The 144,179-nt window shown below is 37.3% G+C and overlaps 1 protein-coding gene and 1 long non-coding RNA gene across 4 annotated transcripts; one reads left to right on the forward strand and one right to left on the reverse strand.

Annotated features, from left to right (window-relative positions):
- Positions 1-6,602: 6,602 nt before the first annotated feature.
- Positions 6,603-112,489, reverse strand: GLCCI1 (glucocorticoid induced 1). Of its 3 annotated transcripts, none has more exons than XM_060196172.1 (8): positions 111,932-112,489; positions 67,553-67,704; positions 47,965-48,051; positions 30,883-30,996; positions 28,221-28,373; positions 20,210-20,420; positions 10,110-10,230; positions 6,603-8,375 (listed from the first exon to the last, which is right to left on the reverse strand). In XM_060196172.1, exons 1-8 carry the CDS (start codon positions 112,401-112,403, stop codon positions 8,021-8,023), a joined length of 1,665 nt encoding a protein of 554 aa, XP_060052155.1. In that variant the 5' UTR covers positions 112,404-112,489; the 3' UTR covers positions 6,603-8,020. The 3 variants fall into 3 exon arrangements, with proteins under 3 accessions (XP_060052155.1, XP_060052154.1, XP_060052156.1); XM_060196171.1 differs by having other exon boundaries at positions 30,883-30,999; XM_060196173.1 differs by lacking the exon at positions 10,110-10,230 and having other exon boundaries at positions 8,140-8,375; positions 30,883-30,999.
- A 393-nt stretch (positions 112,490-112,882) lies between these two features.
- LOC132539896 (uncharacterized) lies at positions 112,883-116,843 on the forward strand. Its single transcript, XR_009551184.1, has 3 exons — positions 112,883-113,188; positions 113,995-114,138; positions 116,691-116,843. It is a non-coding gene; the product is annotated as an uncharacterized LOC132539896 (long non-coding RNA).
- Positions 116,844-144,179: the final 27,336 nt, after the last annotated feature.

Raw genomic sequence — 144,179 nt, forward strand, 5'->3', positions numbered from 1 at the left:
CTGGTCTCAGCTGACTAGATCAAGAAACCAATGTGGTAGTTCTGGCAGGATAACCTTTCACTCAGAGACAAGTCAGAATGAATTCATCAGCTGCATCTCCCTTTGATTCTGAGCTGGTGATAACATAAAATGATTTATCCATCACACAGACTCAAGAGGCCCCAGAGTTAACAAAAACCAATGAACATTCTTATAAAGCAGTAAGAGTCTGGAGCAGCGAGAAAGTCCAAGCAGCAGCACTGGAGCAGTAAATGCAAGACAGTAGAAGAGGGCAAATGACTAGTAGTGACAGGTCAGTGGAGACAGCAGCAGTTGCCCTGTCAGCATGAGTACCATTGCTGTCCTATCATCTGACCCCCTCCTCTATTTCTCAGGTGCTTTGCTTTTAACAATAGTCCTGGTTTACAGGGCAGAAAAACCAGCCTGCTTGGCCTGGAGCTTCTCTGACCACATGCTCACCACTGATGCCCAAGACAAATAATTAAGGACTCACTACAGGGCTGGTATCCACACCAGGTAACAGATGGATGGCAGACTGTAGGTAACAAGAGGTGGGCTAGTCAGAATCTGTTCTCTCCCTGCTAGTTTCTTCCTTTCCAGCTGGAGCCAAAGTCACAACTCACCCAGGATGGCAACTCCTATTGGAAGGATAAAAATACCCCTCAGTTTGACCGCTGAGGTCCATGAATGGCCAATTCAGGCATTAAGGACAAGGAGAGAGGAAACAGTGCAGAATAGCTATGCTTCCCAGTGGGAAAAGTGGCCAGAGAACTTCCAGTCTGCTCACACATGGATGAGACAGGCTTCAGTGCCCATAGGAAGTTCTCAACACATTGGTCCTTCCAGTATCAGTGTGGAATTTATTGTTATTATTATTATTATTATATTTGTCTCCAGGGTTTTTGCTGGGGCTCATTGCCTGCACCATGAATCCACTGCTCCTGGTGGCTATTTTTTCCCCTTTTGTTGCCCTGGCTATTTTATTTTTGTGTGTGTGTGGTTATTATTATTGTTGTTATTGATGTCTTTGTGTTGGATAGGACTGAGAGAAATTGAGAGAGGAGGGGAAGACAGAGAGGGGGAGAGAAAGATAGACACCTGCAGACCTGCTTCACCACTTGTGAAGCGACACCACTGCAAGTGGGGAGCCAGGGACACGAACCGGGATCCTTATGCCAGTCCATGAACTTCGAGCCATGTGAACTTAACCCGCTGTGCTACCGCCCAACCCCTGTGGAATCTATTATTAGCACTAAAGTTTCTACATTTATTGTTCATAGACCCCTTGGAAAATTTATGAGTTCTTTAGATTGCTTCCTTGGGGGGGGGACGGGGAAGAAATAATCAAAATCAGACCAAATTACATATGACCTCAGAGGATGTTTAGGATCCTTGAAGCTAAGGGTGTTATAAACCCCTGAACCAGAATATAGCTTATTATAGGGCAGAAACAAGTTCATAACCCAGTTACTGCAAATAGCAATGGAGTGCTTGACCAGAAAAGCTTGATCTGTCAAGTACCATGTCAGTTCTGAGAATGCCTTCTTTCTGCACTGGGGGGAGAGAAGGGCAGTGGGAGAGTGGAAAATACTTTGAATGTGTACAGCAACTCAGAGTCAGACCAACAAGAATCCTTTTTGGACCAAAATCAATAAAACAGTTCCATGAGGAGAATCTGGAGAAGGAACTTCCAGATTACTGAGGCCTAATCTAAGGCCTAATCTACTGAAGCTGTTTTTCTCAATTCCAATATTGCCTCCTTTCAGGCTGGAAGAGGGGACCTGGGTATAGGCCATCTACTTCTGGAAGTTTCTGAACTCTTCCATCAATTCCCTGCTAGAGTAATGACAACTCACCTATCCTACGGCTGGGGGGCAGTAAGTTATCCAATACTGATAGTTCTTCATATATAATTTAGCAAGAAGGGGTAGCCAGTATGTACTTGGGCACAATACTGAAAACTGAGGGCTTGCATGTCTAGAATTAGACAGAGGTTAAATCATGGAGGTTTGCATGGAGAACACTGGTTCCATAAACTGTGTCAGACTGTTGAAGGACTCTGGAGCATTTGGGCATGTTGGGAACAAAAAGGCCTCAGGTCAGTTTCCTACCCACTAATTACCAAAAGGCAGAACAGAGGTGTTTGTGTTAAGGCCAGAGATCCAATTTTCAGAGGAAAGTGCACAAGATTACAAAGGAGCAGCAACAACAGGAGAACAGATATGCGTGTCCATTGAGCAACTTGGGCTGTCTCAATGGTTCAGCCACTACTGGTCATCTGCCCTCCTCCACGGTGTCTCATCTCTCCTGTTCTACTGCTGCTGCTTAGACTTTATCCTTCCTGCAGGCTGCTGCTATTTGTTTTGAGAACTGGGTGTCACATATGTTAACTTTGGTGCCTATTCTTTGATAGCAAATTGTTCCACAATTTACAATCAAAGGAAGAAGCAGATAAATTCAGACTCTTCTCTGGATGCAATATTTTTCATGTTGATCATTTCCCTTGAATCTCATGTGATTGTTTTCTAATAGGAATATTATAAAGTTGACAGTTCAGTTATGTTCTTCCAGCTGCAAACTAAATGATGGACAGATTTTGGGGTGGTGACACAGGCCAAGGAAAAAAGAGGTCAACAATTTTGTAGCACAAAGTTTATCTTGTTGCCTTGTCTTCTTTTACAAAATATTACCCAGGAAAACTTCTTATAAGAAACAAATACTGAAAAAAAAAGACAGTGAATATAGTTAAAGCTCAATTCACTCCTTCCCTAGCCAACTAATCTTATTCCCCAGTTTTAACTATCTCTAGTCTCCTCTATCATAGTTTTACCACAAGACCTGCTTTAATGATCAAACCAGAAATTCAAAAAGGATTAGTTTCTTCACACAAAGCTCCCAGGGTGGTCACTGGAAAGGGAAGCAGGAGAGACCACACCAGATGTTTGTCTACAATGAAATGCACAGATGAATGGCGAGAGTTAAGATTACCCTGTTGGCCTTGATTTCTGTCCATATGAAACATGGCAGGCTGTTTATTGCAGCCCATGAGCACTACCCTTTGTCGACTTCTGTCCCCTGAGTCCAACCCCTTTCCTTTACAAAGTGGAAAAGAAAACCTGAGAAAAGGTTTGTCTTTCCAACATGAACCCTTCTCCCATTTGGCAGGTCCATGTGGAGCCCTACACCTCCCTTTCATCCTGCTTGTTTCCAGACAGTGGTTTGAAATAACACCCATTGCCTACAGGGCTATACCCAGTTCTGGCTAAAGCAATGTCATCAAAGTTATGCTTAAAACTGATGCCAAGACTTGAGTAAAATTTGAAGTGTGAAAGTGAACCCATTCCTTGTTATCAGAAAAATCTTTTGGAGGAAAATGATCTAGTTGCTCAAATTCTTAGTGAAAAAAAAAAAAAAAGGAAGAAAGAAAGGGCTGATCTGGAACCTCTGCAATAAAGTATTTTTCCTTTCCTATGGAAAGAGACAGGCCACTTTAGAACCAATGGGGTCACCAGTACCCTGTTAACTAAAGGGAAAAACAAAGACTTTCAAGGTAGAAATGCTTTTTATTTTAAAAGTCTTTTTCTCCAATTAAAAAAAAAAGTGATTACTTATCCCACCCCTTCTTGCATCATTCTCCACAGGGAATCCTTTTTACAAGGGTTTAATTCTCCACTGCCCTATTCCCAAATTGAAGTATCTTAGCTAAGATGGTTTTGTGTTAGACAGTTGAGATTTTAGACACACACAATAGACCCCATATTATGTAACTTCTTTTTAACTTTTGTATGAAAAGTTTTGTGTTGGGGCTGGGAGATAGCATGCTGGAGGCTCTATGCGTTCTAGGTTCAATTTCTACCACTGTTGTAAATTGGAGCAGAACAATGTTTTGATATCTCTCTCTCTCTCTCTCTCTCTCATGAAAATAGATTTTAAAATAAAGAGTTTCCTGTTAGATCTAGCTCAACAGGGCTTTCAGTAAGCATTAATTTAAAAAAGACAAGCCTATAGTATCTATAGAACAGACTATACAGTAAAACCCTCAGTGACATTGGTTGTAGTAGCAATAGTGTGTTTGTATACAATGGGTAGAGTAGGAAATGTCAAGGAAGGTAATCCTCTGACATTATGTAATGAATCACCCCAAAGGTTAACACCTAAAAATATTAACATACCTCACTCATTGATGTGATAAGAAACAAAGAAAGGTGGTGGGGTAAGTGTGACACACCTGGTAGAGAACACACATTACGCCTCCAGTCCCCCTCTGCAAGAAGGAAGCTTCAGGGGGCAGTGGAGCAGTACACAACCACACACACACACACACACACACACACACACACACACACACACACACACACACACACACCATGGTGGAAAAACAAGACACAATACAAAAACATAAACAAAGCAGCACAAGGAAAATACAGGGTGAAACTTGTAATTGGCTGTGAGGTATTGCAGCAGATCCAAGGAATAAACAACTACAACGACCACATTAAGATAGATTTAAAGGATATATCTTCACAAAGCTCCTGCTGCTTCAGAGAACCCTAAGTTTGCTAAAGTAGTAGGTATAAAAAAAAGCCCCATAAGGATTAATATAGGGAATAAGGAAATGTCAACACTATAAGGAGTGACCTTACACTGTGGAGTAATTATTTTGTAATGTTCATGAGCGTCAAGTGATTATTTCTAGTTAGCATAAAGCTAGACTACCCAAGTTCTGAAACCTAGCCCCCTCTTTTGTTTCTTAGGTTTGATTTTGTAAAACTGACTTATTTCTGAGGGTTGTGTAAACTAATTATATGATCCAGTGAGGTAGAGAGGTTAGCTGAGAATTCCACTTTCCCCACACTTATAATGAAATGATTAAATTCTATGAGTTAGTGTGTATATTATAAATTATCCTCACAGATAGCTAAAAAAAATTCACCAATTAGTTATGTTTTACATTTTCTATAAAAATAGCTACTAAACAGTAAGGGCAAACTCTTGTCAATCTTTTTAATATGTTTTGATAATGAAGAAATTCTATTGGTTAATTATTTTTCAGAAGTTTAAATTTCAGCCTTCCATAGGCCCCAGGCATGACTCTATTTGCAAAACTAGGCATAATATCAACATTCACTCATTAAGGTTTTCTCCATTTTCATGCTGAATCTGGACACAAATAAAATAATCTTGTTCATTTTGTCACAGCTTTCTTTTCAAGATATTTGCAAACTTCTACGGTGTTATTTCACTGCAAATAGAAAGTTATTTCTATAAATAACTCTTAGGTATAAAATAATGATCTGGGGAGAGTGTTTCTCAGAGGTATTTAGCATTGGGAGCAGTATAAAGACTTGGAACTTTAGACACCTGGCTTCTTACCATGTGATGGAAACCGTGTAAATTAAATGTCAAGAGGAAACCAGGTTGTGGACATTTGATCCAGTTAATACTCCCTACAGTTCCAGGAATTCAAATGAGCACTGAATACTGCCATTGCCTGAACTGAATTCAACTCTGTCAGGTAATCCCAGTCTTTCAAAAAATGTATGTGAACTATTCCAGTTTTACTAATAACTTTATTTAAATAAGACACAAGAACTTCTATACTGAAAAAATACAAAACAAAAGCTACACATTTCCTTGTGTAAAGCCATATTGTATGGTAACTCGAATACTGTTCAGCGCAGTGGCTAGAATTAAACAGTACAACTATATACAAAATCAATTTCTGACAAATTTCTACAGCTGGATGTAGGATACATTTGAGCTCAACAACTTCTGGGAATTTACATGGCAAAGCATAAGCTTATCATTTGGTTCAAAACTTTCATATGCTAAGAACAAATGTACAATACAATATTTAGTTTCATAAGAAAGTAAAAGCACATATCACTATAAATATAGTACATCAGATTTCATCACCAAAAAGCATATTCAGTTCATCTTTCAGAAACTGATATTGATACTACTGCATATTGTTTGGACAAAAGCAGAGATAAGACCAACACATTATAGAATGCTAACCAGCTATCAGAAGTTAATGGAGCTCATATTTATCTTACAGAACTAATAATTTCCTCCCTTTAACCATAATCTACAAAATATAGTATTTTCATCAAGGCCTGAGATTATTAGGGTTAAAGGTGTCTGCTGCTGAAAAGATTGTTTTAAAAGGTTCCCCTGTGAAAATGGACAAAGTAAACTGAGTCCTTTTCCATGACAGTCTCCTACAATATAACACTGACTAATTTAAAGGAGCCTGAATGCATCTTCAGGAGACATTATTACTGCAAACTTTGGTGGAAATAAGATAATCAGGATCATGACAAAATAATATATATAACACATACAAACATATACATATATATATATTTCTTAAAAAAAATCAATGGTGTTGCTTACTTCTTCATTACTTCTTCCTTTTTAAGCCTCCTTATACAATAAAGAAAACCCGAGGAATGACTAAAGGGAACTGAAACGTTCCTGTAAATTTAGGCACCTTATTCCCCTAATTCTTAAGAAAACCGTGCCATTCACTTTAGCTGAAGATGAAACAACTCTAGGTTTTACTGAACTGCAATCAATGGAATAAAAATACAAAACCTCCCTTTGATTTTTGATACTCTTGTGTGCTTCAGAAAGCAATGTCTGAAAAATAACGCTTTTTCTACTGAGCAGTCAAAGAGTATCTAAAGCTCTCGTCACACTCTGAAAAAGTTAGGTCAAGGCTGCCAGTTCAAGACTATTTGCTTGGGTTTATGCTCTATAACACACATCCAAAATATCAACAGAATTATTCATGATATTATTATGAAAAGCTTGAATGAGCTTCAAACTACTGCTTTTTGCAAGTTATCAAATAACCTGTGTACTTACATACACTAATTCTAACATCTGAGACATGGAAAACAATAACCAAAAGTCTGTCATTTTTAATTTGCAAATAAAAGAATTTCCTTAAAGAGAAACTAAGGATTAATGTGACTTTAGATTAAAAAAATAATAACCAGTAGCATTTCATGACCCTGGTGGCCAATATAAACAAAAAGTCTCACTCATTCCCAATTCAATTATACTGAAATCAGACCTAGACATTCTTGTCTTTAAATTCCAGCACGTACAATGTGGAATGTCTGTGTACAGCCTAATCCTGGACACTTTTTGCAAAATTGTAACAGTCATTAACACACAACACCTGAACTCATAAAAATAAAATGCCACATTTACACATGTTAAAACAGTGAATGCAACAGTTGTTTTGCTTATAACCACATGACAAAAGTGATGTCAGACACCACAGATTTGCTGGTTCTCCTCATGTTCACCCATGTCCAGGATTATTGTTCTCCTAGGGTTGAATGCACTTCTTATTCTAAGAATGTGGAATGTAATGAGGAAAGGGAAATGCATAAACCAAGGAAAGGCAAAAGAGTGATGTTCCCTCTTTAGCTTTTCAGCTTTGAAATATTTAATATCCCAATAAGATATACATTCCAAGTTACCTGAGTTTAGACTTCAACTGAAGTACCTGAAGCTAGGCCATAGGGTGGGCACTGTGCAACTGTTGTGGCCAAATATATTTTTTGCATTGTATGTATTACAGAAGTTATAAACAAACACCTGGATCAATTGTAAACATAATGCTGAAGTACAGTATTTTCCATAGAACAAAACACAGCAAGACATTTTCTATTTAGACAGGCATCTTTTTGATATAGAGCTTATTTATACTGAAGAATTTGGAACAAAACACAGGACACAGTATTAATCTGTCAAACATACTATGAAATGCATAGTCTCCACTTAAAATGCTGAATAACATATGTTTTTCAAGCATTACTGCTCTCCACAACTGCTGAATAGGAGTTCCATCCCTGCCAAGATCAGTGTTAAGAGATACTTTATGATGCTGCTAAGTATTTTGTTGGTGGCAGTAGTCAGAAACATTTGCCACTACATGCAGATATATGTATGAAATCTAGATCCTAATCCATGGAACACAGGGTTGAGGCCAGCTCCCCCTTGCTTAGATGATTACATAGTTTTGAATAGAGATGTGCTCCTCACCCTGCAGTTCTTGCAGGAGCTGCTGCTGCTGCTGCTGCTGGGATGGCTGTTGGACAGAGGTCTCTGCTGAGCCTGCTGTGCTGGTGTCATCAGAAAGAGATGTAAAGGAAACCCGGGAGGAGAGTTGATCAACGTTCAGGTTTGCCAGAGCTGAGCTCTGGCTGGAGTTAGATGAGTTCTTGAGCATCAGGTCAGAGGCAGGTAGGAGAGGGCCTAGAAGTTTTACAGGACAGAAAGCTGATCCAGTTGGGATGAAATTAACCTTGTTTTTGTCAGGACATGAAAAGAGAGGGGCTGAGACAGGCTGGCGAGACCTAAAACCACAAAGAAAAATCAGATTTAAAATCACTAAAAAGTCAAAAGATTTCTGAAATAACTAGTTTTTTTTTTCTAAAAAAAAAAAAAAAAGCTAAAATGTGAATGGCAGGGAATGAGTTAAGCGTACACAGAGGGGTAAACATCTTCCATAGCACAAGTCAGCTGGCAGACTATTACACAGCACAGAAGTAGTGTTTCAGACAAAATCCAGAAACCATTAGTTTGCTTTTGATCATTTAGGAACTCGGAAAAGTATTTAAAGAGTGGTCTTTTCTGTTATGAAAAAACTTTTCTGTTTGAGTGGCAAAAGGATTACCTCATCATATGTTTGGTTTAAGCATTTCCGTCTTTTCTGCATCTCTATATACACACTTCTACTAAGACAGATCAGAAAAAAAAAAATCAGTAGTTTCTTGAAGAGCCAGTCAGCCCAGTATTACAGAGTCCACAACTTCTTTCTTTCAGCCTATTTCAAAGAATTAAGTCACCAACTCATGCAAAAACAGGTCTCTGTCCCCTTCAAGTTGTAAAAGTGAAGCAACCCCTATAAGGCACCTATACGGGGACAGAGGGATGAGTGAGTCCAACAGCTACATAAATCCTCTAATATGTCAAGTATTTACAGTGTAAATTTCTTTTCCCTTACAACAACTACTACTACTATTATTATCATCATCATCCTCATCACCACCACCACTGGTGCTTTACCACTCCAAGCTGAAAATTTTTTTCAAATAAAAAGAGAGAAATAAGAGGAAAGTCACCGCTGCACTGAAACTTCCTTCTGGTGCAATGGGGGAGGGGGGAGGAGGGAGACAGGTTCAGACCTGGAGCATGCACATGACAAAGCAGACACACTATTCAGGTGAGTTATTGTGCATCCCTAAGCATCTTTTCCATTAATTTCCAACACACACACACACACACACACACACACACACACACACACACACTAATTCAAAAGAAAAATGTGTGAACAGTAAGTCAGTTCAATGACTATCTGACATGTCTATTAGGAAGGAGAATATTTGCCTTCTGGATTGTGGAATCACTATTATTAGGCTACTCACACATGGATATTAACTAACGGTCTTTTTGTTAGTCAGCTAAATTAGTAGTTGTTTTTTTGTTAAGGAAAAGTCTTAATGATTAAAAATAAAGCTTATGGGGCCAGACAGTGAATACACACATTACCATGTGCATGGATCCAGGTTTGAGCCCCTAGTCCCCACCTGTGGAGGTGGGGGGGGGGGACCAAGAAGCCTCACAAGAAGTAAAGCAGGTCTGCAGGTGTTTAACTTACTCTTTCCCTCTTATCTCCCAATCCTCTTTCAATTTCTCTCTGTCCTATCAAATAAAATAGAAAAAAAAGAGAGAGAGACAGAGAAAAAAAAAAAAGGTTGCCAGGAGTAGTGAATTTGTAGTGTTAGCATCAAGCCCCAGTGACAACCCTGTTGGCAATTAAAAAATAAAGCTTTAAGTAATAATAATGACTCTCCAAGATCCTTTTTGTTTGATTTTTTTTGTATTAGTGTATATGTTTCTAGCACACAGGCTCCAATATTCCTTCAATAAGATCTCTTTTGCCTATTCAATTTTTGTTTTATAATTTGCTTTTGAAACACATTATCAGCTGGATGGAGTAGTTGATTCTCCTGAAATCAACTGGTCTCAGTAAAAACAGCTTTACAGCTTTGCAGATCCCAGCTGATATAAAAGACATTACTTACGCCATTTCCTCAAAGACCTTCACTCGCTCACATCCCTCTGGGGGCTCGCGTTTGAACATGTAGCTGTTGTTTGGTTTGGGAGATGAAGCATACTTGGGTAACGGTGAGCTACTCCCACTGTCTGTAAATTTAAAGCAGTTATATTAACTAGTGATTGAACGTTCTTTCAAATTAAATTTGATTTCCAAATAAGCAGCCTTTGCACAATTTATCTACTATTGCCCCTTTGCTTTTACCACAGAGCTTCCTTTATTGTGAAGCTATTTCTAACACCCTTGTGTAGTACATTTCTTGTAAATAAAACCTTCAATGCAACTGTAATATGCCATACCACAGAACATAAAAGGAGGGTATTTTGGTCCAGAAAACTGCATTTTGAATAAAGTAGAGCTGTAATCATGAAAACAGATACCTTGTTATGCATTTCAAAAATGTAACTGTATATGTACAAGTCATGCAAAAGAACTATAAGAGTTGATAATACACAGGGTTTTCTATGTTGTCTTACTTTCCAATTCAATTAAAAAATTCATGCTAGATTAGTAGTCTTCATTACAAAAGCTCTTCACAGAAACATTAGCTTTGCTAATACCATGAATTAACATTTATGTAGGGAAACACAAGTTCATAATACATAACTTTTTCCCTTGATCCACAATGAAAAAAGTAATTTGTTCAGAATTTTGCCTTTAAAATATCTATACAAAAGAACTTCAGCACAATATATATTTTGCTACTAGAAATCTAAACACATCTCTAATATGTTTACTTCATATCTTTGACCAAAAAGGTCTAGTCATGAAAAGCCCTAAAGCATACAAGCAATTTTTCCTTCCTGACATGATAAAAGATTTTAGAAATTCCAGATTACCAAATGTGTCATTATATTTATAAGAGGCCAAAATGTAAAGTCAGTAATATACCTGCACAAATAGTCCTATTTAAGTGAATTTTGACTTAATGCAAACCAGTCCTCACTGCTAAATACTAAGTGTATGATGCAATGGGATGTTCTCTTTATATATTTTGAAGTACAATACTAATGCCAATTATATTTGCCACAATTTTAATAAGCTGCTTTAATTTAGGATATATAAAAGTCTAACATTCAAATCTGAGTAGTAGATTCTAATCATTAGCAAAGTGAAATACACATTTAGAAAGGAGACTTATGAGGCATACTTAAAGTATATTTGATGAAAGATTAATTTAAAGGGCATCTGTGTTAGTCTTGGGAATGTAAACATGAGCTTATATTTGAATATGGCTCTATCTCTAGCTGGGAAATCATAGTCTATAAATTAATAAAGCCACACTATGGGGAAACCAAGAAAGCTACAAAGTTTCTCTACCAATATTATGTTTGTTCCTATAGATCAGTCTCTGCAAAGGAAGTTAGAGTTGAATTGAGTTTCTTTATATAAGATTTAAGGTTTTTCTTAGATCAGCATTTATCTTATATTGCCTAAACAAATAGGAAGGTGGAAACACAGGGAGGATGGGAGGAGAATGTTTTTCTTTGTTATGCATATGCAAAGCATCTTCAACTTGACAGAGTGAGCTTGATGGTTTCTAAGATGTGACCAAAAATAGCTTATAGTAAGTAAATGGTGAGAATGAGGTCTTGAATTTAACATAAATCCAAAAACACAGTTTGACAGCAACAAGCCTCAAACAGAAGAAAGATACAGATATATAGATTTACAGATATAGATATGTTATGTATCCAGAGAGATTACTGCTACAGACAACAAAGTTTCCAAATCATGCACAATCAGCCTTTTGTGCCAACAGCAGGGGTCTGACCATATCAGTAGTAGATACTTAGTCTATTTTTCTGTATGAAAAGTCATCATGGCCACAGCTTCAATCTTCTGTATTCTCTTTCTTACTACATTATCAGACCAAACACTAATTTTCAGATAGAAAGCTAAATTTAAAAAAATAATCTGCAAGTCAGTTAACAATCTAGAATTAAATGGTTTTACTTCTTTAAAATTAGTTTCAGAGGTTTATATTTTTAGAGTTTTGGGGTGGTCAGCGCTGCATAGTGTTGAGAATACATGATCAAATCACCAGTAATTATCTACAGAGGGGGAAGCTTCATGAGTGGTGAAGCAGTGCTGCAGGTGTTTTTCTCCCTATTTCTTCCCCCACTTCTCTTTCCTATCAAAAATAAACTGAAGAAAAAAATGGTCAGGAGCAGTGTATTTGTTGTTCAGGCACCGAGCCTTAGCAATAACTCTGGTGGAGAAAAAAATACACACAGAGAGAGAGAGAGAGAGAGAGAAAGAGATATTGATTCACCCACTTAAACATTTCTTGGGGGGACTTATATAAACATATAGTGCTAGCTTAGAAAAAGAAATCAGTGCTATTATATACTACATTTGCTTGTCTTTCCAATATTCATATTCATAATTCCTTTTTGTTGACAATATATATTTATATTTAATATGTGTGGTCTGGGAAGAGAGATGGATGATGGGCAAAATGTCAAATCATTTGTTTCCTTAGTTAAGTATGCAGTCTGCTAGCCTGAAAGGAATAAGGACTGGGGACATTTAGTCTGTGGTTTTAGTTCTGTTACTTGTACAATTGTAAAATCATTTATACAACTATCCCCACAAATTGTTTATATTATCAAAGGAACTGACACTCCTAATTCTAAAATTCTGTGTTTTAAAAGCAGCTCTAACATAGAAGAAGAATACTCTGTCAATATGTATTTTGCTTTATAAAGTGTCGTGTTTTAAAGATAACCGACCTATAAGGACCACATATTATATCCATTTCAGATTTGGATATCTAAGTACCAAGTTGGTCCTCTCCTTTAATGACAAAATATCTTTGCTTCGCTCTTCATATTCATTTTTTGTAGCATGACCTACAGGCCAATTATAAATTTGCGCCCTCTCACCTTCTCTATACTTTCACTGCCTCCTACTCCCTACCACTCACCACTATGTTGTATTCACACAGTTTCTTACTGTCTTCTACACACCAAGCCCTTTCATAGCTGAATGCTGGTATAAAGGCTATTCCTACAGAAGATCTTTTGTCTGAATCTGGATGACAGAGGGTATAGAAACGTTACTTTATTTTTCTGAGTCTCAGATTACCTGTTCTTAATAATGAAAAGTCCCTATTCATAGGCCCTTATTCATATTATAGGAGATAATATAGGTGAAATCACCTGAGCAAATTTAATCATCATAACACTCCTATGAGGCAGGTACCATAATTATCCATAATTTATAAATGAGGTAACTGAGATACAAAAAGGTTGAGCAACTTACAATGGGCTATATAATTAATAAGTATTAAAGCAGGGATTCAACCTGGCTGCTCCAGAGTCAGAGTTCATTACCATTAGGCTATCTGTTTCACTTACATTTTGATCTATCTCAACTCTAGTGACCTCACTAGCAACAGGAAGAGGTGACTAGATGATCAAGTTCCTTCTAAGCTAACACTCAAAGCATCTAATTGAAGTCTTACAGTTCAGGGTTGGAGGTATATCTCAGTGGTATAGAACATGTTTCCTATATATATAAGACCTTGAGTTTAATCTCTAGCAACAACAACAACAACAAAACCCAAATAAACAGCAGCATCAACAAAATCTTACTGTTTCATTAACAATGGCTCTGCCTTGTTAGTTTCAAAGTAAGACAGCATATATAACAGTATATTCCACTGACATCTCTTAGGATAACATAAAAGGTAAGAAAAAAAAAAACCTCAACTTTCCTTTATCTCTAGCCAAGCCGATGCAGGGTTTTCTAGTCATAATTAGAATGAAAGATGAGCTTCCTATATGAAGACCCCAAATCTCATCTATCTTCTTACCTTTAGGTTCCTGATTACTAAATAATTTATTTTGGTTTGTATCTTCATGCTTTTTAGCCAAGTTGCAGATGCAACCATGACACTAACCTGACTTCCCTGAGCAGACAACCTCACGAATGAGTTCTGGAACTCCACCCACCCTAGAACTCTGCCCCACTAGGGAAAGACAGTAACAGGCTGGGGGTATGGATCCAACTGCCAATGCCTATGCCCAGTGGAGAAGCAATTACAGAAGCCAGACCTCCCACCTTCTATACCCCATAAAGATCTTTGGTCCATACTCCCTGAGGGATAAAAAATAGGGAACCTTCCAATGGAGGGGGTGGGATGTGAAACTCTTATTGGTGGGAATTGTTTGGAATTATACCCCTCTTATCCCACAATCTTGTTGATCATTATTAAATCACTAATAAAAAAATGAAAAAGGTGGATCTTAGCAAAGTTACTTCCTTTCTCCAAAATGACATAATAGTAGTTTACAAAATCCTTAGCCCAAATTTTAACAGAAAATTTGAACTTCATAGCTTCTTTCTGGGGAAGGTGTAACACTTAGCATAATTTAGTTTAAGTACTCTTTAGTATCTTTTGGTGTGATTATCATATTCTTTATGCTTTACAAATATTCAAAAGCCCAACACACATAATTTAACAACTTAAAAAAATACAAGGGCAATTTTAACAAAGTTATAAAATTAAAAATGAGCATGACATAAAGTTCTTCAAGAAATACTCATTGATATATATCAACTAAAGGACAATTAATGTCCCTATGACAACCATTATCAGAATCATCAAACCAGTAAGTGCAGTTAAACTTAAGGTTAACTTAGATCCCATTAAAATCCTAGGTGTATTCTCTGCCCCCACAAACCTGATACTGGTTTGGGAACAACAAATGACACTCAAGGCTTTAACAACTGGGAGAAAGTCTAAGTTTGTCAGATAAAGAAAGGACTACAAAAGCTGGAAATGGACAAAGATTAGCTCACTAAATGATGGCCCTTTTGACCAATAACAGGCCACCCCATCATCTGAGGCTGATGGGTCTATACCTCTAACAGATCACTCTATCCACCATCACTGGTCACTTTCATCAGGAAAATGATCACAAACCCTCTTGTGGGCCGCTACAGGTCTTTACCCTCACTGTAGAGCAGTAGTGGTAGAAAAGAGAGTCTGGCCATCCAGCTCCACCACTTGAAGAAGACTGGTCCTGAAATGAGTGCAGCCTAGAATGTTCCCAGCTGTGACAATGGGTTATGACTCAGACTGACAGGGACTAGAAGGTTGCACAGGCTCCTGTGCAAATCTGAATATATATGAGCCCTGGGTCAAATCAATGGGGTAAACAGTTAACTATATTTACATATTTTCTTCAAGTTTGGGAACTACTCTCTGACCTAATTCAGCTTTCTAGCCCTCTTCTCAACTCTGACTACATCTTCCCAGACAAAAAAGTTTCTGCCCACCTGCATGTTAGCTATTAAGCAAACAAAAATTACTAAACTCATGGGCCCCTAGAAACATACCGAAAATAGACTTCCTAGCTTCTCCCTACCCTAAGATCCCTATTCATTTTATTATTATTATCTTTATTTACTTATTGGATAGACAGCCAGAAATTGAGGAGGAGGAGGAGGTAGAGAGGGAGAAAGAGAGACACCAGCAGCCCTGCTCATCACTTGTAAAGCTTCCCCCCTGCAGGTGGGGACTGGGAGCTTGAACTCCCACACTGTACTACATGCACTCAACCAGATGTGCCACCACTTGGCTCTGCCAAAATCCCTATTCTCATCTGCTTTATCCCTACATTTTGGTTTCTGTTTACTGTTCAAATTTATTGTTTTTGTCTTGCTTTGTATCTTGTTGCCTTTCAGCCACCAAGTTGTAAATGCCATCGCGATTCCATCCTGACTTCCCTGGGCAGACAGACCTTACCTCTCCTGAGCCCTACCTAGGGAAAGACAGAAACAGGCTAGGGTATGGACTGACCTGCCAATTCTCATGTTCAACAAAGAAGCAATTACAGAAGCCAGAACTCCCACCTTCTGCACCCGCAAAAGACTGCTGCTGATCCATACCCCCAGGGGGGGGAGTAATGTTAGGGGAAGATGACCAGAGGGTTCTGAACTACAATTCCATCAAAACCCTAAGGTCTTGGAGCAAGGAGAGGAAAAACAGAAGTAGCAATAGGTGTAGGTAGGACTTAGAAAGGAAGTGAGATTGTTTTGCTAAAACTTGAGAAATTTTACACATGTACCAACAATTGTATTTACTTTACATCATTTATCTCCCTAATAAAATAAATATATAAAATAAATAATCAATGAAATTTCACCGAGCACTACACCATACTAAGCACTATTTAACTTAAGATAATGAGCAAATAAAGTTACCTGTTCTTTATGGAGTTTATATTCTGGTGAATATATAATAGGAGAGTAAAATACACATGCAGCTATGTTCTTGTTTATTTCTACCTACACTCTAAAATGTAATTGCTACAATTTTGTGTATCTATATAGATATTGCTCCACCACAAATGTTATAACAAGTTAAAACTGATTTGTTTTAAAATTGCTTTCTTAAGACCATTTTTCCTGTTCCTCTTCTCTTTCAAGATATATTGGGTTATTGAAAAATAATGATGTATTTTTCTACACAAAAATGCATCATGACTTTTCTGACAACCCAGTATATATGTGAACATTCCTATTACCTGCAAACACCTAAGAACATATAATAAATGCTTTGCCTCCCCTCACCACCTTTTTGGGGAAAATGCTCACAATTGTACTAGTAGCAGATGCTCTGCTAGCACTCTGCAGATGAGTTATTTATAATTATAAATTAGTAAAGTTCAAAACTTATTAATGAGCCTACAACTCAATTGTAGCAATTACATTTTCATGATTAAAATAATCAATGTTTCCACAATATCCTGAAAAAGTGTAGAATTTTATAACAACTACCTACGTGAACTGTGCCAAAGATCAATGTTAGAGGGGGCCTGAATTCTAGCTTTTATGGCTTACCCAGAACTAGTTGGCTACCAACAAGAGACACTGGCAGAGTTGCTATAAAAATTAATTTTTGACAGTGCCATTGGTGTTATATAAATGACTATTTTTCTTTGTTGGATTCTGAGCAGATAATGTGGAAGTAATGCAGCTAACACTCAGGGTATATATCTAGGATGCCAAGAGCAGAGATTGTATTATAGAGCTCTGGACTTTCCACACAAATTATAATGTAGGAACTGTGACTGCCTGTTAGGTTAGTTTGGCTGGCAACTTTATACATATGACAAGATTGTCTTCAGGCCACTGTAAATATCTGGTACAAGAAACCCCAAAATGAAAAGTCTCTTAATGTCTAGACCTTTCTCAACTGTTTTTTTTTGTCCTAGAATTACAACTGTAATATCCCGAAGAAAATAACAACCTGGGAGTCGGGCAGTAGCACAGCGGGTTAAGCGCAAGTGGCGCGAAGCTCAAGGACAGGTGTAATAATCCTGGTTCGAGCCCTTGGCTCCCCACCTGCAGGGGAGTTGCTTCACAGGCGGTGAAGCAGGTCTGCAGGTGTCTATCTTTCTCTCCCCCTCTCTGTCTTCCCCTCCTCTCTCCATTTCTCTCTCTCCTATCTAATGACGACATCAATAATAACTACTACAACAAGGGCAACAAAAGGGAAAATAAATAAATATATAAAAAATTTAAAAAAAGAACAACCTGCAAATAAACTAAAATTTAAAGTACATATGTGACTATAGTCAATTCTATGTAATATACTTGAAAATTGCTATGAGAATAGAGCTTTTATGGTCTCAACATAACAACAACAACATGATGATTATGGATGTGAAAAATGTGGTAACTAGCCTTATTGTGGCAAACATCTCACAATATATACATGTATCAAATCTGACACCTAAACTTACACAATGTTATATGTCAGTACCTCAATAAAACTACAAGAAATCAGAATTCATATTATTAAATAATTAGAAGAAATTAGGCCAGAGAAGGAGTTTTGGTTAAGCTGTTGAGGAAAAGTAAATCATGGGTGTTTTCCCCTAAAGACACTAGGGAACTAAAAAGTAACAATAATGATTATTTTATAGCAGCAGCTATCATTTAATGACTCTGAGTATTAATGCAAATTTTATGCATCAAATTTGTAGTATCAAAATCATGTATGTTTAAGTCACTTCTGTTCTTAATTCTATGTTAAGTCAACTGCAAGGTCTTTTGTAGAAGGTAGCATAAATGTTCCTTCTCATAATAAACAGATTAGAAATCTGTGGTGGGAAGTGATACTAAAGAACATATGCCATTTTAAACTTGAGACCCAAGTAAAGAACCTCTTGGGATAGGTATTTGACTGCAAAGTGAAGACCTATTCTAAATTCTAAAAAGCAAACATTTATATGCCTCACTGAAAACATAAGACTTGGAGGTGCTGGAGGAAATCTTAGAATTAAATAAACGAAACTCGTCTATCACCTTCCTAATATATTTCCTTTTAGGTTCAGCATCTCTTAGTTACCAACACTACTCTGGGTAACTCAGAAGAAAACAAACTCCACAATTAACTTCCTAAACATATTCCTACCAATATCTTTACATTTCATTTTTACTCAATTACAGATGCTAACTATGCAGCAAAAGTGGCCAACTGGCACTGTACTTATTATCACTTCTACTGTTATAATAATATAGATTTTGAACTCAATTAGACATTAACACTTGTGTAGCCTTAAATAAGTTATGATTATTTAATAACCACAGTAAAAATATTGTGAGGAAGTTACTAAAGGTATTTGCTCTATTAGAACTTTTCATTAAAATAAAAACTTCCTAGCTCAACATTCTACCAGTAGGAGAATTCCCAACAGAAGTAAAGCGATATCTAAAGTAATATCTTAAATATATTATTACTAGAGTAAAGGGCTTTCAATAATGAAGGGGTTAAGAGAATGAGAAAGTGGTTGAGATCTATCTACAGAAATAAAGAGAATAAAGTCCAAAGTAGTTCCATTTAACATCTCAGCAGTGTTAAGTATAGTGATAAGTGAAAGAACCAGACACAAAAGAATATATACTTTGCCATTCTATTTCAGTGAAACCCAGTAAGGAGAAAAAAGTAGAAGATTATGGCACCATGAGTCAGAATAGTGGTTAATCTCATATGTAGAGGGAATGGACAATTTGGGAAGAGGGTTAAGGGAATGTTCTAGGATGCACAAACATTTCCGTATCTTGATCTAGACAATGGCTTCATAAAGGTATATGTATACAAACAGTCACTGGGCTGTGCACTAAGAGTTGCGTACTTTACATATGAAAATCCCCCAAATAAAGCAAAGTAAACGGAATAGGGATCAAAATTAGGAAATTGGCCAAAATATTTTTTAAGGATTCTATAAATGAACTTTCCTTAGTTTTCAAATTTTTTGCTGCCCGATTCACTTCTTTATGATGAGTGAGAGGTAATGAATGTGTGTGATATGCCCAGTATTTTTTCAAGGGTGCTAGGAAGGTAAAAGATGGACAGTTTATGTAGCATTCTGTATTGAGGTCTAAGTGGAGCAGAAACTGAAAGAGAAAAAGCAATGGTAGCCATGTGTCTGACAAAAGGGCAAGAAAATATGAAGAGGCAGGTTAGGGCCTGACAGGCAGCAAAAATCCAGAAAAGGTCTCCTTTCTTACTGGTGTTAGTTAATAATTCACCTATATACCATAACATACCAGTGTGAGTTAATAATTTAACTATATATCACAATATAGTGCCTGGTATCCTGTATGTACTTATTAAAGCTTATCTATTTGGTTAAAAATATACTCATTCTTCCATCAGAAATTTTAGAAATTATTTCCTTGAAATTCAATCTGACTGAAAAAATCAACTTTAGGTATAATATAAACTGTACCATAAACATCATTATCTCTGGATGATACTGAGGGAAAAAAAAACTTATATGAAGCAAAATAGTATACACTTTGTGTCATTATTTTCATTAGCCATTAGAACCATGCGCTGTGCTTCTCTGACACATTTATGGAAGATGTTTGTAGAGTCACAAAGAAGGGGGTATATGAATCCAATGAACAAACAAGCCTAGAGTAATCAATTCTTTCCAATCCTATCATTCAATAAAGGAAAAAAATGGTGTAATGGTCTGAGACAAATAAAATATAATGAATAAGGTCCTCTTACAAACCCTAAGTAGATGATTTCATTCTCACCTTTATCACGATCATAAAGCAAATCTTCTGTTGAGCAAGGGCTACCATCCTGGGATTCCGGGGGACAAAAAGGGGAGACACAAGGTGAATGACTACTGCAGCTACTGCTGCGCTCTTGGACAGAGGGAGTCTGAGTGTCAATGCTTCGAGTACTGCTGCTCCGATAGTGAGCAGGGAGTGGAGCCCTTCGACCATCTGGTATATCCAAAGGCTGTAAGAAAAAAACCCAAACAACATGAATGAAAGAACATATACTCAGTTCATATAAGAAGCACATGGAACTTTTTAAAAAATCTTTCATATTCCACTACTATTAAACTGATTCTCCAGAGTGTAAAGACACCAATTTTGCACCTTCTATAAATTTATGTACATTCATTAAATGAATAATCTACTTCAAAATAGTTAAGTTTAAAAATACAAAGAATAGAGGGAAAAAAGAAAGGATAAAAGACAGAAAAACACATAGGGTGAAACTCAGCTTTGCTATGACTTATTGCAGCAGAGCCCAGTACTCTAAAGGGTTAATGGGGGGTATGGGAGATATGGTGGTGGTAGGGAATAGAAGGTGGCAGCTCAGTGGATATAATAGAGGAAAACATGAGGTGATGGGTATGGCAGGCAGTCACCTGCTACTGGATGATAAGAAACTACACATGTGGGCCCCCATACCTACAGAAATCTGATTTTTCATTAGGGGGCTCAAATACATTAATTGGAGAGTTTCTACAACAAATGGTGTTGGGAGAACTGGGTATAAACTTGTAGAAGAATGAAACTGGCCCACTACATTTCATCTTATGCAAAAGCAAGCTTCAAATGGATCAAAGATTTGGATGTTGGACCAGAAACCATAAAATACTTAAAGGGTGGGGGTCGGGCTGTGGTGCAGTGAGTTAAACGCATGTGGCTCAAAGCGCAGGGACCGGCGTAAGGATCCCGGTTCGAGCCCCCGGCTCCCCACCTGCAGGGGAGTCACTTCACAAGCGGTGAAGCAGGTCTTTCTCTCCCCCTCTCTGTCTTCCCCTCCTCTCTCCATTTCTCTCTGTCCTATCCAACAACGAACAACATCAACGATGGCAATAATAATAACCACAACGAGGCTACAACAAGGGAAACAAAAGGAGGAAAAAATGGCCTCCAGGAGCAGTGGACTCATGGTGCAGGCCCCGAGCCCAGCAATAACCCTGGAGGAAAAAAAAATACTTAAAGGGAAACTTTGGCAGAAATATTTTCAATGTAAGCTTTAAAAACATTACTCAAATGCAACTGCAAGGGAAACTAAGACAAAAATAAGCCAAGGAGACTACATAAAATTGAAAAGTCTCCATTATGGAATGGCAAAAGATCTTTATATGCCAATACAACCCCAATAAAAACAGGGGGAGGACAAGGATAAAACTTCACTAAAACAGAGATCCAAAAGGTTAACAGACAGATGAGAAAATGTTCACCGGTGATAAGAGAAATACAAATAGACAACAAGATCTGTGAGAATGTCATACATTAAAAAGGACAGAAACAACAGGTATTGATGAGGATGTGGGAGAAAAGGTACCTTTCTACACTGCTTGTGGTAATAAAACAATTTCAACCTCTGTGGAAAACAGTTTGAAGACTCAACAGAATGCTAAAAATGGATCTACCCTACAACCCAGTAATTCCTCTTCTGGGTATATATCCAAAGCAAAGATACCTATCTGAAGAGATCTATGTACACCCATGTTTATAGCAGAGCAAATTGTAATAGTCAATATTTGGAAACAATCCAGATGCTCAGCAACAGATGAGTAGCTAAGAATATATATAGAACCAATGGAATACTATCCCACTGTCAAAAATGATGAAGTCATCTTGTTTACCTCATCTTGGATGAAACTTGAAGGAATCAAGTTAAGTGAGGTAAGCCAAAAAGAAAGGGTGAATACCAGATGATCTCACTCATAAGTGGAACTTAATCAAGAACTGAAAAGGCAAACACAAAGTAAAATTTGTACTGGGTGTGGTATACTCCAGCAAAGCAAAGGACTCTGGAAAAGAGGGGATGAAGAGGGTTTTGGGACCCTGATCCATGATAGTAAAAAAGGGTCTAAGTTGGGGGTGAGAATGTTTTTGCAGACACTATTTACAGGGAGATAAGAAATTGTTCCCATGCATCAACTATACTGTAAACCACTGACCCCCCCAATAAAGTGACTTGACAAAATCACCACAGAAAAAGACTATATGTCATAACTGGCTTTTAAATCATTACTTCCCCCAATAGTTATTTTAAAAAGTTATTTAAAAAATCTGGTGAATTTATTATGAATTATATAAATATGATCTGCCTTCACCAAAGAATAGTTGATGTAATAAAATTAGTGCTTAAATAGTCAACTTACATCCAAAAATGAAAATAAAATACCAGGAATAAACTAAATTTCATAGTACCCTGTGTAGTTAGCACTTCCCAGAATACTCACTCCTCAGGAATAGTGGCCTCTTTTAATAAAGCATTCCTAGTACATAGCACTGTGTGTCGGACATAGCAGACACTCGATAAAAACTTGCTAAGTCAATTAGTGAGACTGCTCAAGTAAGCACTGACTTGTTAGTAAGAAAAATGAAATCTTATATTCACAGGTAAAGATTTTTTTTGCTCATTCTTTCTGATTTTAATTTTTAAAGATAGAGAAAAGAGACATATTTCCTTTGAAAATTACCTATTTCTATTAAAGAGGTTTATTCTATTAGTATTCAGTAGAAAAAAAAATTAAGACAACTCAGAACAATTCAACTAATTTGGCACCCAGCTAAGTAGGACTACTTGTAATTTTGCTGTTTGACAAAAATAGTTTAAAATGAAATATAACAATAGAATCATGTATTTTTGACTTGAGATCTTGGAGTAAATTAGCCCAATATTGCTATTTAAATAGCAATAGACTCACTGTGGAAGAAGCTTAGGAAAACAGAGTACCAGACTTGCATACCTGAGGCCCAAGTTTGATCCCTGGTACCATATATAACTAACACCACATATATGATACTCTAGTTCTCTGGTTACCAACCCACATATACACAAAATGAAAATAAATAAATAAATGACAGAATTCCTGTGCTGTTAACTGTTTCTTCTCTGTTTTTGCTATAAAGATAGTTCTTATTCCAGTTTCATTTATATGCAAGTAAGAGCAACTGATGACATTCTATCTTTCAAATTCTTTATCATTTAAAGTAAACTTTGCTCTTATGTAAACAATACCTCGGGATACTCCAGAAAATAAACAATATGCTCTTTGTTTACTTACAACTTATTCTTACCATTCATTGCTCTTTGACTTTTTTGTTTGTTTGTTTTATTTTGCCTTCAGGGCTTCACTAGGGATTCCTGTCTGAACAATTCCATTTGTTTTATTCCATAATCTATTCCTTTGTTTTTGCTTTTGTTATTTTCCAGACAGAAGATAAAAGGCAGAAAGGGAGAGAAAAAGAGGAGGAAAGATACCAAAGCACTGCTTCAACACCGATGAAGCTTCTCCTTTGCATGGTGCCTTTATTTAGTGGCTTAAACCCAGATCCTTGGACATAGTAAAGTATGTGTTCTGCTGGTGAGGCATTTCCCAGTTCCTGTTTATTTTTATAAGTCCTTTTTTTTTAAAAAAAAGTTTTTTTTAAAAATTATCTTTATTTACTGGATAGAGACAGCCAGAAATCAAGAGGGATGGGAAGACAGAGAGGGAGAGAGATAGACACTTGTATCCCTGCTTCACCACTCGTGAAGCTTTCCCCCTGCAGGTGGGGTATGGGAGCTCAAACCTGGGTCCTTGTGCATTATAACATGTGCTCTCAACCGGGTGTGCCACCACCCAGACCCCCTCCTGTTTGTTTTGTTACTGTTGCTGGAGATAGATCCTGGGGCCTCATATAAAGACTTTTGTTATTTCAGAATTTTAAGAAAAATTCTCATCAAAATGAAAATGGAATTAAGTCATTAATTCCTGGGACTTGGTGTCAGCACTGTCAATCCACTGTACTTGGAAGCCAGTTTTTCCTTCTTTCTATTTTATTTGATAGGACACAGAGGAATTGAGAGGGGGTGGAGGAAATAGAGAAGGAGAGAGATAGCCACCTGCAGACTTGCTTCACTGCTCATGAAATGTTCTCCCTGTATGTGGGAAATGGGGACTTAAACCCTGGTCCCTGGGCATGGTAGCATGTGCACCATTGCCTAGTCAGCCCCCCAATTTTTCTATAATCAATAAATGAAGGCTAAAATTTACTAGTATGTAGTAAAAACTTCATTATCTATGCTAATCTATTACATCTAAGTTGCATGGTTTTTCATAACTTCATGATTACTACTCTATATATATAGAGTAGTATATAATATAATTTTAATATTATATCCATTTTGTAAAAAGTGAAACTTTCCAATTCAATATTCTCAAATGAATATTTACTTGATCAAACACAAAAACTTGTTTTTATTACTTAACATTTTTTGTCTTGCATTTAACTAAATTTAGATTTTAACTGTGTGACTATTTAAACATAATTTAAATTGTATACTTAATTTTAGGATGAAAGAGGAGAAATTGTTGACGTATTTTCTATTTAGATAAAATTGTATGCAAAATAAGACATCGGTGAGCACGTTCATAAGGCAAACCATAAAGAAAGATCATTTTGGAAAACATGTTGAGAACTTCATGATAGAGATATTTCTTGAAACTCTGATCATTCTGTAAAGGGAAATGTCATTTTAATAAAAGTGTGGATACTGGGGATGTGTAAATTTGTACCAAAAAAAGTTTAAGAATTTGAGTTACCATTAAGTCATGTGTCAACAACTGTACTGTAAACTTATGAACTCAGATAAAAATGCTGAAAAGAAAGAATTTGAGTATCTTCTGTTCATATCCTATTCAGCAAACACAATCCCTTTGCATTCCCATTTCTTAATCTACAATTAGCTTATATATATCAATTTTTGACCCATATTTTTTTATTGTGGAAAGGGATAGAATACCTAAGAAAAACTAAATATATTTCATAAATTTGTGTATATAAATAAATAACAGTGGAAAATATAACAGCATGGAACATCAATATATTTAACAGGGCAATTTTCCATTTTTAGCTATTGGTACACTACGTAGTAATGACACTTTTATTTATTAGAACTTTGAGACATACTTAATCATAAATCAAAAAGTTTTAAATATCTTAGTTATAAGTTTAGGTTACTCAAGAATAAATCTGAAATGGTTTATTATGAAAGTAGAATATAATTTATTTAAAAGCAGAAATGTGTCACTAAGTTTTATGTTTTAGTATTTTTGTTTTGATGTCCTTAAAAAATGTGTAACTACTTATCTCATTCTCAAAAGCAGACTAATTTCAGTTCCCTACTGATCTTAAATGTCACTTAAAGCACAAAAATACTTGATAAACTGCTAAAACGCAGCATAATTTCCAAATGACTCTTTTATAAAATAATAGACTGAATAAATATTTAACATGAAATGTTTAGGGGTAGAAAATGGAATGATCTTTTGGAAGTATAATTTTAGCACTCTAGCAAAATTTAATATAGATAGATGCTTTGACCAATAAATTAACCAGTAAGAAATGGCAAGGGTACAGATTTTCTGAAGAACTACTTATGATGATAAAAAGTAGAAAATATTTAAATGGTTATCAGTAAGTAATTTATTAATGATGGTTCATTCATAACACTGAATTTATTACATATCAGTACACACACAACATTGACATTGAAGGATGTAAAAGAAACTATGAATAATAGTCATCTGCTATGCAATATTGAGAACTGAAAGATGATTTTTTTAATTTTTCAAAATTGGATTTTGTGATTAGTTTTAAAAGTACACTTTAGTTAAGGGATTAAATAGCTAAAACACTACTTAATATTTTGTTTAGTATTTCATAATAATGTGTTTAAATAAATAACCACATATGATATTCATATTACTTCTATAGGACAATGGTAATTCACAAATCATTTATTATTCATTAAAAATAAATGATTTTAATTAAATATAAGAAAGTTAAAGCTGGGAGTTGGGCTGTAGTGCAGCGGGTTAAGCGCAGGTGATGCAAAGCACAAGGACTGGCGTAAGGATCCCAGTTCGAGCCCTGGCTCCCCACCTGCAGGGGAGTCGCTTCAAAAGCAGTGAAGCAGGTCTGCAGGTGTCTATCTTTCTCTCCCCCTCTCTGTCTTCCTCCTCCTCTCTCCATTTCTCTGTGTCCTATCCAACAACAAGGACAGCAATAATAACTATAACAATAAAACAACAAGGGCAACAAAAAGGAATAAATAAATATATATATAAAAAAAGAAAGTTAAAGCTATCACATTTTTAGAAGAAAACAGTAATACACCATTGTGATATTGCATTAGGCAGTAGTTTATTAGCTATGACATCTAAAGTACTAACCACAAAAGAAAAAAATAAAGTGGATTTAATGTAAAATGTACTTCAAAGAAGATAACCAAAAGAGTGAAAGGGTGACCCTCAAGAGTAAAAACATTTATACCGGATAAATTATAATGGGGTTTGTATTTACAAAATAAAGAACTTTTACAGTTTACCAATAAATTAAAAGATAATAGATTAATTTTTAAATTGGGAAAAAAATCTAAGTAGTTTTCTGAAGGAAATATACAATGAGAAAAATAGTACATGAGAAGTTGCTTAAATATCAGCCAACAAAAAAAGAAAAATGAATACCATGATTGGCTACCATTCAACCCCCTAGGGGGAGAATAGTTAAAAAGCCAAGATAGTTTCAAATGTTGGTGAAGACATAGAAAAGTTGGATTTTCTATACATTACTGGTACAAATGTAAAACGGCAGATTGCAGTCATTTTAGAACAACAGTCTGGCAATTTCTCAAGAGTTACAATCTGGGCCTGGGTGGTGGCGCACCTGGTTGAGTGCACATGTGACAATGCACAAGGACCCGGGTTGGCAAACGCTAGAAGAAGGACCCGGGTTCGAGCCCCCAGCCTCCACCTGCAGGGGGAAAGCTTTGCAAGTGGTGAAGCAGTGTTACAGGTGTCTCTCTCTGTTTCTTTCCCATCTCTACCACTCCCTTCCTTTTCAATTCCTGGCTGTCTCTATCCAATAAATAAAGATAATTTTTTTTAAAGAGTTACAATCTAGCCAATTCCAAAATAAATAAACATATGCAAAATAAATAAATAAATAACTATATATAGGTCTCACAGTGTTTTTTTTTCCAAAATAATCCCAAGGCATAAACAACTCAAATATACATCAACTGATGACTGGTTAGATAAAATTAAAAAAATAATAATTTGGCAACAGAAAAAAATGATGTTCTAATATATGCTACAGCATGGACTAACATTGAAAACATTATGCTAGGTGAAAAAAAAAAAGCAAAGGTCAAATATTATTATATTTATATGAAATGTTTGAACAGGTAAATCCATACAACCAGAAAGCAAATTAGGCAGAGGGTACTGGGGGAAACAAGAGTTGGCTGGTAAAGGATATGGAGGTTCTTTGGGATATGATGCAAATGTTGTATAATCTGCTGTTATGGCTACACAACTCTATAAATATGTTTTTAAAAAAGATCACTGATGGGATTCGGGCTGTAGCGCAGCGGGTTAAGTGCAGGTGGCACACAAAGCACAAGGACGGGCATAAGGATCCCGGTTCGAACCCTGGCTCCCCACCTGCAGGCGAGTCGCTTCACAGGCGGTGAAGCAGGTCTGCAGGTGTCTATCTTTCTCTCCTTCTCTCTGTCTTCCCCTCCTCTCTCCATTTCTCTCTGTCCTATCCAACAACAACAATAATAATAACTACAACAATAAAACAACAAGGGCAACAAAAGGGAATAAATAAATAAAATAAGTATTTAAAAAAAAAGATCACTGATTTTTTTTTAAACCAGTGAGTGGGGAAAATTGTTAACTTAATGAACTACATCTAAGTAAGTGTTATCAGAAAAAGGAAAATATAAGCTTACCTTAGACACTTCTTCCTTCCCATTATTTTCTTTAATGAATACCTTTTCTAATTCAGGACTTATTCCTTCTACATTGCAGGGCACACGTGAAACAGATGATTTTGGCACTGATATATTTGACAGTGGCATAGGGATGGATCTTGATCCAGTAACCTACAATGATTTGACCAAATAAATCAAGAACAAAAGAGCCTACTAAATCATAAACTCAAAACTTAGTGAGGAGCTATTTAGATACTTCAGATTAAATACAACACATACAGAAGTTTTTGTTCTAAAGCAAGAAAAGCTAAGATTATAGAGTCAAAGCAATTCTTGATGTTAAGTGTAAAGTATAACTGTAATGTTCAGTAAAATGGGGACAGAATCTTCAGCACAACAGAACCTTTCCCACTTTTCTGATTTTACTGAAAAGGTAAAGTATATCATTGTTACACTCACATCTTTCTGTGTGCTTAGAAGATTTTTTTCCCTATTGCCTGGAAGGTAGCATATGGATGAGGTCCTGAGTTTGATCCCTGGCATCACATATGTCAGAATGATGCTCTGGATCTTTCATTCTGCCTCTCTCTCTCTCTCTCTCTCTCAATATAAATAAATCTTAGTAAATTAAGAAGAATAAAAGAAATTTTGCTACATTAGGTCAATGGCTATGTTAAATTCTATAATACTCAGCATAATAAATGTACTTGCAAAAGTCTTTTGTAAGAATTTTTTTTAAAGATATTTTATTTCAATGGAAGAGAGAGCATTCTGATGAGTCTTCCACAAGGATTGAACATTTTCACCACCAACATGAGAGTTCTTTCTCCCATATATACAATAGAAACAAAGAAACTTATCCAAAGAGACATATCTGCACCTATCTATAATACAAAGTTGAAAGCAACCCAGATGCTGACACTTGAGTGTCTTAAGAAAGTCATCTCCTTTACTTCTGTTTGAGCTAATCCAAATTGTACTTCTATGAGCATAGATATATGTAAGTACACCTTTCTGGTAAAACATTTTCAAATTTTCTTTACATGTTTATGATTTTCTTTTCCTTGTCTTATAAGGGAGAGTTTCACATACAGGAGAAAGGGAGGAGGAAAAGGAGAGTGAGAGTGAGAGGGAGAGGGAGAGTGAGAGGGAGAGGGAGAGGGAGGAGAGGGAGAGGGAGGAGAGGGAGAGGGAGGAGAGGGAGAGGGAGAGGGGGAGAGGGAGAGGGAGAGGGAGAGGGAGAGGGAGAGGGAGAGGGAGAGGGAGAGGGAGAGGGAGAGGGAGAGGGAGAGGGAGAGGGAGAGGGAGAGGGAGAGGGAGAGGGAGAACTACTCAGTACAGTGTCAGGGACTGAACCAAGAGTCTCAGACTTTACCAGCTGAGTTACTTCCCTAGTAACACAAGCTTTATTTTCTATTAGTACTGCTTTGCCATATGGCCTTTGAAAATAACTTTTCATGTGATAAAATGATTCCTTTAATATTTTCACCAGAATGCAGCTTGTACCTTAGTTCTGAATAATTTACATTTTGAAAAATACTGAGTTTTTTCAGGCATGGATGTATTACCAGCTTTCACTTATGCCTCTATTTTATAGTTCATATCTTCAATATTATCTTAAGTTTACAAACTACACAGTATATAGCCATTAGTCCCTATCTTCTTTCAGTTAGCATGATGTTTCTGAGATTTGTCAATGCTGCTGTAAGCAGAAGGGTTTACCTTCCTTTGTATTTCTGAGTAGTATTATATTATAGGAATGTATGCAATGCTATTCCCTAGTTGAAAGATAATTGCTTCTATGTTTTCACAATTATGAGATATGTCTTCATATACAGTAATGTACAAATCTTTGTGTGGACTTCTATTTTTATTATTTGTAGATAATATCAAAGATGAATTTCTGGGCAGAGGGTAGACAGCATAATGGTTAAGCAAATAGACTCCCATGCCTGAAGCTCCAAAGTCCCAGGTTCAATCCCCTGTATCACCACCAGCCAGAGCTGAACAGTGCTCTGGTTTAAAAAAAAAAAAACACATGAATTTCTAGGCTATAGAATCAGTATGTGCTTAGCTTTTTAGTAAAATACTAAGCTGTGTGTACAAAGTGTACTATCTTGTCTGTGGTGGTTTTAAATGTTCCTATCCTCACCAACATTTTATGATAGTGGAAATTTCCATTTTAGCTATAATTCTATTACTACTTTGGCTTGTTAACCTTTACAATACCATAAGCAAATAGCAGTAATTATCATTTCTCTTTCTAATTGCCCTATTTGGAACCTCTAAACTATAAATTTAAAAGCATCAATAATTTAGGTATCTATAACGTGATTCTTTTTTAACAGAAATATTTGTGGTATTTTATTTTTAGGATTGCACTGCAAGTGCAAGTAATAATATTAGGATGTGCCTTATTTTCATTAAAAAATAGCTTGAAGGAATTATATTAAGTGAAATAAGCCAAAAAGAGAAGGATGAATATTGAGAGAGAGAGAGAGAGCATGTGTGTGTGAGAGATCTGCAGCACTGCTCTACCCACTCAAAGCTTACCACCGACAAGTGGAAAATGGTATGCCGCCATCTGGTCCCTTAATTTTTAACTCAAAAATGATGGTTCTTCCTTTATAATGAACCCTTGAAAAGAAATTATTAAAATATGAATTAAAATTCAGCCTACCTGAGTGTAATTGATTGCTATATGGTTGCCATGAAGAGGTGACTGACGATCTTTTTCTTTACTGTGCCGACTGCTCTGCTTACTCCTTTGTAATTGCTGCCTCAGTTTGGCGATCTGCTTTGGGAAGAGAGGAGGGAGAGCAAGAAGTGCACAAAAGTGAATACCAATTCTTACGCATTTATTTTTGGATATCAATAAATGATTCTTCTCAAAGTTTTAAGGGATAGTATGCTACACGGAATTAATCTTCCACAGTTCTGTGAATGAAAACTTCTGAAAAGATTAAATAAAACATATACTCCAGACACTCGATTTAAATATCACTGTTTCATATTTTACTTTTGTAGTGTGAAGTACGTTGTCTTCTCTCAACACTTTTTCTAAGGTAAAAAACTAATGCTTCACATGACTGTTGATTAAAGTCAAACCCACGCTCCTAATATAGGGAAAATACAAGTTTCTGAATTCCCAACTTATATATAAAAAAACTTGATCTGGTTGACTTATCAGTTGCCAAAAAAAAAAATTTTAACTGTAAATCCAACAGTGTTGAGGAAAATCAAGGTATTTTGTCTTAATAATTTACTAGTATTTAATATCTTTATATTACTTTTTATACCACTTTTGTTTCTCAATTTGAGATGAAATTTACATGTTACATTGTGTAAGTTTAAGGTGTAGGCCGTGTTGATTTAATATACTTACATATTGCAAGATGACTATTACTACAATGCTACCTAATACTTCCATCACGTTACTTAGTTACTATTTCTCTTCTTTGTGGTAAGAACATTTAAGATCTAGAGTCTTTGCAAATTTGATGTATATGATATATAAATATAATAAAAATGTACACTAAATCCCCAGAATTTACACATTTCATAATTGGAAATGTAGATTCTTTGGACAAACCCTATTTCTCCTACCATACAACAATCCCTGGTAACCACCACTTTTGTGTGGTTATTGTCTCTATGATCCTTTTATATTCTACATATAAGAAAGACCATATAATCTTAATCTATATGATTTGTTTCACTGAGCATAGGGTCCTAAAGACTCATCAATGTTGTTACAAAATATGTATATATGCTACGCATATGTGTTATACAAGATAATTTATATACATGTGTATATAAATATATACTTTCCCCATTCATCTATTCATGAACACTTCGCTATCTATTTTCACATAACTTTTAAAAACAAATACATATGCTTGTTAAATATACAAACATACATTTAAATATTTTAAGATACTCAAATAAGAATCTGGTGCCTTATTGTAAATGAAATCATAACACTCTCAAATTTAAGAGTGAAATCACAGGCGGCAAGACAGTTCACCTAGATAGTGGACCTATTTTGTCATGCACACAACCCAGGTTCAAGTCCTGTCCCCAATACTTGGGGGAAGCTTGGGTGCTATGGGTGCTTGGGTATATCTTACTCTCTCCCTCCTTCTGACAAAAAAAAATAGACTTAAAACTATGAAGCCTCAGCAACAACAGATGGAGGGAAGGAAGGAGAGAGAAATGGAGAGAGGGAGCAGGAGAGGGAGAGACTTAGATTGCAATTTACCATATTAACATATTTTACTATTTAAGGTGAATTAGATCAGAAGTAAAATATTTCTGAGTATTTTTTTTTCCTCCGGAGTTATTGCTGGGCTCGGTGCCTGCACCATGAATCCACCGCTCCTGGAGGCCATTTTTTCCCCCTTTTTGTTGTTTCCCTTGTTGTTGTAGCCTCGTTGTGGTTATTATTATTACCATTGTTGATGTTGTTCATTGTTGGATAGGACAGAGAGAAATGGAGAGAAGGGGAAGACAGAGAGGGGGAGAGATAGATAGACACCTGCAGACCTGCTTCACCGCCTGTGAAGCGACTCCCCTGCAGGTGGGGAGCCGGGGGCTTGGGCTTTGCGCCACATGTGCTTAACCCACTGCACCACCGCCCGACCCCCCGAGTATTTTGTAAAGATTTATTTATTATTTATTTAGAAATAGAGAGGGCGAGAGAACTAAACCACCACCCTGGCACAAGCAATGCTGGGGATAAAACTCAGGACTTCATGAGGTTCCAATACTCCATCTACTGCACCACTTTTGTGCAATTTCTGAGTATTTTAAAAGGAATAATTAGTACAATGAGAAGAGTTACTTAATGCTAGAATTAATTGTATTAAAGAAAACATGGCACCATCAGCCAATTAATTCCTTAAGCATCTATAGTAAATATACCTAGTAAACAAAGTGTAAATACAAAAATAAAGTCTGTAAAATGTATTTCCTTGGTGAGAGAAAGAAAAAAACACAATGTATTTAATATTTCCCTAAAAGCTTACCTTAAAAATCATGGTAGTAAAAAATAAAACACACAGTTGTATTAAAGTCTATAAATGCTAATGGGGAAAATAATAGAGGTTGGTGAAATTTATGTTAACAGTGACACACAGAAGAGAAATAGCACAGAAGGAAACAAAACTTTAAACAAAAAATATTTATCCTTTCACCAATATTAATAATTATAATATTATCTGCCAAGTTTTAAAAATCTTTTTGTAACTTACAGACCTCTCATATAATGTTCTCACAATGATATATAAGTAAGATTACCTTTGCTATTATTTGTATTTCCTGCTTTGTTGAAAATTTTCTTCATGAGAACATTAATTTCCATAAGAAATCAAAATTAGTAGGTAATCATTACAAATCAGGACAGTTTATTCTCCATGACAACAATAAATAGAATTTTAAGTTTTACAAGTCAATTAATTAGAATGGAGTTGTAAAACTGTGTTGTGAATATTAATTATATTTCTATATTTCAAGATTTTCAAGAGCTTAAGCATAAAAGCCCATACTGCATAGTGATTAATCAAAGTAATTTGAACATTGTCAATAAGTTAGAATTGTCTAGTCAATCTATTTTTAAAGACATTTTGAGGCATTAAAATAAACCAGAAAACATTTTGTTGTATACAAGTTTAACAAACCTGGGGACCAGAAGGTGGAGTACCTAGCTAAGTGCACAGATTACAGTGTGCAATGACCTGGGTTCAAGTCCCTTTTCCCCACCTGCAGGGGGAAAGCCTCATGAGTAGTGCAGCAGGGCTACAGGCATCTGTCTCTCCCTCTGTACCTTCCTGTCCCCTCTCAATTTCTCTCTATCCAATAATAAATAAATAAAAATATTTTTAAAAGAGAAAGAAAAAATCTTTAAAAAAGGATTACAAACCCTGAAAACAAAACATAAGCATCATGCTGCATGCCATACTTTGCTTAGAATACCAACTTAAACTATGCAATTTTATTGTTTTCACAACACTGTTCAACTTGGGATATAATAAAGTTATGCTATAGTTTACTTGGAACATTACAAAGTTTTAGCCTTTAGCCAAGAATTACTGGTTATTTATAATGAAAGTAAGATGCTATATGTACTCCTTTGATTCAGAATACAGGCAATTTCTATCATTTATACCATGTTCATAAGAAGAGACCTGCCTAACAAACACAAATACACTCACTTTCTATCGCTTTTATTTAGAATTTCCCTTCTTTTTTCCTTCTGCTGCTCAAAATCCCATGGTCATCCAAACTCAACTCTTTTATCAAATCTTACTACCAATGAAGAGTAGACACAAAAGTGTCTCTGGGACAAAAGGTAAGAATGGAGAAAGTCACAGACCACTCTCATGTTATGCACAACTCTGAACCCCTGACTAATTTCCTTTAAGTCTACATTCCATCACAGCACAAGGTGCTATGAAGTTCTCAGCCCTCACTTCAGGGAGTCTATTCACCCTAATTACTAAGAGAGACTACCTAGCACAACTTCCTTTACTGAGGAAACGATAATTTACGCTAACTGGATTTAAAAAAAAAAAAACTGAACCAGGTTAAACTTACTTTCTGATTCTAGATTTTTGTTAGATATTCTGTGGCCTTAAGAAACAAGCAAACAACAACAGAAGAACAGGTCTCAAGGATATCCTATTATGTGAAACAAGTATTACATAATCTCACATATGGAGTATTAAAAACTTACATAATCAGAGAACAGGTATGTGGTCAACAAGGGTCTGTGTGATGTGACAGAGTAGGAGATGGATGAATGTGATCAAAGGGTAGAAACTTCCACTTTATAAGAGGAATATGTTTATATTTATTTAACAGATGAAGGAATAAGTCTCAAAAAGAAAGTACCATTTATAGTATGCCACAACTAAAATATAGCAGACTCAGTCCTTTATCATTTAATTCCTAACCTCTTTGTATTATCTACCAATGCTGATGAAAGCTATCTTATATTAATGTTCAACTGAAAGTAATTACAAGTCACTACAAATTGGCCCACAATCTCAACCACTTCACAAAGTAACTTCCTTTTAAAATGTTGGAGCTATTGCAAGATGTGAAACTGAAATAAAGATGAGCAAAAAAACTGATGAAGCAATTAACTGACTATACACTAAACCTACTGATAATTTTCTATTTTTCAGTAAGCTATCTGAGCTATCTGAATGACTTCAAAATTGTTCCTATATGAGAAAGCTTTAAATACTATAAAGATAATAAAATAACAAAAACAAAAAAATCTCCATAGTTGACTTTTAGGTGCAGAGAAAGTATTTCCAGTAACAAAAAATTAACAATGTTATAGGATAAAGTTTACTATTAATTAACAAAACTGCAAGGAAGCTTATTTTTCTTACATAGAAAAAAAAGCATCAATAATCTCTACTAATCACCATCTGATAAGAATGGAGAAGCTTATCATTGTACTTTCTGCTCCACATGGTTCTCTCTAAAATAACTATCCTACTAATTGAGGGAGAATTAGTGGTGCAATAAAAGGTTTTTCTTTATTTCTTTGAGAAGACTAAGAATAATGAATTCACTTTCCCCCAGTCATCTTTATCAAAACCAGAAATAATAAAAAATACACTACTCCTACCCAGCCATCCAAGTCTTTCTTTACCATCATGTGTTAAGATCCCCAAATGACAGAACTTTTTATGTTCCATTTGGGACTGTCACCCCATGAGAAAAAGAAATCTGCTGCTTGTTTACTATAAAAACAGTGGATTCTTCAAGCTCTGTGTTTCTTTCTTGTAATATGATCTACTGTGTATATAGGCATTCATTTGGGCCCTTCCTGTCACTCACATGGGATTTGGGAGATCAGGTTCAGAGAAATTATGCACCCTTGCTGTTCTTGATACTTTGTGTTGTAAACAATAAAGTCCACTATCTCTTAAACTAATAGTTGCACCCATGAAATAGTTAACAGTGTAATTTACTAGGTTTTAGGTACAAAAAATAACAAACCTAAGACCTAAGAGTTATATCCTTCTTGTTGCAAACTAAGAGGTGTAACAACTTGAAAAGACTGATGTTAATTCTACTCTAGATAGTGATATGTTGAGCTAGAATAGTGATTTACTATTGCATAAAAATCAGTTTAAATGTACAAACATTAATCAGACAGAGAAGAATGAATTTCTCAGGAACCACTGGGAAATTTTGAATATAAAGCCATTGTAGATGGTTGTCTTATGTCCTACTTAAGAATACCATCTAATTGGGAGTCGGGCTGTAGCGCAGCGGGTTAAGCGCAGGTGGCGCAAAGCACAAGGACCGGCATAAGGATCCCGGTTCGAACCCCGGCTCTCCACCTGCAGGGAAGTCACTTCACAGGCGGTGAAACAGGTCTGCAGGTGTCTATCTTTCTCTCCTCCTCTCTGTCTTCCCCTCCCCTCTCCATTTCTCTCTGTCCTATCCAACAGTGACAACAACAATAATAACTACAACAATAAAAAAAAAACAAGGGAAACAAAAGGGAATAAATAAAATAAATATTAAAAAAAAGAATACCATCTAAGAGATTGAATAAATCATGTTAAATGAGTTAAGTCAGAAACAAAAGGATGAATATGGGATGATCTTACTCATAGAAGTTAAAAAAACAAGATCAGAAGAGAAAATACTAAGCAGAACTTGGACTGGAGCTGGTGTACTGCATCAAAGTAAAAGATTCCGGTGGTGGGGAGAGGGTTAGGGTCCTGGATCATGATGGCAGAGGAGGACCTACTGGGGGTTGAATTGTTATGTGGAAAACTGGGAAATATATAAATATATAAAATCAACTATTAACCATTAATCCCCCAATAGATTTTTTTTGTTTTTTTGTTACTGTATTTTGTTTTATTTATTTATTTATTTATTTATTTAAGGAGACATTAACAAAATCATAGGATGGGGGGGGGGTACAACTCCACACAATTCCCACCACCCAATCTCCATATCCCATCCAGTAGCTTTCCCATTCTCTATCCCTCTGGGAGCATGGACCAAGGGTCATTGTGAGTTGCAGAAGGTGGGAGGTCTGGCTTCTGTAATTGCTTCCCTGCTGAACATGGACGTTGACTGGTCGATCCATACTCCCAGTCTGCCTCTCTCTTTCCCTAGTAGGGTGAGTCTCTGGGGAAGCTGAGCTCCAGGACGCATTGGTGGGATCTTTAGTCCAGGGAAGCCTGGCAGGCATCCTGATGTCATCTGGAACCTGGTGGCTGAAAAGAGAGTTAACATACAAAGCCAAACAAATTGTTGAGCAATCATGGACCCAAATGTTGGAATAGTGGAGATGAAGTGTTGGGGGGGGGGGGGGCACTCACTGCAAACTCTAGTGTACTACTGCTTTCAGGTATATATTTGCCCTAGTTTATGGAGACCTGTGAACATATGCTCTATCTCCTGGAAACTGGTGTATATCTAGGTTTTGGGACTTTGTTAGGAAGTGAACCACCTGGGATGGAATTAGAGAATACTATGAAAGGGAAGGTCTCACCCGAGTGATGAAGCTGAAGGGTTGTCGTTCCACACCTGAAGTCTCTGGACACGGTCTGAAGTGAAGCATGCTGGGGTGGCATTGATTAGGTTGCGATCAGCGGATGCAATATTATTTGATAAGAATTGGGAGAAGCATACGGGAAAGTGGGCCCTACCGTAGGGTCCCAGGACTGGGGGAAGTTTAGGCTCTATAGTGGGAATGTGAGGTTCCTGCTGTCTTAGGGCTCGAGAAGACAATGGATAGTTACTGTTATCATCACATTATTTGGTAATTGGGTTAGCTTTGAAAAGTCTCTTTGTTAGACATACAATCAATTCCCCCCCATATTAATTAAATAGTGATTGATATTACTACAGCTTAATAGGTGTGTACATAAACACCATTCCCATCATCAAAAGATTTTGTCCTATCCCACCCACCCCCACCTCCCAGGAAGCCTCATATCCACCCTCCCGGTCACCACAGGGTTTTTACTAAGCTTATTTCTAAGGAAAAAATACATTCTGGTTAAAATATTAGAAGCTCATATATAATCTGTCTCTGCTTTGCTTCAGGTTTATAGAAATACATATGAAGAACTTTAAAATATAACTATCTCTCACTTGCTGGTTACAGCTATACAAGGAAAAACACTGAAAACCACGAACAAAAAAATAAATTTTTAGTAATGAGCAGATCAAGATGCTGTCTGGCTCACAGAAACCTGTGTCATGTTGTCCAGGATGTTAAAAAGGTTTTTAAACCAAATTTAAGACAATGTAGGTTACTACTTTTTTTTTTCTACAGGCAAGAGATGTTAAGGGTAAGTGTAGAGAATAGAATCTAATATCTATTTCATATTTGCTAATATACTACTAATAACTTACTACCAATTTATTTTGAGCAGATTGTTACATATTTTAAGAGGGCAAAATTTATTTAGCAAGTGGCAGGATATTGGTGCTACTAGACTGCTTACATAAAGAAGGAACTGAGGCCAGGAGTCAAGGTAGTAAAACTAGACTTGAAATTATCTGACACTGGTGGTGTTTTCCTGTGGGCCAGTGAGGCAGCTATAAAAAAATGGAAACAGTAACCATATGTTGTATATGAATGTGACATCTGGAGTAGAACTCTAATCATGGGGGATCAAAACCCATACTCTTCCTAAATTAAGAACTCCTCTGAGCTATCCAGCTCCAGAGGGCTAGTCAGAGCAACCAATGGATTGAGTTCACAGATGATACAATTTTCACAGAAGGTAAACTCACAAACGAGTATTTTAGGTTATAGAAGACCATCTAATGCCATAGGATAAAGCAGGTACATTAAATAGCATCATTTACATCAAAGGATAAAAGAATAAGAGCACAATCCACAAAAGAAATAAAATCCAAGGAAAGAACTTAAAAACTGTGAATGTTTTAGATTTCAAGTGAAATAATAACTTTTAGTTAGAACGGTTGAAATGATAATGGACCATTTATAATTCTTGCAAGCAAAAGTTAGTGAAGTAAAAATATTCTTTGGTAAATTAAATTAACATAATAGAAAAGAGAATTAGTGAATCAGAAGTCTCAGTTATGAATTGGAGATCTAACTGATAAAATAGATTAGAACACAGGACAAAATGATAGAGTAAAAACATCAAAGAAAAATTGGGGATTACGGATAATACTAATAGTTATAGCAGTTTGGGAAAGTAAGAATCAGGAAAGAGAAACTTTTAAAGGTTGAAAGCTACCTAGATTTGGAGAGTCAAGGAAATAAGCAGAAGGGGAAAAAATATCCACTTATATAGACTTTAATGAAATTGAAGGTTAAGGACACACATCCCCCAACATATACACACTTTGTAGTGATGGGTGGGGGGGAGCAAATTACTTAACAAAAATTAAAAGATTATGAGAATGTGATGAGGTTATAGCTTGTGCTCATGTTTAGGTAGTAAATTTAAATGAGATGCCTTTTCCTCTATAAAAAGATTGCATTTCTTCCTCTGAATTATTTTTACTGGAAGATTGCTACACCAATATTTATTTAGATTTTTACAAGCTAAACAAATACACAAGTGTACTTTTCCATTGGTCAGATATATAGCTTCCTGTTTATATAACATAATTTGAAATTAATTTATGAAGAATAACTAGAGTTTAGGAGATGTGCCCAGTAATGATAAAAGATAAATTAGTACCTTTTAAAATTGATATTTAATCAGACACATAATGTTGAAGACACTTAATGTTGAAATACATGTATTTTCAAGCCATTTTAGCATACATCATCAGCTCTTAGTGATACTACACTTGTGCCTGATATGAATAGCATCAAATGAATAGGACTGTGTCATCAATATCATATAAATGATCTGAAATTTCAAATGAAATAGTAGATACAATCTGCTTTTTATAAAGTTAAGTAGAATACTAGAAAAAACAACTAAGGAGATAACAGTAAGTACTTTATATTAACCCCCCACTTTCCTTATTCATTGAGAAGTTTGTTACCCATGGTGAAGAAATAAAATTTTACCGCATTTATACCACCTCATACTTTTCAGTCTCTGAATAGTCAAATTTTCTAACTTCTTTCATGGTTATAGCTGCTTCCATTCTCCTAGCTAAGACTTACTACAGTTGAGTAACTTATCACGGGCGGAAGGATGTTGGGGACTTCATTTCTGTTACTTGCTCACTTCCCCCACAATTCCATTGCTATTGTTTGACCCCTCTGGAAATAGAGCTTAGAGTAGAGGGTGAAAGATAAGCCTACCTAACTAGTATTATTAGAAGTAACCTTTATATTCCCTGGTCTTGGCAGATTTGTAAAGATTCATTGATTTATGAAAGAGAGCCAGAGTACTCAACTCATGTAATACCAGAGATTCAACGTGGGACCTGAAACTTTCAAGATCTGTGTTATCACCCTTCCTACCCTGATGCCCCAGGCACTTGACATGTTTTTATTTGCTGCTTTTTTTTTTGATAGAGGCAGATAAATTGAGAGGGGAAGGGGAGCCAGAGAGAGAAAAGGAGAGACTCCAAACTCCAAACACACTGCTCAGCACTCGAAGCTTACCCTCTGCAAGTCATTGCACGTGGTTATGTGTATGCTCTACCAGACGTGCCATGAGTAGGACCCAATGGCATATTTTTTTTTTTATTTTTTATTTTTTTTTATTTTTTTAAATTTTTTATTTAAGAAAGGATTAGTGAACAAAAGCATAAGGTAGGAGGGGTACAACTCCACACAATTCCCAACACCCAATCCCCATAACCCACCCCCTCCCCTGATAGCTTTCCCATTCTCTATCCCTCTGGGAGCATGGACCCAGGGTCGTTGAGGGATGCAGAAGGTAGAAGGTCTGGCTTTTGTAATTGCTTCCCCGCTGAACATGGGCGTTGACTGGTCGGTCCATACCCCCAGTCTGCCTCTCTCTTTCCCTAGTAGGGTGTGACTCTGGGGAAGCTGAGCTCCAGGACACATTGGTGGGGTCTTCAATCCAGGGAAGCCTAGCCAGCATCCTGGTGGCATCTGGAACCTGGTGATTGAAAACAGAGTTAACATATGAAGCCAAACAATTTGTTGAGCAATCATGGATCCCAAGCTTGGAATAGTGGAGAGGAGGTGTTAGGGAGGTACTCACTGCAAACTCTAGTGTAGTCCTGCTTTCAGGTATATATTTTGCAGTAGTTTATGGATACGTGTGCACATAAGCTCTCTCTCACAGAAACTGGTGTATATCTAGGTTATGGGACTTTGTTAGAAAGTGAACTACCTGAGATGAAATTAGAGTGTACTATTAAAGGAAAGGTCTCACCCGAGTAATGAAGCTGAAGGGTTGTCATTCCACACGTGAAGTCTCTGGATACATTCTGAGGTGAAGCATGTTGAGGTAGCAATCGTTGCTTTGGTTAGGTTGTGATCGGCAGATGCAATGTTATTTGGTTTGGATTGGGAGATGCATACGGGAAAGTGGGCCCTATCCAAGGGTTCCAGGACTGGGCCAATGGCATATTTTTAAAACAACTTTTCTTTCTAAAATAATGGCACAGTTTCTTGAAGACCTTTTGTTGCATTATATCTGTTATATATAACCCTGTCTTTTGAGTTTAGCAATTCCTTTACACTTTTCTTAGTCTCAAAGTCTCTCTAAATTAGTTTCTTTAAAAAGAAAGAAAAAGATTCTCAGCTGCTGAATTTTTTCACCCTTTTAGATGGTATCCTTTAAAAAAATATATCTCTCTACCCCCACACCTATAGACATCTAATCTTTGATAAGGGGGCCCAAAGTATTAAATGGAAGAAGGAGGCTCTCTTCAATAAATGGTGCTGGGAAAACTGGGTTGAAACATGCAGAAGAATGAAATTGAACCACATTATCTCACCAAAAACAAAAATCAACTCCAAATGGATTAAAGACCTGGATGTTAGACCAGAAACAATCAAGTACTTAGAGGAAAACACTGGTAAAACACTTTCCCACCTAAACTTCAAGGACATCTTTGATGAAACAAACCCAATTGCAAGGAAGACTAAAGCAGAAACAAACAAATGGGACTATATCAAATTGAAAAGCTTCTGCACAGCTAAAGAAACTATCACACAAACAAAGAGACCCCTCACAGAATGGGAGAAGATCTTTACATGCCAGACATCAGACAAGAGACTAATAACCAAAATATACAAAGAGCTTAGCAAACTTAGCACCAAAAAAGCAGATGAGCCCATCCATAAATGGGCAGAGGATATGAACAGAACATTCACCTCAGAGGAGATCCCAAAGGCTAACAAACATATGAAAAACTGCTCCAGGTCGCTGATTGTCAGAGAAATGCAAATAAAGACAACATTGAGATACCACCTCACCCCTGTGAGAATGGCATACATCAAAAAGGACAGCAGCAACAAATGCTGGAGAGGCTGTGGGGACAGAGGAACCCTTTTGCACTGCTGGTAGGAATGTAAATTGGTCCAGGCTCTGTGGAGAGCAGTCTGGAAAACTCTCACAAGGCTAGACATGGACCTTCCATATGACCCAGTAATTCCTCTCCTGGGGATATACCCCAAGGACTTCATAACACCCAACCAAAAAGATGTGTGTACTCCTATGTTCATAGCAGCACAATTCATAATAGCTAAAACCTGGAAGCAACCCAGGTGCCCAACATCAGATGAGTGGCTGAGAAAGCTGTGGTATATATACACAATGGAATACTATGCAGCTACTAAGAACAATGAACTCAACTTCTCTGACCCATCTTGGTCAGAGCTAGATGGAATTGTTAAGTGAGCTAAGTCAGAAAGATAAAGATGAGTATGGGATGATCCCACTCATCAACAGAAGTTGAGAAAGATCAGAAAGGGAAACTAAAGGCAGGATCTGACTAAATTGAAAGTAGGGCATCAAAGTAAAAACCCTGTGGTGACCGGGAGGGGGAGGGTGGACATGAGGCTTCCTGGGCCAGTGGGGAGGTGGGGGTGGGGGTGGAGCTGGGGGTGGGTGGGTGGGATACAATCTTTTGATGATGGGAATGGTGTTTATGTACACACCTATTAAGCTGTAGTAATATCAGTCACTATTTAATTAATATGAGAGGGGGGGAAAATTGATTGTATGTCTAATAAAGGGACTTTTCAAAGCTAACCCAATTACCAAATAATGTGATGATAACAGTAACTATCCATTGTCTTCTCGAGCCCTAAGACAGCAGGAACTTCACATTCCCACTATAGAGCCTAAACTTCCCCCAGTCCTGGGACCCTACGGTAGGGCCCACTTTCCCATATGCTTCTCCCAATTCTTATCAAATAATATTGCATCCGCTGATCGCAACCTAATCAATGCCACCCCAGCATGCTTCACTTCAGACCGTGTCCAGAGACTTCAGGTGTGGAACGACAACCCTTCAGCTTCATCACTCGGGTGAGACCTTCCCTTTCATAGTATTCTCTAATTCCATCCCAGGTGGTTCACTTCCTAACAAAGTCCCAAAACCTAGATATACACCAGTTTCCAGGAGATAGAGCATATGTTCACAGGTCTCCATAAACTAGGGCAAATATATACCTGAAAGCAGTAGTACACTAGAGTTTGCAGTGAGTGCCCCCCCCCCAACACTTCATCTCCACTATTCCAACATTTGGGTCCATGATTGCTCAACAATTTGTTTGGCTTTGTATGTTAACTCTCTTTTCAGCCACCAGGTTCCAGATGACATCAGGATGCCGGCCAGGCTTCCCTGGACTAAAGATCCCACCAATGCGTCCTGGAGCTCAGCTTCCCCAGAGACTCACCCTACTAGGGAAAGAGAGAGGCAGACTGGGAGTATGGATCGACCAGTCAACATGTTCAGCGGGGAAGCAATTACAGAAGCCAGACCTCCCACCTTCTGCAACTCACAATGACCCTTGGTCCATGCTCCCAGAGGGATAGAGAATGGGAAAGCTACTGGATGGGATATGGAGATTGGGTGGTGGGAATTGTGTGGAGTTGTACCCCCCCCCATCCTATGATTTTGTTAATGTCTCCTTAAATAAATTAATTAATTTTAAAAAAAAGAAATAAGTTTGTGAAAGAGTAACATTATTTTCTCTTTTATTATTCAACAGAACTCTACGAATCTGATCCTAAGACCTTCTTTGTGAGAAGATTTAAAATTCATCATTCAATTTCTTGTTACAAGACCATTCACATTTCCTAATTATTGTTAAATCAACTTTAGTGATTTTTCCTTTTAGTAATCATGACTTGCTAGGAATTCATCTATTTTATCTTAGTTTCTAAATTAATAATATAAAGCTGATCATAATGTTGCTTTGTACTACTTTTAAATTTTGTAAGGTTGTTTACCCTTTTCCACTGCTGATTTTGGTAACATGTTAACATGTCTTTTTTGTTCTTCATTAGTTTCAACTGGTTTTTCACTAATATCTTTGTTTCCTTGATATATGTTATATTTTCTATTATCTCTTTCCTTTCGGTGATATTTGCCTTGTTTTCTCCTCATTTCACTGATTTTGATGGAAGTTAAGAAACTGAATAACAAGTATTATTCCTCTGATAGGCAGACTTTGAAGTTATTTAATTTCCATCAGTGTTATCACTGTGGCTTCCCACAACGTTTTTTTTTTGTTTGTTTGTTTGTTTGGTTGGTTTTTTTTTTTTTTTTTTTGGAGAAGGAAAAGGGTAGAAACAGAGAAACAAAGGGAAACACCACAGCACTGCCTCACCTCTTGAGAAGCTTCCCCCGTAGGTACTCCCAAATAATGGCCTAGGGCTTGAATCTGGGTCCTTCTACATGGTAATGTATGCATTCTACTAGGTGTGCTGCATGCCACCCCTTTAACTTTTTAATTATTATTTCAGATGAAGGGGGAGTATAGAGAGGATAAATACAATACCACTTCACTATCTACAGAACTCTCCTAGTGTTATTCATAGTGTACCAACACTCAACTCAAGGTTCTAGAGCACAGTAGGGTATACTCTATTGGGTGAACTGTCTTATATCCACTAGTACAAACATTTAAAGGTATATTTCACTGAGTTAGAGGCACATGTATATTCTAAGTTTTGTTTTTGGCTTCATTCATTTTAAAATTATTTTAAAGTTTCCCTTGGATAGTTAGAAAAGCATCATTTGACAAACGTTGAGTCTTCTATGATTTTTTTTTTTCTGAAACACTATTTCAATCTTTAATCTATTGAGACTTGTTTTGTGGCTCATGAATAAACCTAGAGAATGTTTCACATGGCTGAAAAGAATATATAGCCTTTAATCAAATGGATGAAATTTCCTATATAGATCAATTTAATCAAGTTGACTGAAGTGTTGTTGATGTCTTTTATTTAAATTTTCTTTAACTTAAGATTGAGAATGGGGTATTGAATTCTGTAATTACTGTGGCCTAGAGATAGCTCAACTGGTAGAGTGCTCACTTCACCATGTGCAAGAAGCTAGATTTAAATAAAGAATACATTTAAACTTTGAGTCTTTTAGGTTGGTTCCAGATTTTAGTATCACAAACCAATACAAATATTTTTCCATGTAATGTTTATTTATTTGGTAGAGACAAAGAAATTGAGAAGAAGGAGATGGAAACAGAGACACCTGTGCTGCTTCAATGTTTCACACCCTTCCTCCACACACACCACCACCACCACAGGTGGGGACCAGGGGCTTAAACCTGGGATCTTGAGCATGCTAATATGTATGCTCAACTGGGTGACCACTCTCCATAGTTTTTAAGCTTCATAGTCCAGCATGTGTGGATGGCTTGGATTTACTTCACTATCCACCTTACAACTGTCAGTCAACCTGGCCTATGTGCTAACTTATATCATACTCTCATTACTGTCTTACACCTACAAGTACTGTACAAAATCCCCCTACTCTTTAAGTCTGTCACATGTCCCAAATTGGACTAACAACCTCAGAAATGAGAAGCCATTGGTCCTTTCTACTTATTTGAAGCTAAGATACAACTTTAACCTACAATACAACCTACCAAGTGCTCTCTCTCCATCAGGGGAAGTAAAAAACTTATGGTTTTGAAGATCTATCCCATCACAGCTGAAATGCCACACTAACAAAGCTGAAAATAAAGAAGAGAGAGAAAGTAGTAGCACCAGGTATCACAAACTTGTGTTAGTCTTACCGTAAGTTTGGCAGTTTTCTTAAATAAGCACCACAATGTGTTTGATTTCATTTTTTAATATTTTATTTATTTGTATTTTGGCTTTTTTTTCTTTTACCAGAGTACTGTTCAGCTCTGGCTTATGATCCCATAGGGGATAGAACCTGGGACTTTACATAACCATTATGTTATTTACCCCCACCCTGTTTGTTGATTTCCAAAGCACTGATTGAGTTGTTTTGACAGTTTTGTCCAGCTTAGTGGCTGCTTTGCAAGGAGAACAATTAAATCTCTCACACAGTTATGCTAATCATTCCTTTTCTAATAGTGTATAACATGTATATATATACTAATACTGTACAGCATGTGTATGTACTAAACATTGGCTATAACATGGATTGCATTTACCTCTGAGATAAACTTATTAGCTCATTTTTTGTCGATTATAATTAGTGCATTGATATTTATCCCTCTGGACCAGATGTTTTACTCTCAGCATCCATTCTTTTTGCTACTATTGGAAAACAGAGATTCTGTGCATATATGTGAATATGGTAGGCATGAGTAGAAGTTTTCTCTACATCAGTATTGTTAAATAGCTACTAAAAATGTAATTCAGTCATAGGTAAAATCATGTTAGCAGACTACACCTATGCAGTTAAGAAATCATAGTACATAAGAGGCATGGATAACCCGTGATATAAAGCAAGACACTAAGGAGGTACAGATTGTTCCAGAATCTATGACATATGAAAAGTCAACATTTACACTAATGAAAAATTACTTATTTCTAGTATTTGAAATATTTAAAGTAGATCTGCTCAATATTAACTTGGAGGACAGAGTTAAAACTAAAGGTCATACTTTGGAGTTCAGTAGACAAAAGAAAACTAACAACTGTAGCTAAGTCATATGAGGGAACTGATTTGTTTCTCTTACAAAGCAATAAGCTTGTCATGGGGATAATGAAAAAGACCAGCTCTTCATCTTTTAGGGAGTGTTTAGTATAGGAGATGGACTAGATATTTCAATTTTATGAAAAGAAATTGATAAAAAATAGACTGATATCAAGTAACACTATCCAGAACATTAATCCAAATGTAACGATTATCATTACCTGGGCAATTCGTAACAAATATAGGAAACAGTGATAAAAACCATTAGTAAAAACATGTATTCTACCACACTGTTAAGTCTCAAAGGGCAACAGTATGTTAGGTACCATAAAATAGTCATTAGTGGTGGAAAAAAGAATTCTACCACTATATAAAGTTATGATCTGGAGTTCTGGTTGCTATAAATCAAAAGCAAGAAAACAGCAATGGAAAGAAAAGGTAACTAATGTGAACAGGTATATGGATTGTTACTTATAATCAGATTTCATTCTGAAAAGCAAAAGCAGAATGGGTGTTTAATAAATAGCTCTAAAGTATACGGAAGGCATAAACTCAGGGGTGCTCACCAAAATGTAGAAGTCAACAGTAAAATGCCAAAAGAGATAACGCTAGCAAAATAAAGGAATTAACATTACATTGAAGTAAAGTTAGTTAGATAACTTGCCAAAAGGCCAAAACAGGTTTGAAACTGAAAACATAAAAAACTTACTTCTTTTAGTTGGTCAGCACTCCCCCATGATGCAGAACGCTGGTGTGACTTCTTTTCTACTCCTTCTTCTAACCAGCAGCTAGGGGTCTTTGAAAACAATAAATAACTAGGTAAGTAATGTTGTCACTGTTCACTAACTATACAGAACCTTAGACATATTTCAAAATCATAAGTGCATACAAATTAAGGGGTTAAACTGAAAACTAAAATCTCTTACATGCTAAGATTTGCATGACCCTGTGAACTGTTTAAGACATTCATTATTGTTCAATCTAAATTATTCCAAGGAAATGCTATTCAAAACATTTGCCTTTTTATATCAAGAATATTTTTAACTTAAAGTTGTAACATTTTAAAGATAACTATAGTAATAACTATAAAAATATATTTAAAAATAACTAGTACTTTACATGCGTCTTTTTAGTGGCTTGTAAATATTTAGTTTTTAACTGTTTTTCACAACTTATCTGATTTACATTTACTGTGAATGACTAAAAGGAGTTGAGTTAGCACATGTTACCTGATAAAAGAATGAGAAAATGAAACAACAACAACAAAAACAAACTCTTGTTCTAAAGATGTTCCAAACCATTTTCCATAGTGACTGCACCAGTTTTTCCATGTATGTGTTTTCAAAGAGAAAATCCAAATTAAATATGAGACAATACTTGTAACTATATAAAACAGACAGAAGACTGGGGAGATAGCAAGTGGATATGCAAGTAGTCTTTCCTGACTAAATGTCAGACCAAATGTCCAGGGTTTAATCCCTAACACTATTATAAATCTGAGCTAAGCAGTGTTCTGGTGAGATATATACATACTATAAGCTGATAAGTAGCACTAACTCAGCAGCAGCAGAATTACAAAGAACATGCCAAATATACAACTAGAAGGCTGATTTTTTACTGTCCTAATGCTCAGTATGACATTACTAATAATAGTTCCCTTTGTTGAAAAGCACTATTATCTTCATATAAAATATAGTTATTAATAGAAAAATCAGACAAGATCAAATGCATCTAAAGTAATGTATCATTAAAATTTTTTAATACTGTCGAATGTTTTACATTTACATTCGACAGTAAATACAATAGTCTGTACATCATCTCTCAGTTTTCCACATAACAATACAACCCCCACTAGGTACTCTGTCATTCTTTTTGGACCTGTACTTCCCCGCCCCCCAACCTAGAGTCTTTTACTGTAGTAAAAGTAAAAGTAAAATCTAGCGACTCCAGTTCAGGTTCTACTTGTGTTTTCTATTCTCATCTTGTTTTTCAACTTCTGCCTGAGAGTGAGATCATCCCATATTCAACCTTCTGTTTCTGACTTATTTCACTTAACATGATTTCTTCAAGCTTCATCCAAGATGGGCTGAAAATGGTGAAGTCACCGTTTTTAATAGCTGAGTAGTATTCCATTGTGTATATATACCACAACTTGCTCAGCCACTCATCTGTTGTTGGACACCTGGGTTGCTTCCAGGTTTTGGCTATTACAAATTGTGCTGCTAATAACATATGTGTACACAGATCTTTTTGGATGGGTGTGTTGGGTTCCTTAGGATATATCTCTAGGACAGCAATTGCAGGAACATAGAGTAGGTCCATTTCTAGCCTTCTGAGAGTTCTCTACACTGTTCTCCACAGAGGTTGGACCAATTTACATTCCCACCAGCAGTGCAGGAGGGTTCCTTTAGCCCCACAACCTCTCCAGATAATGCATGATTTTTATTAAAATTAAAAAAGGTACATATAAAGCAAGATTGATTTTACCTAAAATATAATTTTCAACTATTAAACCAGTAATAGACACTAAACCCGTCTAATACAAAGTATCAAATCCCAAATAGCAATATCCATTTAGTACTTGTACTAAAAAAAATATTGTCTTTAATATTCAAGAACATTTATTAAATATTAAGAAGAGCTTTTTAGTTATTAAAATTTCCCAAATTCAACCAGCAGATCAAACTACTCTGAAAATAATTAATCCATCCCATAGTCAGTTTATTTTAAACTTATCAATTATGATAGCTTGGGTTAAGCTTTACTTTGAGAATTAATATATCATAATGCTCTTACATATCTACCAAAACATTACTATTATCAAAAGTTAAATGACTAGAGGAAGACAACAGTTTGCTAGTGATAAGGGGTACTGCTACCTGTGTTGGTGAAATGTGAAACTATAACCCTGTGACAATAGTCTTATAAAACAATAGTTCCTCAGTAAAATTTTTAAAATGATTAAGGATAAATTGTTTAACATCCAAAAATACATTCATACAAAATAAGAAAGTCTTCTGCATGTTTCATATTTAACAATGACACTGTGACACTATCTTATTTTATGTAACTCTTAGTTTTTCAGAGAATGTTTACATAAACTCCAAGTGAGTGACAATCAGTAACTGTCACAGAAAAAAAAATTGCAAAAAAAAAGAAAAAAGAAAAAAAATTGCAATTGCCTTAATGTTGTCAAGCATGCCACTAGTAAATGGAATGAAAATAAAACTATTTTATAGAATATCTTCTTCCTGGTAACATCTTTTCTTGAAACAAATGTCAAAACCTATGATTATTCCAGAATTTCACACTACTTTTACAAAAGAATTAAAAACTAGTGGCCTGGGAGGTAGCACAGTAGTAAAATGCTGGACTCACAAGCATCAAGTCCTAAATCCAATCTCTGGCATCACATATACCAGAGTGATACTCTTATTCTTTCTCCTTCCCTTTCTAATAAACTAAAACTATAATGGTATATTTATGTTCATGAAATCTGTGTAAAAAAATAGGCAGTTTTTTTTCAACTTCACTATCACTTTATTGGGATAATTCTGATATATAGGACTATTGTTTTCATAGGGATACAGTTCCCATTACCCCAAGGCAAGTGTCAGTGCAACTCATCCTCTACCAAACCACCCTCCTCCACCATAGGGGACTGGATCCCCAACTGTCCTGTAAGTATTTCCTCAACTATGTAGTTTCTTACAAGTGTAAAACCATTACAAGACTGTTCTCAATCAAGCGGCTATAGAAATACATGCATATGAATCATTTTAAGTATATTCATCATAGTACCAACCTTCCCAAAATTAAATTACAAAAGAATACTTTAATTTTAACTACATCAATTTAAGATGAATAGCAAGAAAAATTATCTTTCCACAAACTTCTATAGCCTACACTGTTCAATACAATTAGTTTTAGCTACATGTACCAATTTAAATTTAAATGAGTATTAAATAAAACTAAAAAATTCAGCTCTTTAAATACATGAACACATTTCAGATGTTCAAGAACAACAAATGTGAAGTGACTACCAGCTACTGGTTATCACAAAGGACAGTAGAGATATGAAACATCTTCCTTGATGCAGAAAAGTTTAAGAAAATCAGGGTTCTACATATTCAATCACTGATTAGTTTCATGCTTTGTTCTATTTTACCCCCAGCCCCCTTTATTTTTGGCACCTCTGATGAAACCCAAAGCATGTAAAGTCCATAATCTATCACTGAGCTAAATCCTTTGCCCTACTGATTTTAACAAGTAATTTTTAGCTAAAGGTAAAGCAAAAGATGAGCATCTGGTTTATCAAATGTATTTAAGGCTTTATGCTTGTGAAATTATAGATGATAAATTAATTATAGTCCAATTTATTAAATATGAGTATTCAGAAGTTTTTTTTTTTAACTATTTAAATACGGAAAACACAAAGTAGCAAAGTTCTTTCCTTTTGAAACAGCAAGAATTCCTTTTAATTAGCCAGTTATTCTGTCCATTAAAATAGACCATAATACTAAGAACTAAGCTACTTGTATCATTCCTGGACTTTAATAAGAGTACAGCACAGCCTTTTTATCTCTGACAAGCATTAAGGTAGTCAGCAAAAACAAATGCCTTATGAAAAATGGAGTTAGGTAGCCAAGAAGTGATTGATCCATTATCAAAGATGGAGCTTGAAGGAATCATGTTAGTGTGATAAGCCAGAAAGATTAGGATGAATATGGGATGATCTCATTCATGAACAGAAGTTGAGAAATAAGAACAGAAAGGGGAAACGCAAAGTAGAGCTAGGTTTGGTGTATTGCACCGAAGTAAAGGCTTCTGGGGGCAGGTGAGAGTAAGGAGAGTTGGGGGGCACTGCACATTCAGTTCCTGATGCAAGATGGTGGAGGAGGACCTAGGCTGAGGGTGAGTGTTTTCTGCAAAAAACAGAATTTTACACATGTACCAACAACTGTATTTACTTTAAACCATTAATCTTCCTAATTAAAAAAGAAAAATTGGTATGATGTGAAAGTGTCAGCAATGTCTGATATAAGAAACACTAGTCATAGGAACTCAAAGAGAAGGATGTTTAGGGTAGAAACTGATATTTAGGATAGAAACTTTCCAGCATGGATCTCACAAGTGACAAAATATGTTTGGAAAAAAATGGCAATTCATAATTGAATCTCATGCCGAAGTCAAAATTACCAGTAATAACTTGCTTTGTTTATTCTGGTTGGTTTTCTCAGATAAATGTAACCAGCAGATTTGGAAGATCTCTTGTTCTGAGCACTGATAAGCTCACCAAATCTGGACTTTGATGGAAATCATGAACTGAAAGGTACAGAAAAATGACTTAAAAGAAGTTGAATCAGAAAGCACCGGGAAAGACATAGGGAAAGGCTTGCCAATCTGTTTATATGCTCCATATTATCATTTCCCACGAATGCAAAATATATCTAGCTAACTGTTACATGGAATAAAGTGGACATTTAAAGAAAAAAGTTAAAATGTTGAAGAAGCTCAATAAACTCATAAAGTTTCATGGTGAAGATAGTAGTTTTGAAAAAGAAGGATGGGTGCTAAAGTTAAACAAACCAATGGATATGAATCACCAGCCCAAGAATCTTGTTAAAATTCGCTTTCCATAGTGAAAGATGTCTTACTTATTAAAAATAAAAAGAAAGAAAAAATTAGGGCAAAAAAGTTCCAGACATATAAACACTACTCCACGATATGCTTGGAAATATATTCTAAATAATCCTATCACCAAGGAGCCAGGAGGTGGTGCATCTAGTTAATTGCACACATTACAGTGTTCAAGGACGTGGGTTCAAGTCCCCAGTCCCCACATGCAGGGGGAAAGCTTCACAAGTGGTGAAGCAGGGCTGCAGATGTCTCTCTTGTCTTTTTCCCTCTCTATCTCACTCTCCCCTCTGAATTTCTGTCTCTATCCAATAATAAATAAATGATTTCTTAAAAAGAAAATAAATAAAATTTTAGAAATATTAATATCCTATTACCATATTTGAGGAGATTCATCCTTTCAAGTTAGCACCACTTAGTTACTAGGGAAAAGAACTCAAATCTTTCCTAACATTTGAACAACATGGAACTAAAGCTTATTTCCAGACATAAAGGCTTTTTTTTAAAAAAAAATCTTCTCTATGTGAAAAAGATACCTAGACAGAATAGGCCATTTTTCACTTTAGCCTCTTAGAATCATCTGAAGTTCAGACTATGAAACTTTTCCTCTAATTCCCAAGCCCATTTTCCCACCTCTAGTTTCTTTGACTAAATAAGGAGTCTTTTCTCTAAATGAAATATACATAAATAGCCCTATTCCACAAGACTTCTTCCAAGTCATTTTACTGGGAAATAATAGTTTATAGTACAGTTGTTGACATAGATACAATTCATCTCCCCATGATAGGTGTCTATATACAACACCTACCTCCACTGATTGTTAACTATTTACTTTAGTTAGGTTAAATAGATGATATTTAAGTTAGATTAAATAGATGATAAATAGATGGGTTGTACTGTTCAGGTTTATTGGACAAGGGTGAGGAGAACAAAGAGACATTGATTGACAAGAGGGAATATGAATGGATATACTCAGAGGTAGTATGAGTGGATTCTAGGGTGAAAAGAGTCCCAAGACACTGAATTTAAATGGTTATAAAACATTTAAGTATCACCTGAATTCTTAACCTAACCAACACAATGATTGCCACCTCAATATGCTTCACTTCAGACTGTGTCCAGAGACTTCACGTGTGGAATGACAACCCTTCAGCTTCATTACTTGGGTGAGACCTTTCCTTTCATAGTATACTCTAATTCCATCTCAGGTGGTTCACTTTCTAACAAAGTCCCAAAACCTAGATATACACCAGTTTCTGTGAGAGAGAGCATATGTTCACACGTATCTGTGAACTACTGCAAAATATATACCTGAAAGCAGAAGTACACTAGAGTTTGCAGTGAGTACCCCCCTAACACTTCCTCTCCACTATTCCAAGCTTTGGGTCCATGATTGCTCAACAATTTGTTTGGCTTCGTATGTTAACTCTCTTTTCAGTCACCAGGTTCCAGATGTCATCAGGATGCCGGCCAGTCTTCCCTGGACTGAAGACCCCACCAATGTGTCCTGGAGCTCCGCTTCCCCAGAGACCCATCCTACTAGGGAAAGAGAGAGGCAGACTGGGAGTATGGACCGACCAGTCAACACCCATGTTCAGCGGGGAAGCAATTACAGAAGCCAGACCTTCTACCTTCTGCAACCCACAATGACCCTGGGCCCATGCTCCCAGAGGGATAGAGAATGGGAAAGCTATCAGGGGAGGGGGTGGGATATGGAGATTGGGTGGTGGGAATTGTGTGGAATTGTACCCCTCCTACTCTATGGCTTTGTTAATTAATCCTTTCTTAAATAAAAAAGAAAAAAATTGCCTTTTTCCTTTTTTTTTTAAGTATAAATAATCAAAATCAGAGAAAATATGCATCAAAATACTTGCCTGGATATTACAAATATTAACAATTTACTTATCTGTGACTTGGGGGAATTTTCCAAATTTTGTAAATATACTATTTCTAAGATAAGATGTTTAACTGGCAAAATATACTGTACTTATTTGGTAAACAAATATGTATAATTACTTTGTGAAAGCAAAAGCAGAATTACAGGAAGCCTATCTTACATAACACTGGAATGTATTTTGGAAGACAGGCTATACACAAATTACATTTAAGTTAGCATGTTAGTATATCATAAATAAATAAAACATTCCATTGTCTCCTGGGCTCTGCAGTACAAAATTTCACCATGTCAAAATGTTTTCAGAATGAGAGAGGTACAGAAACTCTAGTACCAAAGTTTTCTCCAGTGTGACAGCAATTCTAATGTGATGTGACAGGGGCAACCACATGACACTGCAGGTGTCTTACCAGGTAAGCTATCTCACCAGCCCCTACACAGAATATATTTTATCAGAGATGGCTTTCTTTCAGTAGGAAGTTCCCTCACAATTGTCTATATGTACATTATCAACTATTGGCTACTATAGAGTGGGAGACTTTACAAAGACCAAAATATATTTTAGTTGTTTCACTAAAAACTAAAAAGTAGTGAACTGTCAAACACTTTGAAATATTAGTAGAAAGCAGTACTGACAGGATGTTACAAATTACTTTGGATATTCCTTTTTATTATACCTTAATTATGTGAAGGAGAAAAAAAAACACCCATAAATATGTTTTACTGGGGCCGGGTGGTGGTGTACCTGGTTGAGCACACATGTTATATACAATGCACAAGGACCCAGCTAGAGCCTCCAGTCCCCACCTACAGGGGAAAGCTTTACAAAATGGTAAAGCAGGGCTGTTAGTATCTCTCTGCCACTTTCCCTATGTCTCCCCCTTCCTTCTCGATTTCTGACTGTATCTAATAAATAAATAAAGATAAAAAATTTTAAAATGTACATTTTTACCAAAAAGACTAAACACAGAACTATGGTCTATGTAACCAGGTAATCCAGCAAGTCCTAGAGAAATTTAAAAACATCTACAAAAAAAATAAGATACAAATGTTCACAGTAGTCCATCAACTATTGAACATGTAATTAAATCATAATATATTCATGTCCTGGACACGATTATTTGGCAGTAAAAAGGAATGAAATTCTTATGTGTACTACAATATGAATGCATCTTAGAAACACAGACTGGGGGCCAGGCAGCAGGGCAGCAAGTTAAGTGCACATGGCGTGAAACCCAACGGTGTAAAGATCCCAGTTCAAGGCCCTGGCTCCTCACAAGCGGTAAAGCAGGTCTACAGGTGTCTTTCTCCCTTTGTCTTCTCCTCCTCTCTTGATTTTTCTCTGTCCTATCCAACAACAAGGGCAACCAGATGGGAAAAAAATAATAACAACAACAAGTAATAACAACAACAACCAAATGGGAAAAAATGGCCTCCAGGAGCAGTGGATTCGCAGTGTAGGCATCAAACCCCAACAATAACCCTGGAGGCAAGAGAAAAAAAAAAAGAAATACTGAAACAACTCAAAACACATAACAGGTTGAGTTCATTTACAGTATATGCTCAGAATAGACAAATCTATAGCAAAAGAAAGCAGATTTGTGAGTGCCAAAAACTGAAAGAAAAGAAACTGAAAACAGTGATTGCTAAAGGGATCAGAAGTTTCATTTTGTAGTGGTAAATATTCTAAAATTTAAGAAGACAATGGTTGAACAAGCTTATTAATATAATAGAACCACTGAATTATATACAAATAGTTGAGTGGGTATGGTGAATAAATTACACCTCAATAAAGAGTTATTTAAGTCAAAGATGAAACCATAAAATAATCTCATTTTTAATTTAAAAAGTATGCAGTGGTAAAGTAGAACTGCAGGTGTCTCTTTGTCCCTCTCTATCTCTCCCACCCCTCTCAATTTTTCTGTCTCTGTCCAATAATAAATAAAAAAATTTAAGTTAAAAAGAAAAGGACAATAAAAAGTATGCACTGAAGAAACTGAGAGTTCTAAGCATTATTTCTTTCCTCAAACATAACTGGCATTTTCTGTAACAATTTTCTTATAAAACTTAAACACCTAGAAAAGGTGTTTATATCAGAAAAGGCTAAGAGACACTGTTTATATCAAGGTGTTTATATCAGAAAAGACACTGTTTATATAAAGGTGTTTATATCAGAAAAGGCTAAGAGACACTGTGCATCAATAATCAATCTATTCAGGTTACTCAAATCATGATGAGAATATTTAACCAAGAAACTAGAAATGTAATGTAAATGTACATTAGAAATACTATCTTCTGACCTTACAGAAATACTGTCATTTGGCAAATAACTATTGTGTAACCAAAAGAATATAGTAATATGAGCAATTTAAAAGTATTAATAATATTTTATTATATTATTTGCTTTTTCTACTTAATACTGCCCTTAAGATATTTATTTTTCAGAGAGCATTATTAAGAGGTATCTATTCTCCGGTGTTAAAATTAAAGACATTTTTTTATTAGAATTTGATTGCTGGGTTAAAAAAGACTGATCCCAACGTCAAAAAGGATATTCCATAACATTTTCAAGAAAATACTTAACAATCACATAGTATAGCTGCCTAGGAAGTATCCAAGAGAATTGTCTTGCTTGTTACTGATAACTTTTTAAACATTTAAAAAAATTTTTTAAATCTCCCATACCTGACAGAAAGTCAGAAACATGGTGACTCTAAAAATACCCACTCTAAAAATACCCACTAGCATTATAAAAATAAAACTGTGATACTGACAGCATGAATATCATCAATGGGATATTTGAGCAATGAGAAAAGCAAGTTCGAGTTTCTATAACCATCTAAACCTGCTTTCCCACACTTGGCATTATAAATACGAAATGTCATTTCTTATTTTTAAGACTGCATAGTAGTTACTCCAGAGCTACTTTGACTTATGAATCCTAACCTGCCAGGAATCAATTAGTTTTAAAATCCTAACATGCCTAAGAGTTATTTTCATTTCTATGATATTTATTGCCAATTCAATCTCTCTATGTTTGTAATTCTATAATAAATTGATCATATTAGCAATAAAAATCTTTGTTCACTTAAATATTATTACATGAAAGCCTACTTACTAACTGTAAAATATAGATTCTAATACAAAGGATACTACTATATCCAAAATACTGTGCTAGAAGCTTAACATGGATTATTTTACCTACCTTGCTTTAATAGGCTTTAGTGTTAACTCCCCAAAAGCTATGAAGACTCTAACTGCACAGAAAAGTGTTTCCATTTGGTTTACACTAATGTTCCTTATCAATATTACACATTCTATTCCAATCATTCATTGATTCATTCACTTAATGAATATTGTTATTAATACCTGACAGGCATAGTACTTTCATATCATATCCTATTATCTTAAGTTCTTAAACTATAATGTTGCAAATTTAGAGATGTCCGTTTTCAATAAATGCTGCCCATTACTACCACAGAATTCTTGATTGAAATTGATAGGGTTATAATACATAAAAGATTGTCAACATATATATAAATTTGTGGTATTTCTATATATAAATAATGAGTCAGAAGAAAAGAAAATAAGTAAAGCAATCATATTTGCAGTTGCAAAAAAAATAAAATAGGCTGGGAGCAAATCTTACACAAAGTAAAAGGGCAAACAAAGAAGCAATTACAGAAGCCAGAATTCCTACCTACTGTACCACAAAGAATTCAGTCCATACTCCCAGAGGGGTGAGAACTGTAAGGAGAATATATCTGAACCCCAATTCCATCAGGATTCTGAGAGAGAAGAAAAAAGGAAGGATACTCAGTAGTAGTAATAGATGTGAGTGTGTCTTAGAAAGGAAGAGAAGGCAGGACCGTAGGAAAAATGGGCAAAAAAAATTATGTAAATATAGATAATTATAGAAAGAATAGTCAACTATTATCTGTGACTTGGGAGAACTACTGCAGTTTCCAAAGGAGGGAATGGGGACACCGAACTCTGGTGGCAGGGATAGTGTAGAATTATACCCATTATCTTATAATTTTATAAATCAATATTAAATCACTAATTAAAAAAAGAGATGAAAGGACCTTATAAAAGGACACCGTTATAATAAATAAAGACACAAAGAATATGAAGGATATTCCACCCTCATGGATTATAAATATTGTTAAAATTGATATTTTACTTAAAGTAATTTATAGGGTTAATGCAATTACTATAAAAATCTCAGTGACATTTTTAATGGAAATCGAACAAATAATCCTAAGGTCTGTGTAAGGCCACAAAGGTCATAATCAATACAATTCTGAAAGAGTTGGGAGGGGAGGGAGGTATTACACTTCCAAGATTAAAACTGTATTACAAAGTAATAGTAATGAAGACAGGATGAAATTGAAACAAAAAAATTCAACCCCACAAATGGACTAGAGAGCCCATAAAAAAATCCACATACATATGGACATAGTAAAAAACACACAATGCAGAAATAAAGCCTCTTCAAATGATGTTTGTAAAACTAGCCATGTAGAAAAGTGAAATTAGAGGGGCTAAGCAGTGGTGCACCAAATTAAGCACATGGACTGCTATGCATAAGGATCTGGAACCATGGCCTCAGTCCCCACCTTCAGAAGGGAAGCTTCACTAACAGAGAAGCTGTGCTGCAGGTGTCACTCTCTTTCTCTCCCTTCAGTCTCCCCACCGCCTCTCAATTTATATGTCTAATCTAATAAAAAATAACTAACAAACCTATAAATAGAAAAATGGCCACAGGGTACAGTGGATTTGTAGTGCAGGCACCACCCCCCAGTAATAATGAATAAATATTTTAAATGCTATATGTCCCAAATCTATAGTCAGCTAACTTTTTTACAAGGGGGCCCAAACCATTAAGTGGCAAAAGGAGAATGTCTTCAACAAATCGTATTGGGAAAATTGGTGAAACATGCAGGCAAATAAAATTGAACCATCACTTATCATCATGCACAAAAGTCAACTCCAAGTGGATCAAGGACATGGACATTAGGCCAGAAACTATCAAATACATATAAGAAAACACTGGCAGGACACTTCTTAACCTATGCTTCAAAAAACCCTTTAAGGATTCAAATCCAATAGCAAAGAAAACAAAAGCAAACATAAACCAATGGGACCACATCAAACTGAAAAGCTTATGTACAGCAAAAGGTACCATCAAGCAAAACAGAAAGGCAATCAATGGGAAAGATCTTCACAAAAAATACATTAGACAAAGGGCTATTAACCAAAATATATAAAGAGCTCAGGAAACTAAACACTGGAGAGAAAAAAAGCCCCATTATAAAATGGGGCCAGGACATGGACAGACATTTTACCAAGGAAAAGATCCAGAGGGCAGATACATGAGAAGGTACTCAAAATCACTGGTCACCAGAGAAATGCAAATAAAGACAACAATGACATACTACTCTACACCTGTGAGAATATCATACATCAGAAATGACAAATGTGTGGAAGAGGATATGGAGAAAAAGAGACACTTCTTCACTACTGGTGGGAGTGCAAAATGGTCCAACCATTGTGGAAAGCAATTTGGAGACTTATTGGGTCATTAGGAATAGATGTACCTATGACACAGAAATTCCTCTCCTGGAGATTTATTCAAAGGAGAAAGAAACACCTATGAGAGGAGATCTGTGTATACCTATGTTCATGGCAGCACAGTTTGTGATTGTTAGAACCTGAAATCAACCTATATATCCAACATCAGATGAGTGGCTAAAAAAAAAAAAAAAGTGGCATATATACACAATGGAATACTACTCAGCTGTTAAAAACAATTAGGTTGTGCCCTTTTCATCCTCTTTCATGCCCTTTTCAACCCAAGGACATCATGTTCAGTGAGATAAGCCAAAAAGAGGAGGATTAATATCAAATGATCTCACTTATTAGCAAAACTGAATAAAGTAAGTCAAGGAAGGAGAACACAGAGTTAAACATGGACTGGACACGGTATATTACACCAAAGCAAAGGACTCTGGGAAGGGAGGGATAGGGAGGATAGGACGAAAACTTTGGGGCCTATTACAATATGAAATTGTATGCATATGTCAATGATTGCACTGTAAAGCATTAAACCTCTCAATAAAAAAAAATGCTATTTGTATCCTTTGGGGAGAGATTTACATGAAAGGCAATTTAAAAGAAACTATCAAAGGAAAACATCATTTGAAGAAAGGGAAATAAAAATATGTAAAATTTCACTTATATCTCTCTCTCCCCTGAAGGAATATGAGAGGCAAGTGAACAAAGTTTTAAAATTTTATCTATTACCCACTTTGGAAGGAGGATGAATGAGGGGAATAGACAGGTAGTCAAAGTGACTTATAAAGAGTAAAAGCTATTTTCACTTTAGTTGATCATCAGACATTACAGTTAATCAAGAGATAGCATATTAATTTTTTAATATTTTATTTCTTTAAATGAGAGATAGAGAGGGGAGAGACCAGAGCACTTTAAGCTCTGTCTTTATGGTAGTGCTGGGGACTGAACCTAGGACCTTGGATCCTTAGGCATAGTGGCTCTTTGAATAACCATTATGCTGTCTCCCCAGCCCAACATACTAATTTTGCTACTGTTTTGTTATTCGTCACCAAGGTTATCAGGTTATCAATGGGGTACGACTTTAGAACTTGCAGTGACCAATTTTATCTTCTCATTTAAATTTTTTATTTATAAAATGGAACTATTGATAAGACCATAGGATAAGAGGGATACAATTCCATGCAATTCCCACCACCATAACTCCATATCCCATCCTCTCCCTTGAAAGCTTTCCTATTCTTTATCCCTTTGGGAGCATGGACCCAAGATCATTATGGGGTAAAGAAGGTGGGAGGTCTGGCTTCTATAATTGCTTCCCTGCTGAACATGGGTGTTGGTAGGAAGATATATATACTCCTAGTCTCTCTCTTTCCCTAGTAGGGCAGGACTCTGGGGAGGTGGGGCTCCAGGACACATTGGTGGGTCCTCTGCCCAGGGAAGTCAGGTAAGGTGGGAAGGAGGAGGGGTAGGCCCTGTTCCATCACTAGTAAAGCTTCCCCTCTACACGTAGGGACTAGGGGCTTTTCCATTACATGCCAGGTAGAATAAGGGCTGTCCACTATCACCATTACCATTTAGCATAGTCTTAGAAGTCCTAACCATACCAGTTAGGCACAGAAATAAATAAAAGGGAAGATCAGAGGAGAAGTATGCTACCACTATTTGCAGATAATAGTAATAAATAATGGAGTAAGGTGGCAGTCTGGGAAATTAATATACAAAAATCAGTGGTATTGCTTCACTTAAAGGGTAAACTAGAAGAAGAAATCCAGAAATAATTTACAAAAATAGCAAAAGAATTAGATACTTAGTAATAAACTTAGCATTTGGGGTTAAAGAGTTACACACTGAAAAATTATCAATCACTATTACAGAAAACAGAAAAAGATATAAAGAAGTGAAAAGGTATCGTATGCTTATGGATTCAAAAATTAACTTTGTCAAAATGACCATCCTACCCCAAGCAATATAACTGAGACCAGAAGCCATAAAATAAAATATAGGCAAACATTCCATGATACTTGATTCAGAAATATTTTAAGAGACTTGCATTCAAGAGCAAGGAAAACAAAAGCAAAAATATAAAATAAAAACAATAAAATCAACTCATATCTCCATAACAAAACACAGTATCACTAAAACAAAGGGGAAACTTACTGAATGGAAGAAGATCATTATACATATCTGACTTAGGGATAATAACCAAAATATAAAAACAGCTCACAAAAATTGGCAGTTGAAAACAAACAGAAACTCTATTAAAAAGTGGTGAGAGGGAGCAACGGAAGAGCTCACTCAGTGAGCTGCTTTCATATGCTCTATCCAGGTTTAAGTCAGAATCACACCACACTGAAGGAAGCTTTATTGTCTCTCTGCCCCTACCAAGGTGGGAGGGGGTAATGAATATGCATATTTTCATGGTGAACAGACCTGGAAAAACGTTCAAAGTCATTAATTATCAAAGAACTGCAAATAAAAGACAACCATTAGATTCTACCTCACTGCTTGTGAGAATATCATACATTAAATAAGGCAAAAACAAGTGCTTGCAAAGATATAGAGTAAAAGGAACCCTTATAAATTGTTGGTAGGAATGTAAATTAGTTCAACTCCTCTGGAAACAGCTTAGAGATTTCTCAAGAACATTAAAAATGAACCGACCCTAAGATCTGGCAATTCCTCTCCTAGGTATTTATCTATAGAACAGAGGCCATGGAAAGATCTTACCTAAGAGATGTAAGCACACCACTGTTCATAGCAGCACTATTTGTAATAGCTCAAAAACAGATAAGTAGTTAAGAAAACTATGGTAATATATACACAATTGAATACTATTAAATTGGTAGAAATGATTAAAGAAAAATCTACTTTTTTGCTACATTTTAAACGAAATGAAGGAATTGTGTTAAGTGAGAGAAGTCAAAAGGAAAAGATTAAACTTCACTCATAGGTCAAATATTCTTTATATTTACTATCTGTAAAACCATGTACAAATTATTTAATTTAACTAAGGGTTTTAGTCCCTCACCTATAATAGGAAGTCTATATTTTCTGTTGTTTTATTTTCAGTGTGAAGCTTTTCAAAAGCATAACCCACATGTAGATTCTGGTAAGGGAAGTCCTTACCCTGGACCTTAAGCTTTATGGAAACTGCTTTATCTCTGTCCAGGCCACACACTTCTTGACAGAGTAAAGTGAGCTTAGGGCTAAAAGAACATGGATACCATAAGGTCATACCTCTGCTAAACCCAGAAATTCTTTGCCCAAACAGCAGACTTTGACTCTCAAGGTCTATAAGGATCTATTTACTTCCTGGGTCTCAATTGTAAAAGCATACGAATGGAAACTGAATGTGCAGATTGGAAAAGGTCTAATATGTGTAAAACCACCCTCCAAGGATAGAGTGCAGTATAAGAAATATGGAGGGCTAGGCTCAGAAGGTGAGTTACACTTGGTCCACACCGATACACTCTGGCATACAACTCTGAAGAACCCAGGAATTATTCGTTCAAACTTGATTTGTCAAAATTGAAGGATAAAACACATTTTACTTAGTAGCTTGTTAGTTAATACACATACATGCTCCAGAATTTGCAGGTGTTACAAGTGGACTTGTATATGTATGTGTGTATATGTATATATAATTATACATAATTAAAAACCTAATAATTAGGTTCAAGTCCAGAAACCACCAAACTGTAGGAAGTTATTGCTGTCTCTGTTTATCCAAGAAAAGTCAGTCTAAAGCGCTGAAGCCCCAGTGATGACCAAAACAAAGAACCCTAATAATTTTTTTTTTTACCAGAACACTATTCAGTTCTGGCTTATGGTGGTGCAGGGTATTGAACCTGGGATGTTGGATTCTCAGGCATGAGAGTTTGTTTGCATTACCATTATGCTATCTACCCTCCACCCAAGAACCCTAATAATTTAACATGTAACTGAAACCCTAATCTGTAAATTCTACACTACATTCTCTTTCAAATATTTCATAGTCAAATAATAATATCTCAAACGAGGTTTAAATAACCCCAATGTATAGCAAAAATAAATAATCTGCCTAAGGAACCTACCTACTGTCTTTCTATATCACTATCTCTGACCTCAAAAAATCAGAGTTTCTGCCTCTACCTTATTAATATCACAAAATAATGTGAACTTAATCCCTAAATCCAGCTCATTTTCTCTATGACCTCTTTTTATGACTGAATACTGACAATAATTATCCCTTCTTAAAAGTCAGCTTTAAAAAAAAAAAGTCAACTTTAGTGAGTTGGGTAGTAGCGCAGCAGGTTAAACACACGTTGCGAAAAGTGCAAGGACTTGCATAAGGATCCCCACCTGCAGGGGAGTCGCTTCACAGGTAGTGAAGCAGGTCTGCAGGTGTCTTTCTCTCCTCCTCTCCTCCTCTCTGTCTTCCCCTCCTCCTCCATTTCTCTCTGTCCTATCCAACAATGATGACATCAATAACAATAGCTACAACAACAAAAAAATAACAAGGGTAACAAAAAGGAAATAAATAAATATTTTTAAAAAGTCAGCTTTCTCCTTTTCTTCCATCCTTCCTTTTTGTCTTCCTTCCTTCCTTTCTTTCTTTCTTTCTCTCTTTCTTTTCTTCTTGGTCTCCAGATTGTTACTGGAGCTTAGTGCTGGCACTAGAAATCCACTGCTCCTGGCAGCTATCCCCCCACTCCTCTTTTCTCTATTGTATTCAGTGGAACGGTGAGAAATGGAAAAAGAACAGGGAGATAAAGAGGAAGAGAAAAAGATAAGACAACTCAAGACCTGCTTCACTTGTGAAGTGTCCCCCCCCCCCCCCGTGGGTGGGGATAGAGGGGGGAGGACTTGGAACCCAGATCCTTATGTAATTACTATGTGCAAGTGCACTTAACCAGGTGTGGCACCACCTAGCCCCCCCTCCTTTAATTTCTAAGGCTTGACTACCCCAACTATTTCCATTGTTCTTAGCTATTGCTCTTTCTCTAACTTCTCAATTTTTGTGAAGGATAACTAAAATAATGTTTCAGAATAGTGTCAGCATAAATGCATATGTCCTACAAAAGAAAGTTTTTTAATGTTAAAACAAAAGCTGCCATTTTAAGTACAATTCTATTAGTGTACTACTTTTGCATACAGCCATTTTATCCCAACAGTCCTATAAAACTGAAGACAAAATTAGTTGACAGACTAATCAGTATTTGTTCTTGAGTAAGTCAGTTAACTTTCCTGTGTTTCTGCTTCTCCATTTATGTGAACTTATTTGAGATTTTTAAAAATTATTTATTTATTTATTTACTGGATAGAGATGGGGAAATTTAGAGGACAGGGGGAGATAGAGAAAAAGACATCTCCATTGCTTATAAAACTTCCCCCTGCAGGTGGGGGACAAGGGCTTGAGCCTGGATCTTTTTGTATTATAACATGTGTGTTCTACTGAGTGCACCACCACCTGGCCCCATATTTGACATTTAACAAAACTGAAGATATAAAATACAGCACATGGGACGTAGTGGAGAAATATTAAGTATATCCTCTTGGTTCCAAATGAACACATTGCCTTTCCTTTTCCTTTGTGTGCATTCTCGGAACTTAAGACCTTGTTCCATTAACCTTATTTCTTGATACTCTATAATTCCACTATGAGCCCATTTTCAATAGGAAGTTGTTTTAAGAATTATCCATATCTGGGGGAGTCGGGCGGTAGCGCCCGGGTTAAGCGAAGGTGGCACAAATCGCAAGGACTGACATAAGTATCAAGCCTCCAGCTCCCCACCTGCAGGGGAGTCGCTTCACAAGCGGTGAAGCAGGTCTTCAGGTGTCTTTCTCTCCCCCCCTCTGTCTTCCCCTCCTCTCTCCATTTCTTTCTGTCCTATACAATAGCAACATCAATAACAACAACAATTACTACAACAATAAAACAACAAGGGCTACAAAAAGGGAATAAATAAATAAATATTTTTAAAAATTATCCATATCTATTTCTATGTATCCAAGTTCATATCTTTAAGTTTTGGTAGTTTATTCTACTTGGGAAATCTATTGCCTAGATATTATTCTCCTAGTAAAACAAAGAATAGAAAGCAAAACACTATGGATGGCATAAAAAATTACAAAGGTATAACTGATAGGAGGGATAATAAAAAGTCAATTTCACGGTCTCAAGGTTATGTGGTAAAAAAAAATCACAAAATTTGAGACAACTGTCATAGGTCATGTTAAATAAATTTTCCCCTTTCTTTTTCCCTTCATTTTTCAGAGATGAAACTATTCCTTCTATTACTCTACTCTACAAAGCCCAAAATGCTATCACTCACCTAATATCTAATTATACACTATTTACTATTAACAATTTCCATAAATTTAGTTTTATATACTAACTTCACAGAAAGTTTTAAGGCCAATAAGTCACCTCTTACACATTCAGAATTCTTCATAAAGTAAAAAATGCTAACTGCCTACCTACAATGTTTTCATATTTTTCTAACATTCAAGGAAAATTTTTTTAATCAAATACTTGGGGAACCTTTCACAAATCAATAAAGTATGATAAGCCATAAATTTTCTATTTTTCTCTGAAGGCTTTTAGTATTTATACACACACACACACACACACACACACACACACACACTCCTTTAACATAAATGTCATCAGCCATTTGTTAATACATTATTTTCAATAACTGTATAAACTTTTTGAAAAAATATTTATATACTTTAAAATAATTCATATGATTATATTAATTTCAGTCAGAAATCAATTCTTTTTTTTTAATATTTATTCCCTTTTGTGGTCCTTGTTGTTTTATTGTTGTAGCTATTATTGTTGTTGACGTTGTTGGATAGGACAGAGAGAAATGGAGAGAGGAAGAGAAGACAGAGAGGGGGAGAGAAAGATAGACATCTGCAGACCTGCTTCATCGTTTGTGAAGCGACTCCCCTGCAGGTGGGGAGCTGGGGCTCAAACTGGGTTCCTTACTCTGGTCCTTGTGTTTTGCGCCACCTGCACTTAACCCGCTGCGCTACAGCCCGACTCCCAATCAATTCTTAAAACCATAAAATAAGATAAGTATAAAGATTTAAGTGCTACTTGTTAAATACTAACTTTTAAAAACCAACTGAAATTGCATTTTATTATAATCAAATCAATAAATGCCGTATAATAAATCTGATTTTGATTCACTTATATTACCTGGGTTGCTTTATCTTTCATGCATGAAGGGTAATGAACATGAGGATCCCGTGGCCACTGTCCTGTGAGGTAAGGTCCTGTTATTGTATCCAAAGAAGAGGTTCGTCTTATTGTACTAGAGGTTCGAACTTGCTGAGATTTTGGCCTGTCCACTATAAAAAGTGAAAACAAAATTCAATTAGTCACTAATGATTCAAGTGAATTATAAAATTATTTAGACCTCTGAAGGCACACCTAGGGACACATGGTGTAGCAACTTGTGGAAAGTACTACAGGTTCTTAAACTGTGGCCTCAAGTCCTCTCAAGGAGGCCAAAGTACTGGATTACACATAAGGATTCACCTCTGAGGAAGAAAAAAAAAGGGATATCTCAGTGTTGACAAATGAGGCTAAAAAAGTCAGTCTAGCCAAGTATTTTTCCCCAATAGAAAAAAGTATCACAAATGGTTTTCCCAGCTTTCTTTTACCCTAAAATCCCTAATCTCATCTGCTCTATTCCTACTTTTTAGTTCCTGTTCATTAACCATCTTGTCTCAATTTAGGTCACGGCATCTTCCAGACACCAAGTTAAAGATGCTACTTTGACTCCACCCCTACTTCTCTGGGCAGATGACCTCACCAATGTGTCCTGGACCCTCGAATCTCCAGAGCTCTGGTCCACTAGGGAAAGATAGAAACAGGCTGAGGGTATGGATTGACCTGTCAATGCCTATGATCAGTGGAGAAGAAGCTACAGAAGGCACAACTCCTATCTTCTGCTCCCCATAAACAATCATGATCCATACTCCTAGCAGGGGAGAAGTGATAGGATGAAGACTAAGAGGACTCTGCATTCCAGCTCCATCAGCACCCAGAGAGAGAGAATGAAAAGGAGAGGGATATATGGAGGTAGTTATGTTGTCACTGAGTGGCTTAGAGGGGAAGAGAGAACTGAATCATAAAAAGAAGGGGCAACTATGTATAAATGTGGACAGATAGTTGTAGAGAAGATGTCTACAACTTTAGGGGAAATATGGTGGATTGCAGTTGGGAGAGTGAAGATTCAGATTCTGGTTGGGGGAATGGTGTGGATTCAAACCCCCGTCGATATGTAATTCTGTAATATAAAAATAAATGAACTTTAAAAAGCAGGGGTTCAGGCAGTAGGTTAAGTACACATGTCACAAAGCTCAAGAACCGGCATAAGGATCCTGGTTCGAATCCCCGGCTCCCCACCTGCAGGGAAGTCGCTTCACAGGCGGTGAAGCAGGTCTGCAGGTGTCTGTCTTTCTCTCCCTCTCTCTGTCTTCCCCCCCCTCCATTTCTCTCTTTCCTATCCAACAATGAACAACATCAACAATAATAATAACCACAACAAGGTTACAACAACAAGGGCGACAAAAGGAGGGAAAAGTGGCCTCCAGGAGCGGTGGATTCATGGTGCAGGCACTGAGCCCCAGCAATAACCCTGGAGGCAAAAAAAAAAAAATTAAAAAAGCATCACAGACAGAACTGAATGTTTTTCTGTACTCATAGCTGAGAAAATTAGACTGTTCCACTGAAGAGGAGAGCTGTGCTATGCTGACTGTATGAGGATCTGGAGAAGCAGGAAGATGAAGGGTTAAGCCTTCCTGCTGGACTGTGCATCTCTCAAGTCGGATCCTGCAAGTCAAGTTGCCTTTGCTTGTTATCACTTCTCCACTATCCTCCCACTACAGCTTATAGTATTCTATACTATAGAGCCACAGCACAACCAATGCTAGATATGCAGACATGGAAAAGCAGCAAAAAAAAACCCTCTAAAAACAAGGAATTTCTACAAAAAATGAGACCAGAGTAGAAGATTTTATATATATATGACACATAAAGATTAGAAACTCTCAACTTATACACAGTAGTACTTCAAGATAAAAATAAAGAGAAAAAGGAACTTTGATAAAGGGACTTTTCACCAAAGTGACTAAAGGGCTGAATGAAAATTCCAGTGTGATAAACATGTTGAATAAGATTCAACAAAATTGGAAAGCTTAACAAGCAGACTTGATAATACAGATGAGAGACTACTAATATTAGTGAATTAAGAGATCACAACCTCTCAAATGGAATAAGATGGAGAAATAAAGTTTTTTTTTAAAAAAATGAAACAACTCTGAAAAATACTTATGCACGAGATAAGTAAACAGAAGGGCAATGAGAATTCCAGGAGAGAGAAAAGTGGTCTCTCTTTTCAAGGACACAGTAGCTGAAAAACTTCCAAATCTGGAGAAAATATAACATAGCTACCTACCTAAAGCAGTCTAAAGTTCTGAGGCAATCCCTATCAAAATTCCAATGATATCCTTTGAGGAAATGAAACAACCAATTCTAAAATTTGTATAGAATTTGTGATGAAAGACCACAAACATCTAAAGCAATTCTAAGTGCAAAGGGAAAAAAAATGGAGGTATCATGCATCTTGAGTCAAATTATATTTCAAAGTAATAATAATTTCAACAGTATGTTATTGGAACAAAACAACTCTTAGACCAAAAGAATACAGAACTTAGGAATACTACCCTTCATTCCACACAAAGAAGCTAAAATCATTCAATGGGGAAAACAAAGTTACTTTAAAAACCAGTGTTGGGAAAACTGACCAGTCACATGTAAAAACATGAAATAAGCCCATTATTTAATACCATACACACACACAACAGTGAATTAAAAATTACATATTACACAGAACAAATAAAATACAGACAAGAAAACACTAATGATACATTTCCAAGACTTAATATAATAGTTGTATTTAGAGATTTAATACCATTGAAAAGATAAACTAAAGTAGAATAAACAAATGGAAGTATATGAAATTGAAAGAAAGATATATAGGTGGTCCACAGATACATTTTTTAAATGCCATATAATTTATCATCTAAGAAATGCAAATTAAAACCATAAAGAGAGGGGGTCAGGCGGTGGCACACTGGCTGAAGCACACATAGTAGGAAGTATAAGGGTCTGTGCAAGGTTCTTGGTTCCCCACCTGCAGGGGGTCACCTCACAAGTGGTAAAGCAGGTCTGCAGGTGTGTTTCCTTCCTTCCTTCCTTCCTTCCTTCCTTCCTTCCTTCCTTCCTTCCTTCCTTCCTTCCTTCGGAGATAGAGGGGGGGGAAAGAAAGACACTTGCAGACCTGCTGCATTGCTTATGAAGCGACCCCCCACTTCAAGTGGGGAGCTGGGGACTTGTACTATGTGCACTTAACCCGCCCCCGTGTCTATTTTTCTCTCCCCCACCCCATCTTCCCCATCTCTCTCAATTTTTCTGTCTTATCCAATAAAAACAGAAAAAAATGGCCGCTAGGAGCAGTGGGACTGTAGTGCTGGCACCGGCCCCATAGATAACTATGGAGGCAAGTAAACAACTAAATAAAACGAAGAGATAACACATCACAACAGTGAGGGCAGTATAAGTAAAAAAAGAATGGAAACAGTAAGTATTGACAAGAAAAAAACAAACACCCATGGTATTTTGCTGGTGCAAACTGGTACAGTCTATATGGAAAATGGCATGGAAAGTTTTTGAACAAATAAAAATAGAAATAGAAATATCTTTGTACCCTGCAATGCTTTATATATTTTCATTACTAGTCCTCTATCAGATTATGCTATATAAAGATCTTCTCCCATTCTATACGGTGTATTTCTGATTGGGTGATGGTACCTTTTTCTGTGCCAAAGATCTTCAGTTTAATGTAGTCCCACTGGTATATTTTTATTTTTGTTATATCACTAAACTTAACAATAAAAAAATTTAAAAACTCACTTTGTTTCATACTCTTTTCCTACCCTTAAAGAGTTTGCATTGTGGTTCCCAATGGTAGAATAGATATAGCAAAAGGTTGCTCTCTGACTAGACCAAGGAAAGCTATCAAAATCTAATTAAGAGTTATGTCATGATAATTCACAGTCCTATTGCCAAAACTGCCTCCTTAAATATTTGAGGGTAAAGCAAAGATCAATTAAATTCATCAACAAAGTGCCAGAATAGTGACATCAATTTTCAGCATGAAGAGCTATGTTGGGATCAGAAACTAGCTGTTTATAGCAGATGCCCAGCAACCAGGGAGGTAGGTCAGCAGAATGCATTTCTTGCAACTATGAGGCCCCAGGTTTAATACCAGCACCATATCTCTTCCTCTTTCTCATAAAATAAAATCTTTAAAACAACAGTTTTTAAAAGGTCCCCTTACTAAATTCATCTATAAGTTATCATTCCCTTCCTGCCTTGCCCTGAGTGAATAAATCACCAAAGACAACAGCAGGTGATAGGCCTGAAATTCATGAGGGGTAGGGAGGGCGAGAGGTACCCACTGAAGACTATATAAATAATTATTGTCCTCTAACAGTCAACTGGAAATTCTTCTTCAGAGTAATCTTCTTCTTCTAGCGTTTGCCCTTCTTCCGTAGCCAGTCAACAGCGTCAGGTTGAGCCTAATGTCTGCTTGTTACTGGCTTTGAAAGTGACTAGGATCCATGTGGATTCAGTCGGCTAGGAAGGATTATCAGTTTCCCCATAATAAACTTCAGTTATGAGCACTAAAATATATTAGTTAACTGAATATAAATAGCAAATCATTTATTTTTCTAAACAATCAAAAATACATATTCTAATTGCAGCAGCAATGCAATATGTTATTTAATTAATTTGTTTTCAACAATTATTTACAGTAGCAATGACTGATGATTGAACAATTAGTGGGGTTGGAAAACTGATGCCTTAAGAAACTAATCAACAGACCAAGTAGATCAGAAGCAACCAATAGCACAGCTATATACAAGATACTGGGTACTGTACAGCAAACCGTAACAAAAGGACTTTTCAAAGTTAACCCAATTACCAAATAATGTGATGATAACATTAACTATCGATTGTCTTTTTGAGCCCTAAGACAGCAGGAACCTCACATCTCCACTAGAGAGCCTCTACTTCCCCCAGTCCTGGAACCCTTGGATAGGGCCCACTTTCCCGTATGCCTCTCCCAATCCATATCAAATAATATTGCATCTGCCGATCACAACCTAACCAACACAACGATTGCCACCTCAACATGCTTCACTTCAGACTGTGTCCAGAGACTTCACGTGTGGAATGACAACCCTTCAGCTTCATTACTCGGGTGAGACCTTTCCTTTCATAGTATACTCTAATTCCATCTCAGGTGGTTCACTTTCTAACAAAGTCCCAAAACCTAGATATACACCAGTTTCTGTGAGAGAGAGCATATGTTCACACGTATCTGTAAACTACTGCAAAATATATACCTGAAAGCAGAAGTACACTAGAGTTTGCAGTGAGTACCCCCCTAACACTTCCTCTCCACTATTCCAAGCTTTGGGTCCATGATTGCTCAACAATTTGTTTGGCTTCATATGTTAACTCTCTTTTCAGTCACCAGGTTCCAGATGTCATCAGGATGCCGGCCAGTCTTCCCTGGACTGAAGACCCCACCAATGTGTCCTGGAGCTCCGCTTCCCCAGAGACCCATCCAACTAGGGAAAGAGAGAGGCAGACTGGGAGTATGGACCGACCAGTCAACGCCCATGTTCAGCGGGGAAGCAATTACAGAAGCCAGACCTTCTACCTTCTGCAACTCACAATGACCCTGGGTCCATGCTCCCAGAGGGATAAAGAATGGGAAAGCTATCAGGGGAGGGGGTGGGATATGGAGACTGGGTGGTGGGAATTGTGTGGAATTGTACCCCTCCTACCCTATGGTTTTGTTAATTAATCCTTTCTTAAATTTCTTAAATAAAAAAAAAAGAAAGAAAAAAAAGAAACTAATCAACATTGGAAAATTAGCAAGATAAATGTGATTATTACAAATTAAAAGAAAAAGAATGGAATGTTAGGTTGAATTGTTATATGGAAAACTGACAAATGTTACGCATGTACAAACTACTGTTATTTTACTGTCGACTGTAAACCTCAATAAGGAAATTTAAATAATAATAATAACTTTTCATTAACAATGTAAGTCTTTGGCAGCACTGGCAGGAAATTTGATTTTTTCTTTTTTTTTAATATTTATTTTATTTATTTATTCCCTTTTGTTGCCCTTGTTGTTTTATTGTTGTAGTTATTATTGTTGTTGTCATTGTTGGATAGGACAGAGAGAAATGGAGAGGGGAGGGGAAGACAGAGAGGGGGGAGAGAAAGACACCTGCAGACCTGCTTCACCTCCTGTGAAGTGACTCCCCTGCAGGTGGGGAGCTGGGGTTCGAACCGGGATCCTTATGCCGGTCCTTGTGCTTTGCGCCACCTACGCTTAACCCGCTGCGCTACAGCCCGACTCCCATTTGATTTTTTTAATAAGTATCTCAGGTCATTCTAAAACTACTCAAAACTTAAAAACCATATCTAAAGTGGACTAGATCCTTTATAAGTACAGAAAAATGGAAAATACAGAAAGATTACTATACCTTTCTACATTAACGTATCTTAATATTAAACATACAGTAGAATTATTACTACATTTTATTTTCAAAAATCAGACTAACCAAAGCATTTTGCAAAGGTTTTTTTTTTTATGTGTCTTGAACTTTAACATTCAAAAAGATGAAAATTAGTCAAATGCATGGGTCACATAAGATAATCCCTAAAGTCAAGTGAACTTTAGTTATGAGACAGAAAAAGCACTGGGTTTGAGTACAGTGTCTAAAAATAAACTAAAGGGTAAAAACAATCCTTTTAGTGTGAGTCGATTCTGAAACACTAATCAACCATACCTGGAATTCTGCCACTGAAGCAATCTAGAAAACAAGGAAAATGACCATACAGCTGCCCAACAGATACCTGGAAAGGTCCCAATCAAGAATCTAACAAAAGAAACAAACATGTTTTTGACCAAATAAGGCCTGACAGTCTGTAACCTGAGACCTATCAAGAAAAACAATTTAAAAATGTAGTCAAGTCAGAAACTTCACTGAAGAAGAGCTCCAGAGAGCCAACAAAGATATCAAAAGGTACTCACAGTCACTGATCATCAGAGAAATACAAATAAAGACAACAGTAAGATACCACAATTCACCTGAGAGAATGTCATAAGTTAGAAAGGTTGGTAATAACAAATGTTGGAGAGAATTTGGGGAAATGGAAGTGTACATTGGCCCTACCTTTGTGGAAAATAGTCTGAAGATTTCTCAGAACACTAGCCCTATCTCTAGACCCGCAGGGAGTCTATTTCATGAGCAGTGAAGCAGGTCTTCAGGTGTCTATCATTATCTCTCTCTTTAGCTCACATTCTCTCTCAATATCTTTCAGTTCTATCTAATAATAATTAAAAAGAAAGAAAGAAAAAAAAGGGGGGAGGGAAAAGATGGCCACCCTCAGGAGCAGTGATAAAACCATGGTAGTAATAAAAAAAGAAAAGAAAACCCAATAAAATGTATCTCATACTAAGGTTATAAAGAAGATTTCACTAGTCATGAAGCCTGGTGACAAGCATTAGAGAGAACACACAAGCTGGAAAGCTACTGGAAGTTATTAGGCAATATAGCAAGGTGTCAGGCTACAAAATCAATGTACAAAAATCAGTGGCATTTCTTCATGCAAACACTAAGTCTGAAGAAGAGGATATCCAAAATTCACTCCCATTCTCTTGCAGCAAAATCAATAAAATACCTAGGAATAAAACTGACCAAAGAAATGAAAGACTTTTATACTGAAAACTATGAGTCACTATTCAAGGAAATAGAAAATGATACCAAGAAATAGAAGACATCCCACCCTCATGGATTGGAAGAATTAATATCATCAAAATGATATGCAAATTTAATGAGACATATACAAATTTAATGTGATACCCATCAAAGTTCCACCAAGCTTCTTTAAGAGAACAGAACAAAAATCACAATCATTTATCTGGAACCAGAAAACACCTAGAATCGCCACAACTATCTTAAGGAAAAGAAACAGAAATGGAGGCATAACATTCCCAGATCTCAAACTATAGTATAAGGCCATTATCATCAAAACAACCTGGTACTGGGACAAAAATAAGCACAAAGACCAGTGGAACAGAATTAAAAGCCAGAACTAACCCCTAACAAAGGGATTTTCAAAGTTAACCTATTTGCCATATAATTTGATTACCGCAATAACGATCTATTGCCTTCTTAAACCCTAATACAGCACTTCCACTTCCTCTATAGAGCCTATATTTACACAAGTACTGAAACCTCTCAAGGTGGGGCTCACTCTCCAGCATGCTTCTCTCAATTCATACCAAATGATATTGCATTTGCTGATCCCAAAGTAATCAATGCAATGAGTACCAACTTGGCATGCTTCACTTCAGACTGTGTCTGGAGATGCCAGGTGTGGAATGTCAACCCATCAGCCTCATTACTCCAGTGAGACCTTTCCTTTTTCATAGGATTCTCTAATTCCACTTCAAGTGGTTCACTTTCTAACAAAGTCCCAAAACCTAGATGTAGACCAGGTCCCATGAGATAGGGCATATGTTCACATCTATACATAAATTAGGGCAAAATATATACCTGAAAGCAAAAATTCACAATAGTCTGCAGTGAGTCAGCATATGCAGCAAGCAAGCAGAAAGACCTAAAAAGACACCATGAAGTTCACAATGAAATAGTGCCTACTTAGACTTAGCTACCCTCCTCACCTATTTCCTATTCCCTCAGTCACTCCAAAGCTAACCTTATAAAAGTAAGGACTACAAAAGCTGAATGGGGCAAGAAATTGGCATACTTTAATGAAGACTATTTAGCCACTACCAGGCCAGCCCATCAGCTGCGGCCCTATTCGGGGAGTCCTGAGATCCCAGACAGACATGATGGGCCTAGACCTCAAAAAATCCTTCCCCCCAATGTTATCAGTCATCTCTATCAGAACAACACAATTGACCCCTTTGTGGGCCCTCATAGGACCTTGTCCTCAACATGGATCAACAATGACAGAGAATGTTTCATCCTCTGAAGGGAGGTTGGACAACATACTCTATGTTCCACCTGAGGAAGATGGGTCCTGATATTGGGGCAGCTTGGAACGTTCCTACTCATGACCACAGAATATGAGCTCAGATCTACAGGGATGCAGAGATCATATAGGCTCCTAAGCTGAATATGGGCCTCAGAGTAGATCAAATCGATGGGGTTTACAGTCAACAATATTTATATACCTTTCCTATATTCTGGAGCTACTCTCTTCCCTGATCCAACTTTCTGGTCCCTTTTGCAGACATGACATCATCTTCCCAGACAGTAATTTGTTTGGTTTTATACGTTGACTTTTTTTTTTCAGCAACCAGGTTCCAGATGCTAACATGATGCCAACCAGACTTCCCTGGACAGACAACCCCACCAATATATCCTGGAGCCCCATTTCCCTAGAATGCCACCACACTAGGGAAAGAGAGAGACAGGCTGGGAGTATGGATCGACCTGCCCATGCCCATGTTCAGCCAGGAAGCAGTTACAGAAGCCAGACCTTCCACCTTCTGCACCCCACAATGACCTTGGGTCCATACTCCCATAGGGTTAAAGAATAGAAAAGCTATCAGGGGAGGGGATGGGATATGGAATTCTGGTGGTGGGAATTGTGTGGAGTTGTACCCCTCTTATCCTATGGTTTTTGTCAGTGTTTCCCTTTTATAAATAAAAATTAAAATAAATTCCAATTAAATTGACATTTTAAATAAATTTACAAATAAACTACAAATAAAGCATATAAAGAGATATATGCTCTATGGTGCCACTACCTAGTTCTGTTGTAAATTTTTTAGCAAAAAGAGATAAAGCTCACTGTAATTTAAATTGAAAAAAAATGAACAAAACAAGGATATAATAAAGGTTACAAAATGGCCACAGTATAACAATCGATATTATTTATGAGAATCTAATTTTTTTTTTGAAAGTAGGGAATAGGGGCCAGGTAGTAGTGCACCTGGTAGAGTATGTAAGTTACTATGCACAAGGATCCAAGTTCAAGCACCTGTCCCCCACCTGCAGGAATGAAGCTTCAATAACAGTAGAGAAGTGCTCCAACTATCTTTCTTTCACTCCTTTCCTATCTCTCTGTTTCTCACCTTCTATTAAAAAAAAAAGGAAAAGAAAAGAGAGGAGAGGGGAGGGGAGGGGAGGGGAGGGGAGGGGAGGGGAGGGGAGGGGAGGAGAGGAGAGGAGAGGAGAGGAGAGGAGAGGAGAGGAGAGGAGAGGAGAAGAGAGAAGATGGAAACTAGTAGTAGTGGATTTATCATATAGGCCCCAAGTTCCAGTAATAAACTTGGTAGTAAATAAGTACTGTCTTACCAAATGTTTTCCCCAAATTTCACTGCATAACAGTAATTGGAAAAAGTCTGAAGTACTAAAAATAAATAAGGCTAGTCTCAAGCCTACAAAACAAAATCTGCTTCCAATATTATCTCCAACTCTTAAAAAGAATCTACTGAGACTTGACTTCAAACTGAACAGGAGAACAAAAGCAGCAAATAAGAAAAGACTTGGTTGATGAGGGTGTCATGGAAGCTGATCAAGGAAACAAGAAAAATACCAAGTCAGAACTCTAAAACTCTGAAGATAGAAAAGATATTTTGAATGATCCCTCATTCCAAAAAAGTACAGGTAAGTCCATTTTACCTTTAAAAAATGAGGACAAAGATGTAGCTAAGTGAACAAATATTTGCTTTGTATGTTTTAAGAATGACATTTGACATATTTGATAAAAAATAAAAAGTGATATGTGAAAAGAATACCAAATTAGCCCTACTACATCTATATAACTATATCATAAAAAAACATAAAAAATAAATGATGTCCCTTATCAGCCAGGAAAATATACCAGAAAGCCATGCCCATCTAAGATGAAAACTTTAACTTACTAGTTGAAAAAGGCTAAATTATTTTTAAATGAAAGAAACTATAAGGAAAGCTTATAATTCAAGACTCTCACAAATGATATGATAGGGGCAAGGAAGATAAGAAAAGAGTGGTAAACAAACTTAGGAAGACTTAGAAATCAAGAAAAAAAATATTTCACAAATGAACACTAAATTACAAGAAACTTCATGATTATTATTTAATATAAATAAAAAATAGAGCATAAGACAAACCTAAAAATGAAAAAAAGTAAAAAATGACTTTAGTAGAAAATAGTTAACATACAACACAGGCAAGATCAAGCTATATATAGTAGGAGTCCTGGAAGACCAAATCAACAAAACAAATGCTAAACATTACAATACAACTCTCCTAAAATAAAACTTAAATGTTAAACATACTACACCCATGGAAAATAATCAAGAACAATCTATCAAACATTTTATAAGCTAAAATCTATCAAACATTTTATAAGCTAAAATGTCCATCAAGTTTTAAAAAACAACAAAACACTGATAATGTGTTTATCTTCTTAATATATAAACTATGTAAAATTCAAGTACTATTGTTCCCATGCATCTTTTCTGAAGAATATACTATAAATGTGCTTATAAAAGTTTTGAAAGCCATTAATGCAACAGTTATTGGGCAGTGCATGTGAGCCATTTAGGTAGTGAATCTGAAAGGAGAAAACATGGAGTGCTCAGTATCCTCGTCCCTAAGGTAAGTTTTCCACCATTAAGTGAAATGACCAGAAGACTAGAAAAAAATCATACAGCTAACCTTTTTAAACTAATATTCTATTAAAACTATAAATTTCCAGACTATCTGATAACTATATGCTATTACATTCATTCTAGAACTAGATTTATTTAAGATAGAGACAGAGAAAGTAAAAGAGACTACAGCACAAAAGCTTCCTTCAGTGCAGTGGAGGCCAGGCTCAAACCTGGGTCATACAGATGGCAAAGCAGCACACTGTTTATTTTTTAATATAATAATCCTCCTCTAAAATTTTAATCATATTGACTATGGGGAAAATTAATGCTAACTTTAAAGTGGCATACTTTCAGAGCTGGGTGGTTGCAGACCTGGTTGAGTGCATATGTTATAAAGTGCAAGGAGCAGGGCTCAAAGCTTCACAAGTGGTAAAGCAATGCTGCTTCTCCTTTTCTGTCTCCCCCCTGCTTTTCAATATCTCTGCCTCTATCCAATTAATTAATTAAATAATTAAACTTAAAAAGAGGTATACTTTCTTAGTATGTAACTTAGAATAAAAAAAAAATAGCATTTACTCAACCTAGAGGGGAAACTACCTAAAGAGAAACATTATAGTCACTACATTAGTAGGATTTTTTTTTACCATACCTTCCTTTCACTAGTAATTAAAGAGTAGTGTCACCTGGAATGGAATTAATTCATTCCATTCTAGGTGGTTCATTTCCTAACAAAGTCTCAAAACCTAGATATAGACCAGGTCCCATGAGATAAGAGCATATGTTCACATGTATCCATAAACTAGGGCAAAATAAATACCTGCAAGCAAAAGTACACAATAGTCTGCAGTGAATCAGAATAAAGTTCCTAATAAAATAGTATCTAATTAGACTTAGATACCCTCCTCATCTACTTCCTATTACAGTTCTCTGACTCATTCTAAAGCTAACCTTATCAAAGCAAGGATTGCAAAGCTGAATAAGGGCAAAAGACTGGCATACTTTAATGATAACTCTTTAATGACCCACATAGTCAACGACTGCCACCTCTCCAGATTCAAAGGAGGTCTCGAAACTTTACATCAGGCTCAACCTGACGCTGTTGACTGGCTACAAAAGAAGGGCAAACGCTAGAAGAAGAAGTGTCCTATTCGGGGAGTCCTGAGATTCCCAAACAGACACGATGGGCCTAGACCTCAAACAAATCCCTCTCTCCATTGTTACTGGTCATCTCTATCAGGAACAACACAATAGACCCACAACAGACCAACAACAGTAGAGAATGTTCCATCCTCCGAAGGGAATATGGAAACATACTCTATGCTACACCTGAGGAAGAAAGGTCAATATTGGGGCAGCTTGGAATGTTCCTACTCATGACCATAGAATATGAGCTCAGCTCTACAGAGATGCAGATAGGCTCCTAAGCTGATTATGGGCCCCAGATCACATCAAATCAATGGGGTTTACAGTCAACAATATTTATACACTTTTCCCACATAGCTACTCTCTTCCCTGATCCAGGTTTCTGGTCCTTCTGCCAGCCATGACATCATCTCCCCAGACAATAACTTGGATCCACCTGCATATCAGATTTCAGGCGCAGGGGAAAAAAAAGAAAAAGAAAAACTAGTATAGCCATAGGCCCTTTGGAATATCACTAAAATATGCCTACCAGCTATCTACAAAATGGAGGACCCCACCCCCAACTCTTCTTCATCTGCACTATTCCAGCCTTTAGGTTCATGACTGTTCAACAATTTGTTTGGCTTTGTATGTTAACTCTCTTTTCAGCCACCAGGTTCCAGATGCTAGCATGATGCCAACCAGACTTCCCTGGACAGACAACCTCACCAATGTGTCCTGGAGCTCTGCTTCCCCAGAGCCCCACTGCACTAGGGAAAGAGAGAGGCTAGGTGGGAGTATGGATCAACCTGTCCACGCCCATGTTCAGCAGGGAAGCAATTACAGAACCCTGACATTCCACATTCTGCCTCCCACAATTACCTTGGGTCCATACTCCCAGAGGGTTAAAGAATAGGAAAGCTATCAGGGGAAGGAATGGGATACAGAGTTCTGGTGGTGGAAACTGTGTGGAGTTGTACCCCTCTTATCCTATGGCTTTGTAAATGTTTCCTTTTTATTAGTAAAAAAATTAATAAAATATTAAACAAATAAAAAAATAAAAATAAAGAGTAGTTTCAAAAGGTATACTATGGGAAGTCTAGAGCAAAAATAAGGAAGGAATACAGGGATAGGAACTCCTTTATGGGTAAAGGTGAATTTTGTCAATAGTAATGAATGGAAAGACAATGGATGGAGAGGGACCAGAAAAATACAGATAAGATGGAATATTAAAGATAATCTTATCCTTAACAATGAGATAAATGAAGAAGGGCCTCCCCTGTATGGTGTACAACTACACAGCTATAATCTCATTTTTGTAAGCCATTACCAAATTGCCAATAAAAAGAGAGAGAGAGAAAAATAAAAAGAACTTTTTTTTTGGCAGACTAAGAATAACTAGGCTCTTTCAACCTCTCAATCCAATGGACACTATAAAGCAAAGAATCCAATGGACATGTCAGTTAAGGTACTAAAATAATTAAAATAATTATCATGACAAAAAGAATTAATGATTATCAGTATTATGGAAACAAGGTCATGCCACTAATATTACTAGAGAATAAATAAAATATAAATGGTTCTTTACAAATTTGTCTGTTTTGTTTTTAGATACGAACAGAAAGATAGGCAGAGAAAGACCAGTTTTCTTCCATGAATATGGTAGTGGCCAGGCTCAAACTTGGGTTATACACATGGCAAACCAGTACACTATCCAAGTGAACTATTTTGCCAGCAACTAGTTTACATGACTCTGAAAAGAACATCAGCTTAGCTCTTATTTGAACAAGAAAACAGACTTGGTATGATACAGAAAGGATAAACTCTTACATAAGAATCTCATGATATCTACAGTGAAAATTTATAGAATTTGAGTTAACAAATTTTAACAACATAGTTTATAAACACAAGTAAAATTCAGGCTTTAAGTCCAAGCTATATGTTGCTTACATAAAAACTATAAATTAACTCTAAAAATATACTAATCTAGTAAGTGGTTAGTTACATAGATATAGAAGACATAAAGGACAAAAACTAAAGACAAGGATAACTGCTTACACTCACTAAGATATGACTGCCAAATATCTCAGTTGCAGGTGGAACTCTAAAAACAAGGACAGGAAAGGAAAATACAAAGTGAAACTTGGAGTGGATGTGGTGTATCACCAAAGGATTCGAGGAGGAGGAAGTGTGGAAAGACTATTAGGGTCCTGGTGCATGAGAATATTTAGCAAACATCTATCCTAAGGAGATTAGAAACTGTATCCAGGGTAGGGGTAGACAGCATAATGATTATACAAAGAGACTCTCACCCCTGAGGCTCCAAAGTCCCAGGTTATTCCCTTGCACCACCATAAGTCAGAGCAGAGCAGTGCTCTGGTTAAAAAAAAAAGGGGGGGTGGGGTTGGGCTGTAGTGCAGTGGGTTAAGCACACATTTAGTGAAGCACAAGGACCAGCACAAGGATACTGGTTCAAGCCCCCAGTGGAGACCTGCAGGGGGGTTGCTTTACAAGCAGTGAAGCAGATCTGCAGGTGTCTTTCTCTCCCCTCCTGTCTTCCTCTCCTCTCTCAATTTCTGTCTGTCCTATTCAACAGCAATGACAACAATAATGACAACAACAAGGGCAACAAAATGGGAAGAATGGCCTCCAGGAGTAGTGGATTTGTAGTGTAGGGACTGAGCCCCAGCAATAACCCTGGAGGCAAAAAAAAGTAAAGTTAAAGAAAGAAAAAAAAAGCTGTACCCATATGCCAATAATTGTACTGTAAACCATTGTCCCCTCCCATAAAATAATTAAAAATATATATATATAACTGTCAATCAAATTAAATTTACTGGTTGTAGGCAGATAAAAAAAAAAACCAGAAATATGCCCATATGTCTGATACTGATTTGCTTAATGCAAATAACTCTAGCAAATTGAATATAACCTGTAAGCTATCTTTTCCACCACATTGTTTCCAAATTAAGAAATGAAGAATATGATGACTGAGGAATATACAAGTACATTTCTCTAGAGCAAACTCAAAATCAATAGGTTCAACAAAATGAAAGCTTCAGAAATAAGGAAACACAGATGTTTATTTTAGTATTAACTTGTATAAATATTGACACTAAAGAACCAAATATATATCAGTTAAGCAGCAGTTTATCCAAAATTTAATGTTTCATTAACACTGAAAATGGCCAAATGCTGCAGGAAAGATCCTGAAGGAAAATGTTTTATACAAATGACTCCTTTATAGAGGCTATGGAATAGAACAGAACAGGGTAAAAACCCTGTGTTTACATACACAAAACACCTTCCACCTCAACAAATCTACAAATACTGTGCACAGAAGGTTGCCAGGAAAAACTGCCAAGGAATGACAACAATTTAAAATAAAACCACTAGCTGCATAAGTATGTGTGGGGAAGTATGTCATGAAATAATTTTGAAAAGCAATATATGTTATTCCTCTAATTTAGGTATTTTTTCACCACTGTAATCATTCAAAAATAGTATACTGATATTATTAATTGAAGGCTACTTCAATCAAAATGGCAGTACCCAGGAACTAAAGTCACAAAGTTCTGAATTTACTGCTATTCATGTTATTTTTCTTCCTTAAACAGCAAAAGAGTAATGTTCAATCCAAACACCCAAGAAATGAGTAGATAACTCTCACTGTAGTTTTACCTATAGCCTGATTAATTAGTAATACTTAGAATAGCTAAGGGTATTTGAAATAGAAATTTGAACACCACCTCCAGATGCACTAAAAAGGTTCATTCCAAAGCAGGAGGGTGAAAAAACTATATGAAGCCAATTACACAAGAGACAGGCCAAGATACGGACCCCAGGTCAGATGAATATGTTAAATAGTTCATTGTATTCATGTTTTCTTCATGTTTGGGAGCTACTCTCTGTCCTGATCTATTTTCTACTTCTATTCTCAACTCTGACACCATCTTCATATGCAATACTTTTAGTCCACCTCCAGGTTAGCTATCAAACTCAAGCAAAAATTACCAGTCATGGGCCCCTAGGAATACACCTAAAATAGACTTCTAGCTTCTATCCACCTGAAAGTCCCTATTCTCATCTATCTTATTCCTACTTTGTGGTTCCTCTTCATTAAACATTTTGTCCTGCTTTATATCATACTGCATTTCAGCTACCAAGTTGCAAATGTAATTTCATCCTGTATTCCCTGGGCAGATAACCTCAGCAGTATGTCCTCAATATGTCCCAGAGCCCTATATCACTAGGGAAAGATATAGAAACAGGCTAGGTGTAAGGATTGACCTACCAATGCCCATGTCCAGTGGAGAACCAATTATAGAAGCCAGACCTTCCATCTTCTACACCCCAATAATAATTTTCCATACTCCCAGAGGTGTAAATGTTAGTGGAAGATGACCAAAAGGGCTATAAACTCCAATTCCACAAGGACCAAGAGAGAGAAGAGGTTGGGGGGGGGGGGGAGAAAGAATCTCCCTGTGAAAGCCGATAAACTAGGAAACTATTGTCTTGACACTAATAAAAGTAAATTTATCTACAAAATAAAGTAAACTATTAAAAAATAGATGGGTCAATTAAACTTTACATTTTCTCTCCATTCTTTGTCACTTCTGATTTGACTGCTTAAATACTTTCTTTATAATGCTGCGATAAGTTTTAAGCAATGTATGTTCAATGATTATGCATAATTAGTTAATTTACTTTTCATAGAGATGTCACATAATTCATGTATGTCTTTCCACCTATAAGTTAGTAATCTTATTTTCACTTATGAAAGAAAGGAGAAAAAACTAACATTATCCATTAACCTACTGAGCTTGTATTTAAATAATTACTACCAAAGGATAGACTTTTCCTTAAAAGGTAAGGCTTTTTCTAAAATAAGGCAACAGGACTACATCAAACTGAAAGACTTCTGCTCAGGAAAAGGAACTACTATCTATCACCAAAACAAAAGACACCCTATTGAATGAGAGATTATCTTTACACCACTTTACATTACATTAAAGACCAATGACCAAAATGCATAAAGAGCACAAAAAACTCAACATAAAAACAACCCCATTAAAAACTGGAGGAAGGACATGAACAAAATCTTCACCAGAGATGTTCAGATGGCCAGCAGACATATAAAAAAAATGCTCAGTGATATCAGAGAAATATAAAGAAAACATTGAGACATCACTTCACACCTGTAGAATGCCCTACATTAGAAAAGACAGAAATGGGAGTCGGGCTGTAGGGCAGCGGGTTAAGCGCAGGTGGCGCAAAGTACAAGGACTGGTATAAGGATCCCGGTTCGAACCCTGGCTCCCCACCTGCAGGGGAGTCGCTTCATAAGCGGTGAAGCAGGTCTGCAGGTGTCTATCTTTCTCTCCTCTCTGTCTTCCCCTCCTCTCCATTTCTCTCTGTCCTATCCAACAACGACAACAACAATAATAACTACAACAATAAAACAAGGGCAACAAAAGGGAATAAATAAATAAAATAAATATTAAAAAAAAAAGAAAAGACAGAAACAAGGGCTGGGTAGACAGCATAATAGTTATGCAGAAAGATGTTTATTCTTGAGGCTCTGAGATCCCATGTTCTATTTGCTGCATCACCATAAACCAGAGTGGGGTGGTGGGGGGTGGAGAGGAAAGAGAGAGAAAAAAAAACTGAAGGACTGAATATAGATACAAGTGCTAGAGAGGAAATGGAAGAAAGGGAACACTTTATACTGTTGATAGAAAAGTACATTGGGGGAAAAAAAAAAAAGAGATGTACATTCGTTTGACCATGTGAGAAACAGTCTGGTGATTCCTCAAAACTAAAGAAAGGAGCCTTCCACAAGATCAGGTGATTCTGCTCAGGAATTCTTCTCATAGGGATTTATCAAAAGAACACAAACGCACATATCTAAAGAGATTTATAAACAAATATGTTCAGGGCAGCTTTATTTTTAATAGATAAGCCCCTAAGACATGACAGAAGATACACACACACACACACACACACACACACACTCACAAATGGAATACTTCTAAACTACAAAAATCATAGAATCTTACCCTTTGCCATATCATGCATAGAAAGTAATCATATAATGTGAGATAAGCCAGAAAAAAATGAATATCGGATTACCTAACAAATAAGTGGAACTTGAGAAACAAAGAAAAGAAAACACAGGGATAGACTAGCTGTGGTCTATTGCAACAAAGCCAAGAGTTCTAGAAAAGAAGTAGGTAGGGGTTGAAAACCTAGAATGTTTCGTGATCACAGAATGTGAGCTCAGACCTACAGGGATGCAGAGGTTACACAGGGTCCTGCAACAAATATGGACTGATGGGGTTTACAATTAACAATACTTATATACTTTTCCCCTATTTAGGAGTTACTGTTTTCCCTGATCCAGCTTTCTAGTCCTTTTTCCAACTCTGACATCATCTCCCCAGACAATACCTTTTGTCCACCTGTATGTTAGCTGTCAGGCTTAGGCAAAAACTAGTAAAGTTATGGGCCCCTTGGAACATACATCTAAAATAGACCTACTAGTTTTTTCCAAAACGGAAACCCCAAATCTCATCTGCTATATTTTTGCCTTTAGGTTCCTGATTATTTAACAATTTGTTCAGCTTTATATTTTTTATGTTCCCTAATATATTTTTTCTAAATTTTTTATTTATAAAAAGTAAACACTGACTAAACCATAGCATCAGAGGGGTACAACTTCACACAATTCCCACCACCAGAACACTGGATCATACTCCCTCCCCTGACAGCTTTCCTATTTTTTTTTAACCCTCTGGGAGTATGGACCCAAAGTCATATGGGATTCAGAAGGTGGAAGATCTGACTTCTATAATAGCTTTCCCGCTGAACATGGGCATTGACAGGTTGATCCATACTCCCAGCCTGTCTTTCTCTTTCCCTATTGGAGAAGAGCTCTGGAGAAGCAGAGCTCCAGGACACATTGGTGGGGTTGTCTGTCCAGAGAAGTCTGATCAGCATCATGCTAGCATCTGGAACCTGTTGGTTGAAAAGAGAGTTAACGTACAAAGCCCAACAAATTGCTGATCAATCATGGACCTAAAGGCTGGAATAATGCAGGTGAGGAGTCAGGTGTGGGGGGGTAATCTTTGTTTCGTAAATAGCTAGTAGGCATATTCTAGTTATATTTCAAAGGGCCTGTGGCTATACTAGCTTTTTTTTTTTTTTCTGAGCCTGAAATCTGATATGCAGGTGGATCCTAATTATTGCCTGGGGAGATGATGTCATGGCTGGCAGAAGGACCAGAAAGCTGGATCAGGGAAGAGAGTAGCTCCCCAATGAGAAAGGTGTATAAATATTGTTGATTGTAAACCTCATTGATTTGATGTGATCTAGGGCCCATATTCAACTTAGGAGCCTATGTGACCTCTGCATCCCTGTAGATCTGAGCTCACATTTTGTGATCATAAGAAAGAACATTCCAAGCTGCCCCAATATTGACCCTTCTTCCTCAGGTGTAGCATAGAGTATATTGTCCATCCTACCTTCAGAAGATGGAACATTCTCTACCATTGTTGAACCAAGTTGAGGGAAAGGTCCTATGAGGGCCCACAAAGGGGTCTATTGTGTTGTCCCTGATAGAGATGACTGATAACATTGGGAGGAGGGATTTTTTTGAGGTCTAGGCCCATCATGTCTGTTTGGGAATCTCAGGACTACCTGAATAGGGCCCCAGCTGATGGGGTGGCCTGATAGTGGCTACAGAGTCATCTTTAAAGTATGCCAGTCTCTTGCCCTTATTCAGCTTGTGCAGTCCTTGCTTTGATGAGGATAGCTTTGGAGTGAGTCAGAAAACTGTAATGGGAAGTAGGTGAGGAGGGTATCTAAGTCTAAGTGGATACTATTTTATTATGAACTTGATACTGACTCACTACAGACTATTATGCACTTTTGCTTTCAGGTATATATTTTGCCCTAATTTATGGATACGTATGAACATATGCTCTACCTCAAGGGACCTGGTTGGTCTATATCTAGGTTTTAGAACTTTGTTAGGAAGTGAACTGCCTGGAATGGAATTAGAGAATACTATGAAAGGAAAGGTCTCATCCGAGTAATGAGGGTGAAGGGTTGACATTCCATGCCTGACATCTCTAGACACAGTCTGAAGTGAAGCATACTGAGGTGGAATTCATTGCATTGATTAGGTTGGGAATGGTGGATGCAATATCATTTGGTATGGATTGAGGGAATTATACAGGAAAGTAAGCATCTCATAAGTAACATCTCATAAAAACTGCAGCAAAGGTGGGCGCGAAAAATAACATCATTGGAAGACTGGCCAGCTCTTCATGGGACGCGAGTGCTTCCACACTACGATCATCCTCTCTGGCATTATGCTATTCCACTACAGAATACTGTGCCCCAGTATGGTTCCGTAGCCCCCATGTCCACTTGGTCGATTCCAAATTATATTCCTCCATGAGGATAATTTCTGGAACCATCCATTCCACCCCGGTTCCATGGCTGCCAGTTCTTAGCAACATCGCCCCGCCAGATATTCGTCGGGATGCGGCATCATCTAAGTTCATTTCCCACGTCTATGCTCGACTGGACCTGCCAACATACGTGGATATCTTCGCCCACCCTGTCCAACGCTTGACGTCTCGTCACCCAATCTGGTCCCCTATGCCTACAATGAACTTCTCTGTTCCAGTCTCTTGGAAACAGAGCTGGCAGTCAGCTGAGGTAAAGAACAAACAACTCATCACAGACCCCTGCAAGCGTCAACCTGGCTTTGACCTAGCAAGTTATGATTGGGCCCTCCTCAATCGCTATCAAACAGGCCATGGCCGGTGTGCTGCTATGTTCGCTATGTTCCATCGCTGGGGAGCCAGAGACGACCCGAACTGCCCCTGCGGCTACAGACAGACTATGACCCACATAGTCAACGACTGCCACCTCTCCAGTTTCAAAGGAGGTCTCGAAACTTTACATCAGGCTCAACCTGATGCTGTTGACTGGCTACGGGAGAAGGGCAAACGCTAGAAGAAGAAGAAGAAGAAGGGAGAATATTCATTTTGATGATATTAATTCTTCCAATCCATGAGCATGGTGTGTCTTCCATTTCTTGGTATCATTTTCTATTTCCTTGAATAGTGACTCATAGTTTTCAGTATACAATTCTTTCACTTCTTTGGTCAGTTTTATTCCTAGGTATTTTATTGATTTTGCTGCAACAATGAATGGGAGTGATTTCTGAATGTCTTCTTCAGATTTAGTGTTTGCATAAAGAATTGCCACTGATTTCTTTTTAAAGATTTTATTTATTTATTAATGAGAAGGAGGAGAGAGAAAGAACCAGCCATCACCCTGGTACATGTGCTGCCAGGGATTAAACTCAGGACTTCATGCTTGAGAGTCTGATGCTTTATCCACTGCGCCACCTCCCGGACCACAGCCACTGATTTTTGTACACTGATTTTGTAGCCTGACACCTTGCTATATTGCCTGATAACTTCCAGTAGTTTTCTGCTGGATTCTTTAGGTTTTTCTATGTATACTATCATATCATCTGCAAATAGTGAGAGCTTGACTTCTTCCCTTCCAATCTGTATTCCTTTGATTTTTTTCTCTTGCCTAATTGCTAATGGTAAGAACTTCCAATACTATGTTGAAGAGTAATGGTGATAATGAACAGCCCTGTCAAGTCCCGGATCTGAGGGGGAATGCTTTCAGCTTCTGTCCATTGAGTATGATGTTGGCTGTAGGTTTGCTATATATGGACTACACTATCTTGAGGAAGTTACCATCTATTCCCATATTTTGCAGTGTTTTGAGCATGAACCAGTGTTGTATTTTGTCAAAGGCTTTCTCTGCATCTATTGAGATAATCATGTGGTTTTTGGTTTTGCTTTTATTGATGTGGTCAATGACATTGATTGACTTACATATGTTGACCCAGCCTTGCACTCCTGGGATAAATCTCACCTGTTCATGATGAACAATCTTTTTGATATCCTGCTGTATCCAGTTGGCCAGGATCTTGTTTAATAGTTTGGCATCTATGTTCATCAGAGATATTGGTCTGTAGTTTTCCTTTTTTGCTGTGTTCCTATCTGTTTTTGGTATCAGGGTGATGTTGGCTTCATAGATGGTAGAAGGGAATGTTCCTGTTTCTTTGATCGTGTGGAAAAGCTTCAGAAATATAGGTACTAACTGTTTCCTGAAGGTTTTGTAGAATTTGTTTGTGAAGCCATCTGGTCCAGGACTTTTGTTGTTGGGAAGACTCTTAATAACTGTTTCGATTTCTTTGTGATTGGTGCATTTAGGTTTTGTTGCTGTTCTTGGTTCAGTTATGGAAAGGCATATGTTTCTAGGAACTCTTCCATTTCTTCCTGATTCTCTAGCTTGGTGGCATATAGCTCTTCATAGAAGTTTTACATGTTTTCTGGATTTCAGTGGTGCCAGTTGTGATCACTCCTTTATCGTTTACAATTCTATTTATTTGAGTCTTCTCCCTTTTTTTTTTTTAGTGAGTCTGGCTAGGGGTTTGTCAATCTTGTTTAATTTTTCAAAGAACCAACATTTGGCTTCATTAATCTTTTGTATGGTTCTCTTATTTTCAACATTGTTTATTTCTGCTCTAATTTTAGTGATTTCCGTCCTTCTGGTTGCTTTACAGTTCCTTTGTTCTTCTTAGTCTAAGTCCTGAAGGCGTGCAGTAAAGTCGTTTATTTGGGCTTTTTATTGTTCTCTGTGACTATATGGCTATTAATTTCCCTCTCAGTGCTGCTTTAGCTGTGCCCCAAATATTTTGATAGCTTGTGTCTTCATTTTCATTTGTTTCCAGAACATTTGAATTTCTTGCTTGAGTGTCTCTCTGACCCAGCAATTCTTAAGCACCATGTTGTTTAGTTTCCAAATTCTGTGAGTTTTAATAATTTTCTGTTTGTTGTTTAATGTTAACTTTACTCCACTGTGGTCTGATAAGATACTTGGGATGATTTCAATGCTCTTGAATTTGTTGATACTGTCTTTGTGGCCTAACATGTGGTCTATCCTTGAGGATGTGCTGTGTGGATTTGAAAAGAATGTGTATTCCAGTTTTTGGGAGTGAAGAACTCTGAAAATGTCCAGGAGGTTTAGTCTGTCCATCTCTTCTTTTAATTCTCTTGTTTTTTTGTTGATTCTCTGGCTTCCTTGATCTGTCAAAGTGTGAGAGTGGGGTGTCAAAATCTCCCACTATTACTGTATTACTATTGATGCATTTTCATAATTCTTTCAGTAGGTGTTTGATATATTTAGATGGTCTCTCATTGGGTTGCATAGATGTTAATAACTGTTACATTTTCTTGCTTGATTGATCCTTTAATCATTATGTAATGGCCTTGCCTTTTATTACTTTAATTTAAAGTCTATTGTGTCAGAGGTGAGAATGGCTGTTCCCACCTTTTTTGTGGTCATTAGCCTGTATGATAGTTTTCCATCCTTTCACTTTAAGTCTGTGTTTGTCTTGTTGGGTCAAGTGGGATTCTTGCAAGCAGCATATGGTTGGGTTCTGTTTTCTGATCCACCCTCCCACTCTGTGCCTTTTAATGGGTGAGCTTAAGCCATTGACATTTATTGATATTATGGATTTAATGTACTGTAATGCCATTATTCAACAATGTTTTATTTGCTCTGATATATGGCAAGTATTATGGTGATGTTCTTGTTTGTAAGAGGTCTTTTAATACCTCTTTCAAGACAGGCTTGGTGATGGTTTCTTCCTTTAACTGTTGTCTGTCTGAGAAGGTTTTGATCCCTCCATTTAGTTTGAATGAAAGTCTAGCAGGATATACTATCCTTTGTTGAAACCTTTTTTCATTCAAGGCTCGATAGATTATCTTACCATTATCTTGTTGTTGTTGTTAGATGAGCTTTCAAAATGATCATCAAGAAGTAGTTATAGCATCTCTAGTGGCAACTAAGAAAAAAATATGTGAGATCACTTGCTATTGTGAAGCATCTCTCACATACTAACAAAAGCACTGGCAACAGTAAACCTTACTTGCCAATACAGTGGCTCAGATGAGATAACTACCAAGGTGAATTTTCGAAGATTATCAGTACCAACAGCCAGTGGACCAACTTTCTTTAAATTCAGACAAGTAATAAGACTTCCAACACTAGCAGCTACAATTACTTGAAATTAGTATATCTTCAAAATAGAATCCCAATGTATGGCTTCCTGGCTGAGAGATGGCCTTCCACATGATCACTTTTCCCCTGTCATCAGACTTAGTTTATCTTTTAACTCCAGCTTTCCCCTAGAGCCTAAGGTAGAATCCTCTGCTAGTTTCTCTATATCTAGATGAGATGAGGGAGAAGAAAAAAGAGAGAATCAAGCAATTTCTTTTACTGAACAAGGATGAAAGCGTTGTGCAGGCAAACAAAGTTATATTGTGCTTCATTAGTTACTGTATTTTTACATATTGAAGGGTTGTGGAAACCCTGCTTCAAACAAGTCTGTCATCGCCATTTTCTGTTTCACCTTATAGCAATTCTCAAGAGTCACTATTTTCATATTATTATATCTGTTATGATGATCTGTGATTAGTGATATCTGATGTTATTAAAGCAGTTATTTGGGGGACCAAAAACTAAACTACAACAGAGAATGTAATACATTCAAAGGGTTTTACTATGCCAGTGACTAGCCATTTCCTGCACTCTCACCCTCTCCTCAGGCCTCCCTGGTTCCCAAAATACAATATTAAAATTAGACCATTAATAATCTTATAGTATCCTCCAGGTGAAAGAGCTACATATCTCTCACTTTAAATAAAGAGCTACAAATGAGTAAATTAGTAAGGAAGGCATGTCAAAAGCCAAGGCAGTTAAAAAGCAAGACCTCTAGCATCAAACAGGTAAGTTGAGAATACAAAAGAAAAGTTCTTGAAGGAAAGTGCTATTCCAATAAAATACACAAATAGGAAAGGGTAACTAACAGCTTCAATACTGGCATATAGAAAGTTTAAGTTATCTGGAGAGATGATCAAATTAATCACAGTTCCTTAGCTAAAGTCTAATTCTGAGTTTCTAATTACTTTCAATCTTATAAATGATGAGAGTATTAAGAAAGCTGCAAAAATGTCTGAAGCTAGCAGAGACTGATTCATGAATTTTATAGAAAGAAGCTATCTCTATAGCATGAAGTTAAAGGTGAAATAGAAGTGCTAATGTAGAATCTTCCACAGGTTATCCAAAAGATGAAGCTAAAGTCACTGATAAAGGTGTCTAAACTAAAACACAGATCTTCTTTTTATTTATTTTTTACTTTTTTTTCCACCCCCCCAACAGCCCCCCCCAAATCTTCTTTTATTTAACTGTTGGCTAGAGAAATCAAAAGAGGACAGAGATGGATAAAGAGACCCTATAAAGTAGCAATGGTAGGGAGTACCCCACTCTTCAAAGGAAGGCTGCGTCATCCTGCCCTGCCACTCAAGGAAGGCTGGTCCTAAAATGAGTGCAGCCTACAATGTTCCCAGCTGTGACCATAAACTGTAAGCTCAAACCAACAGGGACTCAAAGGTTACACAGGCTGCTGTGCTAAACATGAATATATAAGGGTCCTGGGTCAGATTGATGGGGTATAGGATGTAGATAGATAGCATAACAGTTATGCAAAGACTCTCATGCCTTAGGATCCAAAGTCCCAGTTTCAATCCCCTACGCCAACATAAACTAGAGCTGATCAATACTCTGGTAAAAAAACAAAACAAACAAACAAAACACAGATTGATGGGGTAAACAGTTAATTTTGTTAATATATTATCTTCAAGTTTAGGAGCTACTCTCTGCTCTAATCCAAATTGCTAGCCCTATTCTCAACTTTAAAAAAAAAATCTTTTATTATCTTTATTTTTATTGGATAGAGACAGCCAGAAACTGAGAGGAATAGGAAGATAAGGAAAAGAGGCAGAGAGACACCTGCAGTCCTGCTTCACCACTCATGAAGCTTTCCCCATGCAAGTAGGGACCAGGCTCTCAAACCTGGGTCCCTTGCACACTGTAACATGTGTGTGTACTTAACCAGGTGCACCACCGCCTGGCCCCCCTATTCTCAACTCTTGGCACCATCTTCCCAGACAATATTTCTATCTACCTCCATGTTAGCTATCAAACTCAAGCAAAAAATACAAGTCATGGACCCATAGGAACACTCCTAAAATGGACTTAGCCTCTTTCCACCATAAGATCCCTATTCTCATCTGCTCTATTCCTACTTTTTGGTTCCTGTTTATTAATCACTTTGTCCTGCTTTATACCTTACTGCCTTTCAGTCACCACGCTGCAGATGCTATCATGATTCCATCCCGACCTCCTTGGGCAGATGACTTCACCAATGTGTCCCTGAACCTCACCTCTCCAGAGCCCTACCCAAAAAGGAAAGACAGAAACAGGCTGGGCATATTGATCAACCTGACAATGACCATATCCAGAGAAGAGGCAATTACAGAACCCTGAACTCCCAACTCCTGCACCCCAAAAGTAATTTCAGTCCATACTCCCAGAAAAGGAGAAATTATAGGGGAAGATGACCAAAGGGTTCTGGACTCCAACTCCATCAGAACCTGGAGAGAAAAGAGGAAAAAAGGAAGGACATTAAGTAGTAATAGGTGTAGATGTAACATAGGATGAGGAGGCAGGAAAAATGGGCAAATATAAATAAATATAGACAGTTTTAGAAATAATAATCAACACACATTATCTGCAACCTTGGGAGAACTATTGTAGCTTCTAATGGAGGGGATATGAGAATCCGGCATGAAGCCCAGCCAGTTTATCTTGGCGTTACTCTCGATCACACTCTGTCATTTCACAAACATCTCATAAAAACTGCAGCAAAGGTGGGCGCGAAAAATAACATCATTGCAAGACTGGCCAGCTCCTCATGGGGCGCAAGCGCTTCCACACTACGATCATCCTCTCTGGCATTATGCTATTCCACTGCAGAATACTGTGCCCCAGTATGGTTCCGTAGCCCCCATGTCCACTTGGTCGATTCCAAATTATATTCCTCCATGAGGATAATTTCTGGAACCATCCGTTCCACCCCGGTTCCATGGCTGCCAGTTCTTAGCAACATCGCCCCACCAGATATTCGTCGGGATGTGGCATCATCTAAGTTCATTTCCCACGTCTACGCTCGACCAGACCTGCCAATATACGCGGATATCTTCGCCCACCCTGTCCAACGCTTGACGTCTCGTCATCCAATCTGGTCCCCTATGCCTACACTGAACTTCTCTGTTCCAGTCTCTTGGAAACAGAGCTGGCAGTCAGCTGAGGTAAAGAACAAACACCTCATCACAGACCCCTGCAAGCGTCAACCCGGCTTTGACCTAGCACGTTATGATTGGGCTCTCCTCAATCGCTATCGAACAGGCCATGGCCGGTGTGCCGCTATGTTCGCTATGTTCCATCGCTGGGGAGCCAGAGACGACCCGAACTGCCCCTGTGGCTACAGACAGACTATGACCCACATAGTCAACGACTGCCACCTCTCCAGATTCAAAGGAGGTCTCGAAACTTTACATCAGGCTCAACCTGATGCTGTTGACTGGCTACGGAAGAAGGGCAAACGCTAGAAGAAGAAGAAGAATGGAGGGGATGGGGATACAGAACTCTGGTGGTGCAAATGGTGTGGAATTATACCTGTTATAATTTTCTAAATCAATATTAAGTAACTAATAAATTTTTAAAAAATTATAGCAAAAGAAAGCAAGAGTGAGAGAGACAGAGAAAGACACCTGCAGCAATGTTTCATCATTCATGAATACTTCCCACTGCAGGTGGGGCCCACTGGGGTTTGAACCCAGATCCTTGTGCACTGTAATATCTGTACTCTACAGGGTTGCCACCACCTAGGTTCCTAAAGATAGCTTTTCCAGTGTAGATAAACAAGCCTTTTACTAGAATAAAATGCCATGTATGCCTTAGTCTTATATTAGTAGAGCGGAGTCAGTAGCTGGTTTCAAGGCTTCAAAAGATAAACTGACTCTTTTGTTATAGGCTAATGCAGTTGGTGATTTTAAGTTGAAGTCAGCTCATGCACCATTCTGGAAGCCCTAAGGTCTTAAAGAACTTTGCTAAATATACTCTACTTGTGCTCAAATGGAATAAAGGTTATTATGACAGTACATCTGTCTACATGGTTACTGAATATTTAATTCTTTTAAAAATACTTTAGTTATTATTAGAGACAGAAAGAAACAGAAGGGATGAGAAGGAAGGTGGAGACAGAGAAGGAGAGATACAGAGAGACACCTACTGCACTGCTTCACCACTCATGAAGCTTTCCCCTGTAGGTGGGGACCAGGGGGCTTGAACCTGAATCCTTGCCCACTAGTGTGTGCCACCTGGCTGGTTACTGAATATTTTAAGCTCACTATTGAGATCTACTACTCAAAAATTTTCTCTTTCAAAATATCACTATCAAAATATTCATTAAGAATGCACCTGATCCACAAAGATCTTCGATTCAGATATACAAGAAAATTAATGTCTTCAGACTTGCTGGCACAGCATCGATTCTACAGTCCATGGATCACAGAATAATTTGACTTTCATGTCTTATTATTTAATAAATGCATTCAGTCCCTAGCACTAGAGCTGAGCACTGATCTGGTTAAAAAAAGACAAAAACAATTACCAAATCAAACTAGGGACCTCAGGGCATACAAATCTGTGCTCTACCAATTGAACTATTTCCTCAGATACCGCATATTATTTAAAGAAGATGGCACTACACACTTGATAGACCACATGACAATATATTTTACACAGTATAGTGTAAACATAATTTAAATATGCACTAGGAAACTAAAAAATTTTTCGAGACTTCCCTTATTGTGATAGCCTTGAACTGAACCCACAACATCTCAGAGATGTAGGTATACGTCACTTAGCCTTATGTGTGACTGCAAGAAGCAGTAGGAAATAAAGTCTAGATGAGGACTTGAAGAAGTAAAAACAGGGGTGGCCTGGACATGTCAGGATGGTAAATGATGACAGGGGAAAAGAGAACATTCTGCCCATCTATCCTAAGTTGGTCACACTATAATTCAAAAGAAAGTTTTTAAAGAGAGAGAAGGAATAGAATTTGATGAACATAAAGTCTCTATTATAGAAGGACTTAACTCTTATTTATCTGTAATGTCCTGGAGATAATTTAAGCCAAATTTAAAGTGAGACAAACTGTATAATCACCATAAATTATCACCACAAATCAGGTAATCTGACTTAATTACTTTCCTTACTCTGATTGGGGGCATGTATTCAAAGAATTGAATTATAGAAGAATAATAGCACTTTCAATAAATAGGAAATTTGGCAGGTACACAATGGAGAATGCTGAGATTAGTTTTTTATGCCAAGTTAAGGATTCTGGACTTCAGAAAAAAAAATTAATAAAGACTGTTTAAAGCAAAGTAACAGATAAACTAAAGAAGGGAAACCAACGGCAGAGGAAGAGACAAGTTTCCAACAATCCAAACAACAAGTAATGATTGAGACATGGAAGGGATGGTAAAAAGTCACCAGATTTAAGACAATCCTGAGAAGATGGAACAAGACATAGTAATACATGCATAAGATAAGAGAAATGAGGAAGACAGAATTATGCTAGCAAAAAGAAAGAGCCTTATCCAATGATACTCTGGGACTGAATATTTTAGCTAAAGCTATATTCCACAGTGCTAATACTCCAATGAACTTCAGTTCTATTTCTGTACTCATTTTTGTACCAACTCTATGAGTTCAGACTTAAATCATTCATACTCTTATTTTGATAATTCTACTTCCAATCTTACCTAATTACATATGAATAATTAAAACACATGGCCCATATTTGCAGTTACACAAGCAAAATCTATTGATAAATTATCTCTTCTCAGTAACACAGAAAAATACAGGCTACTTTTTTCAAAACAAACCACGAAAATGCAGTAATTTCTATTCTGTGAAACATAGACTGAATATATTTTAAATCAGAACTTCATATACATGGTAAAAGAACCATTAAGAAGGTAAAAAGCATTAGCAGAAATGCCCAAAGAAAATTTAGGAAAAGATGATTATGAGTTTCTATCTAAAAAGAAGTCTGAGTTAATAATTATTCTGTGATTGCTCAGGGGGAAAAGTAAGAACTTTATGGTCTTCTTTTACTTACACACACACACACACACACACACACACACACACACACACACACACACATACATATACTCCACATCCAATTACTGCACAAATCTTACGAATAGTTGGTCACTTAATTTCTTGGTCCTAAGTATAGAAACTTTAAAAAATTACATGGTAGGGACAAAAACAACAACAAGATTATAAATAAAATCATAATTCACAGCACCAGTAGCACTCTTAGTATAATTATGCTTATTTACTGCCTTGTCCTCCTTACATAACAGTAGAAAATTTTGTGGAAGTTTTAATGATGGAAGATATACTTGATTAGGTAGAGATTCTTAGAAAATTATAATTGAAGTAAATTTTTTATAAGGACAGATTATTCTGTTGGGGGGGAGCCTCGGAACATTTACCTAATTTTAAGGTATATGTTTCATATAACTATGTTGTAAATAAAATTATAAGCCTACATGAATGCTTCCCTTGGCAAGGTTTGCTTGAATGTCAAATATCTTAGAATCTTAAAACTCAAGACTAAAAGAAAAAGAATGGAAAAGACATATCTGTGTTCATTTGTAACAATTTTGTAGGCTATTAAGTCTGCTAAATGTCTGTAGAATATTTCATGTAGCAATAGGGAACTATACTATTCAGTAATATATCGTTACCTCAGATGAACCTCAACCTTGTGTAATTAATTTCCTAAAAAGTTTATGTAAATAACATTTTGACAAATTGAATTTTACTTGTATGTAAGTCAAACAGTGTGTGAAACAAATAATCATTCCCAAATATGCTTAATAGTTTAAAATTTTTACATTGTAAGGGAAGTGCAAATCTCTATTTTCTATTCTCTTTACATCTAATCATGGTCTTTATGCTAGATTTTAAAAATATTTATAAATAATTGAAAAAGTCCAGCAGATTATGAAGTTTCTCCAAATATAACAAGTTCAAAAGTTTCTCCCATGGAATCTCTCTCTTTTTGTTCTTCCCATTTTAGTGGCTAGGACAGAGAGAAAATGAGAGAGGAGGGGAAGGTAGAAAAAGAGACACCCAGCTTCGAGCCCCAGGTCCTCACCTGCATGAGGAAAGCTTTGTGAGTGGTGAAGCAGTATTGCAGGTGTCTCTCTGTCTCTCTCCCTCTATCACCCCCTTCGCTCTTGATTTCTGGCTATCCCTATCCAATAAATAAAGATAACTAAAAAATTACAAAACAAAAGAGAGAGACCTGCAAACCTGCTTCACCACTCTTGAAATGCCCTCCCCCCAGCAGATGGGGGAGCTAGGGCTTCAACCAGGATCCTTGTATAGGTCCTTGCACTTGGTATTATGTGCATACTGCCAGGCCCCTAAAATAATGGGTCATTTTCACATTTAAAGAATGAATATCAGACTTCTGGGAGGAATGGCCATGCAATAACTGGGATCAAATCGCCTCTCCTCCCAAAACAACAAATAAATACGAGACCCAACTGAAGTCTTAATCTGTAGCTGAAAGTTCTCCAGCCTCAGGTGGGTGCTCATGTGCGGTTGGAGTGAAAAGGGCGCAGGTTGAAGAACAGCAAAGTCAAATCAGAGCTCTGGGAGGCAAGGGCACTGAACTGCACCATTTTGGCAATTTTACTTTAAGTGCTGCAAGCAAGTAACATTGTTTCTAGTGCCAGAAGAAAAGAGACAGGCTTAAACCCTTAAAACCTTAAACCTTAAAACCTCTCAATCTTTGACTGGGGTGGGGGTGGGGGTTTAGCCTTCTGAATTTAAGGCAAGGACACAATATAAAACAGGGCATTTGTAGCCACAAGACAGCCCAAAGCAACCACCCCTACACACCCCATCTCACTTGCTGCAGAGCATACAAACAAGAGAAACCTAGAGACCACAACAGCACCACCAGCTGGCCATCAATAACCAGCACAAAAAAATGTGCAGAGAAACAGAACTAAACAGCCAACTATGCCATTATCAGCCACACAGAAATGAAACAGAGGAAATCAAAGGAATTACAGATTTAGAGAGACTCTCAAAGAGAGACTACACAAAGTTCATTATGAGGACTCTCCAAGAAGCCAAGCAAGAATTAAAAGAGCACGTTACTATGGAATTAAAACACACAAGAGAGGAACTTATAAAAGAGAATCTTCAAATCTTGAAAGAAGACCTTCAGTCAGAACTCCAGAGAGTAAAAGACATTCTAACTGCAATTCATGCCCAAGTAGGTTTAGGAAGCAGATTCACATTCAGAAGAAATAATCTCCACTCTAGAAGATATGGCTAGCCCACTCTTTGAATTCAAAGATGAGGGAGAGGAATGGTTCAGAAAGACTAAAGCAACTCTCTGTGAAACTGCAGATTCCATCAAACGATCAAATATAAAAGTGATAGGTATATCTGAGGAGGGGTACAAGGCCAAAGGCCCAGAGTCCATTTTAGAGCAATTTTAGCTGAAATTTTCCCTCACTTAGGAAACTATCAGAACATTCTCATTCAAGCAGCAGAATGATCACCACAGATAGCACAGAAAGAGCTAGCTCCATGGAGAGTAGAACAGTCCATGTCTCTCTTCCCTATATGACTCTTCTTCACTTCCAAAAACTAAAAAAATAAAAAAAAAATCTGCACAGAGAAGTCACTCAAGCAAATCTCACATGCTTATGCCTCACTGCTATGAAAAAAGAAAAAAAATTAGCAAAATTTCAGAGTAAGTTTTATAAGCTAGTCATCAAAATACTATAAATTACTGTCACTGTTTTAATGACTTTATATCTTAGCACAGTCTAAATACCAAATTTTGCAACATTAACGAAATTTCACTTGATAATATTCAAAGTGCCAGCACTGAGCACCAATGATAATACAGGTAACCAGGAAAAAAAATGTTTCTTAATTCAACTTAAAAACTGATTCAACTAGAAAAAAGGCAATTACAGAAAAGACATCAGGAGAAACTTCATTATATACTATAGATACTATACAACAAAATATAGTAATAAAAAACATCAATTCTAATGTTTCCTGTAAAATGTTCCACGTTGGCTTTAAAAAGGCTACAACAGGGGGTCGGGCAGTAGCGCAGTGGGTTGAGCACACGTGGCACAAAACACAAGGACCAGCATAAGGATCCCGGTTCAAGCCCCCAGCTCCCCACCTGCAGGGGAGTCACTTCACAGGCGGTGAAGCAGGTCTGCAGGTGTCTGTCTTTCTCTCCCTGTCTCTGTCTTCCCCTCCTGTCTCCATTTCTCTCTGTCCTATCTAACAACCAATGACATCAACAATAACAATAATAACCACAACAAGGCTACAACAACAAGGGCAACAAAAGGAGGAAAAAATGGCCACCAGGAGCAGTGGGTTCATGGTGCAGGCACTGAGTGCCCCAGCAATAACCCTGGAGGCAAAAAAAGAAAAGACTACAACAGACAAAAGTGACACTCAAAAAATATCAATACATCCTTGGTGAAATTACTGTATTAGAGATAAAATTATATTTACTTTTTTATACTTATTTATTTTTCCCTTTTTGTTGCCCTTGTTTTTCATTGTTGTTGTAGTTATTGTTGTTACTGATATCATCGTTGTTGCATAGGACAGAGAGAAATGTGCTACCACCCAACTCCCAAAATCATATTTTCTATATCACATCAGCAAACCCAGAAAACCTGGAAGGGACAAGCAACTATAAATTCAAAACGCAGTGTACCTTGTAGCTTTGCTTTGATGTGTGTGTGTGTGTGTATGCATATATAATTTTGAATGCTGCTCATATATCAAAAGACTATAAAAGTACAGAACCACAATGTTAGAAGTTAATACTTAGAATGCTTTATTATAAATTTGAAATTTATACTAACATAAAATATCTTATTTCCAACCAGACTTGTATAAAAAATTAAAGAGCTAAAGCAAAGGCATACTAATGGCATAATACTGTTTGTAAAGGTAGGATGTTTCTCTTTTTTTGGGGGGGGGCCTTCATTAATCCAAGTGACATTTTGTTTTTCAGATAATGAGGGAGACAGCAAGCAATGAAAGTGAGAGAATGAGAGGGAGAGAGACCACAGCACCTAAGTTTCCCTTAGTGTGGTGGGAGCCAGGCTTGAATCAGGGTTGTGAGCATGACAAAGCAAGCACACTGTCCAGGTAAGCTATCTCGCTGGTGCTGGCAGGACATTCTGATATGCAAACTTAAAACCTAAATTATTGAGAATACTTGCAACAGAGTTTTGTAGACCCTGGAGTCTAGTTTCATTTAGAGTTACCCCCGCCAAGCTAATTTTGACTGTTTTACTACTTGAAAATAAATAATAAATTAGCCATTGTGCATGCTTTCCTACACCACCATTCACTGGGTTTCAAACACAACTTTCAGTGAACTTGAAGTCACGAATTCAATTTATAAATCGATATATTGAACTACAAAAGTTAATATGATTATAAAAGATATGACAGTAGATACTTTATCCATTACATTGACTATATGCTGCCTAACCTTAAGCAAATTACTTCTCAAGATTATCAACTCTTCATCTGTGAAAAGAGACCAGTTATATACTAGTAATTGATATAAAGCTCAGTAAATGATAGCTATTTTTATTAATAATCATACAATGTAAAACAACAACACGACAATCAAAAAACATGGTACTGGCATAAAAAATAGTAACCATAAACCAATAAAATAGAGAAGCCAGAAAAAAAATCATGAATATATGGTTAACCAATCTTTAACAAAAGTGTCAAAAATATACAATGGAGAAAGTGTAGTCTCTTTAAGAAACAACACTGAGAAAACTAAATGTTCACATGCAAAATAATTACGCTGAACACTTACATATAAAATTAACTGGAATTAAACACATACATTTAAGACCTAAAAGTGTAAAACTCCTATACCTGCTATCAAGGGACACTGATATTAGTCTTAGCAATGAGATTTTGGATAAGACAAAAAAGTTATAAGGAACAAAAGCAAAAATAAATAAATTGACTGCATAAAATTAAAGTTTCTGCACAATGAAGAAAACAATAAAGAAAAAGCTAAAAGTCAAGCTATGGAATAGGATAATATTTACAAATCATGCATCTTAAGGGGTCAATACACAAAACATATAAAGAACCCATATGTGTAAGAAAAAACAACCCAACTGAAAAGTAAGCAAATGATTTAAATAGACATTTTTCTCGAGAGCAAACAAATGGCCAACAGGTATATGAAAAGGTGCTCAACATCACTAATCAGTACAATGCAAATTCAAATTACAACCACAATGAGGTAGCTACCTCACACCTGTTGGATGACAATTATCAAAGACAGAGCAAGTGCTAGCTAGCGAGAGTGTGAAAAGGGGAGGAAGCTGCACACTGTCAATGAAAATGCAAACTGTCATAAGCAATACAGAAAACAGTATGGAGGTTCCTTAAAAAAAGTTGAAAACAGAACTACAATATAATTCAGCAATTCTTATTTCTAGGTATATATAAAAGAAAAGAGAAGCGTATTTTTAAATTTCTTTTTATTTTTTATATATATTTTAAATATTTATTTTATTTATTTATTCCCTTTTGTTGCCCTTGTTGTTTTATTGTTGTAGTTATTATTGTTGTTGTCGTTGTTGGATAGGACAGAGAGAAATGGAGACAGGAGGGGAAGACAGAGACAGGGAGAGAAAGACAGACACCTGCAGACCTGCTTCACCGCCTGTGAAGCGACTCCCCTGCAGGTGGGGAGCCGGGGTTCGAACCAGGATCCTTATGCTGGTCCTTGTGCTTTGCGCCACCTGCGCTTTACCAGCTGCGCTACAGCCCGACTCCCGAGAAGCATATTTTGAATAGGTATCTGTCCTCCCATGTTCACTGCAGCGTTATTCACAATTGCCAAGATATAGAAACAACTGGAGTGCCCAGATAGATACATTTATCATATATATATATATATAGTCACAGATACATACACAAAAACTGAAATACTATTGTCCTTCAAAAGCAAGAAATCCTGCCATTGGTGACAACATAGATGAACCTGGAGGACATAGTACTAAGTGAAATAAGCCAAAGGCAGAAAGACAAAAAACTGTATAATCTCACTTGTGTGCATAATCTTAAAAAAAGTTTAATTCATAAATGCAGAAAGTAGAATAATGGTTGCCAGAGGCAGGCAGGTGGGAGAAATGGAAAGATGTTGGTCAAAGGGTACAAATTTCCTGCAGCAAGATTAATACACTCTGAAGGTCTAATGTAGAGATTGATGACTATAGCTAATAAATGGTGTTGTATACTTGATATGTGCTAATAATAGATTTTAAGTGCTCTCATTACACACCAACAAAAAAGGTAATGCACATATACATTATCTAAATTGTAGCAATCACTTCACAATGTGTTTATATACATAAAAGCATTGTGTTATATATCTTAAATACATATAATTCTTATTAATTACAGTTTTGCAGAGCTAGAAGTAAATATGTAAAAAAGAAAAATCTAATGTAATAAAATTCCTTTTCCTTACAATAAAAAAATTGTATCCTTAATCAATTCAAAACTTTAAAATGCCACCAAATTTTATACAGAAAAATAAGATGCAAAGAATTAGTGATTTACTATTAAGTACAACCCTTGTCTCTTGACTCCAAATCTAATACTTTCCAGTATCTATTTCTGTTCCTAAAATTCTTTCATTGGGCCGTTTTTTTTTTTCTATAAACTGACAACTCTAGGGAAGAGAGTCAGGCTATCCTATCAAGTAGTGATGTAGCAAGGCCTTGCTTTATACCATCTTTCAGGGGGAAAAAAAAAGACAATCTCAAAAGCGAATTAATAGAGTCCATTTATAAAGCAATTATAGTTGTCTGTCAATGTTCCATGTTATATTCAATACTATCAAGTCATTTAAAATATATGTAGTAGGTGCTAACAAATGTGATCAAAAACTCATTTGTTTTAATTGTTCTGCTTAAGAAAATTGTATAACACTATAAAATACTCCACTAAATAGCTTTTTTTTGGTAACAAAGTTACAATTTACAATATGGATTATTCAAAAAAATTCTCCCTGTGGCAATACTAGCTAAATAAATGACTACTGCACAAAGAGAGCAAATTGCTCTTCAGTAGTCGTTGTAGTTTTTGCCTTCTTTTTATGAAACATAGTCAAATGGTTGGCTAATTTTTTTTTAATTGTAATAACTTGGAAGACAAATTCTCATATTGACCTTGCCACAAAATGTGTGGTTTTCATTGATTTCTCTAATTCATCTTTATTTTGATGTGCTATCACCAAGATGCACCATAGTGGCACTTCATTAAACTACAGAGTTTGAGTGTACAGATTGCAGTAACTGGTTCTTTGGAGGGCTGAATTAAAGCTAGCATCAATTGCTGAAATCACAATGTCTGCTTAGTGGTTCCTGAAACATTCATCAGCTTACCACTACATGTTACAAGTTCTTAATATTCATGGAGAAAAGTACATATAAGGACAGTATGGATTTTAGATGTGTGGGGGGATCAGACATAATCAAATTCACATTCTTGAGCCCCGAGGGATAAGAATTTCTCTCTGTGTACGCCTAAACACACACACAAACTCATATATATATATATATATATATATATATATATATATATATATATATGGGAAAACAAAGACCTATTCATGAATATTCTATTGTAGATATATTCACTATCCTAGGTATTTCATTTTAAAACATTCTAGAAATGTCAAAACATATCCCAGCAGTTTAATCAGCCTGTGGAAACAATGGAATAACCTATTCTTTATTACTTCTTGTTCACAAATCATAGATCATTAACCCACATGAGGATATTAAGAGTGTTTTAAAATTAGAAGCAACAGTATAGTCTTTTGGAATGAATAAAGGACCTAGCTAGAAAAATCTACATTCCAAATCCACTTTTTGATGAAGTAGATATGCAATGATTTCTTCCTTTATAACTACTAGAGGTAAAGGAGTTACTGGGGGTACTCAGAAACTTGCCTTTTCCTGGTATTTGCCTATATACTATTCACAGGTAAGTAGACAACACCACCACTTAAAGGCACCTTTCATGTTTGTTCCTACTAAACAAAATGCTGTTCATAATGTATTTTTATAATGTAGGTAAAATCCCTATTTTCTTCAGAATTACAACTAATCTGTTTTGAAGAATAAGCACAAATCATTATTCTAGAATCATCTGGATGACAGGTAAAGTTACAGTCAGTTCCAGAGATTAAGATAAGGAAGGGTATAGGGGGTACCTTCTGGCTATTCTCTTAGTTTTCAGGGCTTCCTATACCAGTAATAGAGCAATGCTGTTTCCACCAGTTACTTTTCATAAACTCAACTGAAAAGCATCACCAGTTAGATAAGCTCAACTATTTGTCAAAAAAATAGCACACAAGGGCAAAAACAGCACCAGTGATTTATTTATTTATTTATTTATTTATTTATTTTTACCAGAGCACTGATCAGCTCTGATTTACAGTGGTGCAGGGGACTGAACCTGGGACTTCAGAAGCCTCAGGCATGAGAGTCTATTTGCATAGCCATTATGCTATCTACCCCTGCCTGATTTAGTTTTTTTTAACATTTGGTAGGAGAATAAAACTGCATAGATTATTACAATGCCAGGAAAGACTCAGGATAGGTGCTATAAAAAGCCCATTGGCAGTGTCTGTAAATTTTAAGTTCTGGAAGAAAGACTGAATTAAAATAAGGAATAATGAATTTGTTAGTATATATTCCTGGGCAGATCATTAGCTATATGTGGAAGTTTTGGTACAACAGCCTTTAGAATTTAAAAAAAAAAAAATCACAATTAAAGAAAATTTTCCTTTAGCCATTTGCTAAACAATGGCATTTATTTTCCATTGTTACTCACTGTCATTGAAACCAATTATGCCTTTGTTTTCTTATTCACACAACACTTAGTCTGCATTAGCACAAATAAAATAAAAATCACAAGGATGTGATTACTCTTCTACATTGCCCTAATGTATAGATCCTAATTTGTATTACATCCTTGAAATGTATACTGTCCTTCAGTAAAAAGTACTGTCAATGAAGTAATTTTCTGTTCAATACATACATAAAAAAACTTTATATAGACAAACTGACAAAGCACTTGGATATACCCCTAAGGTAAACAACAGTCAATATGCCTAGAGGAAAAGCTATTTGAGAGAAAAATACTCTTTCAATAAACAGTGCCTTAAGAGTAAATAACAAATCATATCACTTATCTATTTTGCTCTTCACTCATTTGTATAGAAATTTTATGCATCATAACTGATGGGGAAAATGAAATTCATGTAATAATAAATGTTGTTGGGACTTCATATAGCTTTCAAAGGCTGGAAACCTCTCCCCCAAAAAATTGGTATTTGAAACTTGTCATTTGATGAGGTGGAAAAGGTCAAAACTTTGGCATATCTCCACTTATGTATAGCAAGGCTTTGAGGCAAGTTCCCCTAAACACTCTAGGTAAATGAATTAAAACAAAGATACACATGCAATGTCACATGCAGGCATTTAACACTGTGTGCTGGCTTGTTTTGTTTGTATTTATTTTAAAATTATGATCAGAGCTCTTAAGGTATAAATAAGGCTTTCAAGATACTCAAGAAAAATGATAATCAAATTTCACTTTAAGAGACAGTAATCTGTTACTGTATTAGACCTAAATAATTCTGACATGTTAAATCAGGAACCAACTCTTGCTATTTTCCATACCAGGGATTCTATTAATCAAAAGCTCCACTAGATTTAGCATACTAAAAATAAGCAGTATTCTCTAGTCAGAGTACTCTAACACAATCGTTTTTCTACCTTTTAGAATTTGGCATTCAGCCTAGTTCTCCATCTTTACCCCCCCCAAAAAAAAAAAAAAAAGGATTTACATTTGCTACTATCTTGCAATCTAAAATTTGAGTATTGCTTTAAAAGCCACAGATTTTGCTCTGTGCAGTTCCAAAAAGAAGCAACTTTACTATATTTCCTTTTGATTGTCACTAATTATTTTAGCTTAAAGATCATTCATTTTGACACTAACAGCCAACTAGATTCTCATTAGAGTTGTTCTATTTATCTCAAAGGTAGACTTTATGTATTACCATTACAAAAATAACTATTTGCATAATACTTTATGATTTTACATCTATTACAAACACATCACAGGGAGCCTAAGGATGCATTCAGCAGCTTGTCATTCACTACTTCAAGACCCTTCAGAACCAAACAAGGGGGAGTGTGACATTTTGCTAATGGCAGAAGTGCAGAAATGAATATAAATAACAAAGCTTAAGGCTTTGAAATACAAAAGAAATGAAAAATGCAGTATGATCCAAATGTATAAACAAAAGTCTCAATTTGTTAAATTTCATGTCCTCTATAGTGAGCAACATTCTGAGATTTATGTGCCTTCTATTACGGTACCCACTTCAATTTACTTAAAACTGTGCTATTGAAAAAGTAAATCATCTTTTGCTGAATTTTACAAATATACTAAAATGGACTGTACTTATTTACAGAATTCAGCTTTCCCTCAGCCTTATAAAAGCATCTAATTTCCTATAAATTCTTTATCACAATAGCTTTAACCCTATACTCATATTAAGAATGTTAAAAAGGGAGAAAATGACCTCACATATTTAGAAATTATGCCATCTCTTCTTGGTAAAACAATTAAAATTGTTTACAACTTCTCTATCTCTTCCATACACATCACATTAAATAAAAAATACTGAATGCTCAGTTTTATCACCTCTGTTCTAAATGCCCAGAGCACTGGAGTCTTTTGTAAACAACATGTCTCTAAAGTAAATACATATCCCTTGAGTAACCACCTACTTAACATTTTTAATGTAGTTTCAAATACAGCATTACACCATCTTAAACATTCTCTCTCACACACATCTACAAACAGAAACCAGTGTGTGGAAAAAGGAGGTGGAGAGCAAGAAATGGAGCACGTTGTTGTTTTCATTCATGCAGTATAGTGATGTCAGTGTCTGCAGCAGCAACAGCAGCGGTAGGAGCCTTGACCTGTGGAGGCTAAAATCCACTGAAGTCAGAACCTTGAATACGTTGCAGTATTCAAAAGAATCTGAGTAGATAGATAATCGTTTGAAAAACTGTTCACAGAATGGATTTTAAATGACTAAGTAGACAAAATAGACTTGTTTAAACTAAAGTGTTTAATTTGGGTACAGAGAAGGTAGGTGGTGAAGAAGCAATATAAAGGTAGCATAATCAAGGAAGGGGTTGGAAATCACTTCAACATAAGAAACTAACAAAACCGCCTGGTGTTTAAAAACAACAGAAAAGCCACTTCCATTCCCAACACAAGCTCTCTGATGATGTAAATCTCTCTGCTGCATAACCAGACCCAGAAAAGTATTTTCATCATGATTGCATTAAACTCGGATGTGCCATACTACAACAAAGAGGACAGTTTAAGCCCGATCACAAATTTCATTAGAACTACTTGGTGACAGACCATGTGATTCCTAAGCAATTATGGCTTTTAAACGATGCAGAAAAACAAGTCATACTTGCATACATCTGTTGTAAGACCTTAGTGTTTATCAACCAAGGGGGAGGATGTACTAGATGGCCATTATATTGTTGCAGCAACTGCTGAAACTACTACTCTGCCCACAAAAACCCTCTGTACAAAATCTGTCTGCAATGCTTGTTTTACTGCTCTTACATTAGTCCCCAAAAGAAAATTTAGAAACTCTACCTCTGACTGAGTTGAGGTTAAATCACTTAAAAATTTATGTAACTACTGCCTCCTTTTCATTCAGTTACAACTCATTTTATATAGTTCTAGAAAATGTGCAAGGGAATTGCATATGGCATTCATCTGTTGGAAAATGGTGGCCTTTTCTATAAAATACAGCCAAAGAGTGTTCAGTTGTGGTCATTATTAGGGCAATCACGTTGTTTTCATCCATTCATTCAGGATTTGCTGGAGGATGTCAGTTTCTGCAGCAGCTGGCTTGACCTGGGGGAGGAGTGGAGGAGCAAATTCCTCCTGGTGCATACAGATTACAGGATGTATTTCTTGGGACTCATGTGCACATCCTACTGCACAACATCCTACCCTGCCTTACTATCAAGTGGTCTGAAAACAAGTACCTTACCGGCATGCCAAGTATAGGCCTTAAATATTAAAGATATATATATATATATATATATATATATATATTTAAAAAACAAGAAATGCAATCTATGCTAACAGAGACAAATCACTTCCTTCAATCTAAAAACCTTCATGAGGACTCCACTACAAACAAACAAAATACATACCACATAAACATCACCGAGCTCCACAGTATTTCCCTTCTACAGAGAGATTTCTCTCCACTCAGTCTGATCGGTTCTCTCCACAGTGCAGCTGCAGCAGCAACATCCGTAGCTCTAGGTTGGCATCTATTACACTCTCCCTTATGAGCTTTCTAAATCCCTGTTTTGGCTAATCTTCCATTTCTCCCCTAGGACTCAGCTCATGCACTGTGTCCCCCAGGCATAAACAAAACCAAACCAAAACAGAAAACTGTAAGGGAAGCCCACAGCATCCATCAGCTTACCACTACCTTTGATACCGCTCTCTCTCTCTCTCTCTCTCTCTCTCTCACACACACACACACACACACACACACACACACGAAAAAAAAAGACAGTAAGAAAAAAAAAAGAAACTTGAGCTTTCACAGCTCAACTATCCTGTGAAGCGCAGTTTAAACAGAGAAGGAAAAAAGTGAACGCGAGGCACCCATAAATCTTCAGAAAATAACCACAAAAATCCTGTTAGGCATAACCTGTTTGCAGTGCAGAATAACTGATGCACAGGGCTGTGTAAGTTAAAGGGGACGAGGGGGGACACGACGGGGCGAGTCACGACCCTCCATACACGACAATGGGACAAACTGTACCCTCCACGGTTAGCCCGTCTCCTCACATCCTCACTCATGCCACCGCCGTCCAGCACACGCGCGCAGACACACACACACACACACACCCTCCCTCGTAGTTACGGGCACAGTAGGAATTCTGTAGGGAAACACAAAAGAGTTAGTGAGACTACAACCAGACCCTCATCCGCTGCCGGAGAGTTTGAGTGTTTTTTGTTGTTGTTCAAGTGTTTCGCCCAGCTCCTCCTTCCCCGTTACAAACAAGCACGGGCACGAGCTAATCAATTCTTTAAATCGGAGGGGGGAAAAGAAAAAATAAAAAAGCTTTCTATGCAGATAAGTGACGAGAGATTTAAAAAAAAAATCTGCGGGGCTGCAGGAGGGTCAAATGAAAAGTTGCGTGTGCGGTTGGCTCCTCCAAGGACCGGCAGCGACCGCAGGAGAGGGCTGGGGGGGGGGGGTCTCGCAGCCACTTTCACACCTTCCAGAAGGCGCTAGCGCCCAGAGAAGCCGCAGAGGCTCCAGTTTCCACGGAGGGCACCGTCGGGGAGACAGACGCAGCCCGGGAGGACGGAAGGGTTGGGCTCGCTACCTCTGCACACCGGCGAGCCGGGGCTCCGTCTCTCAGGTGAGCTGCTCCTCCGCTGGCTCTCCGGGGACCGTCTCGGGCGGCCCTTGCCCCGCTGCGCCTGCTCGGTCGGGGCCGCGGCAGACGGTGGCGTCGGGCTGGGCGGGCTGGGGCCGCGGGCGGCGCTGGGCCCCGGGAGGCTGCCCAGAGACGCGGCGGCGGCGGCGGCGGCGGCGGCGGGCGGGCGCGTGGGACTGTGCTGGCTGCCCCGCAGGAGCTGGTAGGGCACCGTGGCGCGGATGGGCTGCAGCAGCCGCCCGGCTCCCGCAGCCGGGGAGCAGCCCACGCCGCCTCCACTGCCCGCAGCGTTCCCGCTCACGGCGCCGGGGGCGACTGGCGGGGAGCCCGCGGCGCTGCGCCGCATCCTCTGCGTCGCGGGATGAGGGGTCTGAGAGGAACTGGAGGAGGAGGAGGTGGAGGAGGAGGCAGTGGACATGGTGGCTCCGCGAGCCCTGGACGACGCCGGCCGACACCGAGGTGAGGAGCGGGAGGCGCGCGAGCGGGCGTGTGGGAGCCGGCGCGATAGTGCGTGCGAGTGTGTAAGGGGGCGGGGCTGGGATGGGGAGAGGGCGGAGTCTCCCGGCGCCCCCCGCCCCCCTCAACGCGCACCCCGACGCCTCGGCGAGGGGGAGGGGAAGGCTGAGAAAGCAAATGTCCAACGGCCCAACCGCCGACTGGGCTCAGTGTGGCGGTCACGGTCTCGGCCGCGAGGAGCTAGCTGCCGCCGCCGCCCGGAACATCGCGCTGACAGGCGAGGCGAGGCGGGCAACTGGCGGGTCACTCAGCCCCGGGGACCGTTCGCAGCCTGCTCCTCGGCCCTGGCGGGGCTGGACGCGCCCGAAAGCCCGGCAGCTGCAGAGAGCCCGCCGGGAACCCTGCTCCTGGGACTTCAGGGGGACAGGAGTGGGGGGGAGATCCTGGGGGTGTCTAGAACTCCCCTGAGTCCACGCCGCCGCCTTCGCCTCAGCCCGTTTCTCAGTCCAAATGGCAACTGACCCCCTTCCACCACCCGTGCCCCGCCCCCGGCCCCGCCTCCCGGCTCTGGGGACGCGGCAGCTGCCTCAACGAGCTTTCCCATTGGGTCTACTTCTCTCCTCCAGAACTCTGCTGATTGGTTTTGGTGTATGAATGAAAGGGTCATTTACCAATAAGAGTGGGGTGAGGTTTGGCATGGAGGGGGCGTACTTCGCTGAGGAGGAAAAAGAATTGACAGCCTTTGAGGTGAGAGACTTTGATTGGGTTTATGGGAGGAAAAGTGGGTTCATACGTGTCCTGCGCTTGCCCCAACATCCACAGACCTGTGCAAGCCCTGGGGTAAGCGGGTTGCAAAGACTCCACCCTCCTGGGCCATAAGTCCAACCTGAGACTGTGGACACTTTTAGCTAAACTTCTTTGAAAGTACACCAGTCCGGATGGAATGTTTAACTGTCAGAACCAGAACAAGCCATCTCAACCTAATTTTAGTCATCGATTTTTCTAGATGTTGGTCAAAAGAATTTCAGGCCATCTGAAAGTAATGTCTGGAACCCAAGTTTTTAGCAAAAGGCCAATACTTTTAGAGACCAACCTAACATTTGTTGTTATGCAGTGAAATAGAAAAAAAAAAAAAAAAAAAGATAACCCATTCTTAGGTCTCAAGTCTACAACTATAAATTGCAGTAATCAACAAGGAATTTTACATCCATTAGATATATTTATGGAGAGCATCTTTATCTTGTGCCTTTTCCCAGAAGCAGATGGCCTCTCGGGATAAGTAAATATCAGAGTTAATGTAACAATCTTGTTGTGGTTAGTTTAGTTTTTATTCTGTAATGAAACTAAAGAGATTTTTTAAAAACTGGAGTGGTCTTCCAAAACTTAACAGTAAACTAAGATATTAAACTGTAAGCAGGAGCAATTAACTTAAAAGGTCTAATCTGATATTTTCCATTAGTTTCAATGAAATAAAAACAAAAAAAGAGAAGTGAGACATCAGATTGGTCTATTCCTGGTGTCTGCCCACAGTGACAAACTTCCTTTGATTTCAGGGACTGTATGCTGGGGTCACTCTCAGAAGAAACATTCCTCTCTGCTCCCTTCTGCCTTCAGACCAAAACTTGGACTGGAGTCTGTTAAGAGAAATGGATAAAACTTAATTAAAATAGAAGAATCACATTCAGTACTTAGCCCAAGTAAGACTAGTCATAATACCTTTCTTACACATTACATTAATAGCTAACGTTTAATGAATATTCACCATGTACCAGCCACATAGCACGTATTATTGCATTCAGTCTTCATTTAATCCACAATGCAGGTACAAGTATTTGCCATAGTGTGCACACACACATACTTTTTTTTTTTCCAGAATAGCATTTTAATTATGGCTTAATATTTTACTCTTCTAGGGGCCGGCATAATACTTAATAGTTCATCTGAGAGGACACCTGTTTGTAACCTGTTTGCCATGTTTGTAACCTAATTTCAAGCCCCTGACACCCCAGATGGAAGTATTGCCCAACTAGTAGTACTAAGGCACTGGGGGAAGAAGCTTTAGTGCTGTAGTGTCCCTACTACTGTCCATCTCTCTGTCTGAAGAATTCAGTCCAGATTAATGAAGTTCCTTCCATTCACACCATTTGGAATACCTTGTTCTAAATTGCCCTATGTCTTAGCTTTCTCAATCACTAGTCAATCTGAGATAGAGTTCAAGTATTATACTAGACTAAATTTTATATTAAATTAAAACTTAATTCACTGGTTACATCTGCTTAATATGTTGCCCCTTATGGATAGAGTAAAATAGATGAAGAACCACTGGGGCCTACAAATTACCAAGATTTTCTCTTCTACATTCATCAAAATTTGCCAGACTATGCGTCCAAGGCCCACCCACATCTGAGATACAGTTCAGACTGCCATTATTAGCAATGAGGTCATGGCTAAGAGAACACTAAACAGATCTTCACTGATGTTCATCTTAAGCTGATTAAACTCTTATAGGTGGATTCTTAATAGCTACGGGAAAAAAATAAATCCTGCCCTGAATTTTTATCCCTGGCAGATGCTTACAGTAAAACTCCTTAGTGTTTGTGACAGTCTATGTGAGCCTTGGCACTAGGAGTTACCTCTCTGAAAAGTTATTATACCGGATATCCACATGGCTTGATCCCTCCTTCTTAGCAGATCATTACTCAGATGCCGTAACTTTTAATAATGAGAGCTTTTTAAAATACTGTTCTCTGTAGCCTACATTTTTCACAGTTCTTAACATTATCCAAACTATTACATATATTTTTAGTTGATTTTTCTCCTGTAATTCTATAATATAATGTCATAACAAGTCTTTTTAATCTATTTTATAATTGCTGAATCTTTACAACAATGCTTGGTACGTAATAATATTTGTCCAATGTTCAAACTAACAAATTTTACCAGTAGATGTACTATGAACTGAAATGTGAACCTCTCCTTATCAAAAAAATTATAATGCATTGATATGTTTCTGCTATAATGATATGTCCATACAATAGAAGAAAATCTGTATGACTACAGATATTTGCATTAAGGTTTTTGTTCAGAAAGAAAGCATATTTTTTATATGCATATCTCCTTACACAAAATGAAAAATACTAGCTTTGGTGGCTCTTAGAGACACACTAAAGGTCTAAATTAAATTAATAATGGAGAAAAGTCAGGAAAAAAAACATGAAATTGACAGGACAGTTGAAAAAGGATCAGTTAAGTAGTGACATCTGCTGAATTGCAGTTCTGTCTCACCGTTAGGAATAGCTAGTCTCAAGAGGCTTGTGTTAAGGAACTGAAAAATAAAATTTAAGTAGAAAGGAACATTTCATGTAAAAAAAATAATAAAAGCTTTATTTCACTTCAGCATTGCTGAGATAAAAATGACAGATAATGTATGAATTTAAGGTGTACAGTGTAATTGATTGAGTATGTATACTCAATAAGTGCTACAATATTGTAAGTGCTACAATAAAGTTGGCTATCATCTTATGTAGTTTACTTGTGTATGGTAAGAATTTTTAAAATATATTCACCTAGAAATTTTCAAAGATACAATATAGTATTTTTAAACTGTAGTCACTATGCTAAATATTTCCAGAATTTTTTAGGCATATATAACTGGAAGTTTGTACCCTCTAATCACCTTTTACGATTTTCCCACCTCAGCCTTCCTCTTTTGGCAACAAGAAATTTGCTCTTTTTTTTTAATAGGTATTCAAATATTTGTAGGTTCCATGGATAAGTGAGTTCATATAATATTTGTCCATCTAACTTATTTCGCTTAACACAATGTCTTCCAGTTTCATCCATTCATTCATTAACATAAAGTTTTCCATGTCACTGTATCCATAAATGATTAGTAATGAATATGACAGTGCAGTTATTTCTCAAGGTGTTGACTTCTTTCTTTTACTGACAGATCATAAGTGTGATTATGGGATCACATAGTAACTCTATTTTCATTTTCTAAAAGAAGTTCCATACTGTTTTCCATAATGCCTATGCCAATTTACACTTCCATCAACAATGAATATCGACTTCCTTTTCTCTACATCCTTGTCAGTACCTGATATCTCTGGGGTCATTGATAATAGTCATTATAACAATTATAAAGTGTCATCACTTTGTGGTTTTTATTTGCATTTCATTGATGATCAGTGGTGTTGAACTCTTTTTCATGTACTTATTAATCATTTGAATATCTTTTTTTTTAAAGTCAATTTTGGAGGTCATTTCCTCCCAAACTTAACGCCAGACTCTGGAAACCTAATACTGCCTTGGAGATAACAAATAATATTCAAGGCCTGAACAACTGGGAGAAAGTCTAATCTTGTCAGACAAAGAAAGGAAAATAAATAAATAAATACATAAATAAATAAATAACTGGAAAGGAAGAAGATATTGGCTCACTTAAAGATGGCCATTTTGGCCAGTACCAGGCTACCTCATCACCTTGGGTCCTAGTCAGGGAATCCTTGAATTCCCACATAGATGCTATAGTCCTAGACCTAATGGATCCCTCTCTTTAGCATCACTTGTAACTTCCATCGGGAATGTCATCATTAGCCATTATGGGCCTCTCCAGTACCTTACCCTCACTACAAAGTAGCAATGGTAAGGACTACCCTACTCTCTGAAGGGAGGCTCTGCCACTCAGGAAGACTGGTCCTGTAATGAATGTATCCTAGAATGTTCTCAGCTGTGAATGAGTTCAGACTGACAGGGACTTATGAAGAGGCTCCTATACTAAACATGAATATGCATGGATCCCGGGTCAGACTGATGTGGTAAATAGTTAATTGTATTTATATATTTTTTTCAAGCTTGGGAGCCAATCTTTGCCCTAACCTAGCTTTCAAGTTCTGTCCTCCACTCTGACACCATCTTCCCAGATAGTAGTCCACCTCTATGTTAGCTCAAGCAAAGATTACTGCAGTCCTGGGATCTTAGAAACATTTTAAAATAGTTATCTTAGCTTCTTTTTACTCTAGGGTCTCTATTCTCTTTGGATCTATTTCTTCTCTTTGGTTCATTTATTAAACATTTTGTATCTGACTGTCTTTCAGCCACCGAGTTCCAGGTGCTAGTATGATCCCATCCTGACCTCCCTAGGCATTGCCTTTGTCAACATGTCCCAGAGCCTGAATTCTCCAGAGCCCTACCCTACTAGGGAAAGACAAAATTAGGCTGGGGATATGAATCAACCATCCAAAACCTATATCCAGTAGAGAAGCAATTACAGAAGCCAGAACTTCTTTCTTCTGCACCCCAAAAATAAGTCTGCCATACTTCCAGCAGAGGGAAAGGTTAGGGGAAGATAGCCATATGACTCTGAACCCCAGTTCCACTGAGTTCCAGAATATTTGTGACCAGGAAACTTTGTTTTATACCATCACTGAAAAGGAAGAGAATCTGAAGAATACTTGAAGTCAGATGATGTTTCTCTTATCTGAGAAGGAAGAAAAAGGAAAGCCATCCAGAAGTTATGGGCATAAGTGTGACTTAGAATGGAATTGAAGGCAGGGCAGTACAAATGAATAAAAATGAACAAAAAAACTACTACACACACATATACATATATATCCAACCCATATCTATGACCTTGGGAGAACTATGGTAGAGGTTGCTGGAGGTGATGGAACTTTTGGTAGTAGGAGTGTTGTGAAATTATACCCCTATTGCTTTATAATCTTATAAATCAATATTAAAGCACTAATACATTTTTAAACATGTAACAAAAAGAAGTCAAATTTGATTCTTTGACCATTATCAAATTGAAATTATGTGAGTGATCTGCAAACATATCTGCCTCTCTGTAGGTTGCCTTTTTGTTTTGTGGATTATTTTATTGTGAAATAGTTTTAGTTCCACTTGTTTGTTTTTGCTTTTGCTGTCTTTCTTTGGCTGTGTCATATCCATAAAATCTTTGCTATTGACCAACATCAAGAAGCTTTCCCCCTATACTTTTAGAAGTTCAGAAGCAGCAATAGAAGGGATATTTTGTGAGGTTTTTCTTCCATTTTATTGGGCAGTTAATGGTTTACAATACAGTTTGCTAGTACATAGGCACACCCTTTAATATTCCCATTATAGGTATCTGTAAGACCCTGTCTCCCCTAATTTAGGTCCTTTTTTATCACCATACATCAGGAGCCCACAGCCCCTCCATTCCAATACTTCCTCTTTCCCGGAGTCCTGAGCTGGTAGTGACCAAAAGAGCCAACAATAAAGTATGCTGTTCTCTTGCCCTTATCCAGCTCTTGTAGTTCTTTATCTCACCAGGTTACCCTTAGAGTAATTGAGGGCAGAGAAATAGGAAGTGGGTGAGGTGGGTATATAGGTCTAAGTAGAAACTATTGTGTTTTTTTTTGGGGGGGGGGCTTAACAAACTAGTTTTATTATATCACAGGTTTATTTAGGTACATCAGAACCATGGAAGCAAAATAAAAAGGGAAAGATGGGCTAGTCACAGTGTTAGTCACAGTCCTCAAGCATTGCTTGCCAATGTTAAGCGGCAGGGTGGGGAGAAGAGCAGCAGAAAAAAGCCCAGCTACTTCCAGGTGCCCTCTTTTTTTTTAATTTCTTTATTGGAGGATTAATGTTTTACAGTCAACAGTAAATACAATATTTTGTACATGCATAACATTTCTCAGTTTTCCACATAACAATACAATCCTGACTAGGTCCTCTGTCACCCTTTTCCAGGACCTGTACTCTTCCCTCCTACCCACTTTTACTTCGGTGCAATATACCAACTCCAGTTCAGGTTCTTAAGTAGAAACTATTTGATTAAGTACTTTATGGTATATTTTTTTAAGGTCTATTTGCTTGCTGCAGTTATTGAGTCACTGCAAACTATTGTGCACTTTTTTCTTCAAGGTATTTATTTTCCCCTAACTTATGGATGCATGTGCACATGTGCTCTATTTCATGGACCCTGTCCTATATCTAGGTTCTGTGACTTTGTTAGGAAATGTGCAGCCTGAAATGGAACTAAGGAGTCCTATGAGCTAGAAAAGGTGTCACCAGAATAATGTAGTTTAAAGGTTGACGTTTTATGCCTGGTGTCTCTGGAAATATGTTGAAGTGAAACCTGTAAAGGTGGTACTGGTTCCATGGATTTTGTTGAGCTCAGCAAATGCAGTATCAAATGGTGTGAATCAAGTGAAGAGTGCAGGAAAACGAGGCACGCCCCAGAGGTTCCAAGACTGGGAGAAATATGGGTTTTATAGAAAATGGGGTGGGGGGAGGTTTCCCCTGTCTTACTTTAAGAAGGCAATAAATATTAGTTATTTGGAAATTTGGTTTATAAAAATTCCATGATTAGGATTTACTGTACCATAAAAGACCTGACCAGACCATGATTTATGTCATTAAATGCTATTTGCAATTAACTATCATATACTGACAAGACCAGTTGCTTATGGTTCCCTGGTCTAAGATTATTGGTGATTTAATAGTTTTTTAAAAAGTCATTATTAGAAATGTATTAACAATTTAAACCTCCCGTTAAAATTAAATCAGGTTACCAATTTGAAACCTTGAGTTCTTAGATAAAGGAATATATACTCAGAACTAGGGTCTATGCATCAAAAAGTTTGAGACATTCTATCTGTTTTTCCCTCATATTGATTAGTGATTTATAAGACTATAAGTTAATTGTTGCCATTTTTTTATTGTTGTTGCAGTTATTATTGTTGTTCTTGATGTCATCGTTGTTGGCTCGGACAGAGAGAAATGGAGAGAGGAGGGGAAGACAGAGAGGGGGAGAGAAAGACAGACACCTGCAGACCTGCTTCACCACCTGTGAAGCAGCTCCTCTGCACCTCTGCAGGTGGGGAGCCGGGGGCTCGAACCAGGATCCTTACCCTGGTCCTTGCGCTTCACATCACGTGCGCTTAACCCACTGCGCTACCGCCCGACTCCCAAGACTATAAGTTAATAGGAGTGTATATTAACACCATTCCTGACATCAAAGGTCTCTGTCTCTACCCTCACATCCTGATAGTGGAGCTGAAAAGCTATGTTCAGGCTCCCCCCCCCCCCCCCCCCGCAAGAGTTTGTTTACTTTGGTGCAATACTCCAGACTCAGTCAATTTCTGCTTTGCATTTCCCTTTCTGTTCTTTTTTCTCAACTTCTGTTTATGAGTGGGCTCTTCCTATACTCCTCTTTCTTTTTCTGACTTATCTCACTTAGCATAATTCTTTCTAGTTACATCCAGGATGGGTCAGAGTTGTGGATTCATTACTCTTAATAGCTGAGTAGTTAGTATTCCATTATATATATATATATCACAACTTTCTCAGCCATTCTTCTGTTTTTGGGCACCTGGGTTGTTTCCAGGTTTTGGCTATTATGGATTGTGCTGCTATGAACATAGGTGTACATATATCTTTTTGAATGGGTGTGTTTGACTCCTTAGGATATATCCTTAGAAGAGGAATTATTGGCTCATAAAGAAGATACATTTCTAGCCTTGTGAGGGTTCTCCAGGCTGCTCTCTTCAGGGATTGCACCAGTTTACATTCCCACTAGCAGTGCAGGAGAGATCCTTTGTCCCAACAGCCGAAGAGAGTGTTTTTAATGAGAGTTTTGAGTAATTAAAATGTATCATGAATTATTTTCAAGTATGGCTGAATTTATATTTTGTTTTTTGCCTGTGGTGAGGGAATATTGCTAAAATGCAATAAATTCATCAATAGTGTTTGAGAAATTTCTTTTTATGATTTTTAGATTTTCAGTACCTCTATATCTTATTGAAAAGATCCACATTAATAAATCAAAAAGGTTTACATGGGGCATTAGTAGCAACAAAATATTATCATTAGACCTTAGTAACTTCTTGTCAAGTTACTCATTAAATGTCTTTGAAGTGCCAAGCACTGCTATACATTGTATGGTATACCTGTGCTCACATTTGCTAAATTATAGTCTATCATCTTGGGTAAAAAGACATATCTACATATAAAAGTGAAGATCATGTTTAAAGATATGCACTTCAGAAGAGAGATGGCAATAAAGTAATATGGAAGTGGTGGGGAGAGAGATCAATTTTGAGGAAAGGTTTCAGGAAGAAAAGTATGAAAGAGTCCTGTTATTAGTAATGCATGGCCCATGTTAGTATATTACAGAAAACTCTTATCTTGACTGATGGTAAGTGAGAGATAAGTCTTGATAAGATAAATAAGATAAATACATTTGTAATGAATCATGAACATTGCCAGGTATAATGTACACTTTATTGAATGTGTATGGTGAGGAAAAATCTCAAGTAGGTAGGGAAAATATGAGTCAGGATGTACTTTATGAAAGATGAATGCAAGAATAATTTACAATCTATACTAGAAGCTATAAAGCTGAAGTTGATTTATCAGATTTTGAGAATATTCTATATGAGTTTAGGTAATAAGAAATAGGGGATTGGCAGAGGGCATGGAGAAGAAAGATACAAATGGTACTTTTTCTCAGCTGGTAGGTCTTGAAAGGAGATCAGGCAAGTGGCAGACTTGAATGGTGGTTTTAACAGCATTAGGGCAGCCAAAAGGAGGTTTTGGAGAGAGGATAGTGAGTTCACTTACAAATGAAAAGGCCAGAGGATATTCAAGTGGGGACAGTTTTATCTCCTCAGGTTTGAGGTATAGGCAGCATATGGTACTATATAAGTTAAAAATGTATAACTTGATTATCTAACTTACATTGTGAATGACTGATTACAGGTATAATTAGCACTCATAGGTAAAAATATTTTGGAATCAATTTTTAAATGATAGTGATGCTGATAAGAACAGAAACATGGATTGGGGAGTTACCTGTGTATAAATAATAGTTGAAATCATGGTTACAAATGTAGTTAGTAAGGGAGAAAAGCATAACAATGAGAGAAAAACAGGATCAAGGACAAAAATCTAAGAATCATGTAGTGTTAATACTTAGGGGGTAAAGAGAGTAAAAAAAATAACAAAACGAAGAACTTCATAACAAAATGCAGTTTGGTATCTCAAATGATGCTTGGTATATGCTTTGTAACATGGGAGATGATGTCTACTTTCTCTATGTACTAAACCTTGCCCAACAAAGGAGGGCTTGGACTGACAACTATTTTTATATTCTTTATTATTTAATAGTGATTAACAAGATTGTAAGATAACAAGGGCATAATTCCATACAATTCCCACCCACACCATCAGAATTCTATGTCCCATTCCCTCCATTGGAAGTGTCCCTTTTCTTTATCCCTCAGGGAGTAGGGACCAAAATTCTTTATGGGGTGCAGAAGTTGGAAGGCCTGACTTCTATAATTGCTTTTCTGCTGGAATAGACTACCTGACAACTATTTTTATACAAAATGATGTTGTTCCTCTGACCATGATTGATTTGACTTGAGCTCAACAACTAACCAAGCCCATTTTTCTCCCCCTGGGAATTTGGAATTAGGAACTATGATAATACTCTATTTAGGGCATGAATTGGGTCATCTTCTGTTCCTGGCAGAAACAGAGGAAATCTTTTCTAAAATAATAGAATAAAATGATACAGGAAATAAAAATGAGTCAGAGAGGAAAAGAGGGTGAGAATATGTTCATTTTCCCAGGATACCTATTTTGTGTCTTAACCTTTTCTGATATTTAAAGTTATAGAAGTGACAGAGATTACCAAGTAGGTAAACTGAAAGAAAGGATAGCTTCTCTCAGTGCCATGGACACTGGGCTCAAACCTAGATCATGCCCATGACAAAGAAAGCACATTATCCACATGAGCTATCTTGTCAGCCTAAAAATATATTTTCTTTGGAGGTTGAAGATAAAGCAATTACATGCTTGTCTCCTACTTCTATAACTCCTGCTGCTATGTGTATTTTAGTATCATTTTAATATTGGGTTTGGGACCAGCTGGTGGCACAACTGGTTGAAAAGACATGTTGCAATGTGCAAGGACCTTGGTTCAAGCCCCTAGTCCCCACCTGCAGGGGGAAAGCTTTGCAAGTGGTGAAGCAGTGTTGCAGGAGTCTCTCTGTCTCTATCCCTCTCTCTCACCCCCTTCCCTCTCAATTTCTGGCTGTTTCTTTCCAATAAATAAATAAAGATTATATATATATATATATATATATATATATATATATAGAGAGAGAGAGAGAGAGAGAGAGAGAGAGAGAGTGTTCTAGCCTCTGCTATCTTCTCTATAAATTCACCTTCCTGGTAATCTTCATCACCCCTATAGCTTAAAATATAAAATTATCACAACTACTGAGCGATGTGGTAGCACACTCACATGTTACCATGTGCAAGGATCTTGGTTCAAACTCCTGGTCCCCACCTGCACTGTGAAAGCTTTACAAGCAGTGAAGCAGTACTGCAGGTGTCTTTTTTTCTCTTCCTCCACCTCTGTTTTCCCTATTGATTTCCCTGTCTCTATCAATAGTATTTTTAATTGTGGGATTAATGTTTTACAGTCAACAGTAAATAGAATGGTTTGTACATGTCTAAGATTTCCCAGTTTTCCACATAACAATACAACCCCTGCTAGGACTTCTGCCATTCTGTTCCAGGACCTGAACCCTGCCCCCCCCCCCCCAGAGTCTTTTACTTTAGTGCAATACACCAACTCCATTCCAAGTCCTGCTTAGTGTTTTCTCTTCTGATCTTGTTTTTCAATTTCTGCCTATGAGTGAGATCATACCATATTCATATAGTTTTCTTTAATTATGGCAACTACAGAAGAAATTAATTTTTTCAGCCTACTCATTTCCTCCAAATTTTAAATTTATATACATAGTTGTCTACCTGACATATCAAGTATACTCAAATCTGACACTAAGTTGTCTGAAACAGAGCTAAATTTATTCTATATTTCAGCTTCCCTACCCACATCAAAAAAAAACTTCTGGAAAAAAAAAGACTTCTTTCTTTGCTCCCCTTTCCACTCTACACACATACACTTACTTCAGGACACATTACTGGTATCTGCCTGCTATTTTAAACAAGAAACGTAAATATTTTTATGTTTTTATAAAATCATCTTTCCTTCCCTAACTCCAATTCAACAACTTTTAATTTGGCTCTCATAAGTAGATGCCTGATCCATCCACTTCACTCCATTTCCACTGCTGTGATAATAATCCAAACTGGCACTATCTCTTACCTAAGTTCTTACTATAGTACCCGGACTAATCTTCCAGCTTCTACTTTTGCTTTCCTTAGTCTGTTTTCTACACATCAGGGCAAACCTAGAAGTACAATGGATGATGCTAGTTCCTGTTTAAATCACTTAAATGTCTTCTATTTCCCACACCTATGGGCATTTAATTTTTGATAAGGGGCCCAAAGTATTAAATGGAAGAAGGAGGCTCTCTTCAATAAATGGTGCTGGGAAAATTGGGTTGAAGCATGCAGAAGAATGAAACTGAACCACCTTATCTCACTAGAAACAAACATCAACTCCAAATGGATCAAGGACATGGAGGCTAGACCAGAAACTATCAAACACTTAGAGGAAAACAGTAGTGGAACACTCTCCCACCTAAACCTCAAGGACATGTTTGATGATACAAACTCAATTGCAAGGAAGACTAAACCAAAAACAAATCAATGGGACTACATCAAATTCAAAAGCTTCTGCACAGCCAAAGAAACCATCACACAAACAAAGAGGCCCCTCACAGAACGGGGGAAGATCTTCACATGCCAGACATCAGACAAGAGACTAGTAACCAAAATATACAAAGAGCTCAGCAAACTTAGCACCAAAAAAGCAAATGACCCCATCCAAAAATGGACAGAGGATATGAACAGAACATTCACAACAGAAGAGATAAAAAAGCTAACAAACACATGAAAAATTGCTCTAGGTCACTGATTGTCTGAGAAATGCAAATAAAGACAACACTGAGATACCATCTCACCCCTGTGAGAATGGCATACATAAAAAGGACAGCAGCAACAAATGCTGGAGAGGCTGTGGGGACAGAGGAATCCTTCTGCACTGCTGGTGGGAATGTAAACTGGTCCAGCCTCTATGGAGAGCAGTCTGGAGAACTCTCACAAGGCTAGACATGGACCTTCCATGTGACCCAGTAATTCCTCTCCTAGGGATATACCCTAAGGACTCCATAACACCCAACCAAAAAGATCTGTGTACACCTATGTTCACAGCAGCACAATTTGTAATAGCTAAAACCTGGAAGAAACCCAGGTGCCCAACAACAGATGAATGGCTGAGAAAGCTGTGGTTTATATACACAGCAATGAAGAACAATGATCCCACCTTCTCTGACCCATCTTGGATGGAGCTAGAAGGAATTATGTTAAGTGAGCTAAGTCAGAAAAACAAAGACGAATGTGGGGTGATCCCATTCATAAACAGAAGTTGAGAAAGAACAGAAAGGGAAACTCAGAGCAGGATTTGACTGAGTTTGGAGTAGTGCACCAAAGTAAAAATCTCTGGGTTGAAGGTGAGGACAGAAGTTCAGCTTCCCCGGGGGGGGGGGGGGGTTGGGGGGGTTGGGATGGGACACATTGTTTTGGTGGTGGGAATTTATGTACACTCCTATTAACTTGTGGTCATATAAATAATTATTAATTAATATGATAGGGGGAAAACTGACTGAATGTCTCAAACTTTTTAATGCTCAGGCCATAGGCTGAGTCTTTGATATAATGACTCTTAAGAGCTTAGGCCAGGGAGAACAGAAGCAACCAGTGGTACAGCTATATACAATTAATGTCAAATAACATAAATTATGGTGATATTGTGTATGATACAGCAAATCCTAACAAAGGGATATTTCAAAGTTAACCCACCTGCCAAATAATTTGATTACTGCAATAACTACATATTGCCACCATAAACCCTAAGACAGCAGGAACCTCCCCCTTCCTCTATAGAGCCTATATTTCCCCAAGTCTTGGAATCTCTAGGGTGGGGCTCACTTTCCTGCAAGCTTCTCTCAATTCATACCAAAGGATATTGCATCTGCTGATCCCAACCTAATCAACATAACAAGTACCACCTCAGCATGCTTCACTTCAGACTGTGTCCAGAGACATCAGCCGTGGAATGTCAACCCTTCAGCTTCATTACTCAAGTGAGACCTTTCCTTTCTCATAGGATTCTCTAATTCCATTTCAGGTGGTTCTCTTCCTAACAAAGTCCCAAAACCTAGATGTAGACCAGGTCCCATGAGATAGAGCATATGCTCACATGTATCCATAAATTAGGGCAAAATATATACCTGAAAGCAAAAGTACACAATAGTCTGCAGTGAGTCAGTATAGAGTTCATAACGAAATAGTGTCCACTTAGACTTAGATAAACTCCTCACCTACTTCCTACTACACTTCCTTCAGTCACTCCAAAGCTAACCTTATCAAAGTAAGGACTGCAAAAGCTGAATAAGGGCAAAAGACTGACATACTTTAACAATGACTCTTTAGTCACTATCAGGCCACCCCACTAGCTAGGGCCCTATTCGGGGAGTCCTGAGATTCCCAAACAGACATGATGGGCCTAGACCTCAAATAAATCCCTCTCCCTAATATTACCAGTCATCTGTATCAGAAACAACATAATAAACCCCTTTGTTGATCCCCATATGACCTTGCCCTCAACTTGGATCAACAGTGAACAACAACTCTATGTTCCACCTGAGGAAGATGGGTCCTGAAATTGGGGCGGCTTGGAATGATCTTACTCATGACCACAGAATGTGAGCTCAGATCTACAGGGCTGCAGAGGTCACATAAGCTTGTAAGCTGAATATGAGCCCCAGATCAGATCAAATCAATGGAGTTTACAATATTTGTACATCTTTCTCATATTTGAGAGCTACTCTCTTCCCTGATCCAACTTTCTGGTCCTTTTTCCAGCCATGACATCATCTCCCGAGATAATAATTAGGATCCACCTGCATATCAGATGTCAGGCTCAGGGAAAAAACAAAAAACTAGTATAGTCACGGGCCCTTTGGAATATAACTAAAATAGGCCTACTAACGATCTACAAAATGGAGATTCCCCAACTCTTCATCTGCACTATTCCAGCCTTTAGGTTCATGATTAGTCAACAACTTGTTTGGCTTTATATGTTAACTCTCTTTTCAGGTTCCAGATGCTACCATGATGCCAACTAGCCTTCCCCAGACAGACAACCCCACCAATGTGTCTTTAAACCCCTGCTTCCCCAGAGCCCCACCCCACTAGGGAAAGAGAGAGTTAGGCTGGGAGTATGGATTGACCTGTCAATGCCCATGTTTAGTGGGAAAGCTATTACAGTAGCCAGACCTTCCACCTTTGCATCCCATAATGACCCTGGGCCCATACTCCCAGAGGGATGGGGAATAGGAAAGCTATCGGGGAGGGGATGAGATGTGGAGTTCTGGTGGTGGGAAGTGTGTGGAGTTGTACCCCTCTTATCCTTGTGGTTTTGTCAATGTTTCCTTTTTATAAATAAATTCTAAAAAACATCTCCTATTTACTTTGAAAAAGAAAAGCAAAAAACCAAATTCCTAGAAATAGCTCAAAAGGTATGAACCTGTTCTGACTCTTCTTCCTCCACTTCATCTTGTCCTATACTTTCCTTCACCCTTCAATCACAATAATAGTGGCCTACTTTCATATCCAGCAAAGCACTACTGAAGGGTCTTCATACTAATGTGTCCTTTCCCCAAAACACTCCTTCTACATCCCAACTCTTCAGTTCCTCTGAGTGGCTCCCTTACACTCTACAGGTCTCAGTTTATTTTTTTTATCTTTATTTATTGATTGGATAGAGACAGCCAGAAATCAAGAGGGAAGGAGATGATGGAGAGGGTGAGACAGAGAGACACCTGTAACACTGCTTCATCACTTGCAAAGATTTCCCCCTGCAGATGGGAACTAGAGACTTGAAACTGCATCCTTATGCATTGTAACATGTGCACTCAACCAGGTGCACCACCACCCAGTCCCATGGGTCTCAGTTTAAATGCTCTATCTTCAGAGTTTCCTTTCTGAGTCCTCATCCATCACTAATACTCTGTAGTAGTCTACCATTGCATCTGTGCTTTTCATCCACATTACTCATTATTTGTTGTAAGTATGTATTTATTTACTTCTTTGTTGTAAGCCTTCCCTACTAGGTTGTAAAATCTCTAAGGATAGGACAGTGTCTCTTCTTCTCACTGCTTGATATCAACTACCTAGAATCTAGAATAGAGTAAGTGCCCAGGAATTGTGTTAAACCTTTATTGGCTACTGATAGTTCATTATTTGAATTTATTTACAGGCATAATACATTTCTGAGGGAGAGTTTCCATGGCCTTACATTAAAGGTTCCCTTGTTTCAATTGTAGGTTTCTGCTCTTATAAATGAATAATCACTAATTGATGGTTTTTAAAAGGATGATGTAACCAGCAATGTCAAATGCTGTTGAACAGACAAGAAGGCCAGCAAAAGATACTGGATATCATCATTTGTAATCTTCAACATTGTCTATAAACAGTAGTTTTGTAGAAGCCAGATTACAGCTGAGTTAATGAGAAGGGTAAGAAAAATGGGTGAAACCACTGTAGAATGTCCATTTTGAGAAATCTGAGAGTAAAATACCAGATGAAGTAGCATGTGATATGGGTAGTCTAGCAGAGTACAAGATTGATTTATTTAGTTTTAAAAGAATAGAAAAAGGGGCAGGGCAGTTCCACAACCAGTAACACATTACACTGTGTAAAAGTGTGGGTTCAAGCCCTCACTCTCCACCTGCAGAGGGAGAATCTTCAGAAGCAGTGAAGCAGTGCTACAAGTGTCTCTCTTTCTCTCCCCACTAGCTATCTTCCCTTCTCAATTTTTCTGTCTCTATCCAATAAGCAAAATAAATAAATAAATAAAATATTTTACAAAAAAAGAATAGAAGTGTCTTTAGATGTACCCATGTGTAAAAGAAACCAAAACAAAGAAAAATGGGGCAAAGTTTGAATGGGTTTAGGATTTAACTTCCATTAGGCAATAGCATCAAGAGAAGATTAACAAGAAGAGACAATTATTCCATTTCTATTATAGGAGGGAACATCAGAAAGTGATGGTAAAGACCTATTCTTTTTTTTTAATTGATTTAATAATGATCAACAAGGTGATAGGATAAGAGGGGTACAATTCCACACAATTCCCACCACCAGAGTTCTGTATCTCATCCCCTCCATTGGAAGCTTTCCTATTCTTTACCCCTCTGGGAGTATGGACCCAGGATCATTATGGGGTGTAGAAGGTGGAAGGTCTGGCTTCTGTAATTGCTTTTCTATAGGACAGGCTGATCATACTCCAAGCCTGTTTCTATCTTTCTCTAGTGGGGTAGGGTTCTGGAGAGGTGGGGTTGCAGGGTATATTGGTGGTGTCATCTACCCAAGGAAGTCACATTGATGTCATTTCAGGACCTGTCTTCCCCAACTGGTAGAGTATGTTGACCCAGCCTCCCTTCAGAGATTGGGGCAGTCTCTACCATTGTTGTTCCACATTGAGGGCAAGGTCCCATAAAAACCCGTAAGAAGGTCCACAGTGTTGTTCCTGATGGACAAGACCAGCTATGGTGGAAAGAGGGGTCTGTTAGAAGTCTAGGCCCGTCATACTAAAGACCTATTCTTGCATGTAGAGAAAAGGGAAGTTGAATATGGCCACTTAAGGATGTCAGCAATATCATGTAAATTGGTTGCCAAAGGGAAAATCAGAGTCTCTTGAAAAAAAAACTTTTCTGAGCCACACCTCTCATCCTTCACTCCACCACCTCCCTGCCCAAAACTAGATGCTGTCTTCCACTCCCTTATACCAGGGGCTTATCCCATATAGCATACTCACTGCTGCCAACAGTCATGGGAGTTGATAGAATGAATGAACTTTATAAGTGTGAGAAAGGGGGGGGGGGACTGCCATTACTAAAGAGGATAATCAGAAGAGAATATAAGTGCTGGAAGAATCTTGACATCATGAAGAATATGAGAATACCGCAATACTGTTTTTCAAACATGTATCTTAACTGGCATACCTAGAACTCTAGCAGAGATAGAGAGATAGATAGACAAAAAGTACAGATTTCTGGGTAGGGGGTTGTGTGAGCTGGGAGGTAGCTCAATAGGTAAAGCACACACTTTGTCATACATGAAGATCTAGGTTCCAGACCCTAGTCATCACATGGGAGCACCATGTAAAAGGAGAAGTTTCTCAAGCAGTGGAATGATGCTATACTGTTCCTTCTCTATCTTTCTCTCTCTCTCTCAATCTCTCTCTCTTTTTCTCTCTTTCTACACACACACACATATATATGAAAAATAATAAAAAGAGTCTGCCAGGAACAAATGAATAGCACAGGCATGAGGCCTCAGTGAAGCCCTGGTAGCAAAGCAATAACAAAAATACATATTTCAGTACCATTCCTTGGAAAGTATAACTGGGTATTTCTTGAACTGGGAGAAAGATTCTATATTTTTTTCCATAAGATTGTATAGTTTTTATCAAATTCCCTAGATATTCTTTATGACTAGGTAAATTTGGGAAACAGTGGATTAGAAATAAAAAGACTTTTTATCATATTTCATTGCCAGTCCAAAAATATTTTCTCAAGTTTTAACAAATAGGAAAAAAACTTTATAACTGACATTTAATTTCAGGGAAATTACCAGAAGAGAATACTTGTCAAATAATTACCATCTAGTCTCTCCAAATAATTTACAATATTTAATTTTTAATTTTCTTTTATCCTTCCAATTCTAATATCACTATCTTGAGGACATGTTGATTTATAGGATTTTTGTTGTCACAAGTGTACATTTTCCACATTTCCCCAAGATAGGTGCTTTCACCTTCAACTAAAACATCAATTTATTTCACCATAGGGACTTAGGTCTCCAACCTCCCCTAAGCAAATATTTAATTTAAAACAACAACAACAACAACTAGCTTTTAAAGAATTTCAATTGAAGAATAATGGAACTAACTAGCTACAAGTTATTATTTATACTATAACACTGAGTCATGCATTTGGAAGTCTGTTCTGCTTCTACCTTGCTTAACTCACAGATTAATAAACCAAACATGATAAAATCTAAGAGCATAACTTGATCTTACCCATTCCTAACATTTTTCAAGGACCTTTTTTAGCATATTAGCAGTAGTGTTCCTGAGATTGGATTCAAGTTCTTTAAAAACATTTTTCTACTCCCTTTAGAAAGGGTGATTTCTGTTGACATACAACTGACCACCTGGCCCCACCTGGTTCCACAGTAATTTGTATAAGTTTTCCTCTATTCTAGTTGACCATCGGGTATACATTAGTGCTAAATCAATATGAGCAGATACTTCTTCAGGTGTGGGAAGAGAGGGAAAATGCTAATATGACCAAAGATAGCTTTTCCTGGGTATAATCAAAACAAAATGATTATTATTATAGTGTATGGGAGAAAGACCTTGTTTTGGGTGGTGTCTGTAAGGGATTTAAACAAATCTCACACTATTTGCATTAACTTGATATACAAAATGCTTATAATTCCATCCAACAAATTTATGTGACTTGTCATGGTTTTTTCTCTTCTCTAGTTGGACTTTTATAGTAATTTCATGGTAACTTTTAAAACTTTCATTTATATGGCCTTTGTTAACACAACTCTGTGAAGTATTGAATAGTTTATACACATATACTAGTTCCATTTTACAGATGGGAAAACAGGCCCACAGCCTTGGCTAAGGTCAGTTTGTACATGATTCAAAACTAAAAGTAAGTTCTCCTGATTCCAGGCTGTGCTTTTCCCTTCGTTATGAAAACTGTCTTATAGTAAGAAAATCAGGAAAATGATCATTTACTAAAAAGGAAGCATGGACCTTTTCCATCCTTGGTCTTTGAAGGACTTAGGTACTGTATGTGAATGAGGACAATTACTGCCTGAGAGATTGACTACCTACATTTAGGGCAACCTGATGATGCACCCTGAAGGAGAAGGGACTGTCAAAAGGTCCTGATTTCTTTTTTTTTTTTTTTTTTCTTTGCCTCCAGGGTTCGGTGCCTGCACTACGAATCCACTGCTATTGGAGGCCATTTTTTCCCCCTTTTGTTGCCCTTATTGTTATTGTTGCCACTGATGTTGTTGTTGGATAGTATAGAGAGAAATCGAAAGAGGAGGAGAGATGGGGGGGGGGGAGGTAGATACCTGCAGACCTGCTTTACTGCCTGTAGGTGGGGGAACTACCGCCTGACCCCTGGTCCTAATTTTTTTTTTTTTTGCCTCCAGGGTTATCGCTGGGGCTCCGTGCCTGCCTGCAGTATGAATCCACTGCTCCTAGAGGCTGTTTTTTCCCTCTTGTTGTCCTTGTTGTTTATCGTTGTTGTTACTCTTATTGTTGTTATTGCTGTCACTGTTGTTGGATAGGACAGAGAGAAATCGAGAGAGGAGGGGAAGACAGAGAGGGAAAGAGAAAGACACTTGCAGACCTACTTCGCCTGTGAAGCGACCCCCTTTCAGATGGGGAGCCAGGGGCTCCAACAGGGATCCTTATTGCCAGTCCTTGGGCTTTGCCCCATGTGCATTTAACCTGATGTGCTACCGCCCACCCTCAACCCAATTTCTTTAAACATACAGAGTTCTTGATAGGAAGGCTGGTTGTGGTAATTACATATCTTGCTTTTGGCTTATCTTTTCCATATCCTCACCCTCACAGATGTCTTTTAAGCACTGGTAATTACAGTTTAAAGGACAAAGCCCACAACTCATAATCCACACAGATAATATACTGAATTCTTCTCAGATATAGAAAGTTGCAGAATATTTAACAGTTACTGAATTCACACTAACAGAAAACCACTTACAAAGGAGGTAGCCTTTACTTCTGTGCTACTGATTTATGATAGATATCTAGTGATTTATTTGTCTGAAAAGATACATAACTCATTTGCCTCTAAACGAATCTATTAGTTAAAAAATAGTCTAAAGTATGTGTGCAAATGACAAGACCATGTGATTAAAACCAAATCTGACACTGGAAAATGGGTCCAAATTAAACTAACTTGAGACAACAAAGAAACTACATATAAGCAAGATGAAGAATACTGATTTACCTGTATTCTTACCAAAAAATTAAATGTAACACAGGACTACAGTCCCCTTTGTCATAGGGACCCATAAATAAAATCTGCTGTGTTAATAACATCAGAGTTTTTTAAGAAACCAACAAATTATTACTATTTGAAAGCAACAAACAATATATGTTATGGTGGGGTTTCCTGCCATCTGTATCACTAGCCGGTCCAATGGCAGTAAATCGTGTTTTTGGATCTTTAATTTATGGATCTTTAATTTATGGATCTTTAATTTAGAAGGGCCTGATTCTTTAAACAATTCTGAAAATAGACTCTAGAAAAACTCATATGAATTGACATGTTTAATTTGGAGTAACAATAGAAAGCTTAGTGATTGCCTTAAAGTATATTTAGTGCCACAGATATTGGTATGTTTGGTATTTTTTCTACTGTAGAAGAAATGTTACAGTTTGAGAAAGAGGGTAAAAACAAAAACAAAACCACTGCATTACCACCATCTACATATTGCTAGGCATTCTTAAGTAACCTCACTTAATCCTCACAGAAGCCCTGCAGACTGACAGAAGCTAAGAATGAAAGTTATAAAATCAAAGGTCAGAGTTATCTGGTATTATTCCCCCAGCATCCATGTAACTAAATTCTGTGATCCTGCCATCAAGTCTCTATAATAAGACTTTGGACAAATAATGAAATCTTCTCTATTTACATTCAAGCATATGATTATGATATATTCTTTATTTTTATTTATAAAAAGGAAACACTGACAAAACCATAGGATAAGAGAAGTACAGCTCCACACAATGCCTACCATCAGAACTCCGTATCCCATCCCCTCCCCTGATAGCTTTCCTATTTAACCGTCTGGGAGCATGGACCCAGGATTATAATGGGGTGCTGAAGGTGGAAGGTCTGGCTTCTGTAATTGCTTCCGCACTAAAGATGGGCATTGGCATGTTGATCCATACTCCTATCCTGCCTCTCTCTTTCCCTAGTGGGGCAGGGCTCTGGGAAGCAGGGCTCCAGGACACAGTGGTGGGTCCTCTGCCCAGGGAAATCCGGTTGGCATCATGTTAGCATCTGAAACCTGGTGCCTGAAAAAAGAGTTAAAGCCAAACAAATTGTTGATTAATCAAGAACCTAAAGGCTGGACCCCAAATCTTTATCTGTGATATATTCTTATGTAGAAGTAGAAAAATAGATTAAATTCCTAGTCATTTTCAGCTTTGTAATTGTAGTTTAAAAACAAGATCATTAGAGAATTGGTTCAAGGCCATTTTTACTGGCAACTTATTATTTTAAATACCTGAGACCTAGAGCATATGTAAGACTTTATGTAGTTATATGTAAAGTTTTCTTCATCTACTTAAATGTCCAATAATAAGGAATTGTTTCAATATAAGAGAGTTCTATATTGGAACCATACAAGGGAGTTCTATATTATAGCTAGAGTAATGTGGAAGAAATCTCACTAAGAACATGATTTGAGGGCTGAGGAGATAGAAGAGTGGTTATACAAAAAAAATTAATAAATTCATACCTGAGGCTCCAGGTCTAATATCCTTGGTACTACATGAGCCAGAGTTCATTGGCGATTTGGCAAATAAATAAATAATAATAATAGACATATTACTATTATAACATTAATTTCATAAGTCAGAAAAGCAGAACCAAGATCTATGTTTCCAACTGAATTTAAGCATGCACATTTACATAAGTATAGATAAAAAAGAACTGGGAGAACATAGGTAAAAATATTAATAGTGGCTTATGATAGGGAACTGGGGAAATAGATAACTTATGTCATCTATGGAATTCTTTTTTTTTTTTATTTAAGAAAGGATTAATTAACAAAACCCATGTTCAGCGGGGAAGCAATTACAGAAGCCAGACCTTCTACCTTCTGCAACCCACAATGACCCTGGGTCCATGCTCCCAGAGGGATGGAGAATGGGAAAGCTATCAGGGGAGGGGGTAGGATATGGAGATTGGGTGTTGACTGGTCGGTCCATACTCCCAGTCTGCCTCTCTCTTTCCCTAGTAGGATGGGTCTCTGGGGAAGCGGAGCTCCAGGACACATTGGTGGGGTCTTCAATCCAGGGAAGCCTGGCCAGCATCCTGATGACATCTGGAACCTGGTGACTGAAAACAGAGTTAACATATGAAGTCAAACAAATTATTGAGCAATCATGGACCCAAAGCTTGGAATAGTGGAGAGGAAGTGTTAGGGGGGTACTCACTGCAAACTCTAGTGTACTTCTGCTTTCAGGTACATATTTTGCAGTAGTTTATAGATATGTGTGAACATATGCTCTCTCTCACAGAAACTGGTGTATATCTAGGTTTTGGGAATTTGTTAGGAAGTGAACCACCTGAGATGGAATTAGAGTATACTCTTCTTCTTCTAGCGTTTGCCAGAGTATACTCTGAAAGGAAAAGTCTCACCCGAGTAATGAAGCTGAAGTCTCTGGACACAGTCTGAAGTGAAGCATGTTGAGGTGGCAATCACTGTGTTGGTTAGGTTGTGATCAGCAGATGCAATATTATTTTATATGGATTGGGAGAGGCATACAGGAAAGTGGGTCCTATACAATGGTTCCAGGACTGGGGGAAGTAGAGGCTCTCTAGTGGAGATGTGAGGTTCCTGCTGTCTTAGGGTTCAAAAAGACAATCGATAGTCAATGTTATCATCACATTATTTGGTAATTGGGTTAACTTTGAAAAGTCCTTTTGTTATGGTTTGTTGTACAGTACCCAGTATCTTTTATATAGCTGTTCTATTGGTTGTTTCTGATCTACTTGGTCTAGGCTTTTGAGAGAGTCTGCATATCAATTACACAGCCTATATATTAAAAAGATTGTTTGTGTTTTGAACATACAATTAATTGTATGTTGAGACATACAATTAATTTTCCCCCTCTCACATTAATTAACTAGTGATTTATATGACTACATTTTACTAGGAGTGTACATAAACACCATTTCCACCACCAAAAGACTGTGACCTATCCCTCCCACCCACTCCCACCCCCCACTGGCCCAGGAAGCTGCATGTCTAACCCTCACCACAGGGTTTTTACTTTGGTGCCCTACTTACAATTTGGTCAGGTCCTGCTTTTAGTTTCCCTTTCAGATCTTCTTACTCAACTTCTGTTGATGAGTGGGATCATCCCATACTCGTCTTTATCTTTCTGACTTAGCTCACTTAATTCCTTCTAGCTCTGTCCAAGATGGATCAGAGAGGGTGGGTTCATTGTTCTTGATAGCTGCCTAGTATTCCATTTTGTATATATACCACAGCTTTCTCAGTCATTCATCTGTTGTTGGGCACCTGGGTTGCTTCCAGGTTTTAGCTATTATGAATTGTGCTCCTATGAACATAGGAGTACACACCCTTTTTTGGTTGGGTGTTATGGAGTCCTTGGAGTATAACCCCAGGAGAGGAATTACTGGATCATATGGAAGGTCCATGTCTAGCCTTCTGAGAGTTTTCCAGACTGCTCTCCACAGAGCCTGGACCAATTTACATTCCCACCAGCAATGTAAAAGGGTTCCTCTGTCCCCACAACCTCTCCAGCATTTGTTGCTGCTGTCCTTTTTGATGTATGCCATTCTTACAGGAGTGAGGTGGTATCTTAGTGTTGTCTTAATTTGCATTTCTCTGACAATCAGTGACCTAGAGCAGTTTTTCATATGTTTGTTAGCCTTTTGGATCTCCTCTGAGGTGAATGTTTTGTTCATATCCTCTGCCCATTTTTGGATGGGGTCATTTGCTTTTTTGGTGCTAAGTTTTCTGAGTTCTCTGCATATTTTGGTGATTAGTCTCTTGTCTGATGTATGGCATGTGAAGATCTTCTCCCATTCTGTGAGGGGTCTCTTTGTTTGTATAATAGTTTCTTTGGACGTGCAGAAGCTTTTCAATTTGATGTAGTCCCATTGGTTTGTTTCTGCTTTAGTCTTCCTTGCAATTGGGTTTGTTTCATCAAAGATGTCCTTGACGTGTAGTTGGGAAACTGTTTTACCAATGTTTTCCTCTAAGTATTTGATTGTTTCTGGTATGACATCTAGGTCTTTGATCCATTTGGAGTTGATTTTTGTTTCTGGTGAGGTAAAGTGGTTCAATTTCATTCTTCTGCATGTTACAACCCAGTTTTCCCAGCACCATTTATTGAAGAGAGCCTCCTTTTTCCATTTAATGCTTTGGGCCCCCTTATCAAAGATTAGATGTCTATAGATGTGGAGAATTCTTTATATATTTATAAAATAAATGTCTTATATTGCTAGAAGAAGTTTACCAGACACACTACACAATTTTCAATGTTCTACAAAAGCTTTTAAATTTAGAAAGAGAATTTCAATGCTTTATTCATGTAATTAGATATATGATACATACATATAACATATCATATAAAACATATAACATACATATAACAAAATAACTTCAAATTTACTAGTGACAGAAAATTCAGTGTGTTCATCTAAATGTAAATTATTCATCCATTTATCATTACTGTAGAAAAATACTTATATCCAATATTCTTATTACTATAGAAGAAATAACAATCTCTCATTCTTCTCATGTTGTAATTTCTTATAATCAGACTAATTTCAGTCTCTTGCCTAAAACCCTTAACTAAAAGGCACACAAAAAACACAGCTTAGCATATGATTTAGTGTGTGTTAGATATTGGTAATGACCACACCTACTTTACCAGGTACTTAAAATAAATAAAAATACTAAAGATCCTACACAATACTTTGTATATATTTAGATCTTAATAAAGATTAGCTATCTTAGTATTCATTATGTTCACACTGATAAGCTCTTAAATGAAACACAGGTTCTATAGAGGAAGACTTTTGTTAATCTATGGAATTCATATTAGCCACCTGGCATACACATTTCATTTTCAAATCGCCTTACAACTAATGTAGGTGGTGCCTAAGGAATTTCTGGAAATGTAGTTATGTAATACATTCTGATCACCATACTTATCAAGATTGTAATGAGTAATAAAAATAGGAAATGAGGGGCTGGGTGGTGGCGTGCCTGGTTGAGTGCACACATTACAATGCACAAGGACCAACTTTCAAATCTCCCATCTCCACCTCCAGGGGGAGAGCTTCACGAGTAGTGAAGCAGTGTTGCAGGTGTCTCTCTGTCTCTCTCCCTCTCTATCTCCCCTTTCCCTCTCAATTTCTGGCTGTCTCTATCCAATAAATAAAGATAATAAAAAGTGAATTTAAAATATTAAAAACAGGAAATGAAGCAATGATACAATTCAATTTTTCTTTAGTCATTTTACCTATATCTATTTTATAAAAAATGAGTGAAGTATAAGGAAAATATTAGCACCTTCCAACTAAAGTTCTATTTTTACATGAGCTGAAAGTTTTAATTTTTGATTAAAAAGGACATTAGAACTTATATGTGTTATGTACTACCAGGTTCACTTACCTTGTTTTTAAGTTATGGGTTTATTTTTTTACTCTAGAAGGACAATAGAGAGAAGGGCGAGAAGTTAGCACAAAATACCTTTATCCTTATGTCTTAATCCCACCAAAGACCATACTTTTCTGTATTCAAATATATTCAGTGTTATTTCCCCTCAAGTTTTCATATTTTTAACTTTTTCTATTTTTTAAATCCATGTTAAAGCAAGAAAAATGAAAATACAAAATAAAATTCAAAGTATCCTAAGGAAAGTGTTTCTTTTACATTCTCTCATTTAAAGTGTATAGTGGTTTAGAGTTCTTAATTCCAGTAAGCAAATTACTCTCTAGAATTAACAGAGAATATCTCCTCTTCACAAGTGGAAATGACATTATTCTAGATTTGGATACTTGACAGCATCTGCCAATATGGGGCATGGTTGCTAAAATGAAAATGGAAATAGGGATTTTTGTTCACTTCAAAAACTTTAGAGACATACAACTATTGTAATAGCTAAAACCTGGAAGCAACCCAGGTGCCCAACAACAGATGAATGGCTGAGAAAGCTGTGTTATATATACACACTGGAATACTACACAGCTATGAAGAACAATGAACCCACCTTCTCTGACTCATCTTGGATGGAGCTAGAAAGAATTATATTAAGTGAGCTAAGTCAGAAAGACAAAGACAAGTGCGGGATGATCCCATTCATAAACAGAAGTTGAGAAAGAAGAACAGAAAGAAAAACTCAAAGCAAGATCTGACTGAGTTTGGAGTAGGGCACCAAAGTAAAAATCTGTGGGTTGAAGGTGAGGACAGAAATTCGGCTTCTAGGGCAATAAAGTAAAAACCCTGTGGTGAGGGTTAGACATGCAGCTTCCTGGGCCAGTAGGGGGTGGGAGTGGGTGGGAGGGATGGGTCACAGTCTTTTGGTGGTGGGAATGGTGTTTATGTACACTCCTAGCAAAATGTAGACATATAAATCACTAGTTAATTAATATGAGGGGGGAAATCAATTGTATGTCTCAAAGTTTTTCAAAACACAAACTGAATCTTTTCAATATATAGGCTGTGTATTTGATATGCGGACTCTCTCAAAAGCCTAGACCAAGTAGATCAGAAGCATCCAATAGCACAGCTATATACAAGATACTGGATACTGTACAGCAAACCCTAACAAAAGGACTTTTCAAAGTTAATCCAATTACAAAATAATGTGATGATAACATTAACTATCAATTGTCTTTTTGAACCCTAAGACAGCAGGAACGTCACATCTCCACTGTAGAGCCCCTACTTCCCCCAGTCCTGGAACCCTTGGATAGGGCCCACTTTCCCATATGCCTCTCCCAATCCATATCAAATAATATTGCATCCGCCGATCACAACCTAACCAACACAGCGATTGCCACCTCAACATGCTTCACTTCAGACTGTGTCCAGAGACTTCATGTGTGGAATGACAACCCTTCAGCTTCATTACTCGGGTGAGACCTTTCCTTTCATACTATACTCTAATTCCATCCCAGATGGTTCACTTTCTAACAAAGTCCCAAAGCCTAGATATACACCAGTTTCTGTGAGAGAGAGCATATGTTCACACATATCTATAAACTACTGCAAAATATATAGCTGAAAGCAGAAGTACACTAGAGTTTGCAGTGAGTACCTCCCTAACACTTCCTCTCCACTATTCCAAGCTTTGGGTCCATGATTGCTCAATAATTTGTTTGGCTTCGTATGTTAACTCTGTATTCAGTCACCAGGTTCCAGATGTCATCAGGATGCTGGCCAGGCTTCCCTGGATTGAAGATGTGTCCTGGAGCTCCGCTTCCCCAGAGACACACCCTACTAGGAAAGAGAGAGGCAGACTGGGAGTATGGACCGACCAGTCAACACCCGTGTTCAGTGGGGAAGCAATTACAGAAGCCAGACCTTCTACCTTCTGCAGCCCACAATGACCCTGGGTCCATGATCCCAGAGGGATGGAGAATGGGAAAGCTATCAGAGGAGGGGGTGGGATATGGAGACTGGGTGGTGGGAATTGTGTGGAATTGTACCCCTCCTACCCTATGGTTTTGTTAATTAATCCTTTCTTAAATAAAAAAAAAAGAAATTCGGCTTCACTGAGGAGGTGGAGGGGGAAAGGTTAGGATGGAACACATTCTTTTGGTGATGGGAATGGTATTTATGTACACTCCTATTAACTTGTACTCATATAAATCATTATTAATTAATATGATAGGGGGAAAACTGACTGAGTGTCTCAAACTTTTTAATGCTCAGGCCATAGGCTGAGTCTTTGATATGTTGACTCTCTTAAGAGCTTAGGCCAGGGAGAACAGAAGCAACCAGTGGCATACTATCTATAAGACAAGGCTATATACAAATAACGTCAAATGACATAAATTATGGTGATGTTGTATATGATGCAGCAAATCCTAACAAAGGGATATTTCAAAGTTAACCCACCTGCCAAATAATTTGATTACCACAATAACTATCTATTGCCTCCTTAAACCCTAAGACAGCAGGAACCTCCCCCTTCCTCTATAGAGCCTATATTTCCCCAAGTCTTGGAATCTCTAGGGTGGGGCTCACTTTCCTGCAAGCTTCTCTCAATTCATACCAAAGGATATTGCATCTGCTGATCCCAACCTAATCAACATAACAAGTACCACCTCAGCATGCTTCACTTCAGACTATGTCCAGAGACATCAGCCGTGTAATGTCAACCCTTCAGCTTTATTACTCAAGTGAGATCTTTCCTTTCTCATAGGATTCTCTAATTCCATTTCAGGTGGTTCTCTTCTTAACAAAGTCCCAAAACCTAGATGTAGACCAGGTCCCATGAGATAGAGCATATGCTCACATGTATCCATAAATTAGGGCAAAATATATACCTGAAAGCAAAAGTGCACAATAGTCTGCAGTGAGTCAGTATAGAGTTCATAACGAAATAGTGTCCACTTAGACTTAGATACCCTCCTCACCTACTTCCTACTACACTTCCTTCAGTCACTCCAAAGCTAACCTTATCAAAGTAAGGACTGCAAAAGTTGAATAAGGGCAAGAGACCGACATGCTTTAACAATGACTCTTTAGTCACTATCAGGCCACCCCATCAGCTGGGGCCCTATTCAGGGAGTCCTGAGATTCCCAAACAGACATGGTGGGCCTAAACCTCGAACAAATCCCTCTCTCCATTGTTCCTAGTCATCCCTATTAGGAACAACACAGTAGACCCCTTTGTGGGCCCCCATAGGACCTTGTCCTCAACATGGATCAACAATGGTAGAGAATGGTTCCTGCTCTGAAGGGAGGCTGGACAACATATTCTATGTTCCACCTGAGGAAGATGGGTTCTGAACTTGGGGCAGCTTGGAATGTTCCTACTCATGACCACAGAATGTGAGCTCAGAGCTACAGGGATGCAGAGGTCACATAGACTCCTAAGCTGAATATGAGCCCCAGATCAGATCAAATCATTGGGGTTAACAGTCAACAATATTCAAACACCTTTCCCATATTAGAAGCTACTCTATTCCCTGATCCAGCTTTCTGGTCCTTTTTCCAGCCATGACATCACTTCCCAGACAATAATTAGGATCCACCTGCATATCAGATGTCAGGCTCAGGAAAGAAAAAAAACTAATATATTCATGGGTTCTTTAGAATATAACGAAAATAGGCCTACTATCTACAAAATGGAGAACCCCCCCCCCCATTCTTCATCTGAACTATTCCTGCCTTTTGGCTTTATATGTTAACTTTTTTATTCAGCCAGGGTCCAGATGCTAACATGATGCCAACCAGACTTCCTTGGGTAGACGACCTCACCAATATGTGCTGGAGCCCCACTTCCCCAGTACCCCACCCCACTAGGGAAAGAGAGAGGCAGGCTGGGAGTATGGATCAATCTGCCAATGTCCATCTTTAGTGGGAAAGCAATTTCAGAAGCCAAACCTTCCACCTTCTGCACCCCATAATGACCCTGTGTCCATACTCCCAGGGGGTTAACGAATAGGAAAGCTATCAGGAGAGGGGATGGTACGGAGTTCTGATGGTGGGAATTGTGTGTAGTTGTACTCCTCTTATCCTATGGTTTTTGTCAGTGTTTCCTTTTTAGAAATAAAAATTTTAAAAAAGTTTAGAGAAAAATATTGTTCAATGAAAGAAACTATTTAATTCTGAAAACTGTAAAGAGCTTGGGGAAGACTGTACTTAAAATATATATTTGTATTGAGGAAATATTATTTTATAAGACTATTATTGTAACAGGAGTAAAATTTCATATCTCCCCAAAATAGAAGATTGGACTTTTTGTGCACAGACTTCCCAAGACAGGAAAGAACCCCTTGAATATTGAGAGACAGATCAGTTAAATGGCATAAGTTTCACTTTCTTCGCCTGTAGAATCTGATGATTAAACTGGTCCATCCAAAGATATTATAAACAGAATGAAATAAATCTGCATTTTCTATGTTTGGCAAAAAATTTTAAAACTGCATTAAGTAACTAACTGGAATCTTGAAGGTAAAAGGAAATAACCTAATCATCTTCTTGAATAGTTATCTAATTTAGAATTTTGTTATCTCTGAAAACTATAAAGATATTGAGATTCACATAGATGTCATCTACTTATACTCTAAGACTTAAAGTTCTGGAAAAGGAGTATTCTCTATAGAACATAAATATTAGGGTGGGGGTATAGCATAATGGTTATGTAAAGAGACTTTCATGCCTGAGGCTCTCAAGTCCTAGGTTTAATCCCCCACACCACCATAAGCCAGAGCTTAGCAGTGCTGTGGTAAAAAAAGAGCATAAATATTAAAATAAGAACATTTTACTTGCATTTCAGCTCAAAAACAATCGAATTGTCAAATATTCCTATTTGAATTTAAACTTTGTAAACTAAAATAAACTCAAAAAAATAAACTAAAATGTGGTTGATGCTAATAAATTCCTTTATGGTTGATGACTATTTAAATTTTTTATTAGTGATTTAATAATGGTGACAAGATATCATAAGAGGGGTACTATTCCCACCACCAGAGTTCCATACCCTCTCCCCTCCATTGGAAGCTTCCCTATTCTTTATTCCTCTGGGACTATGGACCAAAGATCTTTATGGGGAGCAGAAGGTGGGAATTCTGGCTTCTGTAATTGCTTCTCCACAGGATATGGCCATTGACAGGTCGATCCAAACCCCCAGCCTGTTTCT

The sequence above is a fragment of the Erinaceus europaeus genome, chromosome 8, assembly GCF_950295315.1.
Source record: "Erinaceus europaeus chromosome 8, mEriEur2.1, whole genome shotgun sequence".
Taxonomy (NCBI): domain Eukaryota; kingdom Metazoa; phylum Chordata; class Mammalia; order Eulipotyphla; family Erinaceidae; genus Erinaceus; species Erinaceus europaeus.

Bases quoted from the DNA above. Each gene is read 5' to 3' on its own strand.
- GLCCI1 (XM_060196171.1), bottom strand. From the start codon at position 112,403: ATGTCCACTGCCTCCTCCTCCACCTCCTCCTCCTCCAGTTCCTCTCAG. The intron at 10,231-20,209 runs GTGAGAATGAAA...TTAAATTTACAG, and splicing joins GCTTTATGATCGTGATAAAG to ACAGTGGGAGTAGCTCACCG. The intron at 8,376-10,109 runs GTAAGTAATGTC...TTGTGGTTTTAG, and splicing joins AAGGTCTTTGAGGAAATGGC to GTCTCGCCAGCCTGTCTCAG.